Below are 121,896 nucleotides of genomic sequence, written 5' to 3'. Positions count from 1 at the left end.
ATGAACATTTTCATATTAGTCAAAAATATTACTGAAACTAATTTAAAAACTAAATATATATAAATATACACAGATTTACACAAGTAAACAAATAGACTCGATGGGCTAAAAAATGAAGAATCGAATGCGTGCGAAGATTCTGTATGGGCCTAGTTATGACCTACAGCTTTACAACTTTTTTTTATTTAGTATCTCAAAAAAACGTTTATGCTTGATTACTTTTGTTTAAAACTAGTTCAAAATTCAACACTACAATTTAGGGGGAGATGACTTGTCCAAAAAATGATCATCTACAAACTTTTTCATCTCCACTTTCTCCCACTGTGGATGTCAATGGTTGCAGGTTATTAAACAAGAATAGTAAAACATAGAAGCTCATTGCTGAAAAGGCTGGAGAGGCACAGAGTCCAAGTTGCTTGAAGTCAATTGTAAAGTTCCCTTGGCCTCTGTTGATTTGAGGTGCAGGTCAACAGCTGGTGTTTTTTTATCACGTCAAAAGTCAATGTAGCATCTACCAGGACATTTTAAAGCACTTAGCACTTGTACCACAGTGTCAAAACAACTTCTCACAGGTTTACTCACCATATTACTGTTCTTGATTGGCCTGCTAACTGTCCTGAACTGAATCATGTAGAGAATTTATGTATTGTCAAGAGGCAATTAAGAAACATCTCACCAAATAATACAGAGGAAAAGAAAGCTGTTATCAAAGCAACCTGGGATTCACTAAAGCCTCAGCAGAGCCACGGGCTGAGTGCATAAGTAAACATACTTTGGAAAACTTTTACTTTGAAAATCTATTTTTGATTTGAGAAAATATATACATTTCTGAGATAGGTTGAAAGTCACTTAGGATGAAAGTTTCATATAAAATATTCATTTTTAAAATTTATATACAGTTGAAGTCAGAATTATTAGCCCCCCTGAATTGTTAGCCCCTCTGTTTATTTTTTTCCCCAATTTCTGTTTAACAGAGAATTTTTTTTTCAACACATTTCTAAACATAATAGTTTTAATAACTCATTTCTAATAACTGATTTATTTTATCTTTGCCATGATGACAGTACATAATATTTTACTAGATATTTTTCAAGATACTTCTATACAGCTTAAAGTGACATTTAAAGGCTTAACTAGGTTAATTAGGTTAACTAGGCAGACTGAAGTAATTAGGCAAGTTATTGTATAACGATGGTTTGTTCTGTAGCTAAAAATATATAGCTTAAAGAGGCTAATAATATTGACCTTAAAATGGTTTATAAAAAAATTCTAAACTTCTTTTATTCTAGCCGAAATAAAACAAATAAGACTTTCTCCAGAAGAAAAAATATTATCACAGAGTAAAACAGAATTTTGCAAGCTCAAACTCTAGTGTGACTGCAGCGTAAGTGGGTTGAAGCAGGGTTGGAACTAAACTGTGCAGAGCTGTGTCCTTTCAGGAACTGAATTTGACACCTCATGTTCTAGAGCAGGGGTTCTCAAACTCAGTCCTGGAGATCTGGTGTTCTGCAGATTTTAGCTCCAACTTGCCTCATAATTTGCCTCTTCAATTGGTCTCATGAAGTCATGTGATGTGGTTCCACAGGTCAGAGTTCACAAAGCTTGAATTTTACACAGCAGTGAACTGCAGAACTGAATGGAAATCTATGGGGCGAAAAGTGCAGTGTGATCATGGCATTACCTCTAGGTTTCAAACAAAACTGAAGGACTTAATTAGTTTGATCAGCTATGTTTAACTAGGTTCGTAGCAAAACTGTGCAGAGCTGTGGCCCTCCAAGCAGTGACTTTGACACCTGTGCTTTAGAGGGTTAAACTTTGAGACACTGTTGCTGCATTGTTGCTCAAAACTAGCTATTTCTAAGAGCCCTTCAGAATTAAATGTGAAATAAAGAACTGATGTATACACTTCATGATCCTTTGCACAAAGAAAGTTGTTTAGTGTCGCATATTGCATTCAGTTCAAAAGGACTCATTCTTATGGCCCAATCCCTATTAAGGTCCAAAGTCCCAGGGGCAAGCCCTTCTGAATTTATTGTCCAAATTTATTATCCGAATTTATAATCCATTGGCCTCCAGAATTTAGTCAATTATTATTATTATTATTATTATTTTGTATTCAATTGCTACACAATCTGGCTCCTGACTTCCTTTTGGATCTTCTGCATCCCAATAACCCTCCTCGAGGTCTAAGTAATCTTAATTTATTGAAAATTCCTGCTTTGAGGCTTAAACGCACACTGTAAAAAATGAATCTTGAGGCTTGTAATTTTCATTAAAAAAATTAATGTGGTCATTAAAAATAATGAGCATATTTTCTTTAAAAATTTGATATTCTGGATTTATTATAAAATATTAAGAAGATTTCGCTAATATAACTAAGATTTTAATTTTACTTAATTTTTTAAGCAAACTAGTGCAATTATTAAGCTTACTTTGAGAAACCAGTTAAGCTAACAAAATTGAGGAAAGATGGCTTCACGTTTATTTTAAGAAAATTCACTCAATTATGTGGATTTGATTGAGATGTTTGCATTTGAATCTCAACAACGGCAGTGATCAGACGACATTTTGAAGGAGCAGATCAACAGCAAGCATGTTAAGAGGTAAGCATTTTATCATTTACAGTTTATCATTTTATTGTCTTAAGTAGCCTAAGCTCTTTCAGGAAAGACACATGCTGTTCAAGCTTGTTCAGGAGCTTAGTTTTTGCCATATGATGTATATAGGGATACACAGGTATTTTTAACCACCCATTCCTATTTGAAATTGATTTGCTTCAATGTTCATTCTGAATTATATAATGAAGTTGAACAAATGATTTGCATCGTAATATTTAACAGCAACGATCAGGCAACAGTTAAGCAGACGAACAACAGTGAGCTTGTTAAGTGGTAAATCTAAGCTAAGCTAAGTTAGCTAGCTATTCAATGGGGTTTATGTACAGCTAGTGCTTTTCCATTTCATAAGGTTCCTTTTACAGCATTGCTGATGTAATGTAATGAACTGTTTATATATAATACTGTACATAAATACTAATATTTGTTTGCTTCATTTTTCAGTTTAATGAAGAAAACGTTTGCAGAGTTTTCCCACTAAAGAGGAGCAGTTTATTGAGGCAGATTTTGATAAAGAGAGTGGGTGCCATACATCAGGTATTTTTAATAATGTTATTTGTGTATTATTATTATTATTATTATTATTATTATTATTATTATTATTAATTTCTACACTTTTTTGCATCAGACCTCACATTAAATCAGGGATGAAACGAGAGATGTCGTCCTCTGTTGCTGGTCTATCTGTATGAATAAGAGGAAGAGCTCATCCAGGAGTGCAATGTAAGTGTCTCAAACTGTTTCAGATATTTATGATCTTCCGAAAACTGCATTTTATATTTTTGCATGCTTACAAAAAAATATATAGCTCAAGCATTACACTGTTGAATGCACTATTCCTTGTATAAACATGGTATGTTTTTATAAATGTCTGTACACTAGTATACATTTAAACACCCTGTCCATTATAAGTCAAAATACTTGTGTATTTGTGTCAGTCAGCAACATCTACTCAAACATTATGAAGAATTACTGTTCACAGATATAAAAAGAAATGGTTTATTTCATTAATTTATTTCCTTAATGTGTTTTAGTAAACCTTAAACATTTGAAATGTACAACTGCATAATTTCAATATAATAAACATAATGTTTATTTTACAGTGTGGGAATGCACAGAGAATTGCTGTCTGTCAGAAGGATGACCAACCATGAGGACTTCTGCATTGTCTTGGAGGATAAGTGAGTCATGGCTAGCCTGGAAAATCTAGAATCGCTGAACTGGATTTATACAAATATTCCCTAAATTAAAATCACTTACAAAGAAACGAATATTAAGTTTCTGACACAAATTCTGTCAAATATTGTCTAAAATGTGACTATTCCTACAAAGGAAAGTTGACAGGTCAGTTTTTTCCATGACATGGATAAAGGAATTTTTATCAGAGATTAACATTGCTGTAAATTTTACATAGATTTGTTTAACATATTGTACCATTTTGTTATCAGTGTAATATGTAGTAAAATGATATTTGGCCTAAATGTATTGTGTATGTATTTCATTATACATTAAATATTTTACATTTTATGAATGAGTAATTTTCAGTAATAAATTTGAGTAAATGGTGATTTTTTTGCATATATTATAAAAGCACATTCCACTAATAATATTAAAATCATCATCCATCACTTAAAAAAACTAGTGATTTTCACATGATTCTTTCAAGTGGTTTTTGTTAAAAAAAATAAATATGAGTAAATGGTGGTGGATTTGCTTAAATTATAAAAGCACATTCCGCTAATAATATTAAAATCTTCATTTATCACTCAAAACATTTAGTAATTTTCACATGATTCATTCAAGTGGTTTTTGCTAAAAAAATCAAGTCTTGAAATTTACTTAAAAATAATACGTGCAATAGTGTTACCACAATTTTTTTTTGTAAATAGTACATAAGATTTTTTACAGTGCAGATGGAACCAAGTCTTTTCGATGGTGGGTTCTCGATTATGGAACGGCTTGCCTGTACAAATCAGAATGGTCCCATCTCTATCAGTTTATAAATCTCTTCTAAAAACTTTCTAAAAAAAGTCAAATCTGCTGTTTTTCTTATCTATTTTAATCCTCCATGCTACATAGAGCAGTTTTGATGACATGACATTTTTATTCTCTGGACCTTATATTGTTATTATTTGCTTTTTATGTACAGCACTTTGGTCACCCCCTGCTGTTTTTAATGTGCTTTATAAACTAAACTAATGTCGTGTCTATGCTGTGAAGTTCCACCCTTTTCAGTGCTGAACTGCAAGCAATTCCAACAGCAGTCTTAAACCAACCATCCATTGAGATTCTCCTCATTATCCTGACCCCTCTCATGCATTTGTCTTGAACAGGGATTTCGAAGAGACTTGAATCATTCAGTGACACTGTAAAAACCAAAAACTATAGAAATCAGACATAAAATGACCAGCTTCTCTTGCTAAAGAGTTTTAGTCACTTTAGAATGACTTGCAAAGTCAGAGATGTTTAAATGGCGTTTATGTTTAGACTGTTTAAACAGCTAACAGGCATTTCCAAATAAATAAGGAATTTACCAGCTGGTGCTAAATTAACACCAGTAACTTAAAAATTGACTAATTAAAATGGATAAAACCATCTTTGAAATGTTGATGAGTGTTCATTGTAAAACATCTTTAGTTCTTTTACGCCAGAATATACAGTGCTCAGCATATACTGTATGAGTACACCCCATTTTGAAAATAAATATTTTCATCCATTTCTCAGTGAATATAGGTAATGTATTTTGGTGCATTTAAACAAAACAGATTTATTAAACAGATATATTTATTAAAATAATATTTTACTCACCAAACATTGAGAAATTGAAAGATAATACAATTAAAATCAGGCAAAATATTGCCAAAAAATATAACTAGATTTTTCAGTTTTTTTGCTTCTGTTTATTTTTCCTTTTTTTAAATTTGTATTTAATATTTTTCTATAACATTAATTTGGGTGTACTAGTTTTTGGACCATTATCGTACATTATTTTGTTAGATAAGCTCCAGATTTGGCATCAGTACTGACTAATCTAATGTATATGCACAAATATAATATTGTATAGCTTATTAAAAATATGAATTTAAGTCGGCGCCAATAGCCTAGTGGTTAGTGCGTCAACACATAGCACCAAGGTGCTCACGGCGACCTGAGTTCGATTCCCGGCTCAAGGCCCTTTGCCGCTCCTTCCCCCATCTCTGCTCCCCACACTTTTCTGTCTGTAAAATCTCCACTGTCCTATACCAATAAAGGTGAAAATCCCTAAAAAAATTATTATATAAAAAAAATACATATATATATTTGAATTTAAAAGATAGATTTGTAAGGGGTATACTTATATATGCTAAGGATGTTTGATTTTGATGTAATTGCAAAAATAAACCAAAAGAAGCATAAAACTACTGTAGAAATCAGATTTTAATGCCTTATCTCATGTGCTAGGACTGCTGCTGTGCTTTGAATATCTTTTCGGTGTGATGAGCTGTGGAATGAGGTGCTGTGATGGCAAACAATAAATTGAAAATCTATTTCTTCCTCCCTGCAGAACTCGTGTTCTGCTCTCTAGCCAAAATCTCAAATGCAGCCCTGCTAACCAATTCAAATCTCTGCTCCCATTTGTGTGAAAGGGTCAAACCAGAGACGTGTCAATCACTTTAAGCAAGAGTGCCTTACACTGAATTTTTCCAAGTCACCGCATTGCTGTAGAACTGCAAATTGGACGCTGCATTAAAATGCTAACCGGTCCACTATCACAGAATCTGTCTGCATAAACAAAAAAATGTGATTAATATATTTGTCACTATGATATTTAAAGGGGGTGCACCAGTTTCCCCACAAGTCCAAAGACATGCGCTTTTGGTGAATTGGGTTATGTAGCTAATAATATGCCAAAACAATATGAATTTCTATTGTGCTAATTAAAATTATTGACACTTGTAATTTAATAAATCAGAATTTTTTATATGCCAATAAAATAGTTTTGTATTTCTTAATTTTAATTTGATTTTCATAACTTGAATATTAAACATATGAAATGTAAGACAATTGAATTTTTCAAGGCGCAGTTTTTTTTTTTATGTTTTATGCAGCGGATGCCCTTCCTGCTGCAACTAATCACTGAGAAACATCCATACACACTCATTCACTCACTACAGACCATTTTTAGCTTACCATAATATGGAGCTAATAATATGCCAAAATAATTTGAATTGTGTTCATTTGAATTGTAATTTAATAAATCAGAATTTTAATATACCGTTAAAATAGTTTTGAATTTGAATTTCATGAATATTGAAAATGTGAAATTTAAGAAAACAGAATTTTTCAAGGCTGAATTTTTTTTAGACGTGTTTTCAAATTTCAGATTTTTTGTGTTCTGAATTCCTAGACTGCAGATTGTAAAAATACAGTTTAAAATTTCATCAAATTCAATATTCTAAAATTCAAAACCAGAACTTCAGATCGTGAAATTCAGATTCAGCAGAAAAGTAGGAAAGTAGGTCAGAAGTGATCAGCAGGGAACTAGGGAGTAGACAATCACCGAAAAGTCAAACTAAGCATTTTGGCCAATCACTGAGCTGCGTAAGTTTACTGGCGTATGACTATCGGGGGTCAGATATTTTTAGTAGTTTGTATAATTAATATATACATGCTTCAGTGAACCAAATTTATTGGTATTTAATTCAATAACATCTCATTGGTTAATCAGTTTTATTTATGTTTTTGGTGTTTTGAGGGATAAATAGCTGATTTTGACCTATACCATACCCTCTGATGGGTTATTTCAGCAGACAGGGAGGGCTCTTACACCTTTACCAAAGTCACATTCAAGGACTTTTCAAGCTCTTTCCAGGTGCATTTTCAAACTGTCCCAGCATTTTACAGCTGTGGTAAAAGACATATTTGCATGCACACACTTCTTCATCAAATTATATAAGACGCTATTTGTTACAATTTTCTAAAGTACAGCAAAACATGTAGTATATTATTTTAAGGAAGATTTTAATGATTAGTTTGTCCAAAACCCATTATCAAAACTGAAATGCTGCCTTTTTTAAATATCTGTTCACATCTAAGATTTCATTAACCTTACATTTATATTCAGATAAATTATTTGATTTTTCCATATTTTTAAAGATTACATTATTTTTGGCTAAAATACATTGAAACCGAAAATGTCCAATGGGTGGCGTCAAATCTTTGTCACTGGATTGTTCATTCAGATTAGTTCAAATCGGCTCATTTATAAATGAATTAAATGACTCACTATGAATGACTCGCTCAGAGATTTCTTGTTAACCTCGTTTGTTAAGTGCTTAAACTTTTGTTTCAAATGGTAATAACATAAGAGGTGTTAAAAAGTCTATATTGGTGTGAACAGTGTACAGGGAAAGCCACTTGAGTTTTCAACATAATGTTTGTTTTATGTCACCTACAACTGAAAGTTGCCTTCCCTATACTCAAAGCTTAAATACATATATTTAATTAAGTTTAATTTTACATTAGATTTTACGTAGATAAAAAAGAAAAACATTTATTTGTAATTCGCACCCAGTAATTCATCCATAATCATGAATCAAGCAGAGGTGAGTGATTCTCAGTTTGACCCCGTCGGTGATCGTCTACTCTTCCCTGGTGATCACCCCTGACCTACTTTCTGCTCATGATCTGAATTTCTGGTTTCGAATTTTAGACATTGAATTTGCTGTTCTGAATTTCTTCATCTTGGAAATTTGAAACTGTATTTTCACAAACTGGAAATCTGCAGTCTAGGAATTCAGAACACAAAAAATCTGAAGTTTGAAAATACGTCAATAAAAAAATTCAGCTTTGAAAAATTCAGTTGTCTTAAATTTCACATTTTCAATATTCATGAAATTCAAATTCAAAACTATTTTGACAGCATATTAAAATTCTGATTGAATAAATTACAATTTTAATTACAATTCAAATTCAAATGATTTTGGCACATTATTACCTCCATATTACGGTAAGATAAAAATTGTCCACAGTGTGTGAATGAGTGTGTATAGATGTTTCCCAGTGATGGGTTGCAGCAGGAAGGGCATCCGCTGTGTAAAACATATGCTGGATAAGTTGGTGGTCCATCCACTGTGGTGACCCCTGATTAATAAGGGGACTAAGCCGAAAAGAAAATTAATGTATGAATGAACATTTAAAGGTAAATTTTCTTTTAAAATTAAAAAAATTATTGAATTATATGGTGTAAAAAAGTATGTGTAACATGGTTTCCAAACAAATGATTAAAAAATGTTTCAACACTAAACCTAAACCGTGAAACATTAATGCAATGCAAGTTCCTGCACAAAAAAAATCCTAAAAATAATTGAAAGGCAGCTATAACATCACAAAAAAACACACACTACAACACTAGATGGTGCCATCAGCATTTAAATGTGGTATCAGATCTATTTAAAAAAAGGAGAGCTGATCATTGTGCAAGAATAAAAGCAATTAGTCAAAACAGAACAGTACCAGCCACATAATTATTTCCTCATTAGAATAAATCAGTATTCTGTTTCTTTCGACAGGTTCAAAAACAAATAATAACTAACAGGATAACAACTGCTGGAACAAACGGGTAAGTAATGAGTTTACATATCATAATAAACACGATTATTCAGTCCACTATAGCACATCTGACATGGTCGTTTCTGATATTGCCGAGCGCTGCATTTCAAATGACACACAAATTAGGTCACAGCCATGTTTATGAAAACAATCTAGTATTATTTCATTACCTCTTTCACCAATATAAGGTCACACTTTATTTTGATGGTACGTTTTTTTTATTTAAATTACATTGCAACTAATTCTCATTAGATTATAAGTAGACTGTTAGGTTGGGATTAGAGTTAGTGTAAGTTGGCATGTACTTGCAAAGTTTCTTATAGTCAGTTAAAAGTCTATTGAAGGAGCAGTATCAACAGATATTAAGCAGACAGTCTACGAATACTCAAGTGGCCCATCGAAATAAAGTGTTACCCAATATAAAACCAGTAAGTAAATCAAACTTGGACAGTTTTTAATATGATTTATTTTTAAGAGGCTCTGGAATAACTTTTTGGCAGAGGTAGTTACAAAAAAATCATGATAAGACATTGAAGTATCAAAATTAGAATTAGTCTCTCTTCTTTTCCCGTCCTTTGAAAGCGTCCATGAAATTGAAGGCCCCGAAGTACATACCCAGGATGACCGATTGTTTGTATGGGATGATACTGTGAAGAAGAAAAGTTACTTTGCATGAGGATGAACATGTTATTAAAATATGAGATCATATCCATGCTTTATTCTACAAATAGCTCATTGGAACAAAAACTGCTCAACTCTCTTTTGTTTTTGTATCATTACACATCTCTTAGTTACAAAGAGAGCTCGCACTGATATAATCATTTCAAATTGCAGCATGGCTGCCAGAAAAAGAGTGAAAGGCCAATGTTCAGGACTGAAAATAACGACCAGGCCTGAAAACGAGCTCATTCGCAGCTAATTACCCCCTAATGGACAGAGATTCAACACTCCCGGTGTCATTCTAGAGGAATAGTAACATGTACAATATGTGATTTAATTATTTAATTGATGGGATTAGACTCTGACACGTTTCTGTAAAAAGACGCAGGACATTAAAATGATAAAGAACGCGTTTTTCCTCTTTCAAATACTGCAGCCTTCATAATTACGACTGTACTGTCCAAAACACATTCAAGATTGAACACAGATTGGAATTAATTGGCCAATTTTATGCACTGAAGTCTGTCTCGGCCCACACAAACAGGTGCTGTTTTATCTTGCGGGTTTGTCACTAATGGTATCAGTAATTGTCGCAGCTGCATAAGTAAGAGCTCCTTAAGAATCCTTCATGTTCAAGCCACAGCCGGATTAAAGGTGTTATGAAACACAAGAGGCAGAGCAGATAAAACAGAAAGTTTTACAACCTGTGCCACAGGGTTGTTGCATTAATACAAAACTGTGAGTTTCTCTTTAGGTGCTGTTTAGTGCATTTTCTCTTTTAATATGTACAGGTTATGTTACGATTACGCCTGGTGTCCATGCTACAACCAATGAAAACAGAGCTTTTGAAAATGCTGAAGACGCCATTTGGAAATGCCCCTGTGCTTGTCAAAAATATTGAGAAGACTCAAATAGACCTACCTTTGTTTACTACACTTTAAAGTAGCCTACATTTTTGGGGATAAATGAAACATCTAATTTTGTGTTTTCTATTGCAGACGATTTCTTTTATTGTAGTTCTCAATACTATTGTAGTTCTTCATTTCAGAAATGCAAGATAAACTCTACGTCTAATTTGAGACAGTATGGAAAATGCAAATACAAAAAGAAAGTGATTTCCAAATGTACTTTGACTTGTATTTCATTGCAGAATATATGAACACAAAATATTTCATGTTCATGTCTGATCAACTTCATTTCATTTGTAAATATACATCCTTTTCTGTCATTCAGACCTGCAACACAGTCCAAAATAGTTGGGACAGGAGCAGTTTATGGCTAGTAATCAGGTAAATTTGTTAAATAATGATGTGATTTGAAACGGGTGATGTCAACAGGTGATTGTAATTATTATATGGTACAAAAGCAGAATCCAAGAAAGGGCTATTCCTTTAGGAGCAAAGATGGACCGAGGATTGCCAGTTAGCCAGCAAATAGATGTAGCCTTTCTTATTGCCCAACAAGTTCACAACAAAGACGGAAGATGCGAATGAGGCAAATTTTACACATTTGCGGCAAATGCATTGTGTATTCTGCGTCATTCACGCTGCAAGTAATCTGCCCATGTTCTCAGGTTTGAATTGACTTCTATGCAATTTACTCACGCAAATACTTAAGTCTTTGTTTGGTGTGAACCCATCATGAAAAAGGTGTCATTATCTCCACCTGTTGGTTCGGCATGCCCTTAACATGCATCATAGTGAATTTTTGAATTGTCTTTTAGACACAGATGTTTTTCCCGAAAGTGGGGTTTATAAAAATAAAGTACTTGTGTGTGTATGGACATGGCCTAAAGCAGCATACTCAAAATAATATCATGCCTCTGTAATTGGGATGCTTACATCCAAATATGATAGAAGACACGCTGGTGCTAGTGGTGTAAATAGATACTTCCATACATCTATAAAAGGAACAAATGGTTTATATATTCATTTAAAAATCAAATATGGTTTATGGCTCTGGGTTATTTTATTTGCTATTATAAATGCTATTTTGGTCACAAAGATTGCCAACCCTATTTAGACTAATGTAATGCATTTTCAGAAAAATCATCTCCATCCATACTATACTACGTAAAGCACATGATGCATGACTATTCATGCTGGCATGCACATATCTTGCCATTATCAGTACTTGCAGTCTACTATTTGTATAAAAGCTTGATGATTCAATGAATGATACACAATGGTCCAGAAGATCATTTAGGAAGCAATTGTGTGTAGATGTGCCTCTGTTTTCAAAATTTAGCATTTCAGTCAACACAACTTTAGCATTTCCACAATAAAACAGGGTCCCGCTCTTTTGAATTCTTAAAACGACTCATTCTCGCGGCTCGAAGTGGCCGAATTAGTAAGTGTGCCAAGTGTAACCATAACAAAACTTAGGTGTTTTAAAACTGAAATGCATTAGTGAAAAGAGAATTAGGCTGGAAGAAATCATATTAAATCTAAAGTGTATTTATCTAAATATCAACCAAGCGAGCAGTACTGAAGAGAAAAATTCCTCAGAATGAGATTTACACACAGTGCTTAACCCCAGGCACCACTCTCATGCTTTTACCCTCAGGTAAAGGAATGTGTTACACTGTAATTTAGTAAATTAGTTTATCATGGTGAATAAGCAGAGGTCGCCTAAAGCCAACTTTCTACTTTCCACCAAATAAGAAGTAAAAGACTGCAAATCTGATGTGACCCACAAAACAAGATGGAATGCATTATAATAATTATAAGCAGGATTTTTCTTAATATGATTAATTATTTACAATGATTAGCTCTAGAAAACATCCTGCACAAGAAACTTAACTTGTTAAAGTGTCTGTTACTGTGTGTTTATTGCTGTGATTAATATAAATTATTATATATTTTTGCCCTATTTTATGTTTGGCAACAATACTATTAACTCTACTTGAGATGCAGTGTGTAGGTTACTGTTAAATTAAATGTCAAAAGACACATGGTTTAATACTAGTAAAAAATTAGGTCTGCTCAAAACACATCTGAAATAATTGGACAACAGATTCTGATCCCCATATGAGGCAGAAATAAAATGATTGACATAGATGCAAACATTAAGCTTATGAAAATACCAGACATGGCTTATACAAATCATATATGATTGTAATTGTGTAAATGGTTTTATATTTCATCTGGCTCTTTCATGTGGCGTTGTTGATAACAGACTTCTCCATTTGAAATGTCATACTTGTACATCACTTTTGCATACACTGGTTTACTCAAATAGCATACAACTGAGGATTTCTCTTCACGAGTTCACTCTGTGGCTTCGACTGAAAGAATAACAGTATAGTGAGATGGGTGAAATGGCTCAGACATCCTCAGAATGCATAATCGTGTGGAAAATTAAAAGACATTCTAATTCTTTCCAAATAAATCTGATGTAAACCTATGAGAATTCAAAAGTTTTTGTTTTTGAGCAGCTGGATTAAGAGCTTGCTGATGGAGATCCTAGGCTATTCTTTCAATATCTGCCCAGCCAATGGCTGAGCCCTGACTCCAACAATTGAAAAACAACTACTACACTGACACTGCAAAGTGTGTGTAAAGTGTGTGCGAGTGTAAAGTAGAGCTGTGCCATATATATCATATGGAAGAAAGTGTTTCGTTTCAATATATGCTCTATCATTTATTTTGTGGTGTCACAAAATACATTGTTTACGATAATACTTTTTCAAAATTTAAGCTCAATATTACATGCCATTACGAGGATGTAAACAAAAACATGAAAAACAACATCATGAGAAAGTTCAAATGTTGAAAGTACAATGTTCACATTTTGCATTTTCTTTAACAAAAATTGTCATGCTGACTTGTAATCATTAGTTTTTATTTTGATTAATAATTTTAAAAGTATTTTTAAATAAATGTTTATTTTGAATTTCTAAAAAAAAATCATTTAAAGTATCTGTCATTTAAAGAAGTCAGAATTATTAGGGCGCCTTTAATTGTTAGCCCCCCTGTTTATTTTTTTCTCCAATTTATGGTTTCACATCGAAAAGATTTAACACATTTCTAAACATAATAGTTTTGATAACTCATTTCTAACTACTGATTTATTTTAATTTTGCCATGATGACAGTAAATAATATTTTACTAGACTTTTAGCTTAAAGTGACATTTAAAGGCTTCACTAGGTTAATTAGGCTAACTAGGCAGGTTAAGGTAATTAGGCAAGTTATTGTATAACGATGGTTTATTCTGTAGACTATTGAAAAAATATATAGCTTAAAGGGGCTAATAATTTTGACCTTAAAATGGTTTTTAAAAAATGTAAAATTAAAAGGGGAAAAAGTGAAAATTCCCCTGCTGTTAAACATCATTTGGGAAATATTTAAAAAAGAAAAAAAACTTTAAAATTTCAAATTTTAATAATTCGGATTTCAACGGTATAAAACTATGAATTAATTAAATTTACAGAAATGGTACCATTTCTCGATCTATATTGTTATCCGGATATGAGGCGACATCTTGTTTTATGACTTTTTTTTTACCTAATTATCTAAAAAAAACAGGATTAATCACTAACCTTGGGTTAAGAATGACCCAGGAATAGTAAAACCAATTTAAAACCTAATTAAATCAATTATGTTGCAAAAGAACACATAGCTAAGAATATCATTAGCTATAAGCAAAGGTGAAGTCAGCAGGAGAACACAATGAATCACAGTGTTCCTGTCATTCATTCAGTGTTATAATGTCCCTGGGCAGATGAGTAAATCCACACACCTGTCCTGTCCTCTGAGATCAGTGCTCCAGAAACAGTGTCATTATGTGTCACTGCTTAAAGCTAAACTCTTAGACCTTTAGCTACTCTTCAAACACTTCTCAAAACCAACACCCTTCCTCACTATATTGTATTGATTGACGTAGTGAACTTATACACTGACTCACTCCACTAACTAATCGGTTTACTAATCGGCTGAGCCGGCATCGCGATCATCCACCCCACCACCGTCGCAGCAGCAACCCGCTCGCGAAAAAATCGTTGGATCACTTCTCACTATAGTTGTTAAACGTGATATTTAAATTAATCTTGTCTCTATCTAACGACTCTTCTGTCTTTTGAATCTATCAGGTAACGTATCACAGCGTTTTAGCAAAAACCTCAGATACTGTTGGTAGGCAGTGGGTTTTTTACCAACCAAATTTGTCAACACCATTATAACGACACAGATCACTCTGCTTATTCATGCCAGAGTCGGTAGGCTACAAATAATTCATTTGTTATGAATTAATTAATCATAAATAATTAATTCAACGCCACCAACGACGACGACGATGCCATCGTCCATCGGGATGTTTCACATTAGACATTGTACGATGGCAAATTAGTCGACATCGCCCAACCCTAATGTCAACGCATATCTCTAAAACCAAGCAGAGTGGACATGCTGGATTTCTGGACAACGATTTCTCTTATTGCTTTCAACCATACAGAACAAAGAAGAAACCTTATTTAGTTTAAGTTTATGTGATTGTTCTTGTTTAGTTGATTGTTTAGCAATAATGAAATTTTTTGTTTGTTTCCATTGTTAAAATGTGTTTTATGCAACAATAAAACATGGCTTTTCACTTTCAAGAGGTGTAGTGATGCTTTCTTTTCCACGACATATGTTACTCAATACATTACTTTATAATTAAATTATTTTCTAAAATATCGTATAGCATTTTAAAACTCGCATTAATTAGCATACATTTATGGCAGTCCTACTTTGATGCATGCAACCTCTAAATTAAAGCAGCTAAATTTTATTTCAATTCTCCAAACTATTTTGCACGAGGAAACAACCCCATCTTCATCACAAACTCTGTCAATGGCTTGGTTTTTCCTCATCAGTGTGCAGTATTTCATCAAGGCTTAATTAGTTTTAAATGGTATGGTTGTGCGATTAATGGAAATCATTTCGAAAATCGAAATTTAAACGTGATATGTGATTTCTAAATTGCCTTACAGCATGATTTTCCTGCTGTATGCTATTTGAACCAATTATAACGCAGTGCACCTAAACAGAGCATGAGAACAGGAGACTGAGGCTAAGGACAAATAGCGTAAACAGGGATGATGAGTTCAGGACTTAGTGCCCGAAAAAAGGCAACATCTGTGGTGTGGGTTTACTTTGGATACAGGAAGAGTGATGTATCACAGAACCAAATAATTTGTAAGACCTTTCAGTCACATATCGCGTCTAAAAGTGCATGTATCAAAAGAGGTGTATCATTTCCCTTAACATTGTCAACGTGCTGTCATTGCTAGGTGGCCATCAACCTTTTTTCAGAGGATGAGAAACTAACAAAACATTGCAACTGCTGTGAAACAACTTTACTTTAAGGAGAAAATTAAAAAGCATACTGGGTGTTTCGGTGCTTTGTGTTTGTGCGAGCTGCGACTGGAATATGCAAGCATGTCTCTTCCCATTGGAAATAACAGACTTGTGCGCGCAAATTACGCAACATGTGAATGGCCTATTTCACAGCAGTTCACATAGAGGTCTATGATTTATGCATGACCAAATATCAGTAGTTGTATGTACTTTCTTTTGCTAAGCAGATCATAGGAGCCTTAATTGAGTTTGACAGCGCACACACAGTAGCCTATTTGTTTTTCCATAAATCTGACAATTTGTTACAATTTTACTAGGTGATTTTTTTTTTTTGCTTTATGCCCGTTTTAGAGACATGTTACAGGTCTTTGATAAAGATCTAGTTTTCCTTCAGAAATATGTTTCAGATTTACACTTACAATGTCTGTGTGTGTCAAAATTGTGATTAAAATCAAAATCGCAATATTGTTCAAGAAAACGGCGATAGGTTTCTTTTGCCTATATCACACAGACCTCGTAAAGGGAATTTTTCTAGTGCTAAAAGTACATGCATAAGTGTAAAACGTTTTAGCAAGACAGTAGTAATAAAAGTAATTTCTTATTTTCTATGTGTGTGTGTGTGTGTGTGTGTTGGAGTGTAGTTTTTTGTGGTGTAAAAATGGTTTATTGCTGGCGGGTCAAAATAGATCTGAAAGACCTATGAAAACAAGGAAATTATAATTTTTTTCTGATGTTGGGGTCATTTTAGGAAAAAAATGCTTTGTCAACTGCGTTTGAGCTCTCAGAAATCATTTAAAAAATTGCTACCCATAAAGCATTTCTTATTATTATCAATATTAAAAATGGTTGTGCTGCTTAATATTTTCAGGGGACCACGCTACTTTTAAAAAACATTTATTATAACCAAAAAAAGCATTTCTGATAGGTTTTCTGAGCACTACAAGTTGACTACGAGTATAAAGCAACATCATGATTGCAGTTGCTTAAAAAGGCTTTGTAACATGTTTTGAAGACATAAGGCAGTCTGAAAGACATGAATAACTACAAAACATTTAAATATCACATTTCTACAGATCAGTAGTATAGATATAAAACTAGTATAGAAAAAGTTTTGTATTTTTTTTTACTGGTAAATAAATATATCAAATACTAACTGACAATTTTACTCCAAGTTTGAAATAATTTGAGTTCACTTACCCTTTTAAAGCCATTAAAAAGTATAAGGACCTTGGCAGTAAAACAAAAACTTGGTCTGTCAGAATGGCACTGACAATCCTCCTAGCAACATAGTCAGGCTCCAACATCGGCATCAGTCGAGGCCACCTGCATATACAGTAAGATATGCTTAGATTAATAGGAAATTTTTTTAAAAATAACTAAACTTTCTGTATGATTGGATTACACAGCTTCACAGTTCATAGCTTTAATCTATTGGTTTAGACCTGGTATTAAGATGTATTTTAGTCAATCGGAATCAGATCAGTGAGATGAGTAAGACACATTCCTGTTTACCCCCGGTGTTTTAATACATCAGTTTCATTACTTTTGACCACTTTTATGACTTCTTTCCTTTATTTATCTTACCTTTATATAAATAAAAGAAAGACCACTTATTAAGTTGTGATGTCATTTGAATTGAGAAAATATTCATTTATGACCACTTTTAGTCACATCACACATACACCACAGTCTCTGGACCAGCTGCATCACAGACACCAACAATTTATAAAAAATGTATCACATTCTGGCCATCGTATGTATATATATATATATATATATATATATATATATATATATATATATATATATATATATATATATATATATATATATATATATATAATGATTATAATTTTCTAAAGTATTATATCACTTTGTAAACGCTTATTATTGACCATTGGTTGAGTCTCCTCATACAGTTTGATAGGGCGATTGGACCCGGAAGCCAAAGATGTTATGTAGAGCAGCAGCTTTCATTTCTGCCAAAGTCATAAAACTACATTCAATACTGTGGGCTAGTGTTGGAACCAGGACTTCATTTTTTATTCACCAATAAAATTAACCTTTAGTTGGCAACATTTAAATTCCGCCTTCAACAACACATGCCAAAATATTTAAGAAATTCAGGGAGTGGAGTATCAGTGTTTTTGTGTGGATTTTTGAACTCACTCAAGCCATTTACACAATGAAAGGAATAAATGTGTTTTTTACAGCATCTGGGGAACTGTTTACAACTGATATTAAGATGCATTTTCAGTGATCCAATCACAAGTAAACAATACTAAACAAGTGTAGACAGTCGAAAGTGTTTTGGGCTTGTTCGCTTTCAATCACTTGCAATCATATACGAATGGGGGATTCATAAGGGATTCATGGCATTCACTCACGCAAATATTACTGATAATCCTAATATAGTAAAATACATGACAATCTATGTAATTTATAATACAAAATTATTTAGGTAATGTTTACACAACCCTTGGCTAAAATTATGTGAGAGCATGTGATTGGCCACGAACCCAAAGAAGTAAAGCGGCTAAAACAACTAATTCTAACCTACCCTAAGCATAATTTATACACAAAATATTAGAATAATAATGACAAAACCACTAAAAATATATGATAGAACTTAATGCCTTGTAGAAAAATATTCAAGTATACATATTTGTTAAACAAATTTTCATGACTTTTACAAAATGTAGATAGGTTTATTTGTTAATTTTACTGTACACTGTATAACCCAAAAAGGTAAGGCAACTCAAACCGTTTGAGGAAACCAATTGCAACAAACCATTTATGTTCAAAAACTAATCTTAATGAGTACTGTGAACTTAATCCATTTGAGTAAATGAAGCAATTTGAGCACAGTAAAATCCAATAAATGAAGAGACCTCAAACCAGCTGAGTATTGTAAAACCCAATAAGTTAATGCAACTCAAACCGTTTGAGGAACCTGATTGCAACAAACCATTTGAGTTAAAAAATTTATCTATAAGAGTACTGTGAACTTACTCCATTTAGGTTAAAGCAATGAGGTATTTAATTAACTCAATAACTTCAACACTAAGTTCAAAACTCTTTTCAAATGAGTAAAATTAACTTTCAGTCAATTATGAGTTACTGCAATCATTTAATTTGATAAAGTGGATTGTTGGATTTTATAGTGTAGGTTTATTTGTTTTTCCAAAACTTTTCCAGGCCTGTAAAATGGCAAGTCAAAATTACATGACTTGAAGGTTATGACCGTATAAATCCTGCACATTCATAGACCCTCAATCGTTAAAGGCCATTTTTTTAAAGTGGACAAAAGAGAGATTCAAATACCAGGTGTGATTGAGATTGTGCCTCTCTTGCCCATGTAATCCGATCGACCAAAACAAATCTGTATAACAAAAGTTAAACAGGGCCCTTAAGGGTAAAAGTATATGGAAAGGTTTAGGCATGAGCTTTTTCTGATCTTTCAAACTAATATTGAGAAAGAAGCTCTGACAATTAACATTTGAATTCAAAAGACGACAACACAAACAATTTGGAGAGTGGGTGAAAGTTTCATTTACACTTGTATATACCACTCTCCACTTGCAATCAGATCAACAAGAAAAATGCATTTTAATACAAAGTATAAACATGGCTAAAGGACACACAATACAAACGCAATGCTAATTTCCAACAGCACCTGAAGACAGAAAAGTGGATTGCTGGAAATATTTTAAAACTATTCAGATGACATCTGAAGGTTCCATCAATACACAAAGTTTACACAGCCCCTAGTGACATTACTAAGCATGTATGGACAGCAAAGGTCCATGCTGAAGGCTATGAATGGCATAGTAATACCAAATAGCTGCCCTCCTAAACAAGCTGCAACAAACAGTTTACAGCAGAGATGTCCAAATTTGGTCGTGGAGGGCCACTGTCCTGCAGGGTTTAGCTCCAACTTGCCTCAACAGACCTGTCTGGACATTTCTAGAATGCATCATAAGACCTTGGTTATCTGTTTCAGGTGTTCTTAATTAGGGTAGAAGCCAAAATATGTTAAAACAAGTTAAAACAAGTTGTTTTTGTGTCATCAAGGCTTTGTTTGTCAAGCTCCATGAAACACAGCCAAAGTCTGTGCCTTTATTTTGATAGTATACATCTGCAAAACAGTGTACAAAATTATGCCTACAGAGAGTCTGATTATATCCAACTGGAAAACCACAAAGAAGTGAGATTAAAACGTTCTCTTGACAATTTAAAAGTGAAGCATAACAAGAGTAGTTTTGTAGCTTTTCCCTAACTGATTCTACAGTTTTCCGTTTAAAATTTCTGCTTTTAAAAAGGTGTGGTTGGTTATGAAATTTGGGCTGTCACGGTGAGGCAATTTGTCTTGTGGTAAATCTGGATGGCTCAATAGTGCAATATGTGGTTTTACTGCCAACAACCCGCGCATTTAAAATTTGGACTCCATATAAACTGTTGGTGTTATTGCATATTTTAAATGACAGTGAGGCATATTATTAAACATTTTCAATTATGGTCAATAGCCAAATAGCTGAACACAGCAACTGAACAGAAAATGAATTACAAAAATAATAATAAAATTAACAGAATTAGACTATTTAGTGCTCTTCAGTGTTTGGACTTTCAGCAGTAAAAATTAAACCCCAATAAAAATGAACTAAATTGAAATTTAACTCTGAAAACTGACGCAGTTTCAATTTACTCGAACGTCTGTGTTAAGCTGCTTTGACACAATCTACATTGTAAAAGTGCAATAGAAATAAAGGAAAAATAAACATGAATTTACTAACTACTAATTACAAACTTTTCATCATTTGGAAAATATATTAAAAAAGAAAAAAAATTAAAAGGGTGGCTAATAATTCTGACTTCAATTGTATATATTGTTATTAAATGAAAAATACAATTAATTAGATTTTATTGGATATTTTAATTTAAATTTTAAATTGCAGATGCAGCTGTATGACAGAGATAAGACTTTTATGAATTATGATAAATTACCTTTAGTCTTGAGAGAAAAAAAAACACTCTTGTTTCTTAATTTATTTAACATTCGGTGCAAAATGATAAAGTGTAAAAAAATATGGGAAAAAGTGAACACTACAGTGTGTTTTCTCTGGATTCATTTGTTTATAGAATAATGCTTAAACGGTAGACACTTCAGACTGATCTACAACTCTCCAGGTTTTTTCATGTCAACAAACTTTTTAAAACATTTATACCTTGCCAAGTATGTCTGATGAACTTAAAGGCCAAAAGGACTTTGTTACTGTTTCAAAAGTGCCTCTGGCAAGTGAGGGTAGCTCTGTAAGAGATTAGAGGAAATTGCACACATACCTTTCTGTGGCAAATTTTGCATATTGGATGAACTAAATTGACGGGCTCACCCCTTTCGTTCTTCTCTTTATGAAATTTAGACAAACTGGGGACATAGGATTAGGTTTTTATGGACAAGAGTGTCTGCCATTTCTTTAGTCTTGAGAGAAAAAAAAACACTCTTGTTTCTTAATTTATTTAACATTCGGTGCATAATGATCAAGTGTAAAAAAAATATGGGAAAAAGTGAACACTACAGTGTGTTTTCTCTGGATTCATTTGTTGATAGAATAATGCTTAAACGGTAGACACTTCAGACTGATCTACAACTCTCCAAGTTTTTTCATGTCAACAAACTTTTTAAAACATTTATACCTTGCCAAGTATGTCTGATGAACTTAAAGGCCAAAAGGACTTTGTTACTGTTTCAAAAGTGCCTCTGGCAAGTGAGGGTAGCTCTGTAAGAGATTAGAGGAAATTGCACACATACCTTTCTGTGGCAAATTTTGCATATTGGATGAACTAAATTGGCGGGCTCTCCCCTTTCGTTCTTCTCTTTATGAAATTGACAAACTGGGGACATAGGATTAGGTTTTTATGGACAAGAGTGTCTGCCATTTCTTTAGTCTTGAGAGAAAAAAAACACTCTTGTTTCTTAATTTATTTAACATTCGGTGCATAATGATCAAGTGTAAAAAAAATATGGGAAAAAGTATGTCTGATGAACTTAAAGGCCAGAAGGACTTTGTTACTGTTTCAAAAGTGCCTCTGGCAAGTGAGGGTAGTTGTGTAAGAGATTAGAGGAGATTGCACAGATACCTTTCTGTGGCAAATTTTGCATATTGGATGAACTAAATTGACGGGCTCACCCCTTTCGTTCTTCTCTTTATGAAATTTAGACAAACTGGGGACATAGGATTAGGTTTTTATGGACAAGAGTGTCTGCCATTTCTTTAGTCTTGAGAGAAAAAAAAACACTCTTGTTTCTTAATTTATTTAACATTCAGTGCATAATGATCAAGTGTAAAAAAAATATTGGAAAAAGTGAACACTACAGTGTGTTTTCTCTGGATTCATTTGTTGATAGAATAATGCTTAAACGGTAGACACTTCAGACTGATCTACAACTCTCCAAGTTTTTTCCATGTCAACAAACTTTTTAAAACATTTATACCTTGCCAAGTATGTCTGATGAACTTAAAGGCCAAAAGGACTTTGTTACTGTTTCAAAAGTGCCTCTGGCAAGTGAGGGTAGTTGTGTTAAGAGATTAGAGGAAATTGCACACATTCCTTTCTGTGGCAAATTTTGCATATTGGATGAACTAAATTGACGGGCTCTCCCCTTTCGTTCTTCTCTCTATGAAATATTGACAAACTGGGGACATAGGATTAGGTTTTTATGGACAAGAGTGTCTGCCATTTCTTTAGTCTTGAGAGAAAAAAAAACACTCTTGTTTCTTAATTTATTTTACATTCGGTGGATAATGATCAAGTGTAAAAACAAAAAGGGAAAAAGTGAACACTACAGTGTGTTTTCTCTAGATTCATTTGTTTTGTTTAGTTTTTTTTGCAGTTGTATTGTCAATGGCATGTATTGCAGCTATTTTTTTAGAAGTGCATTTCATTTAGTTTTTGGTGTTTGGTTAATTTTTAAAGCTGTGAAAAGGGAACGGCAATAATGCAGAAGAATGAACGTAGGTTGGACACACAATATTTTAATCACTTCATGTATTGTTTGATGATAGATTATTGTTTTATAACGGATTTAGTTTGATAGAATTTTTATCTTAATTTTGACATGTTTTTTTTTTTGTTGGTAAATTACTTTAATAAACAAGAGAATTACACAAAAGCGATTGGAGTGAAATGAGTTCAAAAACAAAGCCCACAACCATACTTCCGTGGCCTTAGCCAAAAGGCCAGACCAGCGCGGTTATTGTAAAATTGCAGTTATCAAGACAGCCCTACAGAATATGAAATGTGTGATAGCTTACTTTGTCCCACATCCATCAAACAGTCCTGTGTTGATCAAGAATGGGCAGACAATTGTGGTCTTGATTCCATCCTTCCCTGCTGATAACAGCTCAAGGGCCACAGACTCGGCAAAACCTACAGCAGCAAACTTGCTTGCGCAATAATCTGTGTTGAAAAAGATAGGAGACATCTGTACAGGCAGTAGTGGCAATGCAATGCAAACCAGTTTCGGGCATTTTAAACAGCTGCTCATTGAAATCTTCATGTAGTAGGACCTGTGTCACAAACTATGATAACAATGCACAGACACCTGAGGAATTTACAATAATCATTGTAACATCTCAGTCCACTTTCTGTTAGAGAGTGTACACTTAACACACACCTGAGGGAGTATAACTATTATTTACAGTCAAAGGATGGAATAATGCTTAAACGGTAGACACTTCAGACTGATCTACAACTCTCCAAGTTTTTTCATGTCAACAAACTTTTTAAAACATTTATACCTCGCCAAGTATGTCTGATGAACTTAAAGGCCAGAAGGACTTTGTTACTGTTTCAAAAGTGCCTCTGGCAAGTGAGGGTAGTTGTGTAAGAGATTAGAGGAGACTGCATTACCTGCCAATCCATTGACACCTATCAAGCCAGCAGAGCTTGCAACACTGACCAGATGTCCATGGTTTTTGTCTGTCATGGCAGGAAGAAATGCTTTATATGTCTGGAATAAAAGCGCGACCACAAATTGACACGGAATAAGTGGCTTTAAAATGAGAGATATCACTGTTCAAATTTGATAGAAGGAAATAATTTAGTGGTCCAATCCTACCCAAAAATGGGACATTGCATTCACTCTCAGTGTCTTCTCAATAAGTGCATCAGGAGTGTCCATGAACTTCTTACCACTAACAATGCCAGCATTGTTTATTAGTATGGTGACATCACCAATTTCACTTTTTACCTAGAAACACATAAACAATAGGAGTTAGGCCTGTTACAATAATCAGTATATCGACTTATCGCAAAACACATGGACATGACCTCAATCATTTTTGGTGATGCAATACATATCACCCTTATCAAGTGAATAGAAAAATAGACTTGTTAATTTTTTGCCAATAAAGGCTGGATATATTCACACACTGTTGTGACACAACTGTGTTTAAAGGCCTTATAAATATATATTTTTGCATTATAAGTCCCCATTAAAGTGAATCTGGATCTCCCTTATTTCCCCTTTTGAGTTTGGAACTGCAGTAAACTAATAAAACATTGTTTTAAATCAATTTACTTTTCTATAACCCTTCATAAACAATGTCATCAAAGCATTAACAATGGCTTTATATGTTATCTTTTGTATGTGTCTTGAAATTTAACTAGTATGGCATTTGCCATTTAAAAATGACTGCAGTACATTTAACTATGTGTCACACAGTGCATGTTTACATTACAGCACAGAATGATTGTAATTTGTCTTCTTTTGCATAGATGGTAGTTAAATCAAAATACTAACACCTGTGTAGGTGTTCAGCAACATCTGTTCGTTTGTTTTTTATAGGATAACTGTGGCAAACTGCGATCTTATCCAGTTTCAGGTTATGTTCTTAAACTAAATTTACCCTTTTTAAAAGGAATAGTATATGTGCAAAGTAGCCTGTAGGTACATAATGTTTTGATGAGATTTATTCATTAAAAATTGGAAAAATGGTGTATCAATGACATTAGATTTTGATGTACTATTGATGTGGTCCTATCTGTGGAGGCCAAACTGGTCTATAAAATGTAAAAGTGACTGATGTTTTTAATCATTTAAATAATTTAATTGAAAAAAAGCATTTGCTGTGTAAATTAGATCTAAATATTATTTTCAGAATATCATAAGCACTATTGTATTCTGCTATTTGAGGGCTATTACCAATGATAGGTAGCATAATTCCTTTTATATTGACTTTTCATTTGCACAGGGATTTTGGTTTGCTGCTGGTTGGAATTCTCTGTGGTCATTATTTTTATAAAATCAAACCCTGTAGGATGATACCGGATCCCCTGATTTATGCAAAGTTCCTCATAACTTGGTCACGGTTTAATTTGCAATGATGCCCATTGACTTTATTATCTCACTAATGCTATTGCCAATTATGGAATTAACCAAATAAATGACATTAAAGTTAGATTTAAGCTGATATAAGAAGAAAGTAATATGTGAAACTAAATGTTTAAGGAGGCATGACAACAGAAAAAACTTGACTGGCTTAGATAATGGACTAATATATAGTTTCGGCATTGATATCGCATTGTTTGCATCTCCATCACAGGCTCTGCTATATCAAATCGAGATTATAGTTGACCAGGAGCCATAGTGGAAAACACTCTTGATTTGTGGAGTGATTGCAAAGGTCATTTATAAAGTTATTGAATTGTTTGTCGTTTGCATGTTTTTAGGGCTTTCAAGACATTTCAAGACAGGCTAAATATTTACGCACAAAAATATACTGTTTTTAACTTAAAAAAAAAAAAAAAAAAAAAAAAGATGAAATGTTATTACATATACACTCCCTAACAAATGTCTTGTTGCCAATCCAAGTTTTAGGAACAACAAATAATAACTTCTGGTTGATCATTTGGTATAAGAAGTTTTGGTATAAGAAGCTTATATGAATGGCAAAGGAATCTAGATTTCGGTTATTTTCCCCCAAAAAAATATGATCATGCCTTGATTTTTAATAATTTAATTAGGACAGTAAGGTCTGACTTTGATTAAACAAAAGTCTTGTCACTTAACAGAAATAATGTACAGTATAGAATATAAAGTCAGGATGTAGTGGAAAAAGAATTAATATTGTCTATGACTCCCATGAGCTTGGAGGACTGCATCCATACATCTCTGCAATGACTCAAATAACTTATTAAGAAAGTCATCTGGAATGGCAAAGAACGCGTTCTTGCAGGATTCCCAGAGTTCATCAAGATTCTTTGGATTCATCTTCAAAGCCTCCTCCTTCATCTTACCCCAGACATGCTCAATAATGTTTGATCGAGTGATTGGGCTGGTCAATCCTGGAGCAAGTTGACCTTCTTAGCTTTCAGGAATCTTGATGTACAGACTGAAGTGTGAGAAGGAGTGCTATCCTGCTGAAGAATTTGCCCTCTCCTGTGGTTTGGGCAGCACAAATGTCTTGATACCTCAGGCTGTTGATGTTGCCATCCACTCTGCGGATCTCTCGCACGCCCCCATGCTGAATGTAACCCCAAACCATAATTTTTCCATCGCCAAACTTGACTGATTTCTGTAAGAATTTTGGGCCCATGCAGGTTCCAATATGTTTTCTGCAGTGTTTGTGATAACTAAGATGCAGTTCAACAGACGATTCAACTACATTTTTGCTTTACTGTTTTTATCAATACTTGTGATTGGTTTATTATATTTTATGCAAATGCACTCCTTTACACTTGCATATATACGTCAACTTCTTTAAAAAGTGTTCCAAGGCAAAGATTTCCAAGGCAACACATTAATTGTCTGTGGTACGAGTCATAAATTTCAGAAAATTTCCAGTTTACCAATTACAAATTCTACGATGATCTTTGTGCTTATTACAAACTGGAATCTTGTAATTGCAGTAATTAGACTTAGCGTGTGAACATAATTAGCATTAGCAGTCATTGTGCAAAAAAAAAAAAAAAAAACAACAACAGCAGAACACCCCAAATGACCAATTAGAATCGTTTAGAATTGCAGTCATAATACAAACACCAAGAATGCCACAAGACCGACCAATCAGCATAAGAGCAGCATTTTAATGTAATTTAAATGGTGATGCAGAGGTGTGTCGTAATAGCTTCTAAAACTCTGTTGTTGTAAAATACTCAGCACAACAACAACACTATAGGGATAGGTCTGTCACAATGAAAATTTACTCAATGTTTAGTCAACCTCAATTGTTTCCAAATTTTTATTGATTTTATTTTAGGCATGGTCCGGTATAAGATTCTGACTTAGTGTGTCACACATGCTTTTGGGTGATGCTCCCGGCCGTTAGATCGCCCCCTGGGGGCTGGTTGCAGTACAAGTCATAAACCCCGCCTCCTCCGTGTTAATGAACAACACTTGAGCCCAAACAAATAAAATTATTACAGTTGCAATAAAATGTCTCGAAAGATGGTTTTGGTCAAATAAGGCACTGGTTATTATGCTGATATAGGCTCAAATCTTCATTTTTGTAAAGAGTATGTTTTTAGCCAGAAATTTAATGCTATAAAAATGGGGCGTGTCATCGTGATTGACAGTTGTGATTGACAGATTCCCAAAGCAGATCGTTGAAGCTTCAGTTGGAGATTGAGGTGTTATTATTCGATTTCTTTGTTATTTTACCATGATAAAATGAGTTCATCAGTAAACTATACAGGATCTGAAGGATCACTGTTTATTCGGTAAAGTGAGGTTTTTTTTTGGGCTTTAATATTAGTAAACTGATACATGCCTAGCCATGACAGGGAAAATACAAGTCATCGTTATCTACAGTAGCAGTAATTCTTTTTATGGGTCTGAAATAATAATTAGGAAGACAAAACTAATGTTATCCAATCTCCACATCAATCTCTTGTAACTTTATTTGAAATTGATTTAAAGGCCATCTTTGACATTTTGAGTTTCATCTTTGAAGGTAAATTCCTTTTTGCCAGATATTAAGACATGGAATAAACCAAATGAAAACGGAGGCTAAAAAATTATAAACAAAATACAAGCGATGATGAAGCAGTAGATAAGCCTATATTATATAGACATCAATTGATGTATTAATACTGCTAAGTTTATTGTACAAATTGACAAGAATTATTTTATATAGTGCAGGGATAGAATGTGTAAGTATCCTGTTGATATTTAGAAATCTTGATGTTATTATCTTTTAAACGCACAATTTTTCCTGCATGGTACAGTAAATAGCTGTATACGTTATTCTTTATATGTTATTGTTCATATTTTACAAGAGATATTTCTACCTGTTAAGATAATAAATACCAACAACCCGTTATGAAAGAAATATTTGTTGTGCTCAAAGCTGATCCTAACTCAGGCTTGAGTGTATAAAAGATAATTTATTTCTGCAGTCCAACATATATTATTTTTATTAAATTATTAAAGACAGCTTACATCACACAGTTTTTAAATTGTATATTATTAGGTGTTTTTAAATGTAAGTGCTTATATTTATTTAGGGAGCCTTTGTTATAGTGTAGATACGGGCGGTCAAATGAGAAGTTCGGGGGCGTGGTTGATTTGATGTACAAGCGTTTGGTTGGAAGCCTGATTACGCGGCTCCGCCTCTGGCTCCATCTGGTAGTCTCTTCTGCGGATCTGTGGATTTCTGCGCACGCAGATTCTGTGTGAGCCTACTTATAACCACTGACTTCCATTGTAGTAAAAACTAGTGGTGGGAAAAGTGAGGCTTCATGAAACACTGAAAACACTGAAACAGTTGAAGCAAATGTGTCGAAGCTTCGAAATGTTTCGAAACCCCACTCTACAGTGACGCCTAGAGGTCATTTTTTATGTATTGCACTGGAACAGCTTCAGCAAAGAAACAGTTGAGCAAATTAAGGTATTAAAACCCGCTTTGTAGAATTGGACCCTCAAGTGATATAGTGGAGTGGTTAGGGTTCCTGACTACCATGTGGGGAGTGTGTTGGTTCAACTCCAGGCTGATGCAGCTATTTTGAAATGCTTTAATATCAGTTTGAGATGCTTTGTTCATGCATCGTTCTTTTTTAACATTGGTCTGAAAATGATGCTAAATTGATGGCGTATCTGCAGCTGTATCCTATCTATACTACAGGATAAACAGTAACATGATTAAAATACATAAAATCATGATTTTGGAGTATTTGTACAAGTCAGGATTCAAACACAGAAGTCACTTGAAGCCTGTAACAACACGCACGCGCACGGTCCACTAGGCCAAACAAGACAAAAGCTTACATCTGACCCTGTGAGTCAAATGCAGATGCTCAAGGTCTCGAAACGCTTCTGAACCGATCAATGCTTTGTATCTCTTTAGTCACGTGACCAGGTGTTTTGAAACACTTTAGTCACGTGGCCTGGGTGTTTCGGATCATGCTTTGCGGGATTATGCGGGATCTCAACACTGTGTCGAAACGTCAGTTTTACGTCAGCCATCCCTAGTAAAAACAAATACTATGGAAGTCAATGGTTACCGGTTTTCAGCATTCTTTAAAATATCTGCTTTTAAAATATCTGTGTTTAACAGAGAAAAGACACTCTTAAAGGTTTGAAGCAAGCAAAAGGGTGAGTAAATGACAGCATTTTCCATTTTTTTGGGTGAACGATCCCTTTAAGCAAGTTCTCAAAAGCATGCACGGTTTTAAATGAAATACTCTTCATTCCAGCGAAACAACTCACAGCGGCAGTTTGAACTCGGCTTACCTGATCTGCCACTCGATATACTGCTTCTCTATCACTGCAGTCACACTGGTAGTAATGTACCCTTGATGCCCCTTTTTCTTTAACCTGTTCTGCAGTTTCTTTCAAGCCGTCCACATTAATGTCCCACAGCACCAGTGAGACGTCCAGTAGGGCAAACTCAAGGGCCATCAGTCTGCCAATCCCACTGCCTGACCCGGTGATGAGCACAATCTCTCCAGATACATCTTTCTTCCTCTGTGGGATGAAGAACTTTAGGAAGGCTTCCAGATTGTAGTAGATGGTCAAAAATATCAGCCGTAGAGACTCCAAGAGAATGTTCATTTTGAGGTGTGCAGGTAACCTTATGAACAACATGACACACAGAACAGTGAGTTAAGACAGGCTAATACAAACACTTAAGAAACTAGTGTAGTGTAGTCAGAAACAAACAAAAAAAAAGTTCTCAGCTTGTCTGTCAACTTTAAAACGTTTGCACATAGAAGTAAACTGTAATGTTATCACGGCTTACCTTTCTGTATGAGATAAGTTACAAAAGACCCGGATGGTGAGTCGTTCCCGTGCAGGTCGCGGTTGGTAAATTAATATTTGTTCTTTAAATTAACATAAGGAAAACACAACGAGAACACGCGCGCGCACTTTCTGAATGACGTTACTACTCCCCTCTCCGCTTCTCGTTACTAGAGAGACCACAGAGGGACGGCAAACTACTTCACCAGTCAGTAGTGCAGGTTAACTGGAGTTTACCTGGTTCTGTGTTTTAGATCCACGGCCTGGGAAGGACGGACTGACTGGGTTGGGTGAGAAACACTGCTGTCACGTGACTCGGCGCAATCCACGCATTGGTTTGTGGGAGTTAAAGTATTTTCCAAAGAATTTATGGCGTTTCGTCGTGGCTTGTTTGAGCTGCTCGACTTCACTGCAGTCTCATTAGGAAAACTATCTTATGTTAAAACAATGTGGTACAACCTATAATTTGCACCTTTTATGATTTATAAGCCATATTCTTTCTGCGGCATAGAGTTAGATTAGTTTCACGAAGTTTGTGTAGTCTTGATTTGTCAGCTGCAGGTAGGAATAAATAGTGGTCTGGTGATATGACTAAACTTTTTTTTTAAATTATGCAAGAAAAAAACATTGCAAAGATACAGTGTGAACAAAGAGACTAAAAGGGTTACATAAATAAAATTCCAGCAAATTAAATAAGTTTAAATGATTTACACCAAGAAAGAGTTTTACATGCAATATAATTGTTAGAGTCTTTAAAGAGTTCACATATAAATCAAAGTCCTTTCTGAAAATAAAAGTAAGGGTGTTTCTTTGAGAATTTACATTTATGGATGTAAAATTTAGCCAAAAAAGCAATAAATTATTAATAAATTTACAATGAGAAGGATCTGCAGTAAACAAAGAATAACATTTTGGGGGAAATACAAAAGTTTGGAAATAAGAATTTTTTTTTTTATGAAATTGGAAAAGTCAACCCAAAAAACTTTACAGCAAGTGCACTCCCAAAATAAATGATTTAGTATTTCACCATATTGAAAGAGCATTTAGGGGAAGATATGACTAAACTTCCTCGTTGTCTGTTTCATCTACGTAACCACAGAAAGAGTCATAAATAGTTAATCAATCTTACTGTAAAAAAAAATAAGTAAACTAGTAAAAATGTATTCATTTCATTTTTTTATTTTTTTATTTTAGCTGTTAAGGTGGCCAAGAGAGCTTAATGAGCTGCACTTTACGAAAGCACATGCAATTACAAAAAAGACAGAAAATTACGAAAAGATCTTCATCTGTTTGACAGCACCCATGCTGTAAATCCTCACACCACAATCACATTTTTAAAAAGAACACACTGCATTTTACACATCGCAAACAAATTAATAAAATGCGTTGCATTTTCTCACATCGCAAACAAAATAATAAAACACGCTGCATTTTCTCACAAGACTTTCAAATGGCACAGAACACAACGGAAATGTTTTAAGGGGATCCTAAAACGTGACGGACCTGGCTATTTAGGTTAATAAAATACACAAGAAAAGTGAGTCAGGAACAAAGAAAACACCTTTCAAAGATCACCTACAACTTCACTGAGCAATAGTCACGGCACAGAGATGTCCGTCACATATCTGGGTCTCCTTGAAAAGTTTCCATTGTGTTCCGTGCTATTTGCAAGTGTTGTTAGTAAATGCAGCGCGTTTTCATAAAATGTTTGCTTTGTGAGAAAATGCAGCTCGTTTTATGAATTTGTTTGTGTTAGGTGAAAATGCAGCACGTTTTCGTAAATTGTTTACGTTGTGAGACAATGCAGCGCATTTTATTAATTTGTTTGGATTAGGTGAAAATGCAGCACGTTTTGGTAAATTGTGATGTGAGAAAATGCAGCTCGTTTTGGTAAATTGTGATGTGAGAAAATGCAGCTCGTTTTTTAAATTTCTTTGCATTTGGTGAAAATGCAGCACGTTTTCATAAATTGTTTGCATTGTGAGAAAATGCAGCTCGTTTTTTTTATTTGTTTGCATTAGGTGAAAATGCAGCATGTTTTCGTAAATTGTGATGTGAGAAAAGGCAGCTTGTTTTATTAATTTGTTTGCGTTGGGAGAAATGCAGCTCATTTTATTAATTTGTTTGCGTTAGGTAAAAATGCAACACATTTTCGTAAATTGTTTGCGTTGTGGGTAAATGCAGCACGTTTTATTAATTTGTTTGATCAGGTGAAAATGTATCACGTTTTTAAAATGTGTTTGCGTTCTGAGGATTTGGAGCACAAACATATGAAGATCTTTTCTTAATTTGCTGGTGTTTTTTTTTCCCCTTAAATTGTAGCATGTTAAGCTCTCTTGGCCATCGTAGTTTTTGTTTATTTATTTATGCCTCTCATTGGCCGCTAGTAAGACAAGTAAGTAAACAAACAGACATAGTTTATGATATCCATAAATCAATATCTAAATATGTTTACTGATATTACCACTATCTGTCTGATCCAAGTCTTCCAAACTCTTGAAATTTCCTGTATTACATAATAATAATATGATTCTTGTATAAATAATAATAGTAAATCATTATGTTCTTATTAAAATTTCATTGTAATAATAATAATGACAATGTAGTCTGCTTGAGTAAACTGTTTTATATAATGAATGAATGAATGACTTCCTTGGTAATAATAACCATATCACAGGCCCGTAGCCAGGGGGGGTTCGGCCTGCCCCGCCCCCCACTGACAAATTTCCAGAATTTGTCCCATACATGAGCTCATTTGTCCTATATTGACTTGTTATGCCATCACAAGTTATCAAAATAACAAACTAAAAAGGCTTTAAGACCAAGCGGAATCTGATGCTGTAAAGTCAACTTTCACTGTAGTGTTTTAGAGAAAACTTCTTTTAAATCTTGGACTTTATTCATGAATTTTCAAATGTACTTTTTCTTTTCAGCTAGAAAAATACATTACTATCATTGTGTTTATTTTTTTGTATTTTTTATTCAAACGGTACAATTCTGAGGCTGAGGTTGAATGAAAGTTGAATGTGCTGGCCAGTTTGTTATTTGCCTAATAAATGACAATAAGTGACAGTTTTAAATTTAAAACTTTAATAGACTATTTTTCCCCTAGTGATATATCATGAAGTAGCCTAAAAATAAGTAGCCTTCAAATTTTTTGAAAATGTTTTTCAAACATCAAAAAGAGGGACAATCTGACAACCTAATCCAGCAAAAAACATGCTTAAAATGTCACAAAAATTTAGTATTTAAAGCTCATAATTAAAAAGAAAATGAATCAAATAACTGCAAAAAGGTCCACTTTTTGAGGAAAAAAAAGAACCACCCCTTTCACTAGGCTGGCTATAGGCCTGTATCACTGAATTTACCTTTTTTAAATTTCCTTCTATAACATAATTTTTGAGTCAGGCCCTCACCGTGACTCAATTTTATCATCTAAATAAACAAACAAACAAATAAATAAAGCGTAATCTGCTTCAGCATATTGTTCATTTGTTAGTTAGTGAATGACATCTTTGATAACAATCGTGCCGTATCTCCTCCCATCCCCTCCTCTCATACCCAAAACTCTTTTCTAAATTAATCCTTGACCATGAAGACATTTTATCCCCTATCTCATTTATTAAATAAATAAAGCTAGTCTGCTTGAGTAAACTGTTTGATGTTAGATAAATCCTTAATTTGTTCATTGTTAATTATTCATTAATTCAATAATGATTAACAAATAATCATTGGTTTATTCCGCTGTGGTGACCCCTGAAATATCGGGGACAAAGCCGAAGGAAAAGTGAGTAATAATAATGATTTTTTTTTCATTTCCTTGTATGACACTGTTTATAAGTTGAGACCACACCACAAGGACAATATCCGTGCCCACAATCAATCAATCAATAACCCACTGACATGATCTAATCTTTAATCTTGCCTCCTTATTAAATTCACCATAGCCGCAATAAATAAAAATAATATGAAGGTGAATTACCTCCGGACAGTTACCACACAATAACTCTTAACAATAACACTTTTATAAGTAGATCCTTTGTCATTCTCATAATAAATAAAATAATACAACCAAACGAACAATAACCTAAACTATAGTCAACTGTTTCATGTACAATATGCTTAAGTCATTTAATTTAACAACAGCTTTTAGCTCCTACCAAATAAAACAGCTCATATGCTATTGCTCATGTAGGACTATAAACTCTGAATATAAGAGAAGTTGCTATCAAACCCATTTAAAGACAGCCATTCAAGCAATTATACTCTAATTAGATAGCTTCATTCAGCAGGATGGCTCAATTTGTGAAAAACAAATATCTCAACGAGACACTTCACTTCTGCGGTAAGATGAATTTATTGTATTCTGTACAGCTAATAGCTCAAAATGTTGCCTCGATTTAAACAAGAACAAAAGCTGTATAAAGTTTAAAAGAAATGCATTAATCATTAAGACATCAAGTGTAGACGGCAGACTTAACCTCACCAACAATGTTCAATGAGCGAAGTGGACTAATAATGTGATGAGATTCTCAGAGAACAAAGCAACACCGCCAAAAGTACTTTTCATTTGTGGGTATGTGACCCAGAAATGGTTTGATTAGTGTCCTCTGTCTTTACCAAATGTCTGATTTGTGATTCCATGGTAAGAGAATGCAAAGATTTCATTTTTTCAAAACACAAACCCTAGAACAAACATACACTGTACATCATAAAAGAATATTTAGCAGCAAAGACAAAAACAAATGAAATAAATAGCAATTCAAAATGGCTTTACATGAAATTGGTACAGTGCAAGCTCTACACAAAGTAGGAACAGGGTTGTTTTAGGATGGGTGTCCATGTTTTTTGCTCTAATCCATGAACCCTCCGTATCTCTTCTGCATGTCGGGCAGCGCCGTCTCGCCTCCGTCCTCCCAAGTGCGTTTCAGAAGCACATTGCTTTTCTGGTTGTCCAACCAATCAGGCCTTCCCACTCTTCGCATAAAGCCACCATATCTCTTGTGCAGGTCTCTCCCAGTGTTCTCCTGTACGCTCCTCATGAAGCCACCATAGCGTTTGGCCATGTACCCATCGGGCTGCTCATCTGACTCTGAAGAGAGTCCAACCCGCAGGATCTCTCGCAGAAGCTCCACCTGCTGGTCTTCAGCTCCACCGTCTGCCTTCTTCATAAAGCCTCCATATTTCTTACTGATGGCCCCTGTGCCGTCACTCTCAGCTGGGGCTCCTGTGCCGATTTCTGCTGCTTTTTTAATCATAAAGCCGCCGTAACGCTTCATGAAGCCACCATATTTCTTGGCGAGAACATGATTTGCCATCTCTTCGTCTTGCTTGAGGCTGTCGATGGCGAGGCGATCCTCTTCGGTGAGGATGTTTTTACAGATTTCGACTTTTCTGGAGTCCACAGACCCTTCGCATTCTAACGTGCAGGCCTATGGGAGAGCAGAATGACCAATCAGTGCAAGCAAACGATCAGTCCAGCAGAGGGCACAATCATTCAGTCTGCTGTTAAAAAGTGATGATGACAGTCTGCGCAGTGGAAAATGCTGTCAACTGGCACTAAAAGAGCTATTATAGCATACTTATGATTAGTACTTATTAAAATATATAGTAGAACAATCATACTAAGTATGACTATATTTTAAATTATTTTAGAAATTGCTGACAAATTTTATGATTAATGACTAAGTAACAATTTATGATAATCAGTACTATTAGTGTGACAATGTTCATATGTCATCAAATGATTATATGACACAATTTCTTGGTATATACTACATCCATTTTAATAGGTGATAGTATTTTCTTGTTTTTTGCAAAAATAAAATAATAATAATTCATTCATTAAAAACATTGACACATTCTAATGCATAAAAAGATTAGTTTTTCATTGAATTTAAAGTCCCTTTTCACTTCTTCACGTTTATCACAAAAAATAATCCAGATATGAAATATGAACTTATAATTAAGTCTGTCATGTTTAGTTAAAGTTATTTAAGTGCAGATATATATTTAAAAGTATAAAAATGTAATAAAAGTAATAAAAAATGTTTTATGATATATATCTTTTTTACATAATATAACGTATATAATTCAGACTTAAGTCAGCTTAAAAGGTGTTTTCCTGACACATTAAAATAATCAAAAACAAATAATTTCACATATATTTAAATTAATAATAATAAAATATTTTATAAAATATATCTTTTTTGTATATTATAATGTAAATAATGCAGACCTAAGTCAGCTTAAAGCGTCTTTTCCTAACATATTAAAATAATATATGATCAAAAACAAAGAAGTTCACATAGTTGAAGTCAGAATTATTAAACCCCCTTTCATTTTATTTTGGCTGAAAAGCAGTTTTTAAAGCCATTTTAAGGTTAAAATTATTAGCCCCTTTAAGCTACATATTTTTTCAATGGTCTACAGATCAAACCATCGTTATACAATAACTTGCCTAATTACCCTAACCTGCCTAGTTAACCTAATTAACCTAGTTAAGCCTTCAAATGCCACGTTAGGCGATATAGAAGTGTCTTGATATTTAAAAGTTATTTACTGTCATCATGGCAAAGATGAAGGAAATCAGTCATTAGAAATGAGTTATTAAAATGATTATGTTTGGAAATGTGTTGATAAAATCTCCCCTCCGTTAAACAAAAATTGGGGAAAAAATAAACGGGGCAAATAATTCAGGGGGGTTAATAATTCCAACTTCAACTGTATATTTAAAATAATAATAAATGTTTTATGATGTATATATCTTTTTTATATATTATAATGTATATAATGCAGACATAAGTCAGCTTAAAGGGTGTTTTCCTAATAAATGTAAAAAAAAATCACATATAATATCAAAAACAAATAATTTATTTTTAAAGTGTATAGTATATTTTATTATAACGTAAAACAAATTTTAAATGTTATACCTTTATCATTTAAAAATGTTTTTCACATTGAGAACAGAAAAGAAAGAAAGAAAGAAAGAAAGAAAGAAAGAAAGAAAGAAAGAAAGAAAGAAAGAAAGAAAGAAAGAAAAAAAACTATTTTAGAAACCAATTGTCGATAGGTTCTTTGCATTTTCCAAATGTTTCTTCTATTCCCTACTGTGAAAATCACATTGTGGAACCTTTATATTTAGGAGTGCATGCTGAAGTGTACTTGAAACCTACTTTATAAGAGAAACAAATGCTGAAGGCTCTTTTTAGCCTCGCGAACAGCATAGTTTTTATTCAAGCTGAAAGTCAGTGTTTGTATAGTTTTGCCTAAAAATTTAAATTGAATATCTCCAGTTATCCCTTGAAAGTAAAAGCTGTTAAATGATTGTATATAGCCTTATTATAACAATGTAGCTTATATATGCAAGCAGTAAAACTATTATAAAATACAATTTACAATTAATGTTGCCTTAATAATAATAATAATAACAACAATAATAATAATAATAACAATAATAATAATAATAAGCTAAACGATTTATTAACTGGCTATGTGCGACAAATTGCCCCGACATTTAAAAAACAGCCTAATTTTTTTGAAACACTTCAGTAAAAATGCATCGTCATTAAACCTAGCGTCACTTTTGTAATAAAAGATATTTTTGAAGCTGAAACTCACCAGTGTGTCGATGTCTGTCTGTCGGAAGAGCCGGTAAACGCAGAGCGCGCAGTCTCTGCCGCATTCAGCCCGAACCATCAGCACGAGACAGGCGCTCAAAGCCACAGTCCACCAGGAGTTCATCATTAACGCCATGAGCTACAAATACGAGCGTTTAACATTGACACAGTTGGAAAACATCTAGTAATCCATAATAGAGGCTTGCAAAATTATAAATAACATGGTGATAGATGTTTATAAACTAATAATGCCTTCACAAATTAATAACAATAAGAGCATGCTTTTAAAAAAAACAATCACTCAATAGGCTACACTAGATTATTTACATTTTTCTACTTTTAATTCTATAAAAAGTTCGGTTTCTCATTCGGTTTACCTGTTAACAGCAGATTTCTCTCGAAGTCTCCACTGTAGTTCTAAATATGTTCTCTGAATATTTTCTCAAAGGGAGCAAAAAGGAGATGATTTACAGAAAGATCACTAGTCAGCCGCTTATCGCGGATGCTGCTGCGTTTTTCGTCTCGTATCTGCTGTCTCCCAGCACGAGGATAAACTCCACACCTGCTCTGTTCCGAATCGACGGACACTCACAACTTTAAGCAGTGTCTCCTCCTGACGTCACACGTCACACCGTTTGCAGTCTGACGTCAGCGGGAAGAGTCACGCAACAAGTGATGGCGAGGATGATGTTTTTGCCTAATGAGAATCAATTAATGTGTGTTTTAGATACTCGAAGTAGGTAACTGTTATGTAATGACTAGAGCACATATTACGGTAGTAGGCTAATATTTGTGTGCATGGGTAAGTAATAGGATTCATTTAACTCCATTTAAACACTAAAATGTTGACTGGGTCCAAAAGCATAGGCTGCTGACTTGTTGCCTCGCTGCCACGGCAGCATTTGTGATTTCTGGCAGACTTTTTAGACAGCATTATGGTTTATTTGGGTACAACTAAATATAGAGAAGGGAACATTTTTAACGTACTAAAAATGCCATTAAAAGTAAAAAGCTTCGTCAAAATGTAAATATATACACAAAATGGCACTCAAGCGAAACGTTTTTATAGCTCATTTAAGAAATGGAATGCACAGGATTGTATGATACCGAAGGCAGGCACTTTATTAGGTACACCTTACTAGTACCGGGTTGGACCCCCTTTGCCTCAGAACTGCCTTTATCCTTCGTGGCATAGATTCAACAAGGTACTGGAAATATTCCTTAGAGATTTTGGTCCATACTGACAAGATAGCATCACGCAGTTGCTGCAGATTTGTCAGCTGCACATCCATGATGCTATTCTCCCGTTCCACAATATCCCAAAGGTGCAATATTGGATTGAGATCTGGCGATTGTGGAGGCCATTTGAGTACCGTGAACTCATTGTCATGTTCAAGAAACCAGTCTGAGATCATTCACACTTTATGACATGGGTTGTTATCCTGCTGGAAGTAGCCATCCAAAGATGGGTGGTCATAATAAGATGGACATGGTCAGCAACAATACTCAGGTAGGCTGTGACGTTTGTTAGATGCTCAATTGGTACTAATGGGCCCAAAGTGTACCAAGAAAATGTCACCCACACCATTACACCACCAGCAGCAGCCTGAACCATTAATACAAGGCAGGATGGATCCATGCTTTGCTTTTGTTGAGGTCAAATTCTGACCCTATACCATCTGAATGTTGCAGCAGAAATCGAGACTCATTCGATCAGGCAACGTTTTTCCAATCTTTTATTGTCCAATTTTGGTGAGTCTGTGCGAAATGTAGCCTCAGTTTCCTGTTCTTAGCTGACAGGAATGGCACCCGGTGTGGTCTTCTGCTGCTGTAGCCCATCCGCCTCAAGGTTGAAAGTGTTGCGCGTTCAGAGATGCTCTTCTGCATACCTCGGTTGTAAAGAGTGGTTATTTGAGTTACTATTGCCTTTCTATCAGGTCGAACCAGTCTGGCCATTCTCCTCTGACCTCTGGCATCAACAAGACATTTGTGCCCACAAAACTGCCACTCACTCGATATTTTCTCTTTTTCTGACTATTCTCTGTAAACCCTAGAGATAGTTGTGTGTGAAAAATCCCAGTAGATCAGCAGTTTCTGAAATACTCAGACCAGCCCGTCTGGCACCAACAACCATGCCAACCACCAACAAAGTCACTTAAATCACCTTTCATCCCCATTCTGATGCTCAGTTTGAACTGCAGCAGATCGTCTTGACTATGTCTACATGCCTAAATGCATTGAGTTGATGCCATGTGATTGGCTTATTATAAATTTGTGTTAACGAGCAGTTGGACAGGTGTACCTAATAAAGTGGCTGGTGAGTGCACATATGCTGCCTTCAAAATTCGATCAGAAGAAAGTACCTGAGAAGAATTTAGATTTGGACGTGCCTTGATGCCATCCTGCTTTGGAATGCTGCCTCCGAAGGAAGCATTTTAAAGCTTTCAAATACAGCTGTAATACTTTTTTTATTATGTGACCCAAGTTGTTCTTATGCTGAGCAATTTAATCTGCTTTTTTCACTTGTTTAATGAAGGTTGTTCTACTGGCCCACATTGGCCATCATTTTAAAAAAGTAGCCTAGTTCATTCTCTTCAGACAACAAAGAGATTTTGTCAAGGGTCCATTGTGTTGAAGAGTGCTGGTCAGCTGGTTATATGAGCATTTGATGTTAACTTCTAATACAGTACAGGCAGACATCATACCTCTTTAAACTGGACAAAGTGTTCAAGAAAGAATAGATTGGTATGTTTCTCCTGAAAATTGCTGATTGCTCAATACAGCCACTCTATCCGTGATTTTGCTCTGAGCATTACTGTGTCATGCGGTATATTATGATCAAGAGTTATTTTGACTGCTCAATCTGAGGTCATTGTTTTACATCTTTCATTTCAGTGTTTTCAAACATCTGTCCCAAAGACGTATCATAACATTTACTCATTTAACCTTTTTTATGGATAGGCTATTTGCACAATTGACTGAATATTACTTTATAGGGAAAAGTCAAACTCTTCCTCATTGAGCTCATGCACAACTGACGTCACTAAAAAGCAATTTGAAAGTTATCACAGGAAATTATAGATCGTTCTATTGCAGGTTCCATCATATAGTCTGAAGTACATGAAATTGGTTGTCAGGATTATAATAGATCAAAGGCTTTAGATACTGGAAATTACTAGTAGCTCATTAGATTAGAAGATATAAATGACATTAGAGAAAGGGACAAAACTAAATCTGTAACTTTTGTTTCATTTACTGCATGAAATTTGACAATTTAGGGCACAATAAAATAAAATTATTCCAATTTCTTTACATTCGTATTGTGAAATTTGTTATGGAAAATGCTGATTATTCTGCACATTCATTATTGATATGATGACAGGTGTGATTGGGAGCTTGGTCCACAGTACAATACAAAAATATTCTAATGATAATTATTAAATAATGAATATTACACAGAGTTAGAACATCCATTAATTAGCAGTTTCCCATATTGTGTTATTTATGTGTTTTGCGTCTATTTACACTATCAAATTGCATTACGTGCTTCAATTTATGAAAACGTGCAATTACAAAAAACGCCAGCAAATTAAGAGAAGATCTTCATTCATTTGACAGCATACGTGCTGCAAATGCTCAAAATGCAAACATATTTTCAAAAAATACGCTGCATTTTCACACATGCAAACAAGTTAATAAAATGTGCTGCATTTTCTCACAACGCAAACAAATGACTAAAACACGTGGCATTTTCTCACAACCCAAACAAGTTAATAAAACGTGCTGCATTTTTTCACAACGCAAACAAATTAATAAAAACGCGCTGCATTTTCACACAATGCAAACAAATTGATAAAACGTGTTGCATTTTCTCACAACGCAAACAAATGAATAAAAACGCTGCATTTTCACACAATGCAAACAAATTGATAAAATGCGCTGCATTTTCACACAACGCAAACATATTAATAAAACACGCTGCATTTTATCACAATGCAAACAAATAAATAAAATGCACTGCATTTTCTCACAATGCAAACAAATTAATAAAACGCGCTGCCTTTTCACACAACGTAAACAAAAATTAATAAAACGCGCTGCATTTTCTCACAATGCAAACAAACTAATAAAATGCACTGCATTTTCACACAACGCAAACATATTAATAAAACACGCTGCATTTTCTCACAACGCAAACAAATTAATAAAAACGCGCTTCATTTTCACACAATGCAAACAAATTGATAAAACATGCTGCATTTTCACACAACCCAAACATATTAATAAAACACGCTGCATTTTCTCACAACGCAAACAAATTAATAAACTATAATAATATTTTATTAATAAAATAGCAAATTTTATTTCATGCTAAATGTGACTACCAGAACTAAATATTATATGAGTTCATTAAGGTAATGCTTGATGGTCATCAATTTACATTGCAATAACATGTATTTAGAGGTGAATTTTCATTTTAATGCTAACTTAATACATATCATGCACACTTTGTCACTTCAAAACCTTAGCATATTTATATTTAAATGGCTTTAAATCAAATATTACAGTGCTATGAGCATAACTAAACATTTCAGCACGACATCTAACAACACAATTAAAGGCTCTAAACACATTCCTGTAATTAGGTAGAAACATGGTGGCAATAACATTTCAAAGACAACATTGGGACGGCTAAAAATCATTTCTTGAATCCAATTAAGAAACCCTGTTCATGGAAATGGTAATTAATTTTAATCAGTTTGAAAGAGAAGTAATGCTGTTCTTATTAATTCAGCAGACTCCATGAGGACAAATTTGACAGACCTCTGCACATAATCAAGCACTTAGTCACTGTCTTAAATTAAACTGTTAATCATTCATTCAGCTTTTAAAAAATGGTCTATGCTTTTTTATGAATTTGGAATCAAACATCTTTTGATAATGGATCGGTGTAACAATCCTCCCGACCCGAACTATGCTGGTTTTCCTCATGAAGTAAAAAAAAAAAAACTTTCCTCTAGGCTGACAATGAATCTAATCTGTAAATTAATCAAATAAAATGCAAAATGAGAAGCCATGGAGATTGCGAGTAACACTTCAGTGTGGACCTGTTTTAAGTGGCAATTTGCATAGATGCCGCCATAGCTTTAATGTGCTGCTGGGGATTTTGAAAGCATTGTATTGATCCATTAAACTCGAGGGAATTACAAGGTGATGATGGTTTTGCCTGCCGGGGGGTCATAGCGGGGAAAATACGCTAGTTTAGCACACCATTCCACTCCCAGTGGCATGTTATCTTCATAAACTCTACAACAAAGTGCTAGTTTCATATTAATGAGCTATGAAATTTATGTAAATCGATATTTTATTATGACAGGTTTTTGCGTATTTAATCAAGGTATTAATAGTTTAAGATGGTGCTGTCCTAATGTTAAAGGGTGGACTCAACAAAATAAAACTCTGCCCCCTTGTTGTTACAAACTTGAATGACTTTCTTTCATCTGTGGAACTCAAAAGAAGATATTAAGAATTGTCCATGCAATGAAAGTATGTTTATATACATTAATGATCAGGTTCTGGAAGTAAAAACTCATAAATCCATTTCTCCATAGGGAAATACACTGTAAAAAATGCTGGGTTGCACACAGTGCTGTTATTCCAACACAAACCGATTAACGTAACAATCATTTTTACATATTTAAGTGAATTAAATGTAAAACAATTAAGTTGTTCCCCAAAAAAACATAAGAATGTTGTTTTAGCTCAGTTTAAATAAGTAAGTTGAACAAGCAGCAAGATTTTTAAAAGAACTGTTACACAGTCGAAGACAGACCTGTTGTGAGGTTGCTAATCAGTTAAACGCATTTGTTCCCATTAATTAATTATATATGTTTTATACATTTATATGATACTAATAATGTATTTTTAATTGTGGAGTTTATTGAGAAAAACTACCCTGGGTGAAATTTCCAACATTAAGTGAGTCGCAGCAAGGCATATTTGGCTCTGCCCGCGTTGTTTCCAAGTCAATATTTTGTTAAAATACCTCTATTTATGTGCATATTGCAATAACTTACTGTGAATGTTTCTGTGGATATAACCAAAAAATGAAATAAAGATTTACACTACCTGACAAAAGTCTTGTAGTCGATCCCAGTGGTAAGAGAAATTATTTGGAAAAGTGGCAGAAGGTAGATTTTTCCAATGAATCATCTGTTGAACTGCATCCCAATCATCACAAATACTGCAGAAGACCTATTGGAACCTGCATGGACCCAAGATTCTCACAGAAATCAGTCAAGTTTGCTGAAGGAAAAATGATGGTTTGGGGTTACATTCAGTATGTGGGCATGTGAGAAAACTGCAGAGTGGATGGCAACATCAACAGCCTGATGTATCAAGACATTTGTGCTGCCAATTACATTACAAACCACAGGAGAGAGCAAATTCTTTAGCAAGATAGCGCTCTTACTCATACTTCAGCCTCCACATCAAAGTTCCTGAGACCAAAGAAGGACAAGGTGCTCCAGGATTGGCCAGCCCAGTCACTAGACATAAACATTTTTGAGCATGTCTGGGGTAAGATGAAGGAGGAGGCATTGAAAATGAATCCAAAGAATCTTGAACTCTGGGAGTCCTACAAGAAAGCTTTCTTTGCCCTTCCAGATGACTTTATTAATAAGTTATTACAATATTAATTCCTTTTACAATGCACCATGACTTTATATTCTATACTGTACATTGTTTCTATTAAGTGACAAGACTTTTGTCTCAGCAAAGTCAGACCTTACTGTCTTAATTAAAGAATTAAAAATCAAAGCATGATCATGTTTTATTTTGGTAAAATAAGCATAGTCTTCAGGCCTTTGTCTTTCATATAAGCCACTTCTGATACCAAATTATCAACTAGAAGTCAAGTTATTATTTGTTGTTCCTAAAACTTGGATAGGTGACAAGACTTTTGTCAGGTAGTGTATATACTTTGATGTATATCAAATCAAAGTTTGTATTGTTGCGATTCTCCTCATAGCTGGTTGGTTTGGTTTCCTATGGGAAAATGAAAGTATTTTTTTTTTCCTTTATACACTCAAAAAGAATTTTTTTTACTTGTTTAAACTACTTAATTAAAATGAGCTGAAACAACACAATTCTTAAGATTTCATTGGTACAATTAAAATTTTTTATGTTCAATCCACATAAATTTGCTAAAAGTGTTAAGTTAACTTAATGATTTGTTTTGGGACAACATGAATGATTTGTGTGGAACCCTGCATTTTTTACAGTGCACAATCTATACCTCCTCTGATACTCCTCCAATGCAATCAAATTTGGATCAACTTGTAAGTATTGTTTTTACTTGAAATATTTTGAACCTGATGGACCCTTTTCACATTCATGGGTTTCTCAGTAGCGGAAGTTGTCATAGTTGGGTAAACTTAAAGTGCAGTGAATGGGAGAGTACAACAATTTTTTTTTTACAATCACATTTGCTGAAATAAGAAAAGAAAAACTACTTGATGGTGTTATCAAGATTTTCACAAAAAAGAAAAAATTGAATGAAACAATGTCAAATTTACTGTCCTCCTCATGGACACTGCATTAGAAACATCTCGCATAAGCAGTAATTATTTTTTTTTTGTAATTTGATGCAAAGATAATATAATAAATATGTAAATACATGTAAATGTACATACGCTTTTTTAAAAATCTAAATATTAAAAACATTCAAAGATTTACGATGCTGATCGTGTGAAAAGAGTCCATTGTGCCATCAATCCTATTATAAACATAAAAATTTGAGTTTCCAAACAATAACGATTTGAACCCTACGACCAGTACGTATGGCTTTCAACATTGAAAGGTGCTGAATAATCCCTTTAACCCTAGGTTTGACCGTGAGGGATTACCTTTGGAATAAGTACTCTCCAAGTCACTTTTAGAGAAAAGTATTCACTAAATAACAAGCACAATTGAGAATTGACGGCAAGTTAATCCTTAGGGAGCAACAAAGCTGGGGTGTGAGGGTGTACACTTCCTTTTAAAAGCTTAAAACACTTGTTTTAGGACATTACATGAGCTGTGAGTGTTCCAAACACTCAAGGTGCCCATATTGTGCTATTTTAAAGATTTCTAATTATTTTGTTTTGGAGATATCCAACTGTGAAGGTGTTTCCAGCTTGTAGAAGCTTGCCCTAAAGAGGGGCATTAGTGCTTGACACTGTATGGTGCAGTTTTTAGTATCCATGGTAGCGGGCCTGTCTCCCATGCTACAAACATCTGTTTGTATCCCACTTGAGGCGGCGTGAATAACATGACCGTGGGTTTCTGTGGTGCCATGACCTGAATGACTTTGATCCAGCTAACAGTAAACCTCACTCCTCTAAGATTTATTAATCACGTTTAATCAAATCACGTTGAATCAATAAAAGCAGTTAAATTGTCTGTTTATTTAAAGACAGCTAAAAGGATTTCCTGGGTTTATTCAGCTCTAGTTGCAGAGGAGGTTACATAAGTGCAGTGACCTAAGGGAGTGAGTCAAATACATTTCCAGCTTGTAGAAGTTGAAACCTCAGTGCACTTGCTTCAAGTAATGAAAAAAGTTTCTGTGGTGTTTAGCATACTTGTACTGTAAGTGCACCTGCATCCTATGCCTTCCATCATGTCAGTTGCTGAGATTGGAGCTTGTAGAACTTGGGGAAAACTCTGGTGCTGTGACCTGAAGGAGAGAGGTTTCTGAGGGTCTACTCTGCTCTGATGGTCAGAATTCCCAATCTGTTGCGATTAATCTTGATTTACAGCAGAGGTCAAGAAGCTTTTTTCAAGCAAAAAAAAAAATAAATAAATTATTCTTTCTATAAAGAGATATTTAAAAGAAATATATATTAACTATTGACTATGATAAATACGGGTTTTCAATGACAAAACCGCGTGTGCAACTCAAATATAAACAAATAGGAAGCATCATATTTTAAAATTCTGTCACATGCGGGAGCTAGACAAGGGACAACAGAGGGAAGGATCCAATTGTTGGTTTAATACGATTATTTGTTAAGGCAAGCAAGGTCAAAACAGGAGTAGCTGGTCCATAAAGGACAATCCAAAAACATAGCTAGTCAAAAACAGGCATGAGGTTGAAACAAGCAGCAAAACAGGATCAAACACTAAACAAGACTAAGGCTAAACTGGTGTATGTGTGGTCTATAAATAGTCTGAATAATCAGTGATCACAAGCTGTGTGTGTCTCATAAGCCGTGATCAGCAACTGGTGTGTGTGACGTGGACTGGTGGGATTTGTAATTCCTTATCAAGATATATGTACTGTAGTTCACCAGCGATCGTGACAAATTCTGGATAATGCATTACTTTTTTCTACAGACAAACAAAAACTATGAAATCTAAATGTTTACTATTTTATAGGACAATTTTCATTTATTTCAAACTTTATTTTAAAGTACAGTGCTGACTATTACCAAACAATAAACTATGGGTTTTTCTCCACCAAGTTCCTAATTTGCTGCTTATTAGTAGTTACTAATTCAATAGTTAGGTTTAGGTATTGATTAGGATTCGGGATGTAGAATAAGATCATGCAGAATACAGTATGTAATTTATAAGTACAAATAAGCAGCCAATATTTTAATAACAGGCATGCCACTATAGTGAGAATTTGTACTTAAACTATAGTTTTAAAATCACATTTAAATATTTTGCTAAAGAAATGACTAAACAATGTTACTCAGGTCAAATAACTTGTAATAAGTTATGTAGCAACACACACTGAGTGAGTGCATGGGTGCAAGGCACTGTTTTAATTTTAGCTAATACGTGTTTTAAAGAGCAACTGGAAAAATATTATTTTACTATTATCAGCAAAATAAGGCAGCACTGTGGTGCAGTGGGTAGCACGATCACCTTACAGCAAGAAGGTCACTGGTTTGAGCCCCGGCTGGGTCAGTTGGCATTTCTGTGTGGAGTTTGCATGTTGGTTTTCTCCTGATGCTCTGGTTTCCCCCAAAGACATGCACTATAGGTGAATTGAATGAACTAAATTGGCCGTATTGTATGTGTGTGAATGCAAGAGTGTATGGGTGTTTCCCAGTGTTGGGTTGTGGCTGGAACAACAAGTTTAATTAGGCCCCCAAACAACTCAAACTAAATAAAAAAATTTAACAACACAAGTTAAACGTGTGTATGTGTAAAAATCTAAGAACATTGCTTAAATTGGAGCCTCTGAAAATATTTCCATTGCTTTTAAACAACTTACAAGCTTTCATTGAAACTTCATAAAATGTAACTTCATTACACAGAAAATGCACATTTCCCTATATTCAGGAAACTCACAAATAGTGCCATTTCTGGCTTTGCATTGTATTTCTAATAGCTTTGTGGTTTAGTTTATAAGTGGTCAGGTTAAATTTAATACCAGTGTTTAAACTTTAATATGTCAACCTTGAGCAGTGGTTGAATACTGTTTACATGTGTGGAAGAGTGCTCGCAAGAGTACATGGACTCAAACATTGCCAGAGTGGTTGTTCTAATGTGTTGCATAGAGGCAAAGTTAGTGGAAATTCATTCAGGTTATTTCAAAATTAGACTGTCCTCACATTTGATTCCTCATGTCCTTCCACTTCTGTTCCTTTGCCAAATGTTCACACTCACAACTCATTCTTTCTAGCTTGACTTAATGACCAATTTGTTTGACATATTTCTGCATTTCCCAGAGTGGCGGTGCCAGAGATGACTCTGAGCTGGCCATTGTTGAGTGTGTTTTCATGGGCATGAATGATGAGTTTGAACAAACTCCTGCATGAAAGTCCCCAGAACATTCTCAGAATGACATCAGAAGGTCAGATGTATAAGAAATCAGAAACCATCAAAAACAAGCTCATTTGTGAGGCAGCTTTCTCTGAATGCTCATAATATGCAGAAAGTAGCCACTTTCATGGTCCTGGGTGAAGAGTTCCAATTTTGATTCAAATAACCTGGTGAAATGAAAAGTTAGAAAAAAATGTGTCCCTGTGTCCCTGGAGCCTTACATTTAACTGTTTCAGATGCCCGGAAATGTCCACCATAAAACTTGCAAAGCCAATGTTGATCTATGAACTCAGGATGCACAATTTTTTTAACCTCAACCAAGAACGCAGGAAAACTTGCAAGCACTCTCCCCTTTGATATTGTTGTGCAACAGCAGGCTGGAATAGCTGTTCCCCATTTCCTCCTACAACTCTTTGAATTGGCCTTAATTCAGATCACAGGCCACAATTAAATACACCACTCCTATACTATACTAATAATATTATTTCACATAATTTGGGCCAACATGACGTACAGGTACAGTACCTCTTAATGTAAGGGACAATGATAATGCAGAATGCATCAATTTTCTTGCTCACAGACACAAACCCACCGGGTACTTCACTGAAAATGCTGTATTGTAGGTTTCAAAAAGTCTCTTAATGTTTGATTTTTTAAAAGAGGAATTTGTTCTGTTTAAACCAGACACAGCAGAGCACCAGAGCTTTCAATAAAATCATACAGTATATTCCTATCCACTCATTTAGAAACTTTTGATGTTCATCTGAATTTTTTTTTCCACCATCACCTCTCAAACGTTGCTTTAATCTGTGAATGAAAGACAGATTCATAAGTGGCGTCATAAGTCATGTCGTGAAATGGGGGTGTAAAAATGAATAGCTTCTACTAGGGCTGCACAATATATTTCTTTAGCATCAATATCGCAATATGCACATCCGCAATAGTCATATCGCAAATATATGCAATGTTGAGTCTGAATTGTAGTTGGAGCTACAGAATTGTATTTAATCACTGTATTTGTATAGAATTTATATGATTTATGCAAAAAAATAGATTCTTTGTCTTGTTTCTAGTGCAAATATCTACATTCCAAAGCAAATAACTGATTATTTCACTTACCTGTTAGATAAAATAGCTTGTTTAAAGGGAAATCTCTTAATTGTGACTCATTACCTCTGACGGTGAAAACAAAACAATATTTTTTACTTTCTATAAGATTTTTATTTTTATTTTTGGACTAGAAGCAAGACAGAAAAGCATTTTTTTCTATTGTGGTTATTCAATTTCTGTACCTGATTACTGTTAGACTCCCCAGAAAACTATCAAATAGTGCTATTCAAACTATCTTATGAAACGTATTCATATCGCAATATTTATTGCTGAAAAATTAAATATTGCAATATCAGATTTTTCCAATATCGTGCAGGCCTAGTTTCTACAGGGCATCATGCTGTAGATGAGGACGATTTGGTGTTGGTTTAGTAACAGACCATAACCGGTATGTACAAGTAGCATACTATGGCAAGGAAGGTGAGACATCAGTGTGCATAAAATACTACATCAAGAGAGGCGAGACACATGAGCAATTAATTAACAATGCTCCTATTTTAAAAGCCTACATCTGGGCATATTCTCCTGGTTGTGAGTTTGATAGCACAGTCTCTCACTAACACTAAAGGTACAGAACCCAAGATCCTCCTGCATTCTGTAAAAAGCTCTATCTCTGCCACTTGCTGAACTTGGCAAACGTATTTTTGATGTTATTTAAAGAGCACGGTAGTGAATAGTGATATGTGCCTATGCGGGTACAAAATGCACTACATGTTGCTTATTATATGCCTTTAAATTTGGACATATTTAATTATTAAAATATAGTAAGTGAGACTTGTTCCTGGTGTATGTTGGACTCTGGCAGGATTGCCCTTTGTCTTTGGTTCTGTTCGATATTTTTATGATAGAGTTTTTAGGCGTCAGAGGAGTCTGGAACCTGTTAACTTCGTCAGACCTGGACCTTCAGCACACACTGGGGCGGTTTGCTGCTGAGTGTATTGCGGCAGGGATAACAATCAGCAACTCCAATTCTGAGGTCATGGCGTGTGACATCTGGCTTGCCATCTTCAGGTTGGAAGAGAGTCCTTACCCACGGTGGAGGAGTTCAAATATCTTGGGGTTTTGTTCATGAGTGAGGGAAAGATGGAATCTAGATTGATAGGCGGATCGGTGCAGCGGTAAGGCTGTTGATGTAACAGTCCACTGTGGTAAAGAAGGAGCTGAGAAAAGCAAAGCTCTCAATTTACTAGTCAATCTGTGTTTCTATACTCTCACGACAAGACAAGATCTCAGCTAAAATTAGTTTTCTTTCCAGGGTGGCTGGGTGGACCCTTTTAGATACCCGGGAGGAACTTAAAGTAGAGCCGCTGCTCTTCCACACTGAGAGAAGCCAGCTGAGATGGCTCGGGTATCTGATTCAGATGCGTGCTGGACACCTAACTAGGGAGGTGTTCCTGGAATGTCCCACTGGGAGGAGGCCCAGGGGAAGATCCAGGACACGCTGGAGGGAATATGTCTCTCGGCTTTCCTGGGAACAACTCAAGTTCCCACCGAAAGAGCGAGAGGAAGTGTATGGGGAGAGAGAAGCCTGAGGTTTTCTCCTGAGACTGCTGCCCCTGTGACCCGGACTAGGATAAGTGGTAGACAATGAGATGAAATGAGAACTGTAAAAGAGTATTGTCAATAGCAGGGGACACTAACCTTTTTGAAACTGAGAGCTACTTTTTGGGTACCGATTAATGTGGACGGCTACCAGTTCAATACACACTTCTCAAATAACAAATTTGCTTAATTTACTTCTAATTATATGTTATTGTTAATAATTAATGATATTCATCTATGTGAAGACACTGATCATGTTAATGACTAATGAATATTATCAACAATGATTTGTAGGTAGGAAACAGATAAATATGAATATGCAACACTTTATTTCTATAAATCTCTGCAAGTATTCACATTTTCAAATGATCACTTCTATAATATTTTCACTAGCCACTAACAATTTTTAACAAATCATGCACTACGTTGTTCCATGTTTGTACAGATTATCAATTGTGTAACATAAATAAACTTTCAGATTTTACTGAAATTATCACTAAATCTACAGCATTTTTAATGTTTTAATTCACCTATTTAGTTACTCCAAGTTGGACATTGGAGACAGTGGAGATTATATCATTCTCATCTTTAAGGACAGTTTTGCCTTCCAGTCTAAAATTGCCTTGTTTTTTTTTTTTAAGGAATGTGTAGCTCTAAATGAGGCTTCAGTAGCTTTTTGGGGGTTAATCGCAATAAAATCACAATTAAAAGACTAAAACTTGTAATTTTGGCTATTCAAATATAAAATTTGTGTAAATTAAAGACAAAGAAACTATTTCAATTCAAAATATTATTGTTTAACAGAAATTTCATGTAAGCAACATACCTGCAATAAACCATCAAGATCCTCAGCCTGTTTTAGCATGGCTAAAAGTGCATTTGAATATGTCCTAGTTGCTGGAACAATGAAATATTATTGTAAAATGACCTTTTATAAATTTTGATTTGCTGTAAAATTGCTGTACAACTTATTGAAAATATTTTCAATGAATTTCCTGTAGGAAATGTTTACCTGTAAAATGGTAGTAAAGAGAGACAGATGGAGAGCCACAGTTTTTCTCTTGTTTCCTGACTACTGACTTACGACATGGCATTCATTGAAAAGTGATGTCTTCATAAACTCGACAACAAAGAAGCAGTTTCAAATTAATGAACTATGAAATAAATGTAAACAATATTTTATGATGACAAGTTTTTGCATATTTAATCACGGTATTAAATGTTGAAACTGGAGCTGTCCGAATGTGAAAATCCTCAGCACTTGTAAACATAGTTACAAACAGTAATAATTATGTTTGTTTTATTGTATCCATTTTACTGTATCAAAGACCTCTTCCTCTGATAGTGCATGCAAAGCTCGTTTGCTTTCACTGCTCAGAAAACAGTGGTCACACAAACCAAACTCTTATTGCATTTTTCACTTTTGATCTAATCAAACAGCTCAAATTTAAAGGATGAAATAATAAGAATCAGCCTCCACAAATTAAACAAAGATAATTGGTGCACGATTAACTATAATGGTGGCTGCTGTAGTTCGCTTATAAGAAGACTTTTAATCAGCTCTCATATTCAATTTCCTGCTGGGTGAAGAAGGGATATCAGCACCATAATTACAGTGTCACTCAGGCTATGGCCGAACAGCAGCAATGACAGCAATAGTTAATTAAATTCTGCCACACATAGGAGAGCACTGGGCTATTGTATTGTGTATCACTGATATGCCATCAGCAATAACTTTTATATTTACACCTTCTCAAGTGGATAAGATACTGAATGTCGAAGGTGACTTGTGCAAACAGGAAAAGTCGCTCTGTAGGGTGTGATAATGCGGTATACGCTTAACCCTGAGACGATTATAAATGCAGCTTTCCTGCAGTTATCACGTTATTGGCCTCTGCAGTAATTAATTAAACAAAGGGCTGTGCGAAGAGCAAACATTTGCTTAATTTCTTAATATTTACTATGAAACAACTTTGATGTTGTACAAATTACTAAATTCAAGCTGTTTTTCATTTGTTTTATACAGATTTGTTTTACAGAATTTTACATACACTATATAAAAGGAACATAACCATTTGTTAAAATGTCAGATGTTAAATGTGGCTAAACTTTAGTTAGGATTATGTGTGTAACCGTGATCCATACGGATCACAACACACAGTTCGAATGCATGTGATCCGTGGATTTAAAACTTCTAGGTTAACAATTGCAGAGAGATCGCCTCCTGCATCGTTCAAATTCCATGTATGAAAGCATTTTGACTTCCCTGTAAAATATAATGATGATAAGTTGTGGTGGAACCTAAATGCTTGCATTAATGCTTTCAGTGTAAAGCTGTACAATTAAACATTAAAAGATTGTGATCTCAATTCAAACCTGCGCAACATGAATGAGAAATGATAATGATTTGCATATGTTTATTATCTTCGAAGCGCTGCATTCAAATCTGCATTTAATCGAGAGAGATTCAGTTTTTACACTGTTTCATTTAGTTACACACAATTGAATAATACAGAAGTACTGGGATAACAGTTCAGATATAAACACTGATGTTCATGGTAAAGATTTAAATTACCGTTTAAGGGAACTTGATGCTTGTGAATATTGTAGCAACTACATTGTTTAACTAATTGGTGGCGACAAACAACCATCAAAATTATGTCACCAAATAGGTTTTCAAAAATGATACACCTATAATGAAACATGAAGTTTTGTGTGAATTGTTGAATCATTAATGTAAAATAAATATGATTTGTTGTACAATAAGTTAGATTTCTATATTTAGCATTATCAGCATTAGTAGCAAAGATTAATTTTCATATTGAATATTTTCCTTTTTTTCAGCTGGTTCTTTCTTGATTTTTATTTTTATTAAAATGACAGATTCTGAGTTAAAGCCAAGTAAAGTTAAACCCCATAATGACAATGTGAAAAAATATTTTTTGAAATTGTTGCAAATTTATTAAAAATAAAACAAGCTGAAAAATCACATGTACAGAAGTACTCACAGCCTTTGCCGTGAAGCTCTAAATTGAGCTCAGGTACATTCTGTTTCCACTGATCATTCTGGAGATGTTTCAGCAGCTTAATTAAACCTGTGGTGAATTCAGTTGATTGGACATGATTTGAACAGGCATGCACCTGTCTATATAAGGTCCCAGGTGTGACAGTGCATGTCAAAGCACAAACCAAGCATGAAGATAAAGGAATTGTCTGTAGACGACAGAGACTGGATTGTCTTATGCTGTGTTCACACCAGACGCAGAAGACGCATCAAGCGTGAGTGATTTACATGTTAAGTCAATGCAAAGACGCGAATAGACATCCTGCGGCACGATATGCACGAATGGCTCCAAACGAATCAACACTGTTTTTCAGCCTTCATAAAGCACATAAACACAGCTATTCTTTCAATAAAATCCATGTTAGTCATTTAGCCATCTAGTTACAGTCACCGGGCAGACAGAATCCGCATCTGTTCTGAAGTGAATTTGATGTGCAAATGAAGGGGATTTGACGTAAGAATGAAGTGAGTAAACTCAAATGTTCACGCGTCTATTTACACGCGAATAGCATGATTTATCCGCGCATTATGCGTCTGGTGTGAACACAGCATTAAGGGACAAGGCTGGGGACGGTTACAGAACATTTTCTGCTGCTCTGAAAGTTCCAATGAGCACAGTGGCCTCCATCATCCGTAAGTGGAGAATGTTTGAAACCACCAAGGCTCTTCCTAGAGCTGGCTGGCCATCTAAGCTGAGTGATTCAGGGGAGAAGGGCCTTAGTCAATGAGGTGATCAATAACCCGATGGTCACTCTGTCTGAGCTCCAGCGTTCTTCTGTGGAGAGAGGCGGCAACGGTTCATCTTCCAGCAGGACAATGATCCAACGCACACCGCCAAAATATCAATGGAGTGGCTTCACAACAACTCGGTGAATGTCCTCGAGTGGCCCAGCCAGAGCCCAGACTTTAATCCTATTGAAAATCTCTGGAGAGATCTGAAAATGGCTGTACACCATCACTTCCCGTCCAACATGATAGAGCTTGAAAGGTACTGCAAAGAGGAATGGGCAAAAATTCCCAAAAACAGGTGTGCCAAGCTTGTGGCATAATATTCAAAAAGACTTGAGGCTGTAATTGCTGCCAAAGGTGCATCAACAAAGTATTGAGCAAAGGCTGTGAACAATTATGTACGTGATTTTTCAGGTTTTTTATTTTTAATAAATTTGCAACAATTTCAAAGAAATCTTTTTTCATGTTGTCATTATGGGGTATTGTGTGTAGAATTTTGAGGAAATAAATTAATTTAATCCATTTTGGATTAAGGCTGTAACATAAAAAAATGTGGAAAAAGTAAAGTGCTATGAATACTTTCCAGATGCACTGTAAATATGGCAAAGTTCTGTGAGATTTTGAGGAGCAAGATTATGAAGTGAGAAGTTGAAAATCAATGCGAAACTTTACGGCCAGTGAAGTGAAGCCAGTAAAGCTGATAAAGAAGTGGTGTGAGAAGTGAAGTGGACATGCTAGTGAGTTCTAGAGATGACACGAGCTGCATGGTTCTGAACCAGTTGGAGTTTATGGAGACGTTTAAAAGGAGTGAGAAGTGCATTATAGTAGTCAAGACGTAAAGTAAGACTTCTAGAGAAAGTCTTATTTGTTTTATTTCGGCTAGTATAAAAGCAGTTTTTAATTTTTTTTAATCCATTTTAAGGTCAAAACTATTAGCCCCTTTAAGCTATATATATTTTTTCGATAGTCTACAGAACAAACCATCATTATACAATAACTTGCCTAATTATACCCTAACCTACCTAGTTAAGCCTTTAAATGTCACTTTAAGCTGTATAGAAGTGTCTTGAAAAATATCTAGTAAAATATTATTTACTGTCATCATAGATAAAAATAAGATAAAATAAATCAGTTACTAGAAATGAGTTATTAAAACTATTATATTTAGAAATGTGTTCTAAAAAAGAAAAATTTTTACCTTTATGTTTAAGAACTTCTTTTTGAACAAATTTATTTTCCTGCTTTATATTATTCCTAATTCCAAAACACATGACGTTGTTTCAAACTACTAACTGTCAATAATTACAGCAATTTCATTAAACTGCAGAGTTAATTTTTTTTACATCAAAATCGTAGATCAAGATCCCATAATGCAATACAAATGTGTAAAAAAAAGAACATGGAAAAAATAAAACACCCATGAGATATGGACTAGAACAAATGTTATATAACACATATTTTAAAAGCATAAAAGTGCACATTTAATACAATGAAGCTCTTGATCTGTCCTTCAAAACCCTCTTTGGATTATTAGAGTCTTGTTGTTGAGTTAATTATTGTTTGAATGAAACATTAACATGGTTTGCTCAGGATTTGTATTCTGTTTGTACAGCTATTGTGAAAAACATAAGGTGGCAGAGTGAGCCCAAACATACCGAAAGTAAAGAAAACACATGCAAATAGAAAAACACTAAACATCATCATCAATTTGACAACAGCACACACATTATCACAACACATACAAATACAGAAACACACTGAAAATAGCACAGAACAAAACTGAAATGTGTATGTTTTCCTGACTTGATCATATAAATTGTTTACAATGTATTAGTTTAATAGGTTTTAGGAAATATGGGTTGTCATTTAATTCTTAAATGAATGACAATCAGATGTATTTGCGTCAAACTAAACTTTGAGAGTCTTGAATCTCTCAAGGGGTTGTTTGACAGCTGTAAATTTTATTATTGATTTTATTATTTTATTATTTTTATGCAAGGAAATAATTATTTTTAGCTTATCTGATCTCACAATCTCCTCAAATTTGAATTTGGACAAGTATTAGCATATGAAACTATCAGATAAAAACCACTTGATGATGGCTTAACGTTTGAGCATCAAATCACTGACACATGCCTGCTTTTTAACTTTACAACAATATCAATTTTACTGCACTAACTCTTGGTCAATTTAAAGCAGTCAGGTTGCATTTTTTAATAAATTAATCAAATTATTGTTCAAGTAAACACAAACAAGAAATTCTGAGTTGCTGTAGAGTTACTGTAAAGTTAGCTCAGCATATATAAGTTGTTTGGAATACTCAACCAAATGAATTTTAAGTATTAAAGGTCCCATGAAATGAAAACATAATTTTTTTAGAGGTTTGTATCAGTATGTTAGTGTTAGATCCTAAAATCTATCATCTAATGTGCTCTAAAACAGTAACAAAATTCACATTTAGAAGATATAAACTTCCAATATCACTCACTCCCTATCCATCGCCTTAGTCCCTGGTCTCCACCGCAAAATTATTGGCCAAACATTCAATATATAGACTTGTAACCATTTAGAATAAATAAACATCCAAACATCCACATTCACTTCCACCTGAATGGATCAACAATTTTTTTATATCACCTCATAATTTAGCTTCTTATTAAATCTTTTGACCAATTAAAATGCGCTATGGTATCTGACATGTCCTGTCCACAAGATGCTTATCATTTACTTTTCATTCGATGCACTTATTTGCAAGCACTCTCACTGACAAACAAAACAAAAATGAAAAACTATTGGCTGTTTTTTTTAGAGAGGAGAAGCTACTATATGTCTCACACTGTCTTCATATTTCAGATTTCATCAAAACTTTTTAATAAAAATGTAACATTTCAAAGCACTTCACAAGACCTAAAAACAATTTTATTTAAACTAAAAATGCATTTAAATGTGAAGAACTGTTTTCATTATATTTTCTAAAAAGTACCACTCTGTCTTTGGGCTTTATTTTAATGATCTAGGCACAAAGCCTAAAGTGAATGGCACAAAAGCATTAAGGGCTTGTCCAAATTCACTATTGCTATGTTAAGGACGAAAAATACAGTTTGTGCGGTGGAGCATGGTCTAACAGGGTTGTATTTATTCTCTTCATGAGTTCTGGGTGTGGTATGAGCATAACATGCATTAAACCAACCAAAGACTCGTTTATCATTCCCTTTAAGAGTCAGTTGCGTTGCGCCATGGTGCATTTGCTATTTACATGGTGGACTTTGTAAGTGGAAAAACTGAAGGCTTTAATGGTGAGAAAACAGTTAAACAGACCATTTGCAGCGCAAGGATAGTGAACGAGCCTCTTCCATTTAGCCTCTTTACTTTCTCTTTCTCTTCACTTACTCCTTCACTTCTGTGAATAAGGAAACAGTGTTGTACGCACTCCACTGAAGACATCCATTAGCCTACATATTTAACTTCATTTGTTAAGCGCAAAGATTTGTTTCAAAACTATTTCTAAATTCCGTTTTAATTTCCAGCAAACGAATAAATGAACAATAATAACGAAGTGTGGTCAAACAACTGAGTTATATCCAAACACACATCCTATGCCCCATATGGCTTGTTTTTATTAAAACAAATATAAAAATGCATATAATAATATTAATAATAATAATAATAATAATAGTAACATTATACAAAAGCAAGTTGTCATGAATAAACTGAAAAAAGCCCCCCCGAGATGAGACATGGAGGCAGTGGTTTTTTATAATATTTAATCTTTAAATTTTTTTTTCATTTGTAAAGATATTTGTGCATTGCTGTATCCATCCTGTGTGTATTAAGCAATGTGTAGGCGTTTAAGGCACAACTAATGCACTCTGTGCTGGACTTTAGACCTGCTTCAGCTGGTCAATTGCGCAGTCTATTTTAGTTCCTCAAAATAGCAACTAGCCAACAATGCGCCTTAACACGCCTCCATTCTAAAGCGGAACACCCACGAGTCCACAAAGCAGAGCAATTGGATTTGCTGTTTAAACAACTTGGCGTAAAACAGGAAAATTAGGGTTGCGCTGGTCTGAAAATAGCAACACATCGCACCAAACACACCTTGCGCCTTATTGCGCCGGGTGTATGATAGGGCGCTTAATGTTTCAGTTGAGATTACATCAAACTTTGAATTAAAAAAATGAACATTTTAAAGCACTTCAAAAGACTTTTAAACTGTTTTTTAAACTAAACTAATAACAAAAAACTTTTTTACCTTTAAATGCAATCAATCTACATTCTACAATCTACAATCATTAAACTCATTTTTAACTAATTTGAATTTATAGTCTATCAAAAGTATTGTTCACTATTAAGCTGTGATGTAAAAGCAAGACTCTTGTGTTTTGTCCATTAAACAGATAATTTGTATGTTTAATAGGTCATCAGGTTCATTTGACCTGTCCTGCTTTGCATATTGTATTATATTTACAAAACATGCATCTAATTGACAATTTATGAGATGTCGGAAATGATTGATGATGAATTTCCAGTGTTTGGCTGTGTTAAAAGTACACGCACATTTCAAAAGGCACATTTCACAGTTTGTACTCCACGTTTGTTTCAGGCACATTTTGTGTTCTTTATCCAAACGCAACATCAATTAAAACGCTTAATTAAAATTAACATTAAATACGTCCGCGTTCTCCATTAATTCATACAAAGATCAGTATTTACATAAAACATGCAGTGGCGCTGTCAGATCTTTTCTGGGCCAATTGTTCATTAGTAAACCCGTGACAACATTTGTGAGTTCACAAATAACATCTGAATTAGAAATGTTTCAAATGTACATATACATGCTGATGTCTTTTAAATGCTTTTAGCATACGTCAAATATGAATATAGTTTTTAAAAAATTTGTAGATGATGTAATATTAATTTGATACAATTTTATTTGAAGATCTGAACTCAGGAAGTTGTTAGTATGATAATCTTGTTTCCTGTTGGTTTTTAGTACACTGTATAAATATTTTAGCAAATAATATTCATTCATTCATTTCACTTAGGCTTAGTTCCTTAATTTATCAGGAGTTGCCACAGCGGAATGAACCGCCAACTTATCCAGCATATGTTTACTCAGTGGATGCCCTTCCAGCTGCAGCCCTGTTCTGGGAAACACCCATGCAGTCTCACATTCACACACATAGATTACGGCCAATTTATTTTATTCAATTCACCTATACCACATGTCTTCCCTGCAGGCACAGGACATCAACTTGACATCATATTGACATTGTACATCAACGTACCCCAACGTCATATGGGCCTTTGGATTTTGTTTGGAAATGAAAATCGGGTTGACATCAGAACCCAATGTCAGGCCGACGTCAATGTCCAACCTAAAATCAACCAAATATCAATGTCTAATCATGTTACAGCTTGATGTTGTGTGAATGCTACCACTATGAAATCTATCAGATTTTGGTCATGTTCCAACACAACCTAAAATCAACCAAATATCAACGTAATTTGACGTCATTTTTGGATGTTAAAATAACATTGTTATTAGACGCTGGCTAGATGTTGAATTTTGGTCACCTGCCGTCATGTTCTAAATCTAACCCAATCTTATGATGTTGTGTGCCTGCTGGGTTTAAACTGTGGGGAAACCAGAGCACCCGGAGGAAACTCACATGAACACAGGGAGAACTTGCAAAGTCCACACAGAAATGCCAGGACTCGAACCAGCGACCTTCTTGCTGTAGGGCGGCAGTGCTAAACACTGAGCCCCCGTGCTGCCCAAATGAACATTATTTAAAACATAATTATTACTTTTAATTCATATCCTCAGTGAACGGTCCTGAACGTGATTACTTTACAATAGTCTAGAGTTCAAACTGTCGCATAGTGTTAGAGATGATTTTAATAGTTGTTGTTTCTTCCACTAATTATTTTGCTTCATGTAACCTCACATGTTGCCTGTGTATGTTTCTCTTAGAGTGTTGGTAGCCATCGACCTGCATTTCATGAATCACAGAACAATGAATGTGTTAACTAACAATAAAACACATTGTTAGTATTATTTGTAATTGTTACAATTTTGACCATACTATTTAGTTAGTGCTGTACTATTATTATTATTATTATTATTATATTTTAACTAGAGTGTGGAATTTGTTATTACAATTAACGTAAATTTAATTTTAATTAAATAACATATTGATAGTTATAATTAAAGGTGCAGTATGTACTTAAGTTTGACACCCAGTGGTTGAACTAGGTTTTGCATTCCTGGATCAAAACACACGCAAGCGCAGGTTGCCAGATGAGATATATTCACCTGCAGACCCGCAGAACCACAGATGTTTAAGGCACACCCACAATACAGCACACACAATCTAGGCAAACCAAATATGGTTAATGATGGATCAATCTTCTATTTTTTTTTATTTTTTTTGTTTAATGATGACTAAGTCCTTAGGAGCATTATCGCCACCAACTGAATTTCACAAATATGGCGATTAAGACCGCCCGTGCTACGAATGCCATTTATTAGACTGTGAGCAGTTTATGGTTTCCCATTTCAGTCATTATTTTATTATTATATCATAACGATTATTTTAACATCTGTGCAGTTTTGGAACTCAAATTATGTAAATAAAAATAATAAGTTAAACACTTATGACTTTATTCACATATCCACATACACAAAGAAAACATAATAGGGTATATTCCGACCTAGTGTGTTTCCCATACTGATAAACTTCGGGTGACCTGTTATTGTTATTTTTTTTTTTTTCATTTTATACGGTTCCATTTACAGCATCGATGTCGCGCCCGTCAGCTCATATTATAAAGACATGGCGGGGGAAAATGTTATTTAATGTAGTGCTTCTTGTACAATCTGAGACCCACTTTATATCGGATATCACTCAGCCAGTGGAGATCGCTAATTTTTAAAGAAAACAGACCTTAAACGCACTGATTTTGCATTGGCATACAATTCACCGGAAACGATTAACCCAGGTTACTGGCAATAAGTCCTATTAGCATGCTTCGGCATATACCACATAGACAGTCTAATTGTAGCATTAAGTAATAAACTAATTCAGGATTTTAATTTTTCTGTCACAGTAAAATCATTTTGTAGTAAAATATAAAAAACAAACAATAATGTGTCACATTAAAATTAATTACTATAGTTAATCATTTGAAATTAATATAGTTATAAACTGATAAACTACTTTATCTTTTACTAAACTGTAGCAACTGTTAGTAATATATATATATATATACTATTTGTCTGTATAACCATATATGTTGCAACTATAATTACCACAAATTTACCGTACTTTATGGTTTTAAAAACACTATAAAACAATATAAAAACAATATATTACTTACTATAAAGGACTACAGTATTTACTGTGGGAAATCATTAATAAAAAGGTTATTAGAAAACTAAGCAAATAAATACTATTCAATTGCTGGGGTAAAATATTAATATAGTGTTATACATTTATTAAATGTAAAAAGATCTGCATTACATATAAAGATGTATTTGCAGCACAGTGGAGCAGTGGGTAGCACAATCGCCTTACAGCAAGAAGGTTGCTGGTTCGAGTTCTGGCTGGGTCTGTTGGCATTTCTGTGTGGAAATTGCATGTTCTTGCAGTGTTGGTGTGGGTTTCCTCCAGGTGCTCCAGTTTCCTCCACAGGTATATAGGGGAATTGCGCTATAGGGGAATTGGGTAAGCTAAACTGACCGTAGTGTATGTGTGTGTGAGTGAGAGTGAATGGTTGTTTCACAGTGATAGGTTGCAGCTAGAAGGGCATCCTCTGCATAAAACATATGCTGAATAAGTTGGTGGTTCATTCCACTGTGGTGACCCCAGATAAATAAATGGACTAAGCCGAAAAGAAAATGAATGAATGAATGATAAATATGTATTATAGTCCATACATATTAACTTGCTATTATTTTCATCATTATAATGAATCTATTATATAAATTAAACCTGTCTAATATAGATTGTTTATATATCTATGAAAAATGTTTCAGCAAGGCCATCAGTTGAGTATCTGCTATACTGACTCTGTCAGATAAATAATGACTGGTCATCTATGATGACTGATCAGTCTATAATATTGAATGGTGATCGGAAACAATGTTTTTCAAATAGTATACACTATTGTTTATTGTTTCCAAAAAAAAAAAAAAAAAAAAAAAATATATATATATATATATATATATATATATATATATATATATATATATATATATATATATATATATATATATATATATATATTGATGACGATGTCCGAGAAGACGTTAATAATATTAACATCTGTCGTAACCATATATGGTTTGCTTAGATCGTGTGTGCTGGATTGTGTGTGCCTTAAATGTGTGTCAGTATGTATCGGGGCTGCAGCTGATATTATTGGGCCAGATTGAGGGCACCAACAGGAGCAAGCCATCGAGCCTAAATGTTGATTTAAGACTGATTTAAGTCGTGTTCTAGATAAAAGCAGCGGCACAGGATAGAAGAAATATTTTTATATTAAAATGAGTTTTTGTCCTAACCAATTCCTGGAATTTATATATTAGTCACGATTTCTATTTTTTGCAGCTGAACAACAGAAAACTTAATGACATGATCACCTCAGGTACAGCTCATGTGCTTTATTCAGTGTTAAATGTTAATAATGTGAGTTTAAATGCCATTTTAAATTACATTTATTGCCATACTACTAAAAGCAGCAGCATATAGTTTACCTCAGATCTTGAAATAAAAAAAAGTCAAATATTGAACTTTAGGACTGAAATAATGCAAACCAACACATATCAGTGATTCTGCATCTACATTTACTTATGTTAAAGAGGTTTAATATGTATTAATTTGATTATAAGTTATACCATTTCGTGAGTGAGAGCATATGCTTTTGAATGGCTGTTTTAAAATTTCTGTAGTGTTTCATCTAGTGCAAACAGCCATATTGCTTATTACTGCAAATCCAGCCTGATCTCACGAGAAAATGTAAGTATTTTATGTTTTGACAGTTTAGTGGCTAATTCGAGTTCGGTCGTACGAAATTGTACGATTTTAAAAAGGAGGCGTGGCACCTAACCCCACCCCTTAACCCAACCGTCATTGGCGGATGAGCAAATCGTATTAATTTGTTGAATTAGATCATACGAATTCGTACGAATTAGCCACTAAATCAAAAAGTTACGAATTGCCATGAGATTGTGTTGGCAAATCTCATCACACAGCGTGTATTTCTGACATAGGGTTGCAATGTAATCTCCTCATCTTTGCTCATGTTTACATTCATAATGTTGATCATAAATGATGAAGTTGTTTCCAAAAAACTCAAGAATTGTGTTGTTTCAGCTCATTTTAAATAAATAGTTTGAACAAACAGCAGTTCAAACTATTTAACTAACAGAGTTTGAGTGTGGAATCACTTATTTTCAGACACAAAAGTTTTTTTTTTATTTACCATTAATGCTTTTTAATATTTTTACCATTATTAGTACCTCAAAGACAATATGTAATTATAAAATTACATAAAGGTATGCTTAAGTCTTCTTTAACTGGTTCAATCAAAAAATCTAAATACAATACAATTAAGTTTAATTAAATGCATTTAATATTGACTACATTTTCATTCAACATATAGTGTCTAAAGGGTGTGATTTTATCAAGTACGATGGAACATCATTTTTGTTCGAAAATGTAATCCCACCCTCTTCCCTACCCCTAAACCCAACCATAACTGTAAATTATTCCTAAAATCAGAGGGAAATAATAGTAGGATAACTATGTAGAAGTACACAACCCTAACCATAAGCCTAAACTTAGCATATACTGTAAACGTTCCCTTAATTCTGATTATATGATTGGAATGTTGTTCCAGGATCAGCATAGATGTTAATTCATGAACATGTCCCACTTGGTAAAATCACACTGTCTAAAAACATACTTTCAACTTGGACATAGGTGGATAATATCATGATAATTATGGTTTTTAATAATAAGTACGGAATATATATTAAATAAATATCTTCAACAGTCACTGTTCACATTTTAAACTGTAAATGACAACTGTTATGCGTCCTCTAAAACTGCTTTCTGACATTGAAGCTTTATGGACATTGAGGCTGAAGAATCTTCATGCTGAGTTTTCCGTTATATAAAGTTCACGACCCCAGTATCATAAATAATATGTATTTACACATGCAGGACAGAAAGAAAACAATGAAGAAAGCCTGACCACATGACTTACTTTCTTAGATGTCAAAAGAAGAACCGCATTTCTTTGTCTTTGACTCATTTTGGATTCCAACATTGTAAACAACATACTGATACGCGTCTCCATTTTTCCATTTTCTTCAGTGACAACAATTTCTTCACCTCATTCTTAAACACACCTCCATGACCTTTTCCCTTTCTGTGAAAACATTTACTGACAGCATGGCTTTGATGAAACACTGGCTGGTAATTTGAAAGCGGCCATCCAATTTTCGTGTGGTCTCTGGAGCGCCAGTGGTTCGTCTCAAAGCTGCAACTATTCCAGCAGGGACCCTAGGTGTCACAAAATACATTACCAGCCTTGTTTACCCTGGGAGAGAACACAATTGCTATAATTATTATCATTTTCATCAAAGCCATGAAAGCTGATGCGGTGTTAGTGTAATGTTGTCAAATTACAGGGGACACACTGAGAAGGGCCTATTAAAATGGCTCATTGGAGAGGGATGACGGATGGCCTACTTTTCACTCCATCATTTCTTTCACTTTATGTATCTCTACTTTATAGCATGGAGACTGATAAATACATGGGTGTACTTACCCCCTCGAATTAAGTAGATGATGAAAGCAGCGTATTAACTAATAAACATTTAGTTGTGGTCCTTGGAAATCTGAATGATCGAGCCACGTTTGAAGTGTGTTGAGACTTTTCACTGTTTGTCACAGATCTGACTGGCTGTGTTTGTTCCAGACAGACTGTCACAGCACGATCCATTCAGAAACGCTCATCCCTATGCTCTAATCCCTACAAAAGGGGTTTACCCTCCAGATACAGCTTCGAAGGGTTTAGGATATAGCATGAGTCCTTCCGAATGGAGTGCAGTGTGGGACACTAAACAATTTCTTAGCCCAAAGAATCTTGGTGGCCTAAAATGTCCATCAGTTGTATAAGTCATCCTAAAATTAGGTACATACCTCAGTTTTGGGGTCATGCTTCAATTCAGGTTTGGTACAACATGAAGAAGCAACAAATTCCCAGAGGTAGCTTTTTTCTATTTATTCTGAACAGACAGAAGTGTTTTGTCACAATCAGCTATGGAACTGAAAAGCATTTTGTGATACGAAATATAAAATAAATATTCTAATACAATTTTTACTTTTTAGTTAGGTGACTGTGTATTAAACTTTTAAAGGTAAAACAACAGAAGTTCAGTGATTCTTCAGTTTAATCACAATTAATGTTTAATTGTGATTAAATTGAAGAATCACTGAACTTCTAAATTGAATTTTCTTTTAATGTAAATCTTAGCACTAGAGGTCCGTCCATCTGTTGTTGGCTTATGCATGCACAAAATGGGACAGCATCTTATACTTATTTCTATGAAAAATGTGTTTGATGGACATATGTGATGTATCTTTTTCTGCAGCTTGAATATGAGCGCTACGTTTTTCGATGCAGTGTCGCGATAAAAGAATTTTAAAGAGCTTCAATTATGCATTAAGAAAGTACATATTTGTGTTTTGGGGGTCTCTAACAACAGGCTAATGTGCATGCAAGGTCAAAAAATATTTTCATTGTCTTATAATATGCATTTATTTTGACCTAATTATCCCAACGACTTCCATATGATTTGTTCAGCGATTCATTTGTTCCCACACCGCTCCTTGGGGCGATGCTAATCTGCGCTGATTAGTCCGATGACCCAGTCTGTTGTGATTGGTCAACTGGGTTCAGCGTGAGCCAGAGAGAAACACCCACCACGGCTTATCAACATTGTTGAAGTATAAATGCAGCTTAACATCAGCATATTTTTCTATTCTTAACCATAAGTAAAAACAATGACACACATTCAGTATTAATCCACACAGCAGCAAAAGCTGAACTATTTTGAAATGTGACCACCACATCATGAGCTCACAAACACATTTAATCCCTAAAGAAAGTGGTACATGCTGCCAGCCTTTTCAATGTGGCTTTAGACGCGATATGAGAATATAAAGAGTTAACCAGATACAGTATAAGCCGCGTGAAGCGATTACAAGTAACAAAACACAAATAAATACTTATTTTGCAAGCTAGAGAAAATAAGTAGGCAATTATTTTAATCACACTTACTTACACTTTTGAAATGGAGGAAGAAACTGAAGAAATGTGTACTGATAAAGTTCCTGTCAAGCTTTGACAAAGTCCCATACATCAATAGTCTTTTCTGATCCTTCCTTTAACAAACGGCTGACGAATCCCCCTTTGCAGGGTAGATTGTTGCATTGATCACCAGAACGCTCACTCATCTTCAGTCATGATCAGTCCCATACACACTCGCACTCTGCTAGCATTTGAAGGGAAAGGCACGTTCACGTTTTACTGGGTCCGGCAATGCATATTTGGTATTATTTCGTGTCGACGTCGATACAAAGAGGCAAAAAATCTGGATGAACGACAAATCATTTATATGACTCTGAGTCAAATCTTTTATCAAAAAAACTATATTTTTAAACAAGGTGCACTTTCAGATTTAAACATCAGCTGGATGTTTTCATTCATTTAGAGCTGTGTTGCACAATGCATGGAATGGAAAAAAAAACATAATAGGGGCTCTTTAACTTTTACATGCACTGAAGTTCATCAGTGTCAGTTCCAAAGCAGTAGACCAATCAGAAGAACTCGGAGGCGGGGCAAGCACTCCAAGCTCCTGTTCACAGTAGAAAGTGACCACATGACTTACTTTCTTAGATGTCAAAAGAAGAACCGCATTTCTTTGTCTTTGACTCATTTTGGATTCCAACATTGTAAACAACATACTGATACGCGTCTCCATTTTTCCATTTTCTTCAGTGACAACAATTTCTTCACCTCATTCTTAAACACACCTCCATGACCTTTTCCCTTTCTGTGAAAACATTTACTGACAGCATGGCTTTGATGAAACGCTGGCTGGTAATTTGAAAGTGTTTGATTTAATGGCAACACTGCAGAGAAGGGGCTTTTAAAAACTATTTCTGAGCACTGCTTCTCATGTTTTCAGATGCAAAAATGCATTCTTTGTGAATGGCCCCTCAGTTGTTGCACCGCTGTGGTCTTTTTTGCAGTGACTGATACATCTAGACTGACTGTATGCGTCATCAGAGTACAGGAACGAAACATGGACAAATACATGTACAGTTACACCCATATTTGAAATCCTTAATTTTACAGGCCCCTTCAAAGTGGCCTGTTTGAGCATTTTGGCCATGACTCTCCAGTATATCTCCAATATATACCTTTTGTTGTGCATTGCCAGTCTGTGTGTTAGTGATGGGCAAGGAGTCTTTCTTTAGGTTACAGTAGCCACATTTCCACGATCAGGCCAGTGAGAGCCAGTGCTTTTATTGGGCTGGGACATGCCAAAAGCCCAGTAGCATGAGCAGGGAGGCCAAAATCATGTCGCATTTCCACTTTTGGGCTATTAGCTCACAGCGCGTCATGCAAACCCCGCCCCCAGAATGTCCCACAAATCAAATGTCACACAACCCGCCCAGTTCAGCGGGAATCAGGCAGGCAGATAAAGCACACCATTGCATCATCACGAAACGATTAAAATGAAGACAACCAAAACAAACAAATGACACGTTACTGTACATCATTACATCATTATGTCTATACACACAGGCCTATGTATTTTCATTCATTATATATGTTTACTCGCCGATGCACTGTTGGCATTGTACATCAAGTGGTCTCGGCTAACGGAGGGATGACCTAGAGCACCATACATAATATAAAACCACAGAAATTCTCCGGTAATAACTTGTATAAAATGTATTTTATATCATTTTTGTTTGGTAGACATCGTCAAACTTTCAGCCCAAATGCTCCGGAGAGACCTAAAACGTATTCATTTTTCTATATGACAGTTAATAGGTTATTCCCTTTTATTTAAGAGAATAAATTAAGGATGTTGCATATTATTCTGTTATCTTAAGTAAAGGAAACTGTTAAGAATTTCAGCACATGAGAGCAAGTAATAAAATATAGACTATAGCCTATATTTCGTTGTGCTCAGCAGCTATCCACTAATAAAGCTCTACATTTAAAAATTCAGTTTTAAATTAATCACATCATATTAAAACATAAACATTTGTTTGAGGACATAGAACACATTTTTTACGTGCAGTTTTTCTCAGTCCGTTTGTAAAGCTGCGCTGCGCAGGACTGGATGGCAGAAAAATAGGTAGTTTCTGATGTTTCACTTACCCCAAAAATGCTCTTTGATTAATATCATCGTATCCAAATACTTTATAAGTAATATTTAAAACTCCTTCTTTGTTTATTGTTTTTAGAAAATATCTAAAATCTTTTTTTGGCTTTTGTAAACTGAACGTTTAATGCAGGGGTCACCAATCTTGTTCCTGGAGGGCCGGTGCTCTACAGATTTTAGCTCCAACTCTAATCAAACACACCTGAACAAGCTAATCAAGGTCTTACTAGGTATACTTGAAACATCCTGGCAGGTGTGTTAAGGCAAGTTGGAGCTAAACTCTGCATGGACCACGGCCCTCCAGGACCAAGATTTGTGACCCCTGGTTTAATGGCTTGAAACTGTTTATTATTGTTTATACCTAAATTGTTATAGCTTTTGTTCGGTTTCTATTGGTTTATTTATTTAATGTGATTTTATTATATTCGATATTTGTAATTATTTAAATGATTTTAATATAGCTTAGGCTAGTTTATCTAGAAATGACACTATTGTGTTGAACCTACAAAAGTGAACAAGTAATTTGTAAAGTTTTTGTCTTACTATTGTATTTATATTTTGTATTTCCAAAATTATTTACAAAAATATTTATATTTTGTATTTCCTAAATAAAGAAAGAAAGAAACCCTGCCACTCACGGCATCAACAGAGCTGTCAAGAAGATGGGGCATCTGAAATACAGATAGGGTGCGATCGCATTAATGCGTATAGAAATATGGTTTCTTAACTCTTAATGTACCATGACATGAATATCTCACTGAGACAACAACAAAACTTACAGTTAGTATGCAACACACAATTTACAGAGCTCTGAATGATTTAAAAACAAATAAGAAAAAAAAGCATTTATCTAACATTAGATATTACAAAACTCTAAATCACAGGCTTATAATTAGATTAGATCACTAGATGTGTACACCATTTCAGAACATTCACTGCTAATGCGGGCAAGTAACCACAACAACCACATCAAAGGCAATTTATATTTTATAACCCCACAAAGTTAATGTAACAGAATAACAACGTCATGACACTGATAACTGCATCTAATCATCAGACCTATTTCAACATGAGCAAAATATTTAATCACACCTTTAGCCTCAGTACAATTGCAATTTTTAGATGAGTCAAACTGTCTCTGCAGTGCAGTTCTAGGAAGGCGATACTCATTCACTCACTTTGTTTCAGCTGATGAAAAGGAAATGAACCGCTAATTACTCTGGCATATGTTTTACTGGCAAATGCCCCCAAAAAAATAGTTATGGTTGTTTGAGTCACTGAATCATTCACATAATAGTTTTGCTAAAAAAAACAACAACAGCAACAGATTTATTTAGGCATTTGATTTGGCTTTAGCTTTAAAATATTTTTTTTTAGTCAGGCCAAATTAGATCAAGTGCCAAAACGGTGTCTAATTTAAATAAGTTACTCTAAAGCAACACAAACTATAGGAATGTTCACTTAACATCATTTTCATCTAAAACTGAAACAAAATTAATCTAAAAAACCTCTGGTCCCACTTATTTTTTTAATGTTTTAAGATTAAGTGGTTTTTGCTCACCACAAATTTGATCTGTATCTTTGCAAGGTTATGACAGCAAAATCATATTTAGCTATTTTCATACCATATCATTTTGATAACAATGGCACCTGATACATAGTTATATTCATTAAAATAAGAATTTGGTCACCTAACATCTATAGGAATAGAAAGATCACACATGTAAATCATACGTTAATTCAAACCAATAATTATTCAGACACCCGAGATTGTCACAGCCAGGCCAGGTTCTCCCCACTCACAGTCACCTGATTCACCCCATTCTCCGTCACCGCAATCAGCAAAATCCTGAATTTTAATAACCAAGCACACCTGCACGTCATTCCCCACTCATCACTCCATAAATACCTGCATGCTCCCTCCCTCAGGGTCTGGCCTCATCAAATCAAGAAGGACGTACACAGGCAGTCAATTCTAGTTTGTCAGAGTTATACTTACCTTGTCTGCTCCTTGTATACCTTAGTGTGTCTGTGTCTCTTTCTAGTGTGAGTCCCTCCTGGTTGTGTCTCTCGATCCTGTGTGTCTTCATCTCTGTCATCAGTCGCTAGTTCACTCCATCATGGCTCCACTGCTCTCCTTCTGCAAGAAAGACTTTACTTGTTTGACATTTCATCTGTTTACATCATCATTGACAATAAATTGTTTACATACTCACCTGGTTCTTGTCTAAGTTTTCCTTCTGTGACAGATATAATTTTGGAAATTTTAAAATTTTCACTGTAATCCATTTACACACTGTACATTTCTATCAAAGTTATTATTTTGATCAAAATTAATGATTATGATAGGGTATATGCGGAGCTAATGTTTCTTCCCATACTGATAAACTTCCGATGAATGGTTAATGTGACTACTTCCATTTTATACGGTTCCTTTTACAGCATCGATGTTTTAATGTAATTAAAATACAATCAGTTAAATAGACTTTGGCATTCATTTAGTGGCTCAAGCGTAAAACGAGACAAAAAGCCATTTACTCACGCGCGCCCATCAGTATTGGCAGGCTGGTGCAAAAGCTCCATTGAATATACTGTGGTAAAATAAATGTTCATATTTTAAAGATATGGTGGGGAAAAATGTAATTTAATGCAGTGCTTCTTGTACAATCTGAGACCCACTTTATATCGGATATCACTCAGCCAGTGGCGATCGCTGATTTTTAAAGAAAACAAACCTAAAACGTGCCGATTTTGCAATGGCATACAGTTCATCGCAAGCGCTTAACACAGGTTACTAAGAAATTAAAAGTCCTTTAGCATACTTCCGCATATACCCTATTATGTGAGAAATGTGTCTGAATGGGAATGGGAAATGTCTGATTGGTTTAATAAGGCATTTATTAGTGGTGATCAGATTTGTTCGAACACTTGCCATAAGGTTTGGGTTGTTTTTGTTGAATTGGTCACAATACAAAACAAATGAATGAAATATCATATCATTATGTGCTTTAAACTATAAAGTAGATCTGTCGTAAGGAGATTTATGTCATTTTCCTAAAAACAAACAAAAAAGCTAAGTCTATTTTCATTTCTGTCACACAATCCTGTTTCTTCACAGATTTCAAAACCGTTGGCTTCATTTGCAGAAGACTAGGACTAAGGAGATCATTAGTGCTTAGCAGTGGCGTGAAGTAACAAATTACAAACACTCAAAATACTGTAACTGAGTAGTTTTTCTCTGGAACTGTAATTTACTTAGTAGTTTTAAAAATGTGTACTTTTACCTTCACTTTGTGCCATATCGGTACTTTCAGTCACTGCTTTATTTCTTTCTTGTCTATGGTGATTGGCTAAAGTAGAAAAATCAGTCCCGTGATTACTCTCCAATCAAATCACACATAGAAAGTAAATTGCATCATACTGGACAACCTCAAGAAATGGGCACTTTATAAATGCAACCTTTTGGAAGCATTAGAAATGTCAGAGATGATGTCTAAAGTCTTTACACACAGTGACCCAGAGACTTTTTATAGACTGAAATCCTCAAGAAGCCTTAAACAATCACTTAATGGATCGGATAAAGAATGGAAGGAAGGGATGAATGAAGGAAGGAAGGACCAAACTAATGAAGGAAGGAACGACCAAATGAATGAAGGAAGGATTCAAGGAAGGACTGAACAAAATAAGGAAGGAACGAAGGAAGGAACGAATGAATGAATGCCTAAATGAACAAAGGACCTGATGAAGAAAGCATCAAAAATATTAAATTCATTTCAATTCATTTTTATTTCTATAGCCCTTTTACACTGTAGATTGTGTCAAAGTCCAGATTTCAGAGTTGAAGTTCAGTTTACTTCAGTTCAGGGTGGCTTAATTTTCACTGCTGAAAGTTCAAACACCGAAGAGCAAATCCATCGATGTGCAACTCCACAAGTCCCAAAGCAAACGAATAAATGGAGGAATGAAGGAAGGAACAAATGAATGAAGGAAAAACAGAACGAACAAACAATGGAAAGAAGGTTGGAAGGAACGAATGAATATAGGAAGATCACTAAATGCACTACAGAATTTTACGTTTACACATCCCTGCACAAACTGCATGTAAGCGCATCAGCTTTTCACAGTAAATTACTAACTACTTTCAAAAGGCCAGCTTTTTACTCATATTTTGAGAATTATTTATAACAGATACTCAGTACTCTACTTGCACTACATTTTTGGGCAAGTAATGGTACTTTTACTTGAGTATGATTTTTTAGTACTCTTTCCATTACTGGTGTTTATATGTTTAGCCTCACAGCAAGAAGCTCACTGGTTTGAGTCCCAGCTGACCCAGTTGGCAATTCTGTGTAGAGTTTCCATGTTCTCCCCGTGTTGGTGTGGGTTTCTTCCGGGTATTTTACCGTCTAAAGACATGCACTACAGGTGAATTAGATGATCTAAATTGACCATAGGGTGTCTGCGTATGTGTGAATGCGAGAGTGTATGGGTGTTTCCCAGTAATGGGTTGTGGCTGGAAGGGCATCTGCTGCAAAAAAATTCATTAATTTTCCTTCAGCTAAATCTCTTATTTATCAGGTCACCACAGCAGAATTAACCAGCAATTATTCCGTAATATATTTTATGCAGCAGATGCCTTTCCAGCTGCAACCCAGTACTGGGAAACACCCATACACACTCACATTCAAACACATTCATACACTATGGTCAATTTAGCGTATCCAATTAATTTATACCACATGTTTTTGGACTGTGGGGAAAACCTGAGCACCCAAAGGAAACCCACGCAAACATGGTGAGAACATGCAAACTCCACACAGAAATGCCAACTACCCCAGCCGGGGCTCAAACCAGTGACCTTCTTGATGTGAGGTGACAGTGCTAACCACTGAGCCACTGTGCCACACCTCATAAAATATTATCCATTGCAATTTTTTTTCCTTAATTCTGCTGTATAAGTTTCTGCTATAAAATCACCTAGGTATCTATCCCAAATTCCTTTAACACCAAAACAAACCATGCATGACATTTTAGATATAAATTGAATTAAATCATAAAACCTTTAAATGCCTGCAAGACACCTTGATCAACACTGACATTTCAGAAGGCTGACTGACCAAATGTGTATTAATTATTGCTTTTTAAACTCAAGTAAAAACAAGCTGAACATGAACCTGCCATTAACACTGTTTATGTAATACTGTTAATATTTTAGTACCACTGAGTCATCAGGTTACACCTGGTGTATCATTTTTGAAACCAAAAATATAATTATTTGACTGACTTTGCTCCGAGAGAAAAGAGTTTGACAAACATAACGAACATTATCTTGAAAAATATGTGATAAAGGGAAATGTCAAATAGAATCATTTGCATATTCTCCTATTAGGAATGATTGCTCTGAATATCGTCTGTGAGAATGGCTTTATTCATGTTAAAATGTGTAATTGCAAGTCTTGCTAGATGACTAAACCCTTTCTCTCCCTTTTCCCCTTTTCTAAATGAATATGTATGAGGAGTGCTGTAATCTCTTCATGGCTCCCTCACCGAAGAGGTGCCATTGCAGAGCTTCGGATGATGAAGAAAAGACAAATGACAGCCTTTAAATTATCTATCAGTTTTCAACTGGAGACAAAACTTCGCAGCCGAATTCTCTGCTTCAACTTCTGTGATATCAAAAAGCAATTAATTTCCTCATAACATTTGCACTCAGAATGTTAAGCTGTTTTTTTGCCATCTGGTATTGATTACTAAAGTTACATAAATTATTTTATCTGTCCAGCATTTATACAATGGTGTTTTAATAAATAAGGTGTTTGATACATTTACATGACAGCCATTTTAGCATCTACAGAAAGTAACATTGTTTAAAAAAATATCAGCCAGGCAGCCAGGAAAGACTGAAATGAGGAAAACCCATCGATTGCAACAAGAAGTAAACTGAAGAATCTTGGAAAATCTATAGTTTAAACTGAAGATAAAGAGATTTTGTTTGTGAAAGAGTCCTGGATCTACATATTGCATCTGTGGACACAAAATCTGTGGTCTCAAAGATCCTAGTTTGGTGAGTGAAATTATCAGCTCTCCTAAAGAACCCTTAAAAGAAAACATATTTTATATGCAAACATTAATGTAAGCAGATCAACGGGTATATGTAGTAAAGTAATAAACAAAATACAGTCATATATATGCTGAAATTTAAGACTTTCTCTTTGATATTTGCAGAAATTGTTAAAGAAACAATTTAGTCTATTTATCAAAAGATTTTGAAGAGCAGAGGAAAATTCAGGCTTAGTCCTTTCTCAGGGTACATGTAGGAATTATTTAAGAAACAAATTGATCCTTTATTTCAGAGATTGCAGGAGCAATGGCTTAAGTCCTATCTCTTGGATATTGTGAGAATTGTTGAAAATAATTTGGTCCATATTCCTGGGGGACTGTAAAGAATTAGGAATTCTTGGGGAATTCTGTCAGAACTGTTAAAGAATTCTGGAATGCAGAAGCAGAGCTTGGTCCATTCTCAACTGTGATTGTAGAGATTGAAAAATAACAGTTTAGGGCAGTGATAAGGCCTGTGTGGCTGCAGTGAGGAAGCTCAGGCTTGCTAAAGACCTCAGCCGATTCAAGGTACTCAGGGGGAACTCGGGTCAACTCGGTAGGGTTGCTTATAGGTCATTTGTTCAGTGACACGTTTGAGTGTGAAATGAGATTATTGTTTGCAATTACTTTGGAATAAAAACAAACAAATATTGCCAGTGAATCATATTACAACCTCGGAAATGTAAAAAGATTCAGCAACTCTATCATAAAGTGTTTATTGACAGGTTGGCTGAGGTCATTTGTACATATCACTGACTACCAGACAGACAGGAACATTTTGAAAAGCCCAAGTACTTGCCTCTCATATATACTTATGATTATTATCAATTTTTAGATTGCACTTGTGAGATGTGAGTCTGCTCGGCTGAATGGTTGTTGAATAAAGGTTATAATGTATTGTCTGCCGTGGCAGCTTTGAAGTTGCATTCTTGAGAATAATGAGACATGACTCACCTTCTCTGTTCCTCTCTGCTTTAGTGTGTCAATGCAGGAGACATGAAGATACAGCTATTCATGCTGCAGGGAGGAATCAGTTGACGTGTGTTTAAAAGGTACATGCACATAAGCCCACACTTTTAAAACTTTAAACGTCAAGATAAAACAAAGTATATATGAAGTAACTCAGATGAATACTTTGTGACTGTTCTCTAAATGAATTAACCCCTTCAGAGCTGAACGTTTCAGGAAAAATGTAAGTACATTTTCTCTGTTCTTATAAGGCTTCCATAAATGCAACATAGGCGCATTTTGAAAACATACCCCTATGTGAAGTTTCACAAACTAATTTCGAGAGGATAGATGATATGATAGATTGCAGCTGGTCCCCCTTCTCATTAGCAAGCCAATTGGATCATTCTAAACTCAACATAAATATCCCATCTAACTTTACTTACTTTTCTTTGTTTTGGAAGAACTCCCCCATCCACCCCATCTCCCTCCTCCTCTTTCTACATTAATCCAGGATTGGGCAACATAGCGGCTCAGTGGCTAGCACTGTTGCCTCACAGCTAGAAAGTCGCTGGTTCTAGTCTCCACTGGGCCAGTTGCAAAATTTACATGTTCTGCCCATGCTCACGTGGGTTTCCTTCTACAGTCCAACGACATGCGGGATAAGTGAATTAAATAAACCAATAGGAACAGTATATGAGTACTTTAGTACTGAGCTTTCACCGCGTAGGTATGCACTGGTGTGGTTGCCGGTCTATTTCTCTACGGCTGCTCCTGATAATCAAGGAATAGGCAGAATGAATTCAGGGAGCTCTCGAGAACAACTGTACCTGATCTCTTATCCCCTTACATACTCATTGACCAGGCGGAAGCCTTGGGCTCAATTACATCCGAGCTCAGGGTTCTCTCCTGGGACAGCGTGCCAAACCTGCTAACATTAAGAAGCTATGTCTAAGTGTGAACTCTTGAAATACATTTCTGGAGATCACAAATTATGTAGCCAGAGGTATGTATGGCTGCATTAAGTCTTTAAAATGAATGCAGTATGAGGGCATTCTTTTTTCGCGTACTTTGGCGGACTTGTGGCATAGAGAAGAGTTGACCGTGATGATAGGGTTTGAGTCCTGCGAAGAATGGTTCCAGAAAGCAGGTAACGAAAACAAAAAATAAGATAAACAAGTAAATAACAGTGTGAGAATGTGGTAAAATCTGAAATCATAGTAAATATCAGTCTACTGCGAGGGCTGAAGTGCATGAGAGGGTCATTCATTGCTTTTGAAAACACTGTTGTTTCGGTTTAGGAAAGGAAAAGGGTGGGTCAGTGGATTGGTCAGTCAATCAGTCAGCAGTGGCCTCTGGTGGATTTATGCGAGAACAGCAGGCATGAATGGCACGCGCAAGAAAAATTGGAGATCTCAAAAAGTGTACACAGCGGCCTCTGGTGGATTAAAAAAAAACTGCAAAAAATATACCTCCTAGAATGTATTTGGCACTATTCAGAAATTTATATAGGGGTGCATATTTAGAATGTGCCTAGGTTGTGTACTGCAAAAACAATATACCAATATTAATTAGAAATAAAAATATATAAATTGTTAGTCTTTACTTGAAGTTTGTTCTGAATGTTAAACTTAAAAATTACAATATTTAACTTTAATTTTGAGGATTTTTTTTTTAATAGACTGCACATTATTAGAATCCAGTGTTCCTTATAATGAGCAGACATATGCATTGCATTGTATTGCACTTCTTCCTTTTTTTTTATACAATCGATGAAATAGTGTCAATATGTGCTTTTAAAAACACTATTGGTTGGGTTTAGGAAGGGAGAAGGGGGAAGGCGGGGAGATTGGTCGGTTGGTCAGTCAGTCAGTCAGTCAGTCGACAGCAGCCTCTAGTGGATTTACGCAAGAAGAGCAGGCGTGAATGGCACTCGAAAGAGAAATTTGAGATCTCAAAAAGTGTACACAGCAGCCTCTGGTAGATTACCTCCTGGGATGTATTTGGCACTCTCCAGAAAAGTACATAGGGGTACGTTTTCAGAATGAACCTGGGTTGAATAAATGTGAATAAACCCCTTGAAAATGCAGAGCTTTACTGCCTTTGATTGGATAACAAAAGTTAAATATAATGGACATTTAAATGTATTTAAATTGGGTAAAATGCTTCAGACACCAATAAAAAAACATGACATTACATGATTAATGGGTTAATCCATCAATTAAATGTTGACATTGACTCTGAAAATGTATAAACCTCCATGCAAGGATTTTCTCATTCGATCAGCTCACAATACTGGTAAGTCCATTTTGCAATTTTAAATATCTTTAAGAAGTTTTGCATAAACACTGAATGCTTTGATCGTTGCTTTGGTTCCATTAATAGTCAGTTCCGGCTGTTTCAGAAGTCACTCACCCGGTTTTCTGTGCTTCATTGGTTTGCTGTTGTAGACATAGCCTCGGGAAAGGGAGACTGACACCTGTGTTTTCTGTGGAAGACCACGCTTTTCAGAGGAAACGGCACTCTTTCTCTCTGCTTAGAGGGGTAAACATTTATAAAGCTCTTTATTGAGTGCAAACACTTCAATCACAATAGAGAACCACATAATAGCCCACAGCTTAGAGAGCATTTGTGTTGGGTTTGCGGTACTTATGTTTTGTAGGCCAAGTGGATTTTATACAAAAACACAATGTCTTTTTTTTGGTGTACTTTCACAGTGGACCGTGTGGTTGTGAATAATTATTGTGGTTTTATTAAACTGTCATGTTTCCATGAAGTCAGAGAGAAATTATTCAGAAGTTTTAATAATTAATCACATTAATGATATAATCATTATTCAAGGTAAAAATGGGGTAACTGTACCTGAGAAGCAAATATGAAATCACAGTTGAATTAATCACAATGGATTATCATGGAGGTACACACCATCTATCAATTTAGGACAGCGCTGGAAAATTTTTTTAACAATATATGTCCATTGTAGTCAAACTATGGCTAAAGTCCTCCCACTTGCACTCATAAAGGCCTTTTTATGCTCCAGTGCTTCCTTTTACATTATGTAAACCACTCATATAGCTAAATGCTTATCATAACACAATAAAAATGAATTAGTCATGTATTCAGGTTGGTGTTTTAGGGACCGTTTATGCAATAGGCTGAGGTGTAGAGAGGAGGCGATGAAGAGAAGTGGATGACTTTACAAAAACAGACCATAGCTAATTTAGTATCACGTACTAAACTTGTTGTTTTCTGTTTTAATTTAAATGTTTCTTGTAGTTGGTTTTGTCTGTTGGTTTGGTTATCCTTTATATCTTTACATTATTACAATTAATTCATTATCCCACTCTCTCTTTCTCCATCTCTGTGCGTGCAAGAGTGAGTGAGTGACTTCAGTTTTAGTTAAAAATAGCCATGACAGGATTGATCAAAATTGAATTTAGTTAATGCATTACTGCGATTGTTTTCAGAAAATCGAATTCGTTTTATGAGTTTTATAAATGTTTGTGAAATGAAAAAGCAATAATGTTAGTTATAGGTCTCTTAATGTCCTGTTTAGCAGAGCCCACAATAAAACAAATGAGAATAAAATAACGCATTAATATTTAATGATATTATGAGAAGCTAAAAGTGCATTGGATAGGCTATACTTTCAATTTAATGTTTGCAATATGTTTGAATAATCCCCTTTAATCCATATTTTGCTTGAGTGGTTGTTACATTCAAACAGTTTTGCCCATAGCTTGGTAGCAAAGCTTAATTTCTTCCATCACTAAGGTTAAGATAAACAGGCAACGGGTCATAAATGTGGCAAACAAAGTCAATGATAGGTCACGTTTACACTGTCAGGTCTTGATGCCCAATTCCAAATTGTTGCCTATATCAGATTTTTTTTACACATTCTTTTAATTGTGACCTGTATCCGTTTCATGTGTTTAAACTTGCCATACAATTTATGACGTCGCGCATGTGTAAAGGTGGGTTCTAGCATCTGCGCCACACTAGCCAAGATGGAAGAAACTGCCTTGCTTTTAGCTCTGCAAAATATGCGATGTTCGCCCAACTTTAAAATGATTTTGAGGCAGAGGACGGGTCGTCATCGCAGCTTGCGCCTATGGTTTTTATATGGTGTCCTCCACTATTCAGAGGAATTTGTGGGTTTATCCTAAACTGACTCATCTTTCCGCAAGAAGGCAGGTAACTTCTGCTGTCAACTGCTGACCACTTTCCTCCTCCATGTTTTCTCTGTTGTTGTTTACTGCTTCTGCATCTCCACACATGCTCTTCCTTCTATGTCATTAAACCGCGGGGAAGTATCACATCGTCGCAAGTTTAACGACGTACAAAACAGAACGCCTCAATAAATCTGATCTGCCTGTTTACATGATAGTCGCATTGTCACATTTCTGATATATATCTGATTTATTTCCACATATGAAGGAGACCTGAAACCGATCTATGAATATCCGAATGTATACATTTTTTGGTGTGTTTACAGTGTCATCAAACAGATCCGATCTGTCACATAAGAGCAAATCGGAATTGTTTTACATTTAACTGGTAGTGTAAACGGGACCATAGAAATACTTGGTAAGGCAGATGTGGAGGTGTGTTTGACATGGCTAGGGCAATATCCAAAATTACCCCTATTGCCCCTCATTAACAATAATCTACATTAGTGCACTAATATAATCCTCTTAAAAAGTTAATGAAAACGAGTGAGTAAATGTGTCACGATCACCAGCGATCTAAGCCAATGCAGATCGCTGGAGAATTACACATCGGCCACTACATGCACTACAACTACCAGGATGCTTTGCACCAATCACTCCTGCCACAGCTGACAATCATTTGGACACACACACTCACACAGCTGCTGTTTAATCCCACTAATTTCATGGGGTGTATATACACCTCACTCACACACACATTGCTGTGTCTTGTTATCCTGTAGTATTGCGAAGCTTTCTATTGTCTAGTCTTGTTTCCTGACACTTGCCTTGTTTCCTGTTTATATTGTTTCACCACTTGTATCGACCTCTTTGCCTGTGACTAGTGGTGGGCATCGCAAGGCTTTCTGAAACACGGAAATAGTTGAAGCAAATGTGTCGAAGCTTCGAAACATTTCGAAACCTGTGTCTACAGTGACACCTAGTGGTCATTTTTTAATGTATTGCTTTGAAACAGCTTCAGCAAAGAAACAGTAAAGTAAATTGAGGTATGAAACCCCACATTGTAGATTAGAGGTTTCATGTGGTTTGAAGCGGTTAGAGTTCCAGGCTAGCATGCAGAGATAATGGATTCGAATCCAATGAGATGCAGCCAAAGATGTTAGTTTTTAAATGCTCTGTTCTTGTAACATGTTTTGTTTTGACATTGGTCTGACATCTGAATGAACATCTGACATGAAAAAACACTTTGTGAATAAAAATGTCTCGTTTTGGTCATAAAAAAAGTAAGTCATAATTTCAGAATATTTGTGCAAGTTGGGATTCAAACTCGGGCCATTGCAGCACAGTTACTCTGTGCACACACACAGTCCACTAGTCTAAATGAGATAGAAGTTTTTTCTGACCCTGTCAGTCAATTGCAGATTCGCCAGGTCTCAAAACGCTTCTGAAATTACTGATGCTTTGAATCGTTTTAGTCATGTGACCTGGTGTTTTGGATCAAGATTCGGTGCAGTGTTTCAAAACACTTGCGCTTCAGGTTCTCAAAACTCTGTCGAAACATCATTTTCATGTCAGCCATCCCTACATGTGACCACAACAACGATTTAGAATTTTCCTCATGAAACTGTTTGTTCCTGTTTTGACCATTACCTGCCTGACTTTGAGTTAATAAACTGCATTTGGACCCTCAACTCCGTTGTCACCCCAACCCCCTATGTTACAAAATGTATGCATGGGAAGGCATGCCATTTTCATAAATAAAAAAGAATGCTCAGTTGTGAGCTTTTTGCAGCACAGCATTTTTTCAGTCACTTTCCCTTACAAAAGTTTGTGGTGGTGGTGGTGACAGTTGCATTTTTCAAATTACAATGCCTGAATAGGCAGCTGTCTTGCAGGCTCTCAAAAAATTAGGTGCTACCATTAGCTATTTTTCCATCCAAATAACTTTATGCGCAAAACAGGAATATCACAGAAAAAGACGTGCAAATAAAGCAGCGTTTCCATCATATGAGTCAAAGAGAACAAAGTCGTCACTTCCTGAATAGCCGATGCCATCAGTAAAAACGGAATTTGCGGCAGTAGGAGAAGCTGCGTGAATCTTTTCCTTATTTTATATATGACAATTAATGCTGACAAATGCTGACACGTAATGAACGCGTGGTGGTGTCTGAAGGCGTAAGAACCGGAGCACAGACGCTCAGGCAGTTCTGGGGGTATTTAATATTATATAATATTTGGATATATGCGCATATCCAAAATGCGCATAAAAATAGGTGGATGGAAACGTAACTAATGACAACAACAGACGACAAATGCTCAGCTAAAAAAAACACTTTGGTGGACACCCACCCACCCACCTATTAAACATTTAGATTTTTGTCATGTACACTGTGTTAAAAATGTTAATTTAACAACTAAATAATACTTTCTTTAGAAATGACACCAATAGGATTCCGCAATGGATGCCATCTTAGCACTAGTACCACCAGCCTCATTTTGCTCTCATGGCTCTTGACCATACCGTATATGTGCCAAGACCGATATTTGTGCTACTGTGTACGTAACTAAGCAGCAAAGTTCTTGCACATTCTCAAAAATTACCTTTTTTTTTTTGCAAAACAGGCTCATTGTTAAATTGTACCCTCTATACATTTCTGGAGAGCTTGAATTATGTAGCCAGAGCTACGTATGGCTGAATTTCATCTTTAAAACGAATGCTATGGGGTGGTAAGACAGGTAAAACAAAAGGTAAAAAATGAAATAATCAAGGAAACAGCAGGGTGATAATGTGGTAAGATCTGAAAAGGTGATAAAAAATCAGGTGAGGGATATTCTTGTTCTGGATTGCTTTTGAAAACACTATCAGTTGGGTTTAGGAAAGAGCAAAGGTGGAGTTATCGGTCGGTCAGTCAGTCAGTTGGTAGTGGCCTCTGGTGGATTTACGTGAGAAGAGCAGATGCAAATTGCACTTGTGACAGAAATTTGAGATCTGAAAAATCTTACACAGCGGCCTCTTGTGGGTTCACAAAAACAAAAACTGGAAAAAACTTACCTCGTGAGATGTATTTAGCAAATTTCCATGTAAATGTAAATAGGGGTACATATCAACAATGAGCCTGGGTTGGATTTAGACTTGAATTTTTGGTGATGACCTTGTAAGTAACTCTAGCGATGACTTCAAAGCAGCGTACAAAATATTGTGTCCTCAGGGCTTGAAGACGCTCTCCAAGGCAGAACACAGGGGTGTCAAGGTCCCCCCTATCTGTGGCAGAGATGCAGGCAGATGGTTGGGATAATTACTTAAAGCCTGAGGAAGATAGTCATGCAGTCCGCCGCATGAAGAAACATTATAATAGATTGAAAATGTCTTCAGGCGGGCCACAGGGGTGGCACACGAACAGGAAATGCACAAAAGTATGACTGTCACAACATAAAGGACAAAGCGTTTCTCTGACATTGCTAAACGTTTAATCCCAACAGACTGAGGTAAGAAAATAACACACATTTAACAACAATACCAGCTGTACTCTAATTATCCACCGTTTTCATCAGCTTAACTGATGTGCTTCATGAATATTATTAACCAGCAAATTATATCAAAGGTATGCTAAAGAATTATGCAATTTCTTAGCGAAAATGAAGAATCGTCATGGAGGGAGCATAGATAGTATGGAGTCTCTTCTATCTGAAGGAAATAGAGGTAAGAGGTCATAAGCACATGAAGGAGCTTCTTCAATTTGCTTAGAGAACTCTAATACATCCTCAATGGACACAATGAGTCAAACATCCAACTTCTTCAAACCACCCCAGTTTTATAGCATTCTTTCAGGAAAAAAGTTTTAAATTGATATTATGCTTTGTTGTACATTACATTACTATTAGTTGTGTGAGGTACTATTCCTGGATGGAGGGCCAGTGTTTTGCATATTTTAGCTTCAGCCACTTCGATACACTTGCATGGTGAGTTTCTGGTGAGTCTGAATCATAGATATATACACTAGATATCGCATACGGACCCTGAGCATGCGTCAATACAGCCGCCACATTTGTACAGTGCTCCCAGGACAAATGTCATTCAACCGCACTAGTCAAGATTAAAGCCAGTCTGAAGATGCTGGACTTTTGCACTGCATACGGGTGTAGTAACAAGCTAATAGAGAAAACAAAGCAAAGGATCCAGATGTATAAAGGATCCAGATGTTTTATTTTAAGATGTTTGCTAAGTTTATCTGTTTCATTAGCTGTTTTTGAAGCCTGTGGCTTTAAATCCAAATGAGCTGCTTCACCCCGACCACCACTCAGATGTGCGTCTGCTTCTCATCATGCGTTATGTCAGATAAACAGCCCAGTGACAGACTTGGATGAAATACAGCTTATTAGTCAAAAATACCAAGTACGTTTATTTGATGTATTTGTGGTGGAGTTTATTCAAGCCTTTCTGAAATGATGAGTCTCACACAAATGCTGTTTGCAGTACACACACGCACACACATATTAGCTTTTACTGACACCATGCGGCCGTAGTGATTATAGTGGTTAACCCTCTACTGCGCGGTGTCACCATATGGCAACATGATACTTATGTTAATTTCTCTGCCACTGTTTCTTAAAGACCAACATTATTATATATTTTTTTGTTTGAAAGAGAAGACCCTAGAGTAGCCAATATGTGCTTTGGTTAAGTCACATGGCGTGCAGTGTTTTTCTGTGGCGTGATTTCTGACAGACTGGCATTTATTGTGAGTAGTAAAAGTCAATAAAAACTTGCTAGCTAGCAAGGTCAGCTGTGAACTTTTAAGTTGTAACAATAACAACATGAAAGCTAGTAATATAATGTCGATTAGTCATGTGTTAATGGCATTTGCATTATGAATAAAATCTAGTTTTAATGGCAATACTACTTTTGAATAAATATGAATACAAGGAACAGTGTATTAGCGACCACCACCATGTTCTATGGTAAGTGAAAGAAGCAAAGGACAGAACTGGCTATTCCTGCAGATGAAAGTGAGGATGAGATGGGTTTTAGAGACCATGAGAAGGATGCAGACTGGACATTTGATAGAGACAGTTTAGGTAAGTTAGCTCAGAGGCAGATAAGACAGGTGTGGTATAGTATATAGTATAATATATATATAAACATTGCTAGCTAGTAGCTACAGTATTCTGATGCATCTGGATATACTAGACTTGTTTTTTATTTGTTATAATATTTACTGGAGAAAATATTTATTTACTAGATGTTAGATACATGATAATACAATATTATGATTGTTTTCAATAATATTCAGCAAAAAATAATGGAATAAATGAAAGCCGTTAGAATATGAGTTGTTGAAATGTATTAGGTGTCATTTATAAGTTCTGTATTAACGCTTATAATACTGCAACACCAATTAAATAATTTCAAACAACAAAATTATTTATTATAAGGAAAGTTTTACATTTGAAATTTCTAAGTTAGATCCACTGTTGGATGTTGTTGCCATATGGCAACATTTCATAAAGTACCTTAAAAAATATTTTTTTCCAAAACTTTTTCACAGCACTTCAAGTTAAGCCATTTTAAGAAAAGAAAAACAGAGCATTTTTTTTTTAAATAGATTTATCATAATGCATGTGGTAGAGGGTTAAGAATGTCATAGTGATTTTACTGTCTTTATTACAAACATGCTCTTTTTTTAATAACATTTTAAACTTATAAAACTTATAAAAATCACAGAGAGTTGAAACAAATTTTTTTTTTTATCCCAGTTTCTTAGCAAAAAATGTTCTGTGGACATATGTATACATGTTATTAAAGAAACATGGCGCCTGTCAATCAATTCGGTGGGAAGGAAAAACCACACTTCTACGTCACATTGTGGTGGGCCTCAAAAACACTGGGACTATTTCAACATCAGTACATTTAAAAAAGAGACTTATTGGGTATATATCACTCCAATATGACTATACCTACACACAGTTCTGTCCACAACAACCAGCTTACAAAACTGATTTTCATCATAAGTGCGCTATAAAGCAGGGGTCACCATACTTGAACAAGCTATTCGGGGTCTTGCTTGGTATACAGTACTTGGAGCTTGCATGCAGAAGTGTTGAGTCAAGTTGGAGCTAAACTCTGCAGGATACCAGCCCTCCAAGACCAAGTTTGACTGCCAATATGGAACAACAATTTTAATGACCTGCACTACAGCTTCTCAGTACACTGACCAAGTAAATGTTCTCTAGAGTCTGAAGCAAGTCTCCTCCACATTATAAATAGACAAAGATGTGGCTGAAATTGGTCACTTGTTCACACAATGACTATGGTGAATAGCACATACTGTAGTGAACTATATGGGGGATGAAAGATTAGGCTAGTGTAAATATGCTTTCCATTAGGCTGAATAAAGTCTGTTTTCAAGTTAGAGACATGAAACTCACTGCAATTTACAAACAGTCTGCCCCAGTCCAGAGACACAATAACATAGAGCGGATCATATACACAAATCGGCCTATATGACAAAACATTCTGTAAAGTGATATGGAGAAGATTAAGGAAAAAGACTCAGCATCACTATTACACTAGATAAATGCCTCTGGCCAAGCTGTGCTATAAACAAAATGACATTGGCTAATTGAAAAAAAAGAGGAGGGGCTGCTTGATATGCCCCATGCTGTCTTCATGTTTGTATGGAATTTACATTAACAAATTCAATAACATTGTGTAATTCAAGGGCCTTCAGAAGATATTTAGATCACTGACGTGCAGATAAATGCAGTTAATAAAGATTTTATAATTTGTGTGAATTATCAGTGTCTTTCTACTAATAATGAAACTGAGCTTAACTGCTTTAGGAACAGCTTCATACTACCATACTGATAAACATTATGTCGCTTTTCAGATATATAACAATCATATTGATGGTTACATTTATGTGTGTATAAATGCTCAAATGACTATGTTTAAATAATAGAAGTAGTTATTGTTGATGGATACCCAGGTAGCAAAGAATTCGGGCCCAGATTTGGGATAAAGCTGGCACAGCAGACATACATCCAGCACTGGCATACACCATGTGGGCAAAACATGGTTCGGGTTTGGAAGAGGTGGCACACAAGATGTCAAATGTAGTTTTTGGCCCAGATATTAAAAATTGATATGTGGGGCCCGTAAATTTGTGGTCTGCCTTGACCCACATTTAAAATACGTTTAAATAATTTTTTGAGAAAAGAAATTAATTAAAACTTTAATTCACAAAGTTATTTCCATCTTCCTGTTTGCATCTTTTAATGCATTCATTTTAATCCAGAAAACAATCAAGATTTGATTATTTGAATTATTAATCTATTGTTTCCTGAGTGTTGCAAAATAAGTGAATTTAACCTACATTACATATATTTTATTAACCAAATGATTATTTAATAAATTATATTATTATGTTAGTAACTATTACCATTAATAATGTGCCTAAAGCACAATGCTTTATGGGTCTATCAATTTCATTGCAGTAGTGACACACCAAATTTGGCTTCCAGACAATGGTCAAACATGGGCCATATCAGCATATTGCTTTGTGTGACCAAGGTAGCATTACAGGTTTTCCAATGGTAGGTAATACAGACATTTTAATTTCCCCTAGAGTAAGACCATCTCAGGTAGGGTGTTTTAGAACTGTGATCAAACGGTCTGGAACTATCTGTGCATTAAAATATTTAATTATTTACCACCTTCCAGCCAATCAGAATTGAGAATGAATATGCACATTATTTAAATTATTTGAAAACCACAGTTGTAGAATGAAAACATTGTCTACATATTGATTGGCACCAACATCTTTAAAAACAAAGTTTAAGATTATAATTTTTTCTAAATATGAGTTTGGTGGGGTGACACAGTGGCTCAGTGGTTAGCACTGTCGCCTCACAGCAAGAAGGTTGCTGGTTGGAGTCTCAGCTGGGTCTGGGTGCTCCGGTTTCCTCCACAGTCCAAAGACATGCACTATAGGTGAATTGAGTAAATTAAATTGGCCGTAGTGTATGTGTGTCAATGAGTGTGGTTCGATGTTTCCCAGTTCTGGGTTGCAGCAAGAAGGGCATCTGCTGTGTAAAACATATGATGGATAAGGTGGTGATTCAGTCTGCTGTGGCTACCCCTGATGAATAAAGGGACTAAGCCGAAGGAAAATGAATGAATGAATTTTGGCAGCATTTTTTTAAGTTCATGTTGCTGGTGTCATTTGAACTGTTTGCAAGTGTTACTATTAACCTCCTGAGACCCGAAGAGCATTTTTTTTGTTATCTTTTTTGTTTTTTTCTGTGATTTCCTACATCCTTTGGGTTAAAGAAAATCTACAATTTAGAGTTTTTACATTTTGTTTTTATTTTTAATTTTACAGCATGTCCACTGTAGTGGACCAGAGGACCATTTTAGTTCAAAACGACCACCACTCAGACAACATAACTGTACAGGATATGGCTATAAAGGAATAATAATCCAATTTTAATGTAACAAAAACAAAACAAAAGCCATTTTTTTCCTTTTGTATTGAAATTCCTGAAACAGTTTATTCTGAAAGAGAGCCGAACCGAAACAAAACAGTCTCCCTCAACTATCTTATGAAGAATCCTCTCTGCTTCAGTTCTGCCCCCTACAACATGCAGTCGTTTATTACATTAAGATGGTCCTGGTGTCCACTATAGTGGACATTTAAAAAAGGATGATATTTTGAAACACAAACAAGTTAACAGCTTTGAAAGCTAAATTTATTGTTCCTGACACATTAATAAACAAATATATATGTAATAATAATAGTAAAAAAAACATTTAAAAAGCAAAATTTTACATGCCTCTCTCCTTCCCATAAAATGTGCTTTTTTTCATGTCATCCATTTTGGATGCAGTGTAAGAAGTATTTCCTAGCATGCCAGCCAATCAAATGACATATTACTAGAAAGCCCAGGATGTCCACTGAACAGTACAACAGGACTTTACAGAGTAGCTTAAAAAATTCAAAGACAATTCATGAAAACGTAATGTCCACTACAGAGGACACAAGTCAATGGGCGGGGTCTCAGGAGGTTAAGTGACTTTGCAGCATCATGTGAAATATAGTTTCCAACATAAAATTCCCCTGTTCAATATTTCTGTAAATTGTTAAAACTTCAAGATGGCTATTCAGATGGGGCCATTCTTGTGTTTCTGTTAACATTAAGAGTTTAAAGCCCATTTCCACTGCGTGGTATGGTCTGGTACGGTTCGGTTCGATATGCTTTTATGGCCGTTTCCACTGTCAAAAGGTACCTAAAAGTAAACCGTACCGTACCACTTTTTGGGCACCCTTTGCAAAGGGTACCTAGCACAACAAAAGGGTACCAAAAGGTGGAGCTAGACATGCAGCTGAATGCTATTGGTTTACAGAGAAGCGTCGCTCGCGCATACACAAGCAGAAGAATGAAAACAAAGAAACCGTAATTTTAAATACACAGCCGAGACATTGCATCTTAACACTATATGCATATAATAACGAGCCATGGTTGACCCGAGCTCAAACAAACCTTGTCGCTGTCTTGATGAACAGTCACAAAGCCAAGAAGAACAAAATCAACTGTGTCCTGTTTTTGTTTTACAAGCCTATCTAAAAGTGAGAGCAGTTTCACTTTCTCCAGCTCGTGTGCGTCTATGTTTGAAATAATGAACTTCTTGAGCTGATGATAATAATGTGCGCCTGATTAAAGTGCTTCTGGCACCCAATCCTTTCATAAACAGACAAACGCAAGAGTGAAGCGTAAAAAAAGGAGCAAATGATTCTTACAGGAACCTAAAACATGAACAAATTGCCATGTATAACTATTATCATCACCCTTTGGACTATTATGAATTTGGAATGACGGAATTACTTTCTAACAGATGTTACATGTGCTGGTGAAGACTAAAGATACAGATGAGAGGTTTGCACTGACTATGGGCTATGTTGCATGTTGTTTTTGAACCCAAACAAGGAGTAAATGTATGCTGTGTGTAGTTCTTCTGTAATTGGTAACATATTGGAGACTGTGAGGGTCTGTATGTGTTCATATGGGTTGCATTTACTTTATTTATTTTATATAATCACAGACATTACAGTAGTCTATTTCACCCTATTAATGATCTGCATTTATAATCAAATCTTGCTCATAGAAAGATTAGTAACGAATATATATACACAAGTATTTATGTGTATAAAGTATTTGTTTTGTGAAAAGTCTTCTCATATAATATGTGAATGACCCGTACAGCTTTATTTTCACATTTCCTCAAACGAGAATGATGTCAACTGAGACAATTGGTACCCTTTAGGCAGTGGAAACGCAAGCCTGATAAAGGTGACCTGTACCAACCCGTACCGTACTGTACCAGTCCATGGAAATGGGCCATTAATGTCTGAAATTTGACCTTTTAGTTACCTTGAGGATGGTGTTAAGAGTCATATTATGTCCTAAAGACTGATTTTCATATCTTACTTTTTAATCTTTATATGTGTTTTCAGGGTGTTCCTGATCAACATAATTGCTTTCGAGATGAATTGTCCATTTTAAAGACCTAGCCTACCTGCATCATTGTGGCATAGGCATTGTGATTGAAGGGGTCACTCTCCTCAAAAAACTCGATGACCTGCAATACCCCAAGCACATGAAATATACATTGGAGATCTTTCAAAGACTTTTCCTATAGCTGGATTCACTGAAACACATTACAAAGTTTAACAGACTTTAAATGTACTTAAATGATACATTTAGTTGTAATAGATCATTGGAGAAGTTTTTATAGTGTGGGCTGACACTATCTGTAAAAAAAAAAAACTAAAAGAGATAAAGGACATAAGTTGGCAAATCAGTAAAATCCTAAAACTGACAGACCCTTTTAAGAAGGCTACCAATGTGTATGTTGACCAATCCAGCAGACGTCATAAGACATTAATATTAGGTTATATTTAGGTCGTGACATCAGGTGACCAAAATTCAATGTCTAGCCAGCATCTAAGGACAATGTTATTTTGATGTCCAATAATGACGTCAAATGACGTTAACATTTGGTTGATTTTATGTTGTGTTGGAAAGTGAAAAAAATCCAAGGTCAAGTCAACATCTTAAACCAATGTCGTATTTATGTCAAACGTCAGGTATAGCAACCAATATCCAATGTCTGATAGATGTCATAGTGGTAACGTCCACACAACATTGAGCTGTAACATCATTAGATGTTGATATTTGGTTGATTTTAGGTTGGATGTTGGACATTGATTGTTTTGACCTCAACCCAATTTTCATTTCCAAACAAAATGCAACATCGTTGAGATACAACATCAATCTAATGTCATGTTGACATCCTGTGCCTGCTGGGAATTGTGTGGTAAAGTGATGATTGAGCTCTAGGAAATCATTAACGAAGTATCTATAAAATTATTATTTTAGTTACAGGTTTTAAATATTTAGAAGCCAACAATTTCATTCAAAGAACCGTTTTAGCATAAAACCGTTTTAGCATTTTGACATTCTTCTTGATGAAATGGTTCTGTTATTATGAGTAAAGCACCTTAAAATAACCCCTTTATTCTACACTGCGGCATGAGATATTGCAAGATGATGTCAGCTATAAATCCCAGATTACTTTGAAAATTAATTACAGGGGCTTAAGAGTGATTATATTAGAGACTTTATGATTGACTTTTTTCAGCCAGAGCACAGACCGGCAATTATCCTGCCACATTTATTAAAAACAACTGACTGGCAGCTCTGTATCTGATAAATAAAGCAAATTTAATTAAATGTTCAGGACTTTCTTATGGTGATTCATATACCCATGTCCACTCTTTCAATTAACACCACTGTAATCTCTGACTAATAGCCTGAGTGGAAACCTCAACAAAGGTGACAAAGCAGACATTTTAATTTGCCACCTTACTCGTTTGAGGCTAATTACCCACGCAGGTGTTAACTTAAGTCAGTCGTTTATTGCCCCCAATATGCAGGTAATATAATTGCTTCAAAACTCACAGATTGTTTACACTTAATAGCAGCAAGCTGTAAAATGAGGGGTAAGCATGTCATCCATGTGAAAGAAAATCCAGCTTTTTGCTTATCTTTTAAGATAAAAGCTGGCTCTAATATATGCTTGTGAATTACAACAGCTGTTTTTACCCCATTGAATAAGAGCAAAACACCTTTATATTGCTCTCCTACATTCTATCTGTCATCTGGATGGATGGATAAAAGTGAGGGCTTTTAGAGCTTATAGAGTCATTCAAGGAGTTCAAGGGCATTAAAAGCTATTAAAATGAACAAAATCCCTTCTTCCAAATATAATTTAAACCGATTCAAATAGCCTATGGAATCATGTGAACAAATATTCAAACAAATAACTTCAGATAATTGTTTTGTTGATTCTCTTTTAATGCATTAAGTTTCAGCTGTTCTCAAAATGACCTTAGTAAAAATATTAAACTAATAAAAATGCTTAAATACAATAGGCTAGTCTTGGAGGCTAAATGAAATCCCTTTATTTTTGTGTTGCAGCTGGAAGGGCATCCGCTGCGTAAAACATGTGCTGCATAAGTTGGCGGTTCATTCCACTGTGGTGACCCCAGATTGGGACTAAGCCGAAAATGAATGAATGAATAAATGGAATATAGCTGTAACATGAAAAAAGTGGAAAAAGTGAAGCGCTATGAATACTTTTCCGGATGCACTGTAGCTGGGCATCCATTTTCAAAAGTCTGCATTTCAGTCGATCTATACTGAAACAAAACATACAAAACAGGCTGAAACAATTTCCATACTAAATTTAAGTAATTTGCCTATTGCTTTTCTTAATAATGATCATTCCAAAAGAGCTTTACAAAAGGTGCATGTTCTTAAATTGTAGTCAAAATCAGAAAGAGTTTTTACATTAACAGGATCTTCAGCTTTTTCAAAACTTTTCAGCTTTAGTCAGTCAAAAATGCCGGAGTAGTGTAAACACAAAGTATAAAACTGAACCAAAATCAATGCGTTTTAAAACAAAAGGTAACACTTTATTTTGATGGTCCATTTGAGTATTAGAGACTGTCTGCTTAATATCTGTTGATACTGCTCCTTCAACAGACATTTAACTGACTATAAGAAAATTTGAAAGCACATGTCAACTTACACTAACTCTAACCCCAACCTAACAGTCTGCCACCAAACCTCAACAATAAGCATTAAAAAGGATGTTAAAAACTGTACTGTAGAAATGTATTAAGAGATGTAGAAGGATATTAAAAGAACATGAATAGCTGTTGAGTTATACGAAAGCAAACTTTGAAAAGAGAATTTCACTTTCAATTTGCAGATTTGACTCATTTACTTATTAAAATTGCATTTTTATCCATGATAATCTGCAAATTTCTTTCGTTAATATATCAACATTAAAGATAGTTTATTAAAGATAGTAAGAGAAAGATAAATTTTATAGATAATTTATTTATCTTTGTCTTTCTTTAGAATTTCTATTCTATTAAATTATTGAATTATTATTTTACATAATTGTCTAGCAAGGACTATATTTGCTCTGTCTGAACTGAATGTGTGTTCTGGATTCTGGCATGAATAAAATCAGTGACCAATATATTATTTTTAGTCTGTGTAGTCTGTTTTCTTCTCCCACCACCATTACTTTGACGCACAGGTGATCTTAAAAATGGTGGATGAGCTGAAACAGATTGAATATTGGCATTTTTGCAGCTGTCTAATCTATTTTTACTATTTTGCGTTCTTATATTTATAGTCATTTTATATTTATTCCGATTGCATGTTGTCTTAGATCAACAAAAAGATTTTACTGCACACGATTGTGCTTTTGAACACAACAATAAAGCTGTATCTTTCTTAAAGCTTTGGCTTTCTTTGGAAGCATTAGAATAGTAATAGTCTTGGTGCATAGGTTGCAAATGCTCCATTAATTCTGTTTATAGCACAACAACGTGTCACACATGACACATCACAACAAATCAAGTGGTTATTTCTGCTATATATAAAGCCATCCACTTAAACAGCTGTTGCAGACTGAGCTCCTTGCAAAATCACTACATATTGACGATCATAACTCTTATTGAAAGTTGCTACTGTTGAGGGACTAAGCTGTTTTTATTATGGCTTTAAGGGGATTTCGATGATCACGACAGACTGCTCTGAGTTTCGCACAACTGTATGTCTCACAAAGTTTTCTGTTCATAAGCAATGTGCTGTGGCTCATTGTGCCCCCCACAATGTGCCATACTGTTGGTGCCAAATGCCTGGGCTCCGTTAATCCATTATCCTCTATGCGTAAATAACCAAGCAAGAAATGGCCTAGAGAGAGGTGTATGTTCCGTCACACGCTCTGAATCACTAAACTCTGTGTTTTCCTCAAGCACAAGCAAAAGCGCAGGTGAAGAAATAAATGATCATGTAGCCTGCAACACCTCATATGGTGGATATCGAAGTTGAAGCTGGAATCTGGATTCATGCAAGTCGCTGTTGATGGCATATACAGTCAGGTTCGTAAATATAAGGACATCAACACAATTCTAAACATTTTTTCTGTATACGCCAACACAATGGATTTTAAATTATATGAATGGGTGAACGAAGCAGGAATTACAACAGTTTGCATATGTGCCTCCTACTTGTTAAGGGTCCAAAAGTAATTGGACAATTGGCTTCTAAGCTGTTCCATGGCCAGGTGTGTGTTATTCCCTCATTATTCGGATTACAATGAGCAGAAAAAAGGTCCAGAGTTCATTTCAAGTGTGCTATTTGCATTTGGAATCTGTTATTGTCAGCTCTTAAGATAAGATCCAAAGAGCTGTCACTGTCAGTCAAGCAAGCAATCATTAGGCTGAACACAAAAAACAAAACAATCCCATCAGAGAGATGGCAAATGTTTCCCGTTTCCACAGAGCGGTACAATACGGTTCGGTACGGGTCCCCTTTATCAGGCTTGCGTTTCCACTGCTAAAAGGGTACCAATAGTACCATCCACAAAAGCCAAAGAAAAACCGAAACAGACAGACCACACAACAATATTATTACAGTGTAATCTCTCGGCTGTATATTTAAAACATGGTGGTTCCTTGTTTTCATTCTGGCTTGTTGCGCGAGTGATCTCTGTAAAGTAATAGCGGTCAGCTACACGTCTAGCTCCCCCTTTTGGTACCCTTGGTACCCTTTGCAATGGGTGACCAAAAAGTGGTATGGTACGGTTTGGTTCGGTACCAAAATGTACCGTAATACTCAGTGTAAACGGGCCAAAAAAACATCAGGTGAGGCCAAAACAACTGTTTGAAACATTCTTAAAAAGAAAGAACGCTCCAGTGAGCTCAAAAACACAAAAAAACTGAAAGACCACAGAAACGACGACTGAAGAATTCATTCTCTGATGAAGAAAAAACCCTTCACAACAGTTGGCCAGATCAAGAACACTCTCCAGGAAGTACAGTAGGTGTATGTGTGTCAAAGTCAACAATCAAGAGAAGACTTCACCTGAGTGAATACAGAAGGTTCGACACAAGATGTAAACCACTGGTGAGCCTTAGCAGATGGACAATGACCCAAAGTATACTGCAAAAGCAACCAAAGAGTTTTTGAAGGGAAAGAAGTGGAATGTTATGCAGTGGCCAAGTCAATCCCCTAACCTGCATGCATTTCTCTTGCTGAAGACAAAACTGAAGGGAAAATTCCCCAAGAACAAGCAGGAATTGAAGACAGTTGCAGTAGAAGCCTGGCTGAACATCAGCAGGGATGAAACAGCGTCTGGTGATGTCTATGTGTTCCAGACTTCAGATTGTAATTGACTGCAAAGGATTTGCAATCAAGTATTAAAAAGTGAAAGATTTATTTATAAATATTTTTCTGCCCCATTACTTTTGGTCCCTTAACAAGTGAGAGACACATGTGCAAACTGTTGTAATTACTACATAGTTACACTACACTACAAACTTTTGTAAATACTTTCATATTAAAGCTGACAGTCTGCAGTTAAAGCACATCTTTTAGTTTCAGATCCATTGTGTTGGTGTATTAAGTCAAAAATGTTCGAATTTTGGTCGATGTCCAAATATTTATGGACCTAACTGTATGCTGTAAATTACTAAAGACATCATGACATGGATAATTTTAGCAATTATATAAATATTAATATGGTCATAAAACACTAGGCCCAGTCATTGAAAATCAAAACTCTGACCTGCAAAATCGCATCACTTGACTGTGTGAGACCAATCGAGGATCAAAACATGACCTCTCTGCACAGAAATTTAAAACATGGACCAATCGCTTGCTTTTTTAATGTCTAATCATCTTGTTTAATCCCGCCCCTTTTCACAGCGCCGTACGACAGAATTTCGCACACACAAACTCTAGTGTGACCGCAGCATAATTCTGAAGAAAAATACTGAGCAATTAGGCGAGGTGGTGGGATGCAATAACAAAATGTCAGTTGACAGTACAATGGTTGCTTAAAAAATACCCATGTGATAATGATCACCAAGCCTGAATGATTAAGCTCCTTCTTTGTTGTGTGTTCATTATATTAGCTTTGTTAATAAGCAGTGGTGGGAATGGTTTGGAGTGAGGGCATTGAAGGAATGTTCACATATATAATATGAATTGGCAACAGATTTGATCCCCTCTGAATGATTAATAGTTGCCCTTTGTCTTATCTGGTTGCCCGTTGATGACAAAATTGTCAAGAGTGGCCAGGCAATGACAAGCCCCCTATATTTGTAAATGGCCACAAATGCTGTTTTTCTGGGAAGTTATAGTGTGTGATTTCACAGAGGGCCTGTGGATTCAGAATTTCCAGATGAACAGATCAAGTTTATTTGAATTGCGGTGTCTGATAGGGCCTCTTTTTGCACCATGTCCAGTGGAGCCAATTTCTACAAATAAAAATATAGAGATTTTTAAAGAATGATCATGTAAATTTTACGTATGTTATGGGACCTGTAAATGTGATTGAAAACTTTTCCATTGCAGTTTTGCAAAGAATCATGTTTCAAATTGCCTGAAAACCCCTCATGTAAGCATAAAAACTCTTTTACTCACAGTGTTTTGGAGAAATTAGCATTGGAATGTAAATGTGCTAAAATTAGTTAGCTAATTGTAGCTCAAAATAATAATCTCCTGCAAGTAGGAGTTCTCAAATTCTTCAACAAAGCCATTTAAATGGAAACATGAGGGAAAACATATTACTGCTTCTTCACAGGATCAAACCTAAAAACTATTTAAAAAAAAAAAAACCTAAAAGCTATCCAAAATTGTTATCCATAAAATGATATGATTGTTTTTCTACATGTTAGCATGAGCCATTTTCTTAGCTCATGATTTTTTTATCTTGCTTCAACCGCCTATCTAGAGTTCTGTCTTTGTCAGGATAATTTACCCATGGGAACGTTCATCTCCATCATGTGCTCCATCGCTACCTCTTATACTTTTTATAATGTCAAGAGTTGTTTCCCCTGTGACCTGTTTTCACACCCACTGAAAGATCCTTCTCCTACTTTTCTTTCACATCTGATCAAATATTTTTCGTATCTGGATTACAGAGGTACATATAAATGTTTTACTTTGCATATGTCTAGTCTGATTTGCCACAGGTAAGAATTAAAAGAGGAAGCAGCATGGCAGCCGTGCTATGGAGTAGAAAAAGGGTAAAGACTTTGCTTGAAGGCACAACATCAACAGTCAGAAAAGCTGTGACGAGAAAGATCTGAACTGGCAGCTGCATATATGGAGAGCAACACTGCAATCGTTTTCGAATCTAAATGCTAAAATAGCACAGCGCTTCCATCTTATATTTGGAAAATAAATCAGATTTATCTTAAGTTTAGAACTGTGTGCTCTGTTGTCTTGTCGCAGATGTTTGTTTCCTTGCCTTTCAGTAAATTGACTGAAGTAACAGCTGGTGTTGCTAGAAGGCATGATGATTATAGGATAAAGGGGTTTCTGGGTAACTCAGTTCATGAATTACACCACACCCACACTAACAACATCCAGTGGATTTGCAATAGATTCATGTGCAGCACAGAAAATGTCTGTCATTAATATTTGTCATTTCAACCAACAATATATTTTTTTAACGTATGTGTTGCTGAAAGGCATCCTATTTTTTGAACTGTGCTGCATTATGTCTACCTTGGTAAAATAATAGAAAAAAGAAATCAAAGCTTAAAATAATTTAGCAAAAGTTCACAAAATATAATAATGACAGCTTGACCAAAAATATATCTGTCAAAATTAAATAATAACCTAAAATTTTTGAATTTTTATGTTCAATTCCTAAGGCTGATTTACACTTCTGTCGCATAGCCCTTGCCATGACTGACGCTTATGCACACCTCTCAAAAAACATAACTACACATCACAACCACGCATAGCGCAAGCTCTGTGATTGGTCAGCTTGGTATCGGTGATGAGCGTGGGTGGTGCCGCGAGCCCAATGGAGCAAGTGTTTACAAGTGTTGAGTCCTGTGAAGGAGCTTCAGATGGAGAATTTTTTTTCGTTGTGTTCCTTATGATTAAAGTTGTTGCACATTCACCTGCTCCCGCCTCTGAATGAGAATGTTCAGAAAAAACAAAACACCCGCGAAGAAACTCAACACAGAGGAACATAACATAACCTACTGCCAGCTAGTGTTTCGGAAGTGTTACTGCAGAACAACACAAACAGCGTGCAAAAGTATAAATGCACAACTAAGTGCAAGGCAGGCGTTGTGGGTCATGAAAATTACTCGACGTAGATGTATAAATCAGCCTTTAGTCTTCTTTATCCTAACAGAAGTAAAAGAGCAGACTTCATAAGTGGCATAAGTGACATTTAAATGAGATATTTAAAAAAGGAATGATACACTACAATGATGGAATACGTAGTAGATTTCCTGTTTAGTATTTTATAATGCTTCACTGGCATTATGACATGTTTAATGTGTCAAGACCATAGACTGTAAAAGATATGGACGTAGTATCTGTGACGTCACCCATAGGTCTCTGAAGAACCCAAAAGAAGCTACCAGTAGGCGTGGCCAACCGTCGCCATTTTGTTCATGCGTTATCGCACCGACCGGTAGATATTAAACAAGGGCAAAGAGGCAGAGCATGAGCGGAGCTACAGACGCCTGCTAGCATTTTGCTTAGACAAGCTTTTCTATGGGATAATATGGGATAATACTACATTACCTGCAACTCATTTGTGTTCTGACCACATGTGCTTGGTTGTACACTATATCAATAAAGTGTTTAGACTTTTGAAAATGCTGTTGTAATACATTGAGCCACCAAAAATTGTTCTTATGATGTTTTTCTACAGGAGGAAAACGCGAATTACATCCAAATACTTCAAATATAGTCTGTGTTAGTAAATGCAAGGCTATTTATGAAATCCAGGCATAGCACTGTATGACAACGCTTCAGATGGCTGTTTTATAGCTTACAGTTAAACAGTCTATCAGATTCTGGAGTGCATTACTGTTCTAAAGAACATTATAAATGATAAAAGATCTTAAATACAACAAATACATTTATAGAGATGGTATATAAGTATATAATTTCACTCACCTGGCAATTAAGTGCACACAGCATGCTATATCATCTGATTATTGTAAGAAATAATTCCAAAAGGCAACTGACTGTGTAAAGCCACAATAAACAAAACAAAAATAATATGTATATGCCGAGTTCAGCAGCTAATCAGCCGGAATCAGCTGAGGTGAAGTGACGGCAACCAGTGAGACCTAGCTGTATCTCAAGTGGCCACGCCATTAATTATGCAGACTTAATAAAACCTAATATAAAGGAAACGGACGAGTTATAAAAAAAAATTCACCCCCTCACAGTTGTCATGAAGGGTAATATTAGCTATATGAACCAAAATCGTTTTTTGTACCAGGTACTAAACACCTTTTTTTCTGCTGTAAAGTTAGCCATTTTAACAGTGGGGTCAATGGAAATTTGCTCTATTATGGTGCCAGGACTAGTGGAATTTCCATGAATTGCAGTTTCAGTTACTTCCGTATTTGCTTTACGAGGGAGAGAGGGAGGTTGCTACTTGGGCAAGGGTGGTTTATAATGTACTTCTGCGTCGAGTGATCGGCATTACCCACGGTGCATGCCTTGCAGGTAACTGTGCATTTATAATTCTATGCTCCGTTTGTGTTGCTTGGCAATAACACTTTTGAAACGCTAGCTGGCTGTAGGTTTTTATGTTCCCTCATGTTGAGTTTATTCGAGAGCATTTTGTATTTTCTAAATGCTACCTTAAAGGGGTGGTCCACAGTGTATTTTTAAGGCTTGGTTGTGTTTATAAGATGCAAAGCAATGTGTGCTCATGTTTTACTTGGGGGGTGGGGGTGGGGGGTTGTTTAGTGAACTGAAGAGCGGGGGTGAAGGTGCGCGGGAGCAGGTTGAAGATGGTTGCGCTTTGGTACGCATGGGGACTAAACCAAAAAGCTGAGGAGCGGGGGGGTTGGGTTGTTAGGGGATTCCGGTAGTTTTCCGGGAGACAGAACAATATGGGAGGTGGGCGGGTGATGGGTCTGAAATACGGTAGACTCCCGGGAAAAACGGGAGTGTTGGCAGGTCTGGTGTCTATGTGTGTGTGTGTGTGTGTGTGTGTGTGTGTGTGTGTGTGTGTGTGTGTGTATGTATGTGTGTGTGTGAACTCTTTGTAGACGCGTGTAACACGAGAAATGCATGTGCATGCGACCGATGTTTATTTTTATTTTTCTCTGCTGCTCGGTTATTGTTCTGTAATATACAGTGACGCTGTTGACAGAAGAATTAAGCACAAGATGTGGGATGTGAACTGTGTGAGCCTTGATTGATTTTCTGCTGCTACAAGAGTTAGGCGAGCTCTCCTGTATTTTTTTATCTCAACACATTACATGACGTCTTTCACATATATTCGGAATATGCATGTGTAAGTGATATGAATCATTCACATATCTTTTGCAAGTTCATTATCTGAGATGTAAAACGCATGGAAAAGCTGCCAATAGAGAGACACTCACGCGCTGGTGAAGTGTGTGTGTTCACAGCAGTTTGTAAGTTCAGTTTCTGCTTGTTGGAGCTGCTCCTTTGAGGAGATTTTTACCGAATCTAGCACTGAACTGGATTCTGGAAGCTGTGTTTTGTCAAATCATGCTTGCTATGTCTTTTATAATTCTCTGAAACATAATTAATATTGAACTATCACACTTCTGTCTTTGTGTCATGTCATTTGGAACCCCAAATACAGAAACAGAAGAAGCTCTGTGGAAATAGCAGCCTTTGGATTTTAGGTCTCTCTCTGCTATAACATTACAGCGCCTCTGGCCACACCCCTTAGCTGCACAGTGTGTGTGCATGGTAAAAGTAGGTTTGTGATCTCACAGGCCCGATAGTATTTTCTTGTAGTCTCTAAAATTCGTTCATTGGTGGCTTTGCTATGCTAACTCTGTAAAAACCAAGGTCTCCCTTTGCATTGAACTTTGAGCGTCTTACATTTAGAGATGCTGTTTATTTTCACACAGCTACATTACAGATCAACTAAAGTTTAAAATACGATATCGTAGTGGACCACCCCTTTAATGTACAAGTAGCTAAAACTCGCTCACTCTGAGGCAGGAACAGACAGACGTGCAACAACTTTAATCATGAGGTAAACACAAAACAACAGTTTCCATCTGGAGCTCCTTCATGGGACTCGACACTTGTAAACACTCGCTCCATTAGGTTCGCAGCTCTCAGCACCGCCCACACTCATCACAGCTACCAAGTTGACCAATCACATAGCTTGCGCTACACATTGTTGAGATGTGTAGTTACATTTTTGAGAGTCAGCATCTGCGTCAGCCACGGTGAGGGCTATGCGACCACATGAAGGCTGTGCCGGACCATACATGTGCTTTAGACACAATCTGAGAATATAAAGAGTTAACCAGATACAGTACAAGCGGTTACAAGTAACAAAACATAAATACATATTTTGCAATCTAGAGAAAACAAGGAGGCAACCATTTTAATCACACTTACTTACACTTGTTAAACGAAGGAAGAAACTGGTCCATGATCTGTGTACTGTAAAGTTCCTGTCAAGCTCTGACAAAGTCCCATACATCAAAAGTCTTTTCTGATCCTTCCTTTAACAAAAGGCTGATGAATCCACCGTTGTAAACGTGTAGATTACTTAAGCACTTGTCAGAAAAATGAGGGCTATAATGCTGAAGTATTTTTGCAAAAATAAACCTCAACCACTGACTTTTCACAGTTTCATCTTTGGGTAGAGAAAATAACATTGACTTTCCCCTCACACTTCCAATAATATCCAGCTGAGCACAGCATCTTCATGACTTGATTCAATCTGCTACAGTGTTTGTCTTCCTCTTTTTCTTTGCTACTGTTTGTGGGCTGGGCCGCAGGCTTCGATTTTTCCGGATTCGCATGCGCAACAATTGGGCAGGGCTTAAGTTTTGTATCGATGTCACGCCGAAACAGCTAAAGACTCTTTATCAAGACGATTCATTTGAAGCACTATGAGTCGACTCTTTTATAAATTAATCAGTAGTTTTAAATATTGTGCACTTTCAGATTTAAGCCTTAGCTGGATATTTCACTTCACTTAGAGCTGTGTTACACATTACATGGAAGGTCATTTTCAAGGGGCTCTTTAACAATTGAAAAGAATGTGGACATGAAACACCAAAGCTCTCATCAACTGAAAGAATAATAAAGCCAGAATAGTCCTTGCTAAGGAGCAGTTGCATGGACAAAGAACTGGTTTAAAATTCACTTTATCAGAAAACTTCACACTTTAGTGATTAAAATAAGTTTAATTTATTTAGTCTGAAGGGAAACAAGGACAATCTTTGTCATCATACTGGAAAGACTGTAAAGATAACAGCGAAAAGTGGATGAGGAAAGGTTGTGGTTTGGGGGATGTTTCTGCAGAAGGTCTTTGGGCTACATACGTTTCCTTCCTGGTGTTCATCACCAGCCATTTTTAAGCAGGATATTGAGCCAAGTCACACAGCAAAACAGAGGCTGAATGCACTGCAATAGTTAAATGACCAGTTCTGATGTAAACCTGATTAAAATGCTTTGGAAAATGGTGGCAAAGTTATGGCTAAAGGTCCCAGACACTTCAAACGAAATCAAAACTTGAAATGGCAAAGTTCATTTGGGTTTGTTTCAGTGGTTCAAAACAACTCACCAAAGCAAAATTTTGCAGTTCTTTTTTGATCTAAACACCTTTGAGCTACCATTGGACAGTGATGATTACGCAATCATCAGGAGAAAAACATCCTGCAAAACAACAGTAAGGGTGTACTCACTCTAGGCTTTCTGAAACATGCCCAGGTACGTTTGACCCCCATTTCCCAGTTCATTTGACAAGTGTGAACACTCCGAATCAGGCCCAGGTGAAGTTCAGTTGGTTGGCCCTGAAGAGGTGTGCCAGAGCGTGGTTTGGTTGGGCTGTACCCTTGTAGTGTGAGTGCAAAGCGTGCCTGAGCATGAAACTCAAGATGTGACGCCATTTTTGAGGGGCCGTTTCATATGGATTTATTAATCGTACTTACTTTTCAATAAACTGTCATAGTTTATCAAAGATCCAAAACCCCTTGCTGCATGTCAGACACCTTCAGCAAACCTCCTAATATGTGTAGCATGAGGACTTACATGAACATTTATGAGCAATAAAATATGGAGACAATCGTGCCTGAGCATGGTTCAACTGTGCCTAATGTGAGCACACCCTAAGTTAGCAACATAATTCAACTGGAGGGTTAAGTTGCAATTGTGGCACAGATGTATTTGCGCCTTTACTATCCCTCGCCAAGATATTTTAAAGACTCAGCATCACACACCAGAAGATAACCACAGACGCATTGCTATGTCGGATAAAGTTCTAATCATTCAGTGTCTGTCCGTGGCAAATAGAAAGCAATGTGGTGTGCTGTGATGGTGCTTCTTGCTAGAGAAGGCTGTTTGCCTTATATGAAACTGTTATTCTCTTACAGTTGCCAGTGTTTTTGTGTTTAGGGGTCCACTCGACACATTTACAATCCCACCTACAACAGCAAGGGGGTGTCGGAAGGTTTGAAAACAGTATACATACCTGTCAACATTGGGATGTGAAAATAAGGGAAATGCCCACCATAATAAGGTATTCCCCAGACCCCTCCTCACCTCGCCTTTAAAAAATCCCCAAATTACTAAATATGTTCATTTGGAGTGTTGCATTGTAAATAAACAGTTAAACGGTTAGTAATATGTTTTATTATGATTATTTATAAAAGAAAAATAAATAGTGTACATTAGCAGCAAATACATTAGCAAACAGTTCAGCTTATTAAAATTAATAGCTATTATAATGAAATAGAATCAAGCTATAAAATCTTAGTCGTTGCTTCACTGTATAACTTACACATTCTGATTAAAGAGCAATGAATGAATCTCTTATTCATTTAGATTTTTTCTTTTCATTACATTAAATAACAGGTGTCACTTTAAAAGGTGTCACTTTAAAAGCGCCCAGGGGCACCCCTGACTGTCAGAGACTTTTGTCCTGTGAGAGATCAGTGATGTCCAGTGAGAGACTAGTGTTATCCGGTGCAACAGATGTGCAACTCATTCAAAAGCTATGTTCATACACACAGTATCTTAGGATGCGGATTTGTTGCTTCACTGCCTATAATGCCAGTAGACAGTCTTTGTGCTGGAAGGCACCTTGTAAAATTAATTTCAGACAGACTTCTTAGAAACTTCTTAGATGTACTGCCTCTTCTTGTTGAATTGCTGAATGCCTTCTCAGTTGTAAGCTGCTTTGGACATTGTAAAAGTAATCACGTATAACAAAATAGAGAGGGCTTTGGTGATAAATAAGAGAATATTTGTTTACTACAATAACCTCTCGCTAGAAATGCCAACAAAAGTGCAAAACTTTGGTCACAAATGTACATTTACACAAAAATGTTTTGTAAAACACTGTACCAAAGTTGTAGGCAACACTGGAGATCACATTATTGACACTACTGCATAGCATTTTATCAAGAAGATCCCGGTTTTGGAGTTCATCCAGACATGGTGAATAAAGACACCATTAAGATAAATTCCCTGTAGCACCTTTTAACATCAAAGGTTCGGCTGTGAGCCTTTTAGCAACACATCAATATGACCAGTGAGATGGTAATAGATAGTAACTATGAATAATGCAATAATCCATAAATATGCCCATCATCACAGGAATCAGCAGCCAGTTGTGTTTATCATTTTTAAGCATGAGGAAGCGCGCACACATCTGTCACATTATAAAACAATAGACCTTCTTTTTGTAATCACTTATGACAAACATGAATCAGTCCCCCAGATTGATCTACTGTAAATATGGATTTGTTCGGTCTTCCATGAAGTCATGTCTCAGGAGATTGGCGTGACTTTTGCATGATTCCGTATCGTTGCAGGGGGTTCATCGACAGACTAAAGTAGAGGATCTGTCATGCTGTGATAATTGAAGACATCTGCACAAATGAAAACGTGAGCGCTAGATAAAATAAAGCCGCGTCTCAAGCTGTGAAATGCTGGCAATCTCATTTAAAGCCGCAAGAGTGTGATTGTGTGGAAAAACAAGATGTGAGGTGCTCCGTTCCAATGAAGTTCCTGATTCTGTGAAAGTACACAGTTTATGCTGGTCAGTGATATTCTAATTATGCTATATACCATGCCAAATCTACAATCATCGACTAACATTTTTTGTATAGCATAAAATAGAAATATAATCAGCCGAGTTGCCTTAGAGGTATTGCACAAAAGCAAGATTAGAGATTAGGCCATTATTATGTTCCTGCACAACGGAGAGGCTTGAACACATTAACACAGGGGTGTCAAATAGTTTCAACCCTGCTTAAATACACTTACCTGTAGGTTTCAAACAAGCCAAAATGACTTAATTAGGTTGATCAGGTATGTTTAATTAGGGTTGGAACTAAACTGTGCAGAACTGCGGCCGTCCAGGAATTGAGTTTGACACCTGTGCATTAACAGGACCACATTTCAAGGACTAGAGTTTTACCTGTTGTTCCTGATCTGTCCAGTGGGGGGTGAAATAAATAATATAATTCATTTTCTTTTCGGCTTAGTCCCTTTATTAATGCGCGGTCACCACAGCAGAATGAACCGCCAACTTATCCAGCACATGTTTTACGCAGAGGATGCCCTTCCAGCCGCAACCCATCTCTGGGAAACATCCATACACACTCACACATATACACTACAGGCAATTTAGCCTTCCCAATTCACCTGTACTGTATGTCTTTGGACTGTGGGGGAAACCGGAGCACCCGGTGGAAACCCACGCGAAAGCAGGGAGAACATGCAAACTTCACACAAAAACGGCAACTGATCCAACCGAGGCTTGAACCAGGGACCTTCTTGCTGTGAGGCGACAGCACTACCTACTGCGCAACTGCGTCGCCTATAAATAATATATTTGAAGTTAATTCTTGCCTTCCACATTCATACTTATCTGTGTGATTTGACATTAAAAAATTGCCACATTTCCTGTGAGGGTTGGGTTAGTAGGGCCACATAATAAGGAAACTGAAACTGCAGCCTTTCCGGTTGTGCAGGAAGATCCTTCTCAATTAAGCTTAGAGTTTCAAGCCATCCTGGCTAAGTTTAGCCTTGACTCAGTTGCATGAAAGCAGGCTAAATTAAGCTGAATGACTAAATTACTAAGGAGATGTATTCTCTGCATCAGTACTGTGGGACATTAACCAGGCTCAGATTAAACCTGTTAGTTTTGCTGTCTAGAAATGAATGTGTTTTACAGGTACTCTATGTTAAAATATTTTCAACCATTTATAGTATACGCACACCGGTCACTTTATTAGGTACACCTTTCCAACTGCTCGTTAATGCAATTTTCTAATCAGCCAATCACCTGGCAGCAACTCAATGCATTTTCTTGGCACACTTTGGGCCCATTAGTACCAATTGGGCATTGTATCAATGCCACAGCCTACTTGAGTATTGTTACTGACCATGTCCATCCCTTTATGACCACAGTGTACCCATCTTCTGTTGGCTACTTTCAGCAGGATAAACCACCATGTCATAAAGCGCGAATCATCTCAAGTTTCTTGAACATGACAATGAGTTCTCTGTACTTAAATGGCCTCCACAGTCACCAGAACTCAATCCATTAGAGCTCCCTTGGGATGTGGTGGAACAGGGGATTCGCATCATGGATGTGCAGTCGTCAAATCTGCAGCTGCTGCGTGATGCTATTATGTCAATATGGACCAAAATCTTTGAGGAATATTTCCAGTACCTTGGATGTCTAACCTGGTACTAGTAAGGTGGACCTTATAAAGTGGTTGGTGAGTGTATTCTACCAATGATAAAAGCTGTGATCAAACTGAGTAAAAACATTTTTCTGATATGTATGGATTGGAGGCAGAGAGATTCTAGCGAGTGGTTGAATGTGTTCATGTCTTTAGCGTAACGTCAAAAACTCATTGACTAGGTCCTGTTGTACTAAACATTTGTGTAATGAAATATTGCAAATTCAGTAATGTTGTGAATAAGTGAGCAGGTTAAACACACAACATGAGTGTATCTCATTCCCAAGACGAACTGATGCTGTATTGGTCACCAAAGGAGGCCCTACACCAGGGGTCACAAACCCTGTTCCTGGAGATCTACTTTCTTGCAGATTTTAGTTGCGATCATGACTAAACACACCTGTCTGTTTATCAAGTGCTGCTTCAGGTCCTGATTGATTGGTTCAGGTGTGGTTGGAACTGAATTCTGCAGGGAGGTAGCTGTCCAGGAATAGGGTTGGTGACCTACACCTACATTATAATAATTAATTAAAACCAGCAAACCAACATTTCAGTTTCATTGTCCAAGCCTTGTACATTTTAGTCAAAAATTTTGGTCATTACATTTTTTTAACAGCCATTTAAATGTAGGTAATTGATGCAATATGGCACCCAGAGTGCACTAACCAGAGTAATTTGTGGTTTATTCCACTATGACAATATGATAACCCCTGATGAAACAAAGACTGATCCGAAGGAAAGTGAATGAGTATAATTTAGGGAATAAAAAACAAACCTAGGCAGGCAGCTAAAAGTAGTCCAAATTTGGCAACCTTTATAAATAGGCTCACTTGCTTTACTGCTTTGCCTATAAAATATGAAAGAAATCATGCCATCTTGTGGTAGAAAAACAGATCTCTTTTCTTTGGCCATCATTTATGACAATGTTAATGTTACAAAAAAAAAAAGAAGAAAATATAACTTTAAAAATGAGTACATATTTTTTTTTAAGTTAAACTTAAATAACGTGAAAAACATTGCACTGGAAAGAAAAACACTTTGATTAATGATTGTAGATGATTGTGATTATGATTGTCTGTTCACTTTTAACCTTAACCCCAAATCAGAAAAAGTTGGCACATTAAGAAAAACGCAAAAAATGAAATAAAAAAAAAGAAAGTAGTGATTTCTAAGTTTACTTTGACTTGTATGTCATTGCAGACAATACAACAATACAACATTATTTAATGTGTTCCTCATGATTTTTTATCTTTTTTTTTTTCAAAATAAACACATTCCAATTTTGGTTCTTGAAACATCTAAAAAAAAGTTGCAATAGTAAAGCTGGGTTTTTGTTGTCACATTTTGTGCTTCAAAATGAACCACACTTTCTCTATTGGATCCATTGCCATTTATTTATTAAAGGCAGAATGAAGATGTCGATCAGTGTGATGCCAAATAAAATGCCTCAAATTTCTGAGAAGAAAAGTGCACATGCAGCAAAAAGAAATACAAATAATAAAATAAAATAATTCCTCTACATTATTTTATTCATGCACACTTTTTTAAATCAGAGGGACAAACAGTACCATGGCTATCTGTGGAATCTCAACAATAATAGCAAGGGTATGAATACTCATAGAAAAATACATTTTTTTAAACCTGCAATCACAGTGAACAATTTAACATCTGTATAAATCACCCAGGGCATCTTTTGAGCACCTACTCCACTCAATCCAATTAACCTTCCCTTAAAAACAAAATAAGACCTTAATCTTATACTGTATTTATTTTTATTTACACTCACTGCTTAAACCTTTGCAGTCTAATTCACATAGCAATTCAGGAAACAATGTATAAACCATACGAACTGAGATCCGACACAAAACCAAATACACGCCACAGAGGGAGGGGACAATGCTTTGAATTATATGAAAAGTAGTCAAGTTTCTGGATTCACAGTTAAATCTTCACCCATAACCATTTAAACCTGGTTTTACCAGTCATTTTGGAAGCATTCTCAAAACAATATAGGTAAATAAAAATAAAATCACATGACATGACATACAGCTACTGGTACATCTTGTAGAGTTTTTATTAAATAAAATAAATGTGATTTGATTTGACCCCAGACGCTTTTAGAGACAGTTCATCCAAAACTGAAAATTTGCAATTAAAGTGTTAGTTCACCCAAAAATGACAATTCTGTTTATAAGTAGTCTAGTTGTTCTAATCGCTTGATGGTTTAAAACATAAATTAGGAGATTTTAGATCAAATCCGAGAGCTCACTCATTCCCCATATACAGCTACGGTGCTGAAATGTCCATAAAAGGAACTAAAACATTGTCAAAACATTCCATGCGGCTTCAGTGGTTCAACTGTAATCATATGAAGCTCCAAGAACATTTTTGTGCATCAAAAAAAAAACTCTAGAAATTGATGCGAGGTGGAATACAACGTTGTTTTTACAGTATTTTGATGCACAAATGTGTTCTTGGAGCTTTACATAATTACAGTGAACTACTGAAGTCGCATGAAATGTTTGGGCTCCTTTTCTTGGACATTGAATGTCTTGTGACCATTGCTGTCTATGGAGGATGAGAAAGTTCTGGGATTTCATCTAAAATATCTTACTTAGTATTTTGAAGATGATCGAAGGGCTCAGGAGATTACTAATTATTTTTTGGGAAACTATAAACATTGACAAAACATTCCATGTGTGTCAGTGGTTAAACTGTAATTATACGAAACTCCAAAATCATTTTTGTGCACCAAAAAAACTCTAGAAATGACTTTATTTGCTTCTGTCTTCTATTCCATGACAGGTCAGGGAGAGTGTTTATTAAGGGCAGTATATTGTAAATGATGCGACGTGGAATACAAAGGTGTAAATGATGCGACGTGGAATACAAAGGTGCTTTTACAGTATTTTGGTGCACAAATGTGTTCTTTGAGCTTTGTAAAACTACAGTGAACTACTGGTCACATAAAATGTTTCGAAAAATGTTTGGGCTCTTTTTTCTTAGACTTTGAAAGTCTTGTTACCATTGGTGTCTATGGAGGATGAGAGAGCTCCTGGATTTCATCTAAAATATCTTAATTCACATTTGAAGATGATCGAAGGTCTCAGGAGATAATTATTTCTTTTTGGGGAACTAAAAACATTGTCAAAACCTTTCATGCGGTTCAACTGTAATCATACAAAGCTTCAAGAACATTTTTGTACACCAAAAAACTCTAGAAATGACTTTATTTGCTTTTGTCTTCTATTCTATGACAGGTCAGGGTGTGTGTTTATTAAGGCCAGTACAATGTATTGAAACACAAGCGTCGTAGTGCCCATAGTAAATGCACACCATGATGCGACATGGAGTACAAAGATGTTTTTACAGTATTTTGTTGCACAAACGTGTTTTTGGAGCTTCACATAATTACAATGAACTACTGAAGTCACATGAAATGTTTTGAAAAATGTTTGGATTACTATCCTGGACTTTGAAAGTCTTGTGACCATTGCTGTCTATAGAGAATGAGAGAGCTCCAGGATTTCATCTAAAATATCTTAATTCAAATTTTTAAGATGATCAAAGGTCTCAGGAGATTATTAATTATTTTTGGGTGAACTAAACCGAGAATTTGCTCACTTAAAGGCTAAGATGTAGGTGTCTTTAGTAGTCTCAGTAGTTTTTAGGTCTTTGATAATTCATAAAATAAAAGTTAATGGCTACCGGCACTTTGAGAGTTAAAAAAAACATATACAGGCTAAAGAAAATGAATGCTTTATGTTTGAATGTATTTACATATGAATGTAAACATAAACTATTAATAATACATTTTTAATTGGAATTTAATTATCTTTGTTAACTTTAGGTCATGTTGTTTAATTTAAAAATGTTAACATTAGCATTAGCTAATGTTAACAAGACCAACTTTAGATGTTAATAATACATCATTATTTTGTTCATTTTCCTTCGGCTTAGTCTCTATTTCAGAGGTTGCCACAGCAGAATAAACCACTAACTATTCCAGCAAATATTTTTAATGCATCAATAAATGTTAAACAATACATAAAACAATAAATACATTTACTGACGGACCATTATTCTAAACGGTTACCCACTGAGGTCTTTAAAAATGAATCAAACAGTCTATGCAAAATATGAACCATTATTTCCAACATTTCTGACCTTAGTCACATAATGGCACTGTTTACAACAGAGAGGGAGGGCACATGTGCTGTACTGTTCATCAAAATGGTACTTGTGCTTATTCTGAATGCTGCAACCTATATAAATAACTTGGTAACACATTACAATTAGGTTACACTAGCTAATGTATGTACTTACGTGAAATAACAGAGAACATCTTCAGTATTTATTTAACTTTGTTAACAAAGTTTGAAACAAAGTCCATCTGTGTTCGTTTTTAACTCACAGTGCATTAACTAGTGTTAACAAGCACAACTTTGGGATTATTAGTAAATTTTGCACAGTGATAAGAGTATTGTTCATTGTTAGTTCATGTTAATAAACACATGAATTATCATTAATGGAATCGTATTGTAAAGCGTCAAAAAAGTTTGATATACATCATTGTGTGACAGGAAGTTCGCACTCCTTACTGTCGTGAATTCACTTGAATTTCAAGGTTGATTACTGTTAACTGATCGTTTTGCATAAGACCTCAGTGTATCATCACTAGCCATGAAAATTAATTTAGTTTTTAACTCTCAAAGTGTTTAATTCTCTGCATTTTGAGAATCACCAAGGACCATAGATTCATCTAAAAATCATCTTTTAATATTCTACTGAAAAAAAAAGAAGTCCGCTACATCTTGGATGGCTTTAGGGTGAGTAAATTAACATCAAATTTAGATTTGGGTGTACTATCCCTATAAATGTGTAGCACAATGCATTACTAATCACCTGTACAAACCAAAGGCACACATCCTTTCTATAGAGCACACCTCAAACTTGTTTGGGATATTATTACATATTCCAGAGTCAGCGATGTTGGATCAGTCATCTCCTCTTGCAATCTGTTTCTCGTATCTTCATATTTCTAAACAAATATGTTGTACGGAAGAAAATGGGAGTGTTATGAACAGAAGAAGTGAGTTATTATTGTTTGTTGTCTTCCCAGAGTGGAAGTCTTTTCACCAATGCCTTGTGATCGGCTTTCATGCTGGCCAAGAGACCTCCCTTGTTCCCTTCTAAACCAGAGTAATCAATCTGCTCTCCTTTCAGAGTCGTCATCTGACCACCGAGAGACTTCAGGATCGCGTCGCCCGCGCAGATATCCCACTTTTTGATGTATGTGACGTGGATGTAGATATCAGCCGTCTCTTGTTCTTCATCAGTGGGGTTTAGAAGAGCCAGTGCCTTATATCCTGGAGGGAGAAACAAAGACAATTTAGAGTGTAATGCCATATAAGCTTCAATGACCATTTCATAGCAAACACAGATCAAATATATACAGTGCATCCGAAAAGTATTCATAGCACATTTTTTTGTTACAGCCTTATTCCAAAATGGATTAAATTCATTTATTTCCTCAAAATTCTACACACAATACCCCATAATGACAATGTGGAAAAAGATTTTTTTAAATTGTTGCAAATTTATTGCAAATAAAAAACCTGAAAAAAATCACATGTACACAAGTATTCACAGCCTTTGCTTAATACTTTGTTGATGCGCCTTTGGCAGCAATAACAGCCTCAAGTCTTTTTAAATATTTGAATATGAATCTTATCTTTGGGAATTTTTGGGCATTCCTATTTGCAGTCCCTCTCAAGCTCTATCAATTTTGCTGTGGCGCCCCGCCATGGAAGAATGAATGTAGTGGAAACCATGGTATGACTGTAGTATAACTGTAGTATTTAATCAATTATATTTTTAACAATTATATTTTAAAGAAATATTATATTATATTATATTATATTATATTATATTATATTATATTATATTATATTATATTATATTATATTATATTATATTATACAGTTTAAAAGTTTTGAGTTTGAACTTTTGGCAATTATTATTTACATTTCACATTAAATCCTTCAAACCTGAGGCTATAATTTCAATATTTGGTTTTCCTATTGTATAATTTTATTATTTATTAGTATTTTATTTAAATATTATGCATATATTTTTATAGAACCTAAAAGTATATGTGCGTGACGAGTTTCGTTTATTGTCTAACAAAATAAAAAGTTTAGCATGTTTCATATCTAACATGTTCAATATAAATAATTTTTATCAACAACAACAACAACAAAAAAAATGTTTTGAGTTTGTTTACATTTCTGAATGTTTTTCAAATAAATCTCTTCATCTGCTTGTTAGGTGTGACTTCACACGAAGCAGCTTCTGGATCCAAACGTTATTTCAAACTGTATAGGAAGACTGATCAAATGGCAATAATAAACGTTTACAAAGCGATGTAATACTTTTGAAAATCATGTTCGCAAAATTTATATACCTATGCCTAATTTCCGATGGCCAGTAGTGATTAATTATTCATAAATTGTTAAAAAATTGGTGTCAGTGATGCAGCAAGTCCACAGACTGTTGTGTACACTATGCTTTGATATAAAATTCATTTTAATGTGTCATATGACTAAAAAGTGGTCATAAACAAATATTTTCTTAATTCAAATGAGTAGCGACTTAAACCTGGAAACAGTATTTCATACGTCATCTATATGTCACGACTTAACAAGCAGTTAAAACAGTAATGCAGGGTTTCTGCATATTTCACCGAGTCAAATTTAAGACTTTTTAAGACCTATTTAAGACCATAAAGAATGAAATTTCAGACTTGTATAGGGCTAGACGCTAAGGATTTTTTAACGGCCCAGCAGAAAAAAAAATCGAATTGGTCATTTTTTAGTCACATATTTTAAATAATGTGTCAAAACAAACAGATCTTAGTTGTATACATACATTTTAGTTCAAGATAACTCTTTAAAATCTAAATGTTTTTACTAGAGACTACAATTGTGATAATAGTTATGAGTAGTTTTGCTAAAAGTTTTATTGAGATGTGTTGTTGGTGATTGGGTGTATTTTGGATTGAGTGGGTAGCTTTACACAAACAAAGAAAAATTAAGACCTGTTTAAAATGATTTAAGACTTACCAGACAATATTTCAGTGAATTTAAGACTTTAAGGCCTAAAATTGTGTTTTTGAAATGTAATATTAAGACTCTGTGGATCCCCTGTAATATTGTGAAATATTACCCAATATAAAATAACCGTTTACAAAAATAGAATATTTTATTAATACACCTTAAAAATTATTTAATCCTGTGATTCAAAGGTACATTTTCAGCCTTACTGCTCCAGGTTTCAGTGTCACATGATCCTTCAGAAATCATTCTAATATGCTCATTAATTGCTAAGGAAATTGTCATTTTATTGTCAACTGTCTAAAAAAAGTGTTTAATATTTTTGTAAAACTGACACACATTTAATATTCTTTGATGAGTAGAAATGTTAAAAAGAACAGCACTTAATTTAAATGTTTACCAAATTTGGAACCATTATAGGGTCTTAAATGTCACTTTTGATGAATAAAATCTTACTGACCCTTCATTAATAAATAGTAATGTACATATTATACAAATGAAGCATGTATTTCTAACAGATCTTCAGAATGCAGTACCTGCGCCCCCTGCTGGTATGATTTCTGTATTGTTGCCGAACGCCGTCTGAACGAAGCTCTTCACCTTGCCCGCATGAGAGCGAGAGACGATCACCTTCGGAGAGTTTGTGTTGTAGGAATCACGAGGAGCCACATTGGATCCCTCTCCAACAAAACCCCAAACTGAGGATGAGAGCAGAGGTTTGAGCATCAAAGCATGAATCCATAACAAACAAAAGATCAGTGGATGTTTACTGATCATTACAGCCTTCATGAATATGAATAAAGTGAATCGGTTACCCTCTATTTTATAGCAGTGCTAGCATTTTTCCCATTCATTTAAATCTTTTTGTAAGAGTGTGGTGAAACTGATTTAAAATATGTGTTGTTTTATAAAAGATTTTGTGTAGTTTTTAGTGCAAACATCTAAAATTCTTAAATCAAAAAGCATTTTAAAAACAGGCAAAACATATGATATATTTTTAATAAATAATAGAGTTTTTTTCCTTAAAACAAGCTAAATAATCTGCCAATGGGATGAGCAAAATAATCTTATGAAAAAAAAAGACTTATTTGCCCACCCCATTGACAGATTATTTTACTTGTTTTAAGGAAAAACTCACTGAAAACTCACATATTGCTTCTTAAAACAAGACGGCAGTCATCTTGTCTACAAAATGCTTCTTGATTTAAGAATTTTAGACATTCTGACAAGAAACAAGGCAAAAACTCGAAAGGAAAGCATTTTTTTGAAGAGAAGATGATGCCCACAGGCAATGAACATGTGGTGGCGTTTGAAAGCATGAGACACGGAGCACAGACGATTCTGGAGGTAATTAATAACATAATAACACTAATACTGGCGTTTTAGAATGACCAAAACAACATTTTAGATGTTTCACAATGGGCTCAGCCTGCTGGTTTGTCCATTTACACACATTTTTATCATCACATGATCTTTTTTTAGATTTAGATTAGATTCAACTTTATTGTCATTACACATGTACAAGTACAAGGCAACGAAATGCAGTTTTTAATGCGCATACTGGAATTTGATCAGTAAAAGCGTTTACATCGTTTTTTATGCGCATCTTTTCTTATTGAATTAAAAAGTTTATTCAATAGGCATTATCCTTATAGGCATTTTTAAAATTGATATACATACAAAATGCACATAATATGTGGATGGAAACATAGCCAATGCCATTCTTCTGAACATCTTCTTGAAAGAAAGTAAAACAGGTTTTTAACTAGCGGAGGATGAGTGAATGAATTTTTAATAGCTTCACTAAATAAGCAATATATTTTAAAAGAATTGCTAAACATTTGTTAATGTTGCTTAACAAAAATGATCACATTGTGCTTTTTAAAATGCACCAGCTAATGCTAAGAATATCATTAACCACCATCAATAAATGCTGTAGAAGTGTTTTACATGGTTAGATAATGTTATTGTTCCCAAATGAAACAATCTTAACAAGAATCACATTTTTAATATTATCATTAACGCACAAAAAGTGAAACCTACAAATGTTTCATTCTTCTGAACTTCATACAATTCCCAGAATAGCTCTTGGAATAAGGATCGGTTAGTTTGCTTTTAAAATTGTCTGTGGAGCTCAAATAGACACACCTGTGTACCCAGTGAAGGGTTTATGGATCACACCTATAACAGGTTCCCCGTCCACAGCCACACACACCATGGTTGTGATGTACTTCCGGAGATTTTCTGTTGAAAGCACAAACAGGATTTACATCCTGGTACAGCACTTGTGCACTACAGAAACAAAAAACATTCCTCCTAGGACAACAACAGTCCCACACAGACAATAGGCAAATAATGAGGTGATTCAATCTTCTACATCTCCTCTTGACCCTCCCTGCAGCTGATTTACAACAGGACTAAAGACTTGCCACACACCTGTGTATTCCTGAGTGGCGTCCAGTGGATCAATCCAGACTGTGATCTTTTCTGCAGGAATCTCCTTCCCGCCTGAGACTTTGGCCAGAATATCTTCCGGGATGATTCTTGTCCACACTGTGGCCTCACCTTCAGCATTCGCATGCTCTTCTGAGTTTACCTGTGGAGGTGAATAAAACACATTTTGAAGAACAATCACAAAGTTAAACAGTACTACACATCGTAAGGTTTCAGGTTTCATTTTCATGTTTTGCGCCACAATTATTCATTGATTTTTGTTCGTTTACTCATAACAAATTATTCATATGATTTCCACAAGGAAAATGAAGATAAAGTCAATTTCCCAAATAAAGAAAAAAGCAAAGCATAAAAGACTAATAAATAAAAGACAGAAAGCGAAGAGTTGACCCATGTAATGCAAATGCACTTTGTGTGATCATGAGCATGCTTGTCTAAAAAGGCGGAGTGTTAAGGCACAATGTTGGCGCCTTGCTATTTTGAGGTAACTAAAATAGACTGCGCCGCTGACCATTGAGTGGTGAAGTTTTGTTCCTCACCACTGGCTTGCAGACCTGTGCAACGATGGATTTTCTCTTTAGTGTTTGGACTTTCAGCAGTGAAAATTAAACCACACTGAATTGAACTTCAACTCTGAAAATTGGACTGACAGTTTCAATTTCCTAGAACTACTATGTTAAGCTGCTTTGACGATCTACATTGTAAAAGCGATATATAGCAAACATGAACTGGATTGAATCTTAAAGCTGGTCTAAAGTCAATGACGCAGGGTTTTTATTTGTTATTTAGAGAGCATGCTAGTGTTATCCACATATGTGGTGCACATTGTTTAATACATGCACAAGGATGCACAGCAGTACATATATATCTTTAAAAATGAAAATTAAAGGATTTTAAATATATATTAGGCATGTAATGATTCCCCAGACTCACGGTTCGATACAGGATACTAATCTCACGATTTACGGTTTAGTCTTTATTTTTTAACAAAATTATTTGAACCAAATTTAAGCTGAAGAGCCCTTTCAATTTTTTCTTAAATGCTGCACATTTTTACAAAATAATATAATTTCTGCCATAAATAAATTGCTATTCAAAAAACAAATAAATTAAAAAAAAAAAAAAAAGAATAATACAAACTAAAGAAGACTCTTTAATATAAACAAACTAAAACAGTGACTGTGCTGGGATTTTACAGTTTTAAAAAGAAACATCAGCATGAATCTATGTCTTCTAGCACCTCAGGGGATTTAGTGAAATCTGTCTCTGTTGTAGTCAGTTTATTAATCACAATTTACATTTGAAGAGTTCAGATGCAAAACCCTCTAAATCCACCAGACCTCTTTTCTTGTAAATGAGCATTTTCTATTAGGCTCCTCTGATTAGGTTCAGAAATTTCATTTATATGTAACGAAAAGCTTATTAGCTAGTAAATAAAATAACTTTTTTTTTTTTTTTTCAAAAAAATGTCACTTTAGACAATTCTTTGTTTATTAACAAGGTAGATTTTCTCTACCTTGTCATCCCTCTTTAGAGTAAAACCAGAATGAGGTGTGTATTTGCTCTGTCTGTATGCCAAGATATCTCTGTTTTGAGGATCTTCAGGCCAGGTCATTAAGTCACTGGGACCTCTGAGGTGGACTGGACTGAGTGACCAGGACAGCTGTTGCGTTGATTGTACTACTGTTAAAAAGTTGATTATGTTAAGTGATTCTGTTAAGTAAAACTGGCTGATAGAGTGTGTATATTTTAGTATTCTGATAAGATGCCTGCTAAAGGGCAAGCCAAGCTATATTTTATTTCAATTATCAACAATGATCATCATTCTCAATAATTCTCTCTTTATCAAAAATAAAGCCCAGCAGGGACTTTATTCTGTGAAAACAATCATCTGGAACAGAGTGACGTCATTGTTGTTGTTTATGGGTGCGTGTTTGGAGCTTCGTCACGCAGATTCACAATTTCCATTTTTATCATACAATTCATCCCCATTAGCTACTATTTGTCTTTCCTACTGAGGGTGAATGAACCCTTTATACCTTTATACAAATAAATCTACTCGAAACGTTTCGTCTCTCGAGCATCCGCTTCTAGCTTTAGCCTGCTAGCATCACTCGCCAGCTAAAGCTACCGGCTTCTTTCACATGTACTTCATCCTGCTTATTACACAGCTACTTGCCACAAAACATAAAAATTATACACAAAACATAGTTCTGAGCCATAATAGCTTATAAATTCCTTATTTGAATGCACAGCTGACAAATGAAAACAGCTGATGGAGTATACACTAACTTGCTCATTATTCAGACACTAGATGGCACCAAACAATCAATGCTTTATTTAGTGGATGTTATTTGGGATTATAGAGTGGAGGAACTATGATGTCACCTTGTAGGCCAATCGGCTGCTAGCATAAAACTGGTTCCTTCTATAAAATCCCTATGGGCTATTCCCATAGGCTTTTCGAAGATTGCAAATAATAAGCCCTGTGTTCAAACACTGTTCATTACACTAACACGTTTTGTCCAACCGGATAATCCTCACACGAAAATACAACTTTTATCACTTTTGGATCGTAAATGCAAATGCAAGAGCTGAAAAGCTAACATGGCATGGCACATGTCTGTTATTTCAGTACCACCATGCTAACGTCAACTTTTTAAGCTTATTTTCAGAAATATGGTCCATGACAAAGATTTACTCTCCTGGTTTATTATAAAATAATCCACACTATATATTATGAACAAATACAAATATGCAAAAAATACATATGTATATAGACCTATACATTTACATTTGTATTGCTTTACGGTTGTTGTAAAAGTTTCAAAACGGTATGTTTTTTAAATGTGCCTACATAGCATTATCATAAGACATATTTAAATAAGTGTATCGCTCGCGTGCATACAGTGAGTTTTAAGGAGGAGTGTAAATAGTGTTCAGATAAAAAAAAAAGATGAAAAAATAAATAAGGTTAAAATGACAGGTAATATTTATGTATTTTTACAAATTTATTCACACATTTGCATTACTGGAAGCAGACAGAGACAGGAAAGAGACAGGCTGCACTGGTAAGCAGTATCTTCATAAAATCATTTTATTTAAATAAATGATCAACAAATGAATCTGTCTTGATGGTCTCTACAAGTGAAGGCATTATCTACCCATAATATGAATTCCCAATTTGAAAAATACTACAAACTACAAAATATTATTTATGAATATACTTAAATAACAGACAAATCCAAATGCCCAACGCAAGCGAGCTGCATTCCAGACCAGTTCAGCTCGATGACATCTAATCGCCTGTAGTCCTATTTAGTAACTAGATAGCAACCGTCTTTTTAAAGAAGCGTAACCGATTAAAAAAAAAAAATAAAGAATGAAATGTCACTGATGTGTTTTATGTCATAGAATAAAACGTGAAAGTATCTTGAGTTTGTGGTAGCCACTGACCTTACTTAAGCAATTTAACCGAAATCCCATTCAAAAAACCCATTAACTTTAGGACGAGGGAACCAAAACTGCTTAAATACTAACTCGTTTCCGAGTTTGTGCATACAAGCTGACGTCATAGTTCCTCCACTCCACTGCATGGCTGTCAAGAATACTCAATTCTGATTGGTCAGTTGCGACATCTTAAGCTGTTATCCTCAGATAACCACTATATAACACAGGCTCATCTGGGAACTTCGAATTACCTTGACCATCACAGACTGATTTTGTACCTGTCCGCTTTGCATTTAATTAAAGAATTAATAAACTATTACTGCTCAGAACAAAGAGCAGCACAGTGGCGCAGTGGGTACCACAATCGCCGCACAGCAAGAAGGTCGCTGATGCGAGCTACAGCTGGGTCAGCTGGCATTTCTGTGTGGAGTTTGCATGTTCTCCCGTGTTTGTATGGGTTTCCTCCGGGTGCTCATGTTTCCCCGACAAGCCCAAAGACATGTGGTATAGGTGAATTGGGTAA

General features: G+C 35.4%; 3 protein-coding genes across 3 annotated transcripts in view; all 3 read right to left on the bottom strand.

Annotated features, from left to right (window-relative positions):
• Positions 1 to 9,311: 9,311 nt before the first annotated feature.
• sdr16c5a (short chain dehydrogenase/reductase family 16C, member 5a) lies at positions 9,312 to 30,757 on the bottom strand. The gene is made up of 7 exons (XM_056472856.1): positions 30,444 to 30,757; positions 29,936 to 30,275; positions 24,323 to 24,454; positions 24,115 to 24,214; positions 23,517 to 23,661; positions 17,401 to 17,526; positions 9,312 to 9,853 (listed from the first exon to the last, which is right to left on the bottom strand). Exons 2-7 carry the CDS (start codon positions 30,254 to 30,256, stop codon positions 9,757 to 9,759), a joined length of 921 nt encoding a protein of 306 aa, XP_056328831.1. The 5' UTR covers positions 30,257 to 30,275; positions 30,444 to 30,757; the 3' UTR covers positions 9,312 to 9,756.
• A 3,803-nt stretch (positions 30,758 to 34,560) lies between these two features.
• penka (proenkephalin a) lies at positions 34,561 to 38,620 on the bottom strand. Its single transcript, XM_056466102.1, has 3 exons — positions 38,439 to 38,620; positions 38,063 to 38,200; positions 34,561 to 35,874 (listed from the first exon to the last, which is right to left on the bottom strand). Exons 2-3 carry the CDS (start codon positions 38,195 to 38,197, stop codon positions 35,296 to 35,298), a joined length of 714 nt encoding a protein of 237 aa, XP_056322077.1. The 5' UTR covers positions 38,198 to 38,200; positions 38,439 to 38,620; the 3' UTR covers positions 34,561 to 35,295.
• Positions 38,621 to 109,734: 71,114 nt separating this feature from the next.
• The window catches only part of bpnt2 (3'(2'), 5'-bisphosphate nucleotidase 2), a 14,055-nt gene continuing 1,893 nt past the window's right edge, over positions 109,735 to 121,896 (bottom strand). Inside the window, exons 2-5 of the mRNA XM_056472846.1 lie at positions 117,906 to 118,065; positions 117,618 to 117,713; positions 116,006 to 116,167; positions 109,735 to 113,723 (exon numbers count right to left, since the gene is read on the bottom strand). Of these exons, the coding sequence (XP_056328821.1) occupies positions 113,455 to 113,723; positions 116,006 to 116,167; positions 117,618 to 117,713; positions 117,906 to 118,065 (687 nt within the window). The 3' untranslated portion in view covers positions 109,735 to 113,454. The remainder of the gene's footprint in view (positions 113,724 to 116,005; positions 116,168 to 117,617; positions 117,714 to 117,905; positions 118,066 to 121,896) is intronic.

The sequence above is a fragment of the Danio aesculapii genome, chromosome 2 (assembly GCF_903798145.1).
Source record: "Danio aesculapii chromosome 2, fDanAes4.1, whole genome shotgun sequence".
Lineage (NCBI taxonomy): Eukaryota > Metazoa > Chordata > Actinopteri > Cypriniformes > Danionidae > Danio > Danio aesculapii.
The sequence above is the reverse complement of the archived record's forward strand: the minus strand, read 5'-3'. Positions and strand labels throughout refer to the sequence as shown.

Coding starts and splice junctions, on each gene's coding strand:
- sdr16c5a (XM_056472856.1), bottom strand. CDS start 30,256: ATGAACATTCTCTTGGAGTCTCTACGGCTGATATTTTTGACCATCTAC. Junction 23,662..24,114: donor AGGTGTCAATGGATTGGCAG/GTAATGCAGTCT, acceptor TTTTCAACACAG/ATTATTGCGCAAGCAAGTTT. Junction 9,854..17,400: donor TTTTTAATGGCTTTAAAAGG/GTAAGTGAACTC, acceptor TCTTCTTCACAG/TATCATCCCATACAAACAAT.
- penka (XM_056466102.1), bottom strand. CDS start 38,197: ATGGCGTTAATGATGAACTCCTGGTGGACTGTGGCTTTGAGCGCCTGT. Junction 35,875..38,062: donor AGACAGACATCGACACACTG/GTGAGTTTCAGC, acceptor GCTCTCCCATAG/GCCTGCACGTTAGAATGCGA.